Below are 144179 nucleotides of genomic sequence, written 5' to 3' on the forward strand. Positions count from 1 at the left end.
ATTCAGACAATGGTTAACCTTTTAAGGGTCTTTGTCTCTCTTTAGGTATATGGCAAAAAATACTAAAAGCAGTAACACACACACACACACACACACACACACACACACCCCTAAAAAAAAAAGAAGCCATGATTTCAAAAGAAGATGTGCGAGGGCAGGATGGGCGGGTATACATGGGGTAGGGAATTGAAGGGATGAAAGGGGGAAATGATGTAATTATATTTTAACTTAAATACCACAGTCTAGGCCTAAAAATCAAGGGGAAGAAAAACAACTGAAGAAAAACAAACAAACAAAAAACCCAAGTTTCAGTACCATAACGTACTAGAAAACTTTAAGCAGAGAGGGCTATGCATGTTCTTGAATTACAATTTTAGTTACAAGCAAAACAAAACTCAAGGGAATGTGTGTGAAAACATTTTCCATGTATTTCTAGCTCTGGGAACCGCTCTCTCCCTGAGGTGTAGGGCCAGACTGCTTTTTACACTTTTCTCAGGTGTAAAGGAAAACATCTCTTTGCCAGTCGGACGACCGCCGGTCCCCTTGATGACGCCCAGGACGAGGCAGCAGAACGAGAACAGCAGACCCCTGATCAACAGGGAAGCCCGGGTGCCGGGCGCGGCCAGCGCAGAAGGTGCGCGCGCAGGTGCAAGCACCGCCCTGGGCGGGGCTAGCGATGATGAGAAGCCGGGCGAACTCCGCCGGCGCTGGAGAGTAAAGGAAGTGCCAGGGGAGGAGAAGGGAGTAAGAAAGGGTAAAAGGGGATCTGGAGCGAGAGGCTTGTGTAGAGGCAGGGAAGGAGAGAAACGGCGGGAAGAAGCCAGGAGGAAGGTGTGTGGGAGGAGCGGTGGGGAGGAGCGGCCCGGTGCAGGGAGGAGTCTGCAAACTTTCAGTTCAAGGGCATTGTGGGAAGTAGCCATGGTCTGAGGCTGGCACCTCACCTGTCAGCCGCCCGGGCTGCTACAGTCTCTTCTGGCCCTCGCGTCCCGGGCGATCGCCGCTGTCGGGACCTGGGCGGCTGCGGCCACCATGGTGAGTGAGTAGGGCTGGGCATTTTGGTGGAGCTAGTTCGGGCGGTGCGCACTCCAGGTGACACCTGCGGCTCCAGGGCCGGACACGCGGCTGGGGAGGGGGTACGTTGTGAGTCTGTCTCCGGGTACCATCGAGTCACACGCGCGGGTGGCCTGGCTGCTCCGGACAGTGCAGGACTCCCCCTTCCTGCGAGTCCCACGGACACCAGGCACCGCGCTTCATTCATTTCAGTCTCTTCGCTGATTGCTTGGCCCCAGCCAAGTGCTGGGGATGTCGCGGGGAGAGGATGCCTAGGCAAAGAGATGGCGATGGAATGTTGAAATAAAAATAATTTCCCAGAGTGAGGAGAACTCCTAAGCCTCAAGAAAGCCGGCTGAGAGGCAACTTTTGATTTGGTGGCCTTTTTGAGAAAGTGACATTTGAACTCCCGGAGGTCCTGGGAGAGCTTTCAGTAGTGAGCAACTGTGAAGGGGAGAAACGAAACCCCGGTTTGTGACTGGAGAGGCGGGAGGGATACCAGCTAGCAGTTCTTCATAAAGTAGAGTTTTGGTTTTTGTTTCTCTCGAATTTTAGCATGTAAAGTGATCTTAAAGATTCTACACTTCATGAACCCTTTGACTGATGGTGAAGAATGGACTGGGATGTGTGGGTTGGGGTTCCTATCCAGATAAAAGCTCGGAGACCTGCTACACTCAGAAGTGGCTATCCAGCTCTGGGTGGAAGCAATACCTGAGGTTTCTCTAGCGCTGGTTTTCTGCTGGGACAGTGACTGGGTGGGCAGCTTGTCCCACTTCCCCAGTTGCTCACACTTCCCAAATTCTCAAGAGAAGTGACCTTCTGAAGGCACTTTCTGGGTGCACCGCAGAGAGCAGTCCCAGGTGACTTTAGAAAGAAGGTTGAGTTGGAAACTAGTCCATTGCTGAGGAACCCGGACAAGAGAGGCCAGAGGATGTCGGCGAGGTTCTCAGTGTGTCCATTTTTGCTTGTTGAGGGTTTCTGGTAAATGCAGGGTGGTGCAAAAGGCCCCCATAAATAATGGAGCCACTCCCTTGGCTTGCTCACATTTCCTAAGGAACAAGGTGATAGTGTACCCAGGAAAACAGCTCATTTGCCTAATGGAGGTGGGATGAGGGCCCCCAAGTTTCTGTGGAGCCCAAAGCTGCTTACTTCTGTAGGCAGGGACAGGATTTGAGGAAAGGATCCTGAGTTCTAAACTCACTAAGCACACTGTGGGAGATTTTCTCCTTCTGTGTCAAATGACCTTCAGAAATCTGGGAAGTTTCTTCAGCTTTCCCTCCAGTCCCTGTCCTCTGTGTGTGTGTGTGTGTGTGTGTGTGTGTGTGTGTGTGTGTGTGTGTGTTAACCTTGTCGGGGAATACTGTTACTAGCACTTCTGGTAAGCCAGCTCCTCCCCTCCATGATCTCATGCCACCCTTGCAACCCCCAAACCAGGTGGTCACCTTTACCTGTCACTGCTTGACCTCTCTCTGTCTGGGTTTGTTCACTGGTTTAGTGGTTTAGTTCATTGGTTTACTGTTCCTAACTGATAGGACAGGTGTTCATTGGTGGCCTGGAAGGCTGGAAAGGGTCCCAAAGGGGTTTCTTAGAGGTTCACAAGATAAACCCATTGTCATAAGGATGCTAAGGTCCTGTTTGTGCCCTTGTAATCTGCATTCTCAAGACTGTATTGACGTTTCCTTGAGTCCAAGTGTTCTGAAATATTAACAGCCCAACAAATCTCGCTGTCTTCTATTGGGCCAGATCAGAGGGATTCTCCAGACTCCGATGTGACGCTGCTCTGCTGTTCTTTCTCCTCCCCTCACCCCTCTCCGTATTATTTTCAGTTGAGTTAGTACGTACCTGAAGTGTATTCTTTCCAGTTTTGTTTTCTAATGCAGTAAGTATCAATGGCTTAGTAAACAGAAAAATCTGTGGTGTTCTCATTGTCATGGAGATGCCCGGGACCATGAACAAGCAGCACTCACACACAAGTGCTTTAAGGAACTCCACCCTTGTCAGTGTTCAACAGCATTTCATCTCTCCTTCTCTGCTGTCAGGAACAAAAAAAAAAAAGATCTGGTTCTATTGCTCAGAAGCCTAGTAAGCCCTTGCTTCTGACAGCCAGTGATTCCTTCCTCATTCCTAGATCCTATCTCTTACTGGCTCATTCAGAGGATAATTTCAGAAAGTGGTCCATTCCACTCCCGTGCTTCATGTGATATGTGGTATGAACTCCAGGCTGGTTAGGCCCTGTTTTCGTTTTGATCATGATGTTTGAATCATCTGTACCTTCTTCATCTTGCCTTTGGTTAGAAATCTTGATTTTGGAAAACAATGCTAAGCCTTTTGTGCTTAAGAAAACCCCACCCCACCTCACTGTGCTTTAAACATGTTATCATTAGGAATTTACTATTGGCTGAAAGAGTTGACAGAGGAAGGAGGATTTTGGTTATTGTTGCTTTATTTTTCCTTATAATGACATGGGGACAACTAGAAAGGTGAGAGGCCTTGGGGATGCCTTTAGTTAAAAAAAAAAAAAAAAAAAATGCCAGTGGGTTTTGATTTATGAAGTCTTTGTAAAAAGTTGCTCTAAGTTTTCAAGCCACCTAGAGAGCATCACCGAGAAATCATCTCAGTTAAAGAAACCCAATAGGGGAGGCCCCTTCGGAAATTTGACTAGTTCTGTTGTAAACTCAGTTCATAATGTTTGGTATGATATGGAGTCAGATAGATTTGTATTAACCAATTCAGAGGTTTCTGGGCTTGTAACTTCCTTTCAACTATTTTTTGGGGACAAGGTTACACTATGTCATGGTGTTTAGCTTAGAACTTGGTGTGTAGACCACAGAGCTGGCTTCTTATCTGCACTGATTCTCTTGCCCCTCCCTCCTAACTGCTGGAATTCCAGATGTGAGCCACCACACCCAGCTTGTGCTCGTGATTTTAAATATGAGAGAGAGCTTGCTGACTGAATTGTGAAGCCATTTCTCTATTAGGCCGGCATTCCTTTGAAGCAGCCTGAGGGGACCCTTCTCCCAAATCCAATTATAAAAGAACTTGCCCCTGTTTGTGCAGGGTGTGAAGGTGGAGAAAGCATTCTTGAAATTGTAGTTTCCTCTCCCCCACTCCCTCTTCTTGGTATAGCAATCATGCGCTGAGACTTAGATACACTGAAATAAGTCTGGTGATATTTTGGCAATTTAAAATTCCAGCTCAAGGGAAACAGAATCCATTGGAGTAATGAGTTCTTTGCTCCCTGTGGCTTGGTCTGGGCTGTTGGCCAGCAGTTAGTGTAGGGGGCTTTCGAGAAGTAGGGAGAATGACCTTTGTTGGGATCTAGTTGTCCCAAGTATTCTTCTCACATGTCATCAACACTACCACTGGAGCTATTGTTGACCCCTGACCCTGATCATGACTACTTCTTAGTCCCCATCACTTCCTTCTCCCTTTTGTGCTAAGCTTTGTCATCTGCTTTGTAGATTTTGCATAGGGTTTTACCAGCAGAACTAGATGGACAGAAACAGTTGGTGTGGTGTGTGTTTGCCACCTTGCATGGTCAGTGCCTGTTCTTTAGGGGCTCATGAATTATACCATCATGAGCTAGGATATAACAGCAAAAACTGCACCCCTTTTACACACACACACACACACACACACACACACACACACACAGAGTCACATCTCTTTAAGAGTTCCTTGAAACTCACACTTCTTGATGTCCCCATGAGTCAATTTTTCAGTTTTATCTTCTTGTCACCAGAAGCAGAACCTCTTCCAGAGATCTGAGCCTTATCCCAATTGCTTTCTGCCTAGGTCTGATCCTTCTCTCTCTCATAGAATTTTCCTCTCTGTATATCTTATTCTTCCCAGATACTTCCTTCTCACAGAATTTCCTGTTCTTTGCAAAAATAACCTAGCCATTATCCAGAAAATGCCCTTTAAACAAATCACAGCTCTGAGATCCTGTGACTTAAAAAGTGTGGACCTTATAGATTGCAGGAAGTGCCCTTGAATCACGCTAGCCATCTACCCAACTATCAAGAGAGAAGTACTTAACATAAAGCTGCGTGTAGCACTGTCAGTTAGAATTCGAACACTGCACAGCCTATGCCGTAGATGGTTCTTACTGTGAATGGAATGCCTTAGGAAGCTGGCCTGCAAAAAAAAAAAAAGAAAAAGAAAAAGAAAACAAAAAACCTGCCACTAAAGTCACCGTCTAGAAGCTTCCTGACAGGTAGAGCTAACTCCCAAAATTGCTGTCTCTAAATAGTTGCTAAGAACTGCCTTGGGGGGAAAAGATGGTCATTCATTAGTTATTCAGTGTAATCAGGCATGGAGTTAAAGTACATTCAGGCAAGAAAAAGGACATAAGAGGTCCTCACGTTATGACCTTGCTGGATCTTCTCACACAGTTTCTGCAGTGGAAATGACTGGTTTGTGTCAAAGTTCAGTAGCCTCTTCAAGGCTGTGGGAGACTTCCAAACTGAGTGTATAAGGGGTGAACTAAGACTAAGGTAAAAACTGAGGTGCCTGTTTGCCTTGTGTGTCTATTCTTATACACACTCTCAACCTTTCTAATGCTGTAATCCTTTAATAAAGTTCTTCATGTTGTGCTGGCTCCCAGCCATCAAATTATTTTTGTTACGACTTTATAACTGAATTTGCTGCTGTTATGAATTGTAATGTAAGTATCTGCTATGCAAGGTATCTGATATGTGACCCCTGTGAAAGGGTCGTTCGACCCCTCAAAAGGGCTTGTAATTCCAGGTTGAGAACCGCTCTTACAGAAGGTGGATGCCAAGGAATAACCATGAGTCATCTTTGTTTGGCACAGTGTTTAGATTTGGAAGAAAATGTTTATATTAAAACACATGCATGAATAACAATGAGGTCATGACCGCTCCTAGGGTCTGCTCCTAGGGTCTGCTCCTAGGTACGCTTGCGAAGGAGAATTCAGCCAGAGCCATCTGGAAGGATCCAGAGCAGAGAGAGAAAGAAGTACATTAAACATGGCCAGCAGACTGAACCAGGCCATGAGAGGAGAGAGGGGGTGGGGAGGACAGTGAGAGAGGGTGAGAAGAGAGGGACCAAGAGAGAGCACATGGCTGAAATAGCTGGGTGTTATAGGAAATCAGAAGCTTGGGGGTGGGGGGAAGGGATGTGAAGCTCAGAGGCTGGAGAGATTAAGGCAGGGTGGTTGGTGGTAAGTGCTGAGAGAGGCCAGGACTCTCTAACAGGTTCTTGTGATACTGGGAGACCCTGGCAGCCAGCATCTGCTTTGATATTTTAATAAGCACCTCGGCTATTTGTCCTGAGTTTCTTTGGAATCTAATGATACATATTTAGGTTCAAGATATAAAATCCACACTTAACTTACAAAGTCCCAAATCAGAGACGTTTGTGGCTAGTTCCTTAGAGCTAGACCAAGTCACACAAGGAGGCTATCAGCTTTTTTGTTTGTTTGTTTGTTTTTCAATAGGAATATATATATATATATATATGACAGGCAGTAATAATGTAAGGCAGTTTTCTAGGATAACACACTTTCCCTGGAAAGGCTAGTTGATAAAATTTAGGTTTTGCAAACCCTAAAGTCTCCAACACTCGATTTTTCTTTTGTGAATCAAGGCAGTCAATAAAATATTGTATACAATAGTAGGCTGGTGGAGGTGGGGGAAGGCACACTTTGGCTATAGATTGTAGTTTCTTGACCTGCATGTGGGCACATGTTGTATGTGTACCTGCCTGCAAGCCCCCTGTGTGCAGGCATGGAGGTTAGAGGCTGACAGCAGGTATCTTCCTGTATAGCGCTCTGCCTTCTTTTTTGAGACCATCTCACTAAATTTATAGCCTGCCAATTTGTCTAGACTGGCTGGCCACTGAGCTCCTTGGGGTACTGGCATATGCATATTTTCTTGGATTCTGGGGTTCTGAACTCAGGTCTTCATGCTTGTATCACAAACACTTTACCCACTAAGCCATCATCACTTCAGCCCCTTAACCCATTCTAAGACAGTTTTTGCTCATTCACTCATTTGTGTATTGAGTAAATACATTGGGCATCATCAGGTCTATAGCAGACCAAGCACATTGGGCATTAGGTCTATGGCAGACCAAGCTAGCTACCTAATGTATGGTACCCAGCATAGACCAAAACTACAAGGTTTCTTTTTCGAAACATTTTGAGAATTTGAACACAACGATGGTAGAGAATTAAACCTAGTGCCATATCCTTCTGAATGCAGAACCTTGTGCAGTTACCCAGATTGAGGCTTCAGAGACTTGATTAAGCTAGAAACTCCCTAGCCTCATGGAGCTGATGGTTTTGGTATGGAAGTCACTAAGTTCTGCCAAGACTTGGGTCGTTCACACAGGAGAGGAATCTACTATTGTGTGTCAATGAGAACTTTCTCTAGTTGATCTTGCTGTCACATACAAGAGACATTATGATGTTTCTGAGACAGGTGGTGTGTGTGAAGACTCTGCTGTGGTGCCTGAAGGGGAATAACATTGGCTTTTTTTTTTTTTTTTGTGGCTATTTTCTTTTTGGCCTGAAGGGGTGGGGCCATTCCTCTACCTGGCTTAGTTACTTTGTGACCTTTTCTTGAGCTGGTTCTGACTGGGTTATGGTATCAGAAGCTATTTTCATCTCCTGGCATTTGGTTTCAGATTGCTAGCTCTCTGCTGAAGAATTGCCACATCAAGTCTCTTTGAGTCCTGGGTGTGGGATGCCAGGGTTTCTCCAGCCCTGCCTTGTTTGGCTTAATCTCTTCTCTTGGATAATCTACGTGTGTAAAGAGGTTGCAAAGTGTGATGCTGCACACCTATTATCCCAGCACTCAAGAGGCTGAGGCAGACAGACCTCTGTGAGGTCTAGGCTAGCCAGAGCTACATAGTAAGATCTAGTCTCATACAATAGGATAAAATAAAAGGAAACAAATAGAACTAGGTTGAAACTGGAAAGTTCCAGAAGGTTCCAGAAGGTGCTGGTTGCTGACAATTGGCTCCAGATGTCTGATGTGGTTTTTAAAAAAAAAAAAAAAAAAAAGTTTATTTTTCAGTTTTTTTGAACCTCACTATTTTGAATTGAAGATCTTACATTTTCTTAAAATTTATCATCTTGTTAACTTTTTAGGCTAGCACATGGAGTAGTAAGTATCATCACAGCATCTCCAAACATTTGTGTTATTATACTGTGTCCTCCGTCATTCTCTTCTTGTACTCTATAGCCAGCTCCCTTTGTTCTTCAGCTGGACACCCACTAGTCTCTCTATTCCCACCTTTTTAAAGATATCTTCTTCCACTCTTTGATCCCCCTTTAATTTTGTGACATATAAGCATTCATATCTAAATACACATATAATTTTAAATATGAAAGAAGACATGGCAGTACTTGTCTTTCAAAGTTTGGCTTATTTTGTTTCACATACTGATTTCCAGATCCATTTTAGAATATTTATTTTTAAAATTGTGTATTTTATACACCTTCCCTTTTCTTATATGTAAATAATACATTTTAAACTATAAAAGAATGAGTTTAAAGTAATGTTAAATTTTCAGAAAAACACCATATTGGTGTTTTTTTCTGTGCTTTTCTTTTCTTAGTTAGGCCTGGGCATGTCTGTAGTTGAGATATAAGCAGAAGAGGCCCTATAAAATACATATGCGCACTCATACATATGCATATGTGTGTATGCACTTGTACACATACATATATGTGGACACACACTTCCTTTCTGTAATCTACCCATTTGGTCTCTTGGCCAGATTTGCAGGACTCTTGCCTTTCATATGAGACACTTAAGAGATCAGAGAAGGAGAGTGAAAAGAAAAACAAACAAACTCTCTTACTTTCCTTTCTTCTTAGTGACTCTGGAAACCTTCAGTAGTGAGACCTGCTATTTCTCATCTGTTCTTAGGAATGACCCTGAAACACAGAGGTGGTTGTCAGACCTGCTGGGATTGGCCTTTGTGTTCAGAAGACTGAACATGCCTACAAGTGTAAGACTATGTGGTGCTACATGACCATAACCCAGCATTGGGGCAGGAGGATTGTCAGTTGGAGGCCAGCCTGAGTTACATAGGGAGACCCCAGCACAAGAACAAATCATTCAGTGAAAAAGTAAAAAAAGGAGCTGCTGAGCCAGGAAGACGGCTCAGTTGGTCATGCAAGGGGGAAGATGTGAGTTTTCATTTCCAGAACACACATGAAAAGCCAGTGCATAGCCAGTGCAGTCTGTACTCTTCATGGTCACAGAGGCGAGATAAGAGGTGGATGCAGCAGAATCCGAAGAAGCTTTCAGGCTGGGCACACAACAGAAAAATGGCAAAGACCTTACTTCAAAGTGAAAGGTGGGAAGTGACACCCAAGGTGTCCTCTGGTCTCCATACATGTGCCATGGCACATAGACTTGCAGTCACACATAAACATGTATGCACACATTCACACACACAGATACATACACATACACACAAGCAAACACACGCACATGCATGTACACACATAAGCACATACGTACACATAAGTACACATGCACACACACAGACATGTGCACATATACATAAGCACACACATACAAACACATACACGTGTACATACACACAAGCATACACACAGACACATGCACACACGCACAAGCACACACGCACAAGCAGACACAAGCACACATGTGCACATGTGCACATATAAGCATACATGCACTACACACAGAATCAGGTCAGAGATTCAGAATATTGTCACTGAATTTCCCTGCTTTAGGTTTCATGTCTGCTGTTTGGCCTCCCCAACCATTCTTCCTTCCTCTTTTCCTCCAGAGTCAGGGTAGCAACTTTCATTTTCGAAGATGAAGCTATGAGAGGCAAATAAAACGAATATGTTATTTAAGAGTGTCAGAATCTCATCTGATGACAAAGCATGCTGTCAGAAAAACATTTCTGAATGTTTATACATGGCTGTATGTTCCCTGTGGAGGTGACACTTGGGCATCTTGCCTGGCAATTCATGACACTCCTACCTGCTCACTTCTAAAAGAAGGTGTGAACCCCACGAGGTACAGAGGGAGATGCTGTGAGGTAGGTAGTCCTGCCTCCATGTGTAACCCCAGAGCTCAGATTCCTTGTTCACTCTGCTCAAGGTTACCTGAGTATTGGCTGAGATTATCCAATTCTGATAGTACACTGCCTGGCACCAGGAACACATTCCAAAAGGGTTACTGTGAAGAGAATAGGAAAGCACATTACAGTGGCTTATAAGAAACTTCATTAAGGGCTGGAGAGATGGCTCAGAGGTTAAGAGCACAGGCTGCTCTTCCAGAGGTCCTGAGTTCAATTCCTAGCAACCACATGGTGGCTCATGACCATCTGTAATGAGATCTTGGCCCTCTTCTGGTCTCAGAACAGAACATTGAATACATAATGTTCAGACAGAACATTGTATACATAATAAATAAGTCATAAAAAAAAAGAGAGAGAGAAACTGTTGAATCATTAAAAAGAAAGAAAGAAAGAAAGAAAGGAAAGAAAGAAAGAAAGGAAAGAAAGAAAGAAAGAAAGAAAGAAAGAAAGAAAGAAAGGAAAGAAAGGAAAGAAAGAGAAAGAAAGGAAAGAAAGAAAGAAAGGAAAGAAAGAAAGAAAGAAAGAAAAAGAAAGAAAGAAAGAGAAAGAAACTGTTGAGAGCCAGGAGCTATGCACGCATTTAATCCCAGTACTGGAGGAAGAGGCAGGTGGATCTCTGAGTTTGAGGCTACCCTGGTCTATAGAGCAAGTACCAGGACAGCCAGGGTCACACAGAGAAACCCTGTCTTGAAAAAGTGAAAGAAAGAAACTTAGCTGAATAAATAAAATAAATGAACTGTTATAGGTTACAGAAATGGAGTGTTGTGGAGAGGTGTTGTAAGAATATTACAGTTTAACAGAGTGAGTCAGAATTCTCTAGACAGGACTCTTTCCTTTCTTTCCTGTCCATCCTTCTGTCCCTCTGCTTTTCCCCACCTTTCCCCCACCTTCCAGTGCTGGGTATTAGAGCTTTGTACATTGTTGCAAATGCCTTCCTTACCCATGAGGTGTATTCTTAGCCTTCTTTTTAAAAAATTATTTATTTTATTTTATTTTTTTGTGTGTGTATGTGAGTACACTGTAGCTGTCTTCAGCACACCAGAAAAGAGTGTAGGATCCCATTACAGATGGTTGTGAGCCACCATGTGGTTGTTGGGAATTGAACTGAGGACATCTGGAAGAGCTGTCAGTGCTCTTTAACCATTGAGCCACCTCTCCACCCCCCAGCCCCCCATCCTTCTTTTTACTTTATTTTTTGAGAAACATCTCACTAAGTTGCCTGTGCACACCTTGAACATTTGATCCAGCTGCTTCTGCCTCCTTAATTATTGGGAGGATAGGCCTGAGTCACTTGTCCTGGCTTAGTTTCTTTATTATGCAGTCACGTTCTCAACTCCAAGTAGAGCGTGTATAAACCCTAGCTTTAGAAACCCACTTGATCTCATGGTTTCCATGCCTTAAGAGTGCAGCCAGGCATGGTGGCTCATGTCTCTCATCCAAACATTTGAAAGACTGAGGCTGAGAAGATTGTCACATGTTCCAGGACAACCTGGGATAAAGGTGAGTTTCTGGTCAGCCTGGGATATGGAGGGAGATCCTGTCTCTAAAAACAAAACAGGATACATTTAATATCCTCCACTTTGAAAGTCCTTGTAGAACTTTTGTGAATGAACAGATGCATCCGGGACGTTTCTAACGAGGCTATGGCTTGAACTTTATTGCTGTTGGACTCTGAGTGATGGGAAGGGTATGACGCTCCCCCACCTCTTCATATCTTTTGTTTGCAGCTGACGAATTTCTGTCAAGGCATGCATTTTTTATGATGAGTTACAAGTAGACTGAAGTAAGAATAAGATGAATTCTTTTTTGTTTATTTGTGTGGAAGATGGAACCTAGGATTCTCCCTGCTACAAGAGTGCTCTCCTGTACCACTTACCCAGCCCTGGAAGTCAACAAACATTTAAGTGTGTAGAGTGGTGAATTTAGTATATTTTAAGTATGGTCTTTTGAGCAAAATTTTTAAAAACTCACATTCAGAATAACTAAATAAGAAAAAAAAAAAAATCAAAACTGAAGGCTGGAGAGATGGCTCAGATCTTGTACAGGAGTTGAGTCCAGTTCCCAGCAGCCACACTGAGTAGCTCATAACCCACTTGTGACTCCATGCCTGTTAGATTTTACACCTCCACCCTCTGCAGAAAAGCACTCACATACACGTACCATCCTCTCCTCACATGGACCCCCCCCCACACACACAATTAAAAAATATAATGTTAAAAGAGGGAATGATCAAATAAAACAAGCCTTGCTAAGAAATAGGAAAAGGGTCTCAAATTATTCATGTTTTTTTTTCCCCACAATTCAAGTTGTCCTGATAATTTCTTTGAACCTCTGACTCCTATTTCCAGTGTCTTCTTTCTCTTTTCTTGAATGATTTGAAACAGGACAAATTACAAAGAAGTCTGGCTTTTCATTGAGCCCCAGAGAAAATCTCATCAGAATAGAAAAGTTAAACAACAGATATCAGCCTACTCAGAGTTGCTCACTCCGACCAGGGCAAATGAAAAATGGAGAGTGACTGTGGTCACCACAAGTCAGGGAATTTTCCATTTGTCCGTCTTCTGCTCTCAGCAGCTGTGGTTGCTAGGACAAGCCCGGAATTGTAAGATTGTTCATTACCAGAAGCTCATCATGTTCAGGAGAAATCCCTCACGTGCATTCCTAAGGTAAACTAGTACAGAGGTGGGAAAAACCTCTGAAGTATGAAGCTCATGTTTAATTATTACAGGGATTCAGGGAAGAAATGGGAAAGAAAGGCTTTGGGCCGACCCCTGCGGAGTGAGCTGATCCTGTCTTCAGTCTTTTTAGAAAAAAGAATGCATGTTTGAGAGTGTCTGCTATGTGACCGAGAGGGGAATAGAACACAAAGAAGAGGAATGCTTGCTAAGGAAGTGTAAACCCAGGAGGGACAGCTGAGCTGGGTAATAAACTGGATTCTAGCCATGTGTTTTGGGGCCTGCCTGCAAGGAAGTTGGTGTGGCTGCATATGGGGTTGAGTTTGTTTTTTCCCTGAAAACAAACAATACTTCCACGTCCCTAGAAGTCTAGATCCTGAGAAAAAGTTCATCCATTTAGGTGTGAATGAAAGTAAAATTTTAGACGATCTGGCTAATATATACTTTAAAAAAAATTGAGAGTTCTCATTTTGTAGGTGTAGAGACTCTCTCAAATGAGAGTTTCTCATTTGTAGCAATGTGACGGAGCTGATTGGATCAAGTACTAAACAGAGTCCTCCCCTACAGTTATACAACTTTTGATGGTAGAAGTTACATGGGGTTATACATAGATGCATAGCTGTTGCTGATTCGAGGCTCCAAAGGTGTGATGTTTGCTTTGTGCTCTACTAGGTGTACTGGATGACCATTCCTGTAACTCAGAGGTTGAGTTTGAACTTAATCTTTGCTACAACCAATTTGGAAGAAAATTGAGGCAATAACTATGTACTACATGGCTACATGTCAGTCAGTCCAGGCCTGTTGAACTCCAAATGAGCATAACAGTAAAATGAAGTGAGATGTTTTGAATCATCATGGACGCAATATGAAAACTTCAATCCTGTTGCCCTGTATAAACATTTGCAAAAGATGTTTATGATAGCAATTGCAAGATGTCACTTTAAGTCTGGGATCAAAACTTTCCTAAACCATTAAATAATGGGGTAGTCTGATCTATTTGTAAATTGATATCAGAAGTGCTTTTAAAATCATCAGCGATAACAAAATTATGGCCCAATTAGATTAGCAGACATCACACAAATAAAAGCTTACACACTGGAACAACCTCTCCTGCCATAGGTTCCAGGTTGAAACTCTGCTCTTTTAAAGATCATACTAAGTCTAATGAAAGTTACTGTAAGACTTAAAAATCACCCAATGTTTAAAATTTCATTTTTCCTGAACTTATTTATTTAATTATTTATTTATTTACTCTGTGTGTGTGTGTGTGTGTGTGTGTGTCTGTGTGTGTGTCTGTGTGTATTCATGTCCTTTGGTCTGGCTTGGTAGAACATGTTTTTACCCAGTGAACCATGAGTTACCGGTGAAAAAATATTATTACTATGTATAATAATGAAATATAACTCGTGAAAATACTTGTGTTTTATTAATAAGAATTGAGAGACCAGAATAGACTGACTGTAGGAATTGCTGTGCTTGTAGCAAACGTTTGTAACACAAGTGCTCCCATAATACACTTAACAACTTAAGATTTATATCCTATTCCAGAATCTTGGATATAGAAGCAAAAAAATTAGGACTTTGAGCAAAAGTAACCCAACCAGGCAGAGAGAGGGAACTCAAAATTCTTTTTTTGTTGTTAACTATGGAAAACTGATATATTTTTAACACCCAAGAAAGACTGATAATTAAATGCCAGCTTTACTGCCAACTGCTAAAATTAATTTTTGTGTGCCAATGACTTTATGGTGTATTCTGCAACTATACATTGCTAAAATTAGGTTAGATTGCTGAATTTTAAAGTGACTATTTGGAGTGTTTGGCAAGGGAGAGAAGTGAGAAATACTTTCTATGGAGTGATGGAAAGAATGATCATTTCCAGCAAAAGGGGCCTAACAACATCTGTAGCATTCTCCCAGAAAATACTTCATGAATTATTTTTTTAACAGGTCTGGTTAAAACACATATGTCATGTGGTAAGGGCAGCACAAGACCCTGGAAGGAATTAAATAATGGAATTTAGGTGTGAGGCCTGCTGCACTACCAAGTAATTAATTGGTCCTGAGATTGCCTGAATGAAATTAAAACAGTATGAAGATACTTCCCCTTGATGACCCAGCACATGACCGGTATAATGCTGGATACTTCCTTAAATGTTATTGGTAGATCCACATGCCTAGGCCATGTATTGTACTGGGAACAAAAACGTCAGCATTTAAGATTATTCTAGAAGGGCTAGCTTTTGAGCCATGATGAAAGTTTACGCAGACGGAATGAAGACCTTCCCCATGATGTACCCCTGTACGCCAGCACCATGCCTACAAGCTGCCATGCTCCCTGCCAGCTAAATGCTTTCTTTTATAAGAGTTTCTGCGAGAGTGTGTGTGTGTGTGTGTGTGTGTGTGTGTGTGTGTGTGTGAGACAACTACTCAAAGGCTGTGTTGGTGATCAGCAGGTTCTTTCACACCACACAGATGTGGAGACTACACTAGTCTGTTGGCAAGTATGAATACTAGGATGCTGGAAAGTCCTTAGCTTGCAGTTGGGTACGTGGTGTTGTTCTACTCTCTGCCACTTCCTAGCTCAGTCTTGACATGGCAGTGTGCCTACAGCCATCTGTCCATACCCGCTGACTGTTCCTTGCTATTGGCTGTAACAGCTGTGAATACGAATGACTCTTCTCTAGGCAGTCTTGCAAGTTCATGGCCTGGAACCCAGTTTTACTCAACAAAACAAAACAAAACAAAACAAAAAACAAACAAACAAAAAAAACCAACTCTATTCTCTTGATTTATTATTTCGAGATGTGCAAAGTAGTTTTTGTTGGTCACCAGGTGCACAGGATGGAGCACCCATTCACTGTCATAGAGGCTTGTCATCAAGCGTGTTACATCGCATTCCTTGCATTATTCACTGAACCAGTGGCCCAAGGGTGATAAGGTTCATCCTGATAGCATTCTGCTGCATGGAATGCAGTGTACTGTGTGGAGAAGTGTGGCTTGAGTTATTGCCTGTGGAGTTAAAAATATTTAGATTTTATAGAAAATGAGGACCCACCCACTTCAAGTTTCTTAAAGGGGTCACAGGTTGGATTAGCTTCACAGATATATACATACATTCATTATATAGTATAGTCCGCAGGAATCTGTAGACAGTTCATCAAGTTGGAAGAGGACCTGTTAGCTTGGGAATTGGGTCACACTCTGAAGGAACCATGACTTTCAGTCTGCCTGGAAATAACTCGGGCCTTATGCTTTTCTTGGATTGTTTCCAAAATCAACCACTGATGCCTTCTGGAATTAGCAGGGCCAGACTCTTTGTCTCAAAGTAGATGTGTTGCCAGCCTCTCAGTCTGGACTAAAACATACCAAGCAAAGGAGTAATGGCTGTGTCCTCAGTATTGTAGCAAGAAATATTTAAAGAATTGTCAGTGTTTCTTTTAAAAATGATTAGGTTCTTACCTTTACTGTCAACCTGAATTTTCCTATCTAACCTCAGTATTCTTGTGAATCTGGAGGGTCTCTCACTGAACCTGGTCAAGACTGGTAGATCAGAAGCCCCAGCAATCCTCCCATTTATGCCCTTCTGACCCCCACCCCAAGTACTCATATTAAAGACGCACCTTCAGTCAACTCTGGCTTTATATGTGGATGCTGAGGATTTGAACTCAGGTCCTCATGCTGGAGCAGCAAGCACTCTTACCTGTTGAGCCATCACCCCATCCCTCCTGATAATCCTTTAGTTTAACATAAAAACCAATTTTTGATTAAATAGAACAAAGGACTTCTAGCTTAGAAGAGGTAAATGTCTCAAAAAATAGTGGGTATTCCCGTGAACAGTGAAAATGCAAACTCATCTCAGATACAGAGCCCCGAGAGATGGTTTGAAGTCTAAACTTTCCAGTATGTTTGGTTTCCAAGCTAGGTGATGTCCAAGGAGGGAGAAGGCCAACCTTTTATTTTGTTTCCTTATTAAACTGTGGGCACTGTGAACTAGCTAAAGTAGAACAGAATGAAAGGCAGAAAATAGCCACCACCTATGATTGACAGAAAAACAAGGCGCAGGGCATGGCATCCAGAGATGCCAGCTATGCACTAGGGCCTCTTCCTGGCATTCTTTTCTCCTCCTTGTTAAGTGACCTTACTCATCAAAGTCAGATAAGGTCACTCTTCTACTTGGAGAGACAAGGCCACTTCTATTTTTTGAAGCCTCTACTATGTGGGGAAATCAGATGTTCAGGTAAGGCTGTACACGTTGTAGTGCACTTTAAAGCCTTTTTCTTAACAGCTTGAGACATGCATCGTGCACAAAATGCTGTGTAGTTTCCTTTTGCTTTTTGCAGATCTTTTTGATGTATTTATAACAGCGTATAGATCCACTGCACATGCTAGGAACTTGAGCTGGCGGTTCAACCCACACTCATGATGTATGTACAGGTGTACAGAGTGTCTCTAGGTTTCAGCATCATAAGGCTTTCTTTATGAAAGCAGGGAAGTTTATGATCCAAGGATAGCTTAAAAGAGCTGCTTCTCATTTTTTGGATTTGTGCATATGTGCTGCCTCGTCTGTATGTGTTCCTAAGGTCTGTATTTTGAAAAATGGTTTACAGAGGTGATATGGGATGGTATCTTGCTGGATTTAGCATAGCTCTATTCTTTAAACCCCTATAGTTGATAAAATATTCAGAATTGGAGAATCTCCTGTCTATCTCCCTGGTCATAATTTTACTGTTAATAGTTTAGATGACCTTGGCTAGATTACATCATCTGTTACTTTTGTTGGGTATCCACCAGGAAAGACTGCTTAGACAATAGAAAGTTGTTATTAGCACCAAGCCTTTCTCAGCGTGTGCTTTTAAGCACAAAAACAATGTTCTGGGTTGACATACTTCAGTTAACAAGAACAGTCAGAAGCAGAACTACAGAAGCCAAAATGCAAGGTTGGTACACTTAGAGAGTTTCCCAGAACTATGGACTTTGATGGATTAGGCCTTTGTTTTCATTTTGCCAGGTGGTACTGTCTACTGTCTACATGCTGAGTTTTATGGCCTGAATGGTACTTCCACTATGGAGTCAGTTGTGCTAAGGTCTGGGGGTCTACTAAGATGGGCCCTGTTTTAGTAACTTCATTTTTATTTAAGCACTGGTGATCAAAAGCAGGGCTTTGCACCTTGTAGGCAAGCAATTTACCATTGATGTTTATCCATCCTTAATTCAGTTACTCTACCTAAAAAGATGGGGAATAATTACTATGTGTTTGTATTGCAGATTAAGGAATTAAAAACGTAACACAAAGTCTAAGTTATAACTAAGTTATGACTAAGTTATATTCCAGACCATGCACAGTAACTATGTTTGCTATGTCAATCATCCTTTCTTCCATGACTCTATTTATTGTTGTTCTTGTTGGCTATACAGACGACAAAGTCACATGAGGGGAAATCATAGGAAAAATTACCCACTGACATGGTGGTGGGCACTCAGGGAATGTCAGGCTCTCCAGGAATCCCAGGTGGCTTCCAAAATCACCCTCTAACCATAGCTGCTCTGAATTTACATTTTATAATTGTAATTAACTTGCATTTAGACCTAGAGTTGTCTATGTTATAAAACAAACTGTGAAGCAGCTTTTTTAAGCTCAAGGGGTAATAAAGGGGACCCACAACTAAAGCCTCCACTTTACCAAGGCTTACACACATACATGTAAATATGGGAAACATTGAGTCAGATTATGCAATATTCATGCTAGTCTGTAATATTTGGTTTCTGAGGGATATAAAGGTTGTGGCTGGTGATTGCTGACCCAAGAACGGCCCTTGTTTTGGAATCATCTCAGGGTTGGTCCTCCAGAAATGTAGGTCAACTTGTGTGACTTTGTAGAAATGGTTCTTGATAAACTCTGTCTGGCTATACCTGATGCCTTGCTATTGTCTGAAGCTATCTTGTGTTATTGTAGTGACTCAATTACAGTGGGCAGAAAATAAGCAAGTGTTACAACTTTAAAGGATATCATAGCTGGAACTACACCATCATATGCCTAAGGCCATAAGACATAAGCCCAGGTTTATATCCAAAATAATCATTGACACTCAGAATGTTGCCAAGTCAACAGTTGTATTTAGATGGAATGTTAATCTATTCCTTGGTTGTATTCACTGAAGAAAAGCAAAGGGTTTAAGTAGCCATTTCTCCAAAAACTGTATAGAAAGGACTGGTAGACTCATAAAAGATGTCCAGCATCATCAGTCAGTCATTAGGGAAAAGTAATCAAAGCCATGGTGTAACACAGGGGTTAAGACGGATTGTCATAGCAAAGCAAAACAGGACTTAGCACCCTTATGCAGTGTGGGCGTGTAAAATAGTGAAGCCACTTGTGAAAAACAGTCTTAGAAGGTCCTCAGAAATCGAATACAGAGAAACCATGTGATTTCATGTCATTTCTGGGTACATGCTCTCAAGAATACAGAGAAGGGCCGGGTAGAGGCAGTTACACACCCATATTCATAGCAACATTACTTATAATAACCAAAGGGTGGAAGCCACTCAGCTGTCCATTGATTGCAGAATGGATACGCCACATGTGGAATGTATGAGGGAACGGGATTGTAATCCCAGCACTCAGGAGGCAAAGGCAGAGGGACCAAGAGCTGGGTGTGGGAGTGCACATATGCAATGCCAGCACTCAGGAAGTGGAGGCAGGAGGATCAGGAGTTCAAAGCCATCCACTACATAGCAAACTCTAGGTCAGCTAGAGAACAAGCTTCCAAGCAAAAAAGTTGTAAAGGGGAGAAGATCGCTTGTATACAGCTAAAATGCTATAAAATTGCATGCTGTTTAGATAATAAAAATTAAAAAATAAAAAGCATCTGGAGTGTGACCAGTGCTTACCCGAAAGATCAACTTGGGGCCTCAGATTCCGGGAGGTGCCAGTTGGGCTAGAGCGTCTAGAGACAGTGGTCCCTTTTCAGTTGGAACCTGCCTGTTTTTTTCTTGTGACGGAAGTGCCTGCTGGAGGGCTGTGTGGCTTCTTTAATGTTTCACCCAAGTCTGATTTGATATTTTATTCTTGAGGTGGACCAGATAGAAAGCACAGGCTGGCCTGACATTTATTATGTATCCAAAGCTAGTCTTTTGTTTGCTTTGTTTTTGAGACAGCTCTGCTGTCCTGGGAATCTCCCTGTAAACCAGCCTGGCCTCTAACTCACAAAGATCCCTTCCACTCCTCCTTTACTCTCCCCCCAACCCCCCTCTGCCTCCCAAGTGCTGGGATTAAAGGCATGTGTCACCACTACACAGGCAAATCTAGTCTTTTTAATCATCTCTCCCAGTTGTGAGTACCTCCTCCTCCTCCTCCTCCTCCTCCTCCTCCTCCTCCTCCTCCTCCTCCTTCTTCACATTCTTTGAAGAATGTCACACTTGTCTACAATGTATCCGCTTCTTGTTGCTCGCCCCAGTAGTGCCTCCCAATTTCACATCCTATTGCCGCCCCCCCCCCCCCCCCGCAATGTGTCCAGTTAGTACTGTACATATAAGGGGGGTAGAATCGTCCAGTGTAGCAACCCGCTAATAGCCACACTACCAAATAAAAATAATTATCCTGTTTCTGACCAGGGTCTTGTACTCTGTAGGTAGGGTTAGTTTACGATTCACTGCGTGGCCGGCTTGCTTTGGCTTTATTACAACCTTCATGCCTTAGGCTCCCCAGTGCTGGGATTACAAGTGTGAGCCACTGTGCCAGCCTCTAAATTCCTTTTTTTCTGGAGTTTACAGTTTGGATGATCTTTCTGGCTGGCGTTCTTTATGTTTCTGTAATTTGGTGAAATCTCTGTTTAGTGAGAAAGAGCGCCAGCTCTTGAATAGCGTTTGATGCTTTCTTAGGCCAACTGGCATCAGAGACGGAGGTTTCTCACATGCTCAGAGTGCTTCGGGTACCAAGTATTCAAATTCAACCTCAGCATCGCTATGATTTTCAAATTCTGAGAAAGATAAATAAGTCACATATAATAAATACACAGCTACATTAAAAACAAAGCCAAAACCCAGCTCCCCAAAACTTGAAATTTACAATTTTAAGCCAAAGAGTTGGCCTTTGTGAAATGCCAGCTATTTTCAAAATTCATTTTAAAAATACAAGATGCTAGGCTTCATTTGGAACTACAATGAGGCATTTCTATATATTAGTTAGAGTCATTTATAATGATGCTGGATAAACATCTCCATTCACTGATGAATTATTTATCCAGAAGAATAAAGTTGGAGACTAACTGCTTTTGTATTACAGTCAACAGAGCAGTAGTGGATTTCAGAAATATGAAGGTAAAAACCACTCATCTGCAGAAATACTGGAAGCCAGGCTGGGAAAAAGGCTCTATAGTTGCCATTCATACAAGAGAAATAGAGTCTGGATGCCCAGAACCCTTGAAAATGCATGGTAGGCTTGTATATCAGTAGGCCCACCTATAATTCCAGATTTAGAAGGCAGAAGTAACAGATCTTCAACACAAATTGACTAGGGCGGCACCTATCATGAGCTCTGGGTTTGATTGAGAGCCCTGCCTCAGTGAATATATGATGGCAGAGCGATCAAGGTGATGCTGACATCAACCTCAGGTCTCTGTGAGCATGCACATCCCCACACATGCACACACACACAGTTGCTGCTATGGTTCACTCAAGTATTCTTTCTTTCTGGTTCATCTCATGGGCTTGTAATATGTGTATGAACTTTAAGCCTAGTAACAGGTGTAAGTTTGGTCGATTTCATCTTACTATAGTGTTGCCTAAGCCAGGCAGTACTGCTTAGAAACCAAGTCTTTTCCAAATCATAGATACTTGAGATGAACATCTGAATAGTTTCTAGATTTTTCCCTTACTCTCTCTCTAAACACTCCCTTCCATTCGATCCAAAAACTACTGTGATCTCTCCTCCCATGGTGAGGCACCAGGCAGGACTCCTGACCTGAAGTTCAACTGAGGAGCGAGTTAGTGGGCTCTTCCTGCTTACTCGTAGCCAGGTCTGCAGCCTCTGATTGGAGGGTTTGGGTGTAACTGTGCAAAGCTGTTCCTCTGCCATGATGGAGTCAGGGACTGACGAAAATGGAAACATGGGATCATGGACTTAGCTGTCTTCTCTCCCAAGACTTCTGGGGATTGAACTCAGGACTTCATGCATGCTAGAGGACCACTTCAATACTGAGCTACCTCCCACAGTAGTGGACTTAGCTGCCTAAACTGGGAGAGTCATGTGCTTTTTCTCACTGATTCTCATTATACCTTTTCCCCTCTCAAATGGAGACCCGTGTATGGATGGTCTAACATTTTGTTTCTCATAAGTTGAATGAAGACATCCCATCATCTCTCCTTTGTGCTATGCACACCATTCTCAGTGCTCACGGAAACTATTCATTGTTAAGTGCCCTTTGAAGTTGAAACATCCACCTTGGGGTTGAGTCTTTGAGTCTTTCTTCACAGTGGTTTTTAAGCATAGGCATACAATTGCCATCCCAAGGATAATCCGTAATCTTGGGATTTTGAGTACGTTTTCTTTTTATAAGCATGTCATGCTGACCACCATCCTAAATGGGAATTAAATCCTTAGTTGTTGCATGAGGTGACACCCAAGAATGTAACATTGAAATCACACCATGGATTCTGAGTGTTAGAAACCATACTGATAGCATATACTTTTGTGTGCCTTTTTAGTTAGATGCTCTTGACTCACCTTGGATATAAGTAAAAAGTTAGTTGGCTGCGTTTGGTTTTAAACTGAGCTTTAACTTTCTAAAGAATGGAGTTATAAATAGTGATGTGGTTGAGTATGGGAGATCTTGGAGTTGCTGTACGTTGTCTTTACTGAGTATCAGTGATTTATGAGAAAATGTGTATTTCTTACTGGCTGACATTGATATGATTACTTGCCTTTGGCAACATCACAGCAGGTTGAAATTTCTTCTAAGTGGGCTTAGACAGGCACAGACAGTCAGGTCTGCGCTATCATCCAGTATACAAATCTGTGTTGATGAGAATAATCTAATCTAATCACAGGTAAGTAAGCTATAGTAACAGCGATGTCATCTTACTTTGTCTCCTATAGCTAGAGATGTAGATTTATTTCAGTTTCATGTACAAAAAACGTTTGGTTCTCTGGAGACTATTCCTGGACTGTCTTTATTCTAGAATGTTGCTTCTTTTTGTTGTTTGTTTTGAGACAATATCTTTCTGTGTCTTACCAGCTGTTCCGGAACTCTGATCATTCTTATTTAGCCTTACATTTACCTTTGACTAAACACCCTCATCTTTTAGGTCTATAAAAATCAAAAAAAAAAAAAAAAAAATCATTGCTTCTGTTGAGTTTAGACTGGCCTTGAACTGGGCAACCTCCTGCCTCTCCTGCCTCAGCTTTCTTATTAGCTGAGGTTACAGACCTGCACCCCCCTAGGCCTGATTTTAACTTGTTATGATCTTCCTGACTGTGCATTTTTACCATTGGGCGTGGACCAGATGTCTTTCTTAAACTGTAGATGGTGGAATAGAATAGAAATTTCAGAAGCATTGGGTGCAGTGACACAACTTATTCTAGCTCTGGGTCTGTGGATGCAACTCAAGGAATGTACCAGAGAGACTATTTTCAAAAACCAAAAATCAAAGTAACAAAGCAAAAACTCAGAACGAACATTCCTTCCAGATATAATGAATGAACTGTTGACAGTTTCAAACTGTGGGTGAACATGTCTGTGGGGAGATGAAGGGGAAGTTCTAGATAAAAATCAGCTTTTGCTGCATTTGAGGTTTGAAGTTTTTAACACCGATACTTTGTTATTTCTTTCATCCAGTGCCATGTCCCACCTAATAACAGAAATTGCAGCTGTAGTCATTTTTTAAAGGTGAAATTCATTATGAGCAGTTTAAAAAGACAAAGACTGTTGATAATTTTTACAGTGTACTTTATCAGAAAATACATTTATATGTTAGAAAAGTGGTTTTGTGAATGAATGAATTTTATTGGTGTTACTTATGGTGGGATGGATGAGGGAGCAAAAATGACTTAACTGCAGCTGTGTTTCTGAAAGTCTGCGCCAGCACACACCATAGCTCACAACGGCTGGAAGCCTGAAGTATACTGCACAATCCGGGGGCAATGCGAGCAGTTGAAATATATCTGGCATATAATACTAATTTTCCCACATGGTTTAGGGATCTAGTTAGGATCCTTCATTTAAACCCTTCTGATTAGATTGTTTCTTTAAAAAAAAAAAAAAAAGACTGAGAAACCCTTAATATCTCTCTCTCTCTCTATCTCTCTCTCTCTCTCTCTCTGTGTGTGTGTGTGTGTGTGTGCGTGTGTGTGTGTGTGTGTGTGTTTGTGTGTGTGTATTCAATTTTGAAATAGTTCTCCCTTGGAAAATTCAGACTGTTAAAGGCAGGTACAAACAGTGCAGGGTGGTCTGATTGTCACCAATTTGGGCAGGTTTGCTCTAGCAATGTGAAATGAGAGAAATGAGAAGTTCAGCTTTCATGGTTCACTTCCTGCTGTAAATCTTTGCTGAAAGACAATCTTTACATCCCACAGGATTTTGAGATATCACCTGCTTGGTTCTCTAAGGTTGTCACCATGACTTAGATTTGTCCTTCACTCTCCTGGTATCCTGACTTAGGAAAATTGCCCCATTGCTTGGGACTCTTGATACTTACTCTTGGCTTTTCTCTGATTCTCTTGACCAACCAAGCAAGTGCCATTGTCCAGCTATTCCCATAGCTTAGAATCCCCATGATGCCTTGCCTGCTGATAGAAGCTGTCCCCACTGGCTCCTGCCTGTGTTTCTGCATTCTTGAACTTCTTCGTTGTTATTGTGATTTAGCCTAATGTCTAAACCTCTTACTACCAAGACCTTCATGGCGTCAGCCTTTGTTCTCTGCTCTGCCTGTCTTGTGCTCTGCTGGGTTCTTTGATGCCTGGTACTGTGCTGCTCCCTTCCTGTCTCACTGTTGCCTTGGATTCTCCTTACTTAGTCTTTATACCCACCTCTTTTCTGCCTGGCTAAACCTTTTTATCTCTCAGGTCATAGATGGAAAGTCATTTACTTCCTGTGTGTCCTAGGCTGCCCTTGAAATTACTCTCCTCTTGCCTAAGCTAGGATTACAGGATTACCTCATTTTCCAGACATGGCCACATCTCATCCTCTTGCAATAGCTCCTTGTCCTGCTGCTTTGACATATGATGCTTGGATGTGGTTCAGACCACTGAACTGTTTACCTCTTCGCATTAGAATCTCTGCTGCGAGTAGAACCTTGTCTATGTTGTTTTTAGTAGTATTCTCATCTCATGGCATGGTACACACCGTATAGAGACATTCAGTAAAGATTTGCTGAATACATACACAAAAGGAAGAAAGAAGGAGAGGTGAAAGCAGAAAGCATTAAAACTGAAAACTAAGAAAAGAAGCACACTTCCTGTCTTTTGCTGCTGTCTCCCAGCCCCCAACCCCATTAGTGACAGGGACTCCTATACTGATAAAGCCTGCTTTGGTATCTTTGCATCGCAAAGGAAGTGATGACTTCTCTACTCGGTAACTTTGTAGGACTTTGGTAGAGAGGTTCACATGATTCTTCATCTCCAAGTTCAAGCTCCTCTTTATGTCTGTGTGAGAATAAGGACTGTGTTAGATCTAGCCAATTGTAGATGACCTCATACACTTTTTTTCTGCTAGAAAAAAAAGTTGGTTATTTAAGAGATTTTAGGTGGCGTGCCCGCCGTCATTGACTCTTCTAAGGTGTTTGCAGTAACTATGACTTGGGATGGTCAGGACCAATGTCACTGTGTCTTCAGTTCTGTTAATCTGTATAATCTCTAGAACCCCTTTGAAGCCTATTGTCCTTCCCTGCTTCTATAATCAACCTAGAAATTTCTGGTATTGGGAAGAGGGAAGCTTGAGAACTGTCTCCATCTTATAAAGATTGACTTTATCAAACACTGACGTTAAAAATGCACAAGACTTGTCAGGTTGGTGTCAGTGCACGAATTTTTGCTCATGCCTCAGCGATTAATAATGTAGAACTGCTTAGAGAATGAGTTCTGGAGGTAAAGACCATCTTTAGAGTCTTAGAGATATAGTTAGTTAATTGAAATACTACTAACATACTCGACTTTTAATGGTTCCAGGTTTCTCTTCAACTGAATTGAGTAATAACATCCTCATTTTTTAATTTTGAGTCATATTAAATAAGATACATGTGACATGATCAACAGTGTCTGGCATATGTTCTATACATAAAGTCATGTCAGTCATTACCATATGTAGGTCTCTGGTGTTAACAAAAGACATCCCTATAATTGTTTCCATACATAAGATACAAAGGATAGTAATAGCTTTACCTTTTTGGGGATAAGAAACGTTGGTCTAACGCACTGAGTGCAAGTAGCCCAGGGCTCTGAGTGTACAGATCTTTGTAACTTTACTGCTTACTGCTGAGCAATCTAGGGCATGGTCCTACGTTCTCTGGCTCTTTTTTTTTTTTTTTTCTTTTTTTGTTTCTCGCCTGTTTTTTTCTTTTCTAGCATGTATTCCTTTCAGTTTCCTTTCTTGTCTTATTGCTTTAGTTAGACATTCTAGCTAATGCAATAAATAGAGACAAGTGGTGATGACAGAGGCCGTTCTTGCCGTGGTCCCATATCAAGAGGAAACCGCTAGTTTATGACTATAGTATAATGTTAGTTGTTGGTTTGTCTGTCCAGGTTCTTTATAAGATTAAAAACATGACCTATTTTCAGTGTGCTGAGCATTCATATGTGTAGGTGCTGGATTTTTGCCACAGTGAGTTTACCGTGTCTACTGATAGGATAATGCTTAAAAAAAAAAAAATTGTGTGGCCTAGTCATGTGATGGATGAATTGATTTTAAATTGTGAAGCCAAACTTATGTCTTTGGAATAAATCTAGCTTATTCATGGGCTATAATTCCACTTGCATTAGATTTTTTTGCTAATATTTTGATTATCCTTACACTCATGTTCATAGAGAACTTAAGTTTTAAGATGCAATGGTTTGTGTCAAACTAGATGTTTTATCCTTTCTGATATATGTTTTTCTTATGAGTTTAGAAAATAAGTGGTTTTCCATTTAAAAATATGTCAGCCTGGTAGTAATAAATATTTGCTAAGTTGAATGGAATCTGTTGATTTTATTCAAGGGATAAGGTTAATTTGCTTTTATGATGTTGACTTATAACAACCTAGAAAATAATTATATATACATATATTTTTTTAATTAATTTTTTTTTTATTGAGACAGTTTTTCTGTGTAGTTCCCTGTCTGTCTTGGAATTTGCTCTGTAGACCAGGCTGACCTAGAACTCAAGAGACCCACCTACCTCTGCTTCTTGAATCCTGGTATCTACCAGTGCCCAGTGATAATTTTTAAAACAGAAAAAAAAAAAAAGCTGTAAAATTCAAAGTGAGAGACAGAGATTGATTAGTCTGCTAGGCTGCTGTAGAATCCTGGGCCAGGTAACATCAGCAACAGAAATATCCACTCACATGCTGCAGGATGGAGATAAGGAATTATCTATCAGTCAGGGTTGGCTCCTTCTGGGAACTGAGGCGAACTGTGCTCTTGGCCGAGGCCTCTATGGTTTGCCGGTAGCCTTCTGTATTGCCACAATCTATGGCCTTTATCTTCCTTCACATGACAGTGTGTGAGTATCTGGGTCCAAAATGGTCAAATTTATGAGTCCACCAGTCCGGTTATACTAGGTGGTGATTCCTATCAGTTTGGCTTCATTTTAACTGACTTTTTTTTTTAAACTGACTTTTCTTAGCAGCAGATCTGTTTCCATAAAAGATAAAAGTCTGAGGTTCTCTAGTTTAGAACTTCATCATGTAAATTTTTGACTGATATGATTCCATCCACTGCAGGTTTCTCTCCCTTTCTTTTCTTTCCTTCCTTCTCTCTCTCTCTCTCTCTCTCTCTCTCTCTCTCTCTCTCTCTCTCTTTCTTTCTTTCTTTCTTTCCCACTGCAGGTTTCTTGTCCTGTCTCTTGATATGATAACACTCTTCCTTTCTTTCTCCTTCCTTCCTTCCTTCCTTCCTTCCTTCCTTCCTTCCTTCCTTCCCTCTCTCCCTCCCTCCCTTTCTTTTTTTATTTTTTTGATGGCTGATGACTCTTACTTTATTAACACTGAATAGCTTTACTGTAGTAAAAAGACTTTTTAAAAGAATTATTTACTTATTTTTCTGCATATTGCTACACTGTAGCTATCTTTAGAAACACCAGACAAGGCCATCAGATCCCATTGCAAATGGTTTCCAGCCACCATGGTTGCTGAGTACTGAACTTAGGACCTTTCGAAGAGCAGTCAGTGGCTTTTAACCACTGAGCCATGTCTCCAGCCCAGTAAAAAGAAGTTTTATTGTTGTTTTTGAGACAGAGTCTTATAGATCCGGCCTTGAATTCCTGCCTCGACTTCTGAAATATTAGGGTCACAGATGTCTGCTACTGTGCTTGGCCAACTGTCTGTCAGTCAGTCTGTCTGTCTATCTATTTATCTATCTATCTATCTATCTATCTATCTATCTATCTATCTATCTGTCATCTATCTTCTCTATCTTTTGTTTGTGTGTATGTGTCTGTGTATCCGTGTGATTTGAAGCTACTAATTGGAGAAAGAGCCTACCTATCCTAACTTACTTTCTTTTTTCCATTGTTCCTCCCGTTCAGTAAATGTTATTGTGCCATATGGGTGGATGATTAACACTCTTATGAGAAAATTTCTTTGTGAAGAGAACTTTATAGTTTTACACAAATGACGTTAGGTTACTCTTAGTGGCCAGCCTTTCAATTTGCCTATTACTCATAGCTGACACACACGCAGCACATATTAATGGCCTCTGTGTCATCTCCCCCACCCCCTGCCCACCATGCCTCTTTTTTTATTTTCAGTCTTTCTTTCCTCCTCAAGCTTAGTTTGCCTCCTTCACTGAGCACTTCTCATGTTCCAAGCACACAGCTCTGCCACCAGATGGTGTGCAAGGACTGGGAAATTTCAGCACACACTAGCCAGGGCGGTTGCCTTTCTACGTCTTCAAGACAAAGGCTGGAGTGAAGAGGCTAAAAATGAGATTCCAAGAGTCAATATATTCGTGTGCATTTTTTTCTTACATTGGAACAGAACCTTGGTTTGCAATTTTGAGGAAATAATCTACAAGGTTTGTTGAATAAATATTAACTGGAGAACTCGGTCCCGGAATTGACTCGACAATAATATTAAGTTGAGAGGTGGAAGCAGGATTCTTGAATCAGAGAAGGGCATCTTCAAATGAGTAACTTTAAAATCACAAAAGCAAAATCTTTTGATCCAAATGAAGCTACATTACGGCAGTGAGAACATTCAGCCAGCACTTTAAAATGTTTGTATGTATGTGTGAGTTTTCATGTGCTCTGCATGTGTGTGGAGGTTAGAGGACAACCTCTGGTATCAGGTCTCACTTCCCACCGGGTTTGACACAAGGTCTCTTGTTTGCCACTCTGCATTTCAGGCTAGTTGGTTGGTAAACTTCTAGGGGATTCTCCTGTATCTGCCTCTAGTCTTATATTATGGGGCACTACCGAATCCAACATTGCACAGGCTATGGGGATTTGAACTCAAATCCTCATGTTGACATGGCAAGTACTTTACCATCTGAGTTACCCTGCCGGCTGTTAGCCATCATTTTTATTCAGTATCTTAAAGTGAGACTCACAGGCAAAGACAGCTCAGAGATCATGTTCCCTCACAATGAGTTTTATTTAGCACGACTTTTTGTTTTGGTTATAATTAGTTACCAACATTAAAACAGTTCTCGAATTGTCTAGACGTCAGTTTTCTTGAAGACTTGGCAGTAGTAACCGGCACACTTTTCTTGGTGGCATGTGACTTCAGCTCCTGAAACGACTGCCTCTTTTTTCTGGGGCTTGTGATGTAGAGCTGACTACTGTGTTTTTCCCCTCCTGTTTTATGACACTGAACTTTTGTTCATATTTGATATGGCACTAGCCTCTGCCCAGCCCATGGAAGGTATTTGAACATGTGACTTACTTTCCTATTTCATAGCCAGTAACTAGAGGTTGATGTTGGGGGCTGGCACTCCCCTGAGTGGCTCACCTGTTGTCTTCCAGTTCTTTCTAACCCACTGTTAGTAGGAGAGAGTAAATGATTCACCATCAACAAGGGGTGCCATTCCAGGAAAGAGTCAACAAAGAAAATATAAGCTATGACCCAGAAACAACTGCTCTTACTATAGATAAAAGATATGAGAAACAGAGAAACACACACCAGAGAAGCAAACCAAAGGGGACAGTTGACGCCTTGTAGGAAACTGGGAGAAAATGATTAAATCCATAGTCAGAAGGACACTGATCAACAGGCTAAAGAAAAAAGGAGCTCAGAGTGACAGAGCTGCAGGCCAGTGTTGTTTCTGGGTAGACTTACTAGTTAAGCCTTGGAAAGGTGACTCATAAGATGAGGTGATGGAGGGGACGTGGCAGCAGGTCAGCTACATAGTGGTGTGTTCTGACCCAAAGGACTAGTATGGTAGCTTTCTGTGTACCTAAGGAAGGGGTTTCTCTCTCTCTCTCTCCCTTTCTATGTAGACAACAGAAGTTTGTGTTTTACAGTTCTGCAGGTCAGAGGGTCAAGATGAAATTGAAGGCAGGGTGGGTATCTATCTACTTGGCTTCAGATAGTACTTCACTGCAGTTTGCCCTCACATGGCCTTTTCTCTGGGTACACGTGTTGGAGTAGAGAAGCTAGGACAAGGATATTTCTACTGTCTCTTCCTCTTCTCATAAAGACACCACTCATAACACGTCACAACACTCTGCTTCATGTAAGTTAATCACCCTCTTAAACAAGTATAGTCACACTGGGGATTAAGGGCTCAACATAGGAAGGATACTTTAGATCAGAACATGGAAACCTTAAGTGAAACCCATGGGATACTTATGTAGAGATCTGGAGGAGGGAAGAATCGAATATGCTTGTTCTCCTCAGGAAATGTAAATGACAAGATCCATCTCCTAGGTGAGTTATCTGATATGGCAAGCCTGTGTTGAACTTGCTCTGTGTGTGCTTCTGCACTAAGTGGCTGGCATGGATGCATCCTCTGATCATCCTTGAGTGTATAGTTCAGGAGACCAAGGGCCATGCAATTCAGGGAGTTTTCTGAATTTACTTAACCTCGTACATGACAGAATCAAGATCAGATGCAAACTCTCAAGCTACTAATTCGAAATATCTTTTCATTGAGTAAGCCACTTGCTTTCTTTGCTTGCTGCCCCACCCTGGCCAAGGAAGTGGCTCTGCCTGTTGATAAATGCTTAGCGTGGCCTAAGCCCAAGTTAAGCTGGCCTTTTGATAAGTGCCTGAGCCAACTCTAGTTTAGCCTGTTCATAAATACATAGCATATCTTGGAGCAAACCAGGAAATGCAGTTGAGTCACGCAATCTTGCTTGGATGGCATGTAACAAGTCTACAAGAACTAAAACATGGAATGTGGGATACAGCTTGTTTATTTCAGAAGCCAAATGAGTAAGAAGCCTGGCAGATCATCAATAAACTTCCACTTTATGGATGTATATGAATTACACCTAGGAAGCCAGTCTGGTGAGTCTGATTTGCACCCAGAGCATGCTGGTACAATCATTAATAAGGACAGGCCATGTGAAGAATATCAAGTGACTCTTAGGGGAGGGTAATGTGGCTGGAGCCATTTGATAAACTGACTGTGCCAGGCTGGCAAAGACACCATGCAAAGATGACTATAGTGATAGATTAGCTAGTTATCTTGATAGACAAGGCTCTCAGAGTGGACTGAAGATGTGGGGATTGTTGTTCAAGAGCTCACTTCTGCATGTGATGCAAACTTGAAGCCTGTACTAGCTGGTTTTGTGTGTCACTTTGACATAAGTTGGAGTTGTCACAGAGAAAGGAACCTCCCTTGAGGAAATGCCTCCATGAGATCCAGCTGTCAGGTATTTTCTCAATTAGTGTTCAAGTAGGGAGGGCCCTACCACTGTGGGTGGTACCATCGCTGGACTGATAGTCCTGGGTTCTATAAGAAAATAACCTGGGCAAGCCAGTAAGCAGCATCCCTCCATGGCTTCTGCATCAGCTTCTGCCTCCAAGTTTCTACTGTGTGTGAGTTCCAGTCCTGATTTCCTTTGGTGATGAACAGCAATGTGGAAGTATAGGCTGAATAAACCCTTTCCTCCCCAACTTGCTTCTTGGTTTTGATGTTTTGTGCAGAAATACAAACCCTGAAACAAAGCCCAAGAGTGTTACATGCTCCAGCTAATTCTGCGTACATCTTTATGATTGATCTAGCAGGAAGAGAATGGCCAGATCTGTGGGTTTGCAGAAACTCTTACACTTCCAGCCAAAGAAGTGTCAGTCCTGACAAGGTACAGGGAGAGCTGCCAAACACATGTTAGCTAACTTCATTGCACCTGGAGAAAATTCATCCCAGTCATAAGTTTATGATTTATGGGAGATCAGGTGCAGGAAAAAAGAAAGATAGAAGGAAAGGAAGGAAGGAAGGAAGGAAGGAAGGAAGGAAGGAAGGAAGGAAGGAAGGAAAAAACAAATAGAAATCCCAGAAACCCACCACCCAAACCAAACCATACTGTCCTCAAAGAAAACCCAAAGTGATTTTATTTTTAAAACATTTTATGTTATTATCATCATTATTATCATTATTAATGTGTGAATGAGAGAGGTGGTAGGTTTTGTGCTTATGAGTGTATGTGTGTGCCATCACATGTGTGTAGAAGTCAGATGATAACTTTGGGGAGTTGCTTCTCTCCTTCTTCCATGTTGGAGCGGTGGCTCTTATTCTGCCATAATGGGTACTTAAGGATAACTGACCTGCGTGCTTCCCAGTGATATACTGTCTCTCCTTCTCACCTCATCGTGGAGTACTGCGAAAAGATGCGTGTCACCACATCTGGCTTTTCGACCTAGTTTCTGGAGATGAACTTTACCTGTCAACTCATTGTGCTGGATCATTAAGGAATTTTCAACTGTGAATATGTATTCAGACCTCGCTGCCATTTCTCATATTTAATAGGTCATTCAGTACGTGAGTTCATTTTGAACTAGGGGTGGGGTTAGACATCAGTCAAGAAGAAATGTGTAAAATGACAGGGGGATTTAAGAAAATTGTGACTGGAAAAGAAGAATTAAGAGGTGAGATTACTTCCAGGTGACGGGAGGGGGAGGACCTATAAAAACTTAAATAAAGGGCAGGCTTCTCCATTAACAAACCTCTTTTCTCTTCAATCTTTTCTTCTTAAAATTGTATGTGATAGGAGGGACGGGGGAGGGGGCTCTTGGTCAGAGGGTGTGTGAGTTTTCAATTGGGATGGGTAGATTTTGAGACCCATGGTCACTATAGTTAATGACAATGTATTAGGCTATTCGCTTTATCCTGTTGCACTGAAGTTCTGTGCTGTTGTGCGTTAAAAAATCTGACACACAGTACACTTGGTTATCTTTGATAATCTGAATCTCATCCCGTTAGTTCTGGGGAACTAAACAGTTTCTTGATGTTCTTATCTCTTCCGTTAAAGCATAGGCCTCTGTTCTGTTCTTCTAATGAAGGAACGTTTATCTTCCTGTAACTCTGAGTGGTGTGTGTGTGTGTGTGTGTGTGATATTTTACTTCTTTGTACTATTACTGTTTCCAGTACCCAGTGTCTTCTTTTTCTTCTACTTGATCTTTTCTGTCTCTTTTGTAAAGATTTATTTATTTACTTATTTAATAAATTTCACATACGTGAGTGGTCTACCTTGTGTGTGCCTGTTGCAAGCAGAGACCAGAAGACAGCATTAGGTCTCCTGGAGTTGGAGTTACAGATGGTTGTGAATTGCCATGTAGTTGCTGGGAATTGAACCTCCTGGGTCCTCTGAAAGAAAAGGAAATCTTTTTTTTTTTTTTGGTTTTTCGAGACAGGGTTTCTCTGTGTAGCTCTGGCTGTCCTGGAACTCACTCTGTAGACCAGGCTGGCCTCGAACTCAGAAATCTGCCTGCCTCTGCCTCCCAAGTGCTGGGATTAAAGGCATGCGCCACCACTGCCCGGCAAAGGAAATCTTAACTGCAGAGACATCTCTCCAGGCTTTGTCTGTGTCTTTCTTGTTAAAGGCTTCTCAACTGTCTTGTGAGTGAGCTTGAGGTGAATGCTGAGGCGTTCATAGGCAGTTCAGAGGACAGAGGTGAAAATCAGTCAAGCTCCTGAATGAATAGCTAGATGGACTCATTCACAATGCAGAGATATGGGTGGAGGTTGGAGATACCCTCTGACTTCCATTTAAGTTCCAGGACAGTTGTAGGTATGTATAAATATCTAAGAACCTCAAGAGTGTGTGCAAGTCTCCTGAGTGGTACTGTGATGCCCGCCCCAGCCCCAGTATGCCCCAACATGACACTGTTTCAGTTAACAGTGGGCAGTGGTGCCATAGACTACAGTGAAGCTAAAATACTGCTCTTGCCTCATTATGTAGCTAGGGCCTATGCAGTATGTGTTTGTGATGAGACTGTACTAAGAACTACCCCAGTGGGGTAGCCTTCGATACATTTCTGTGTCTTTAAATAACACAGTGAGATCATGGTGTGTGTGTGTGTGTGTGTGTGCACAACAGGCATGCACATATACATGTATGTGTATTCTCACTTAGCTGAAGTCCCTTGAATTGCTGCAGGTAGTAGATGACAAGTCTCCACAGGAAGACTTTCAGCCATCCTCCCTGTATTCAGAGCCTTGCTTTGTATCGTACCTTCCCTATTTTGCTAAATATGCCCCATAGGTCACGTTTCTGTCTCCTTTCCATATTTCAGAGATTGGTTGAAATCTCTGGGCTGCTATTATCCCCCCATCTGTCTTTTAGTCTTTGGGGCTTAAGACAGTTTTGAAACTTCCGCTACTGTCATTTTAGTGGTGCATTGGGAGGGAGAAGCAATAAAAATTGGTGCTTAATTCAATGTTTGCCCCGAAGTTTCTTAGGATTCCTTTTCACCATTATAAGCTCCCCCAAGGTACGGGATACAATGTCCATCTGTGTGTTTAGTTTCACACATCATAGGCGCTGGTAAATACAAGCCAAATGAATTAATGATCTGTGCTGACAGAGCCTTCTGAAACACAATTACTTTAGTTATTGATGTGATTATTTCCCTGGAGACTGTCTCCCTTTAGTCCTGAAATGAGGGAAGAGCGTTGGCTGCCAGGTGGTGGGTTTTTGAACTGACGCCTGTGACCTGTGACCGAAGGATGGATTTTTTTTTTTCTACAGGTTGCTTGCTTTAATTTGTCAGTATTAAGAAAGAGAATTGAGCATCTTTTCACATGTAAAGGAAGTCTCACAGTCTTTCACAAGGAGCTGTAGCTATCTGTCCGTGTTGCCCTTCTGGAACTGCAGTAGTTCCACCTGCGAAGTCTCACCCAAACAATTGTTTCTAATACAGTGAAAAAAAATTCTATATGTCATCTTCCAGGTACTCTATAGTCTCTAAGAATTAAATATTAACACTAAGTGAAAAGTTGCTTTTTTGTCAATATGTCCTTACTGGTCAGCCTAGTGTTTAAACATTTACATTGCTTTTGCACCGCATGAATGAGCTCACCAATGGACTTGGCGTTCCCATCTGCCTCCTCCTCCTGATTCCATACCATTCCTCACTCTTTGGCTCCTTTTTATTTTTTTATATCTATGAGTAGGGTATCTACATGTATACCTGTACATCAGAAGAGGGCATCAGCTCACATTACAGATGGTTGTGAGCCACCATGTGGTTGCTGGGAATTGAACTCGAGACCTCTGGAAGAACAGCCAGTGCTCTTAACCGCTGAGCCATCTCTCCAGCCCCTTTGGCTCCTTTGCAAAACCACAGGTAACAGAGAGAAGTTCATTTATGTCATGACTCGCACAAATATATACAATCGGTACAAAGTTTTTATACTTAACCCTTAACTGAGACTCAACACTCTGTTTTGCTAAACCATGGTGATGGAAATCCATTGGTTCAGTTTGTTTTACAACCTACCGGAAGGTTGGCTGCTGTTGTAAAAACACTGCTTTTATGAGTGTCAGACATTCCTTCACTTCTTCTCCAGCTTCACATCACTGCTAGGAATCCATAACACTGGCTTGGAATAGAGACGAATGATTATTAGGGTCCTCCCCTGCTAATGAGGCAATAATGATGGGTTTTGTAGAAATACCCCCCCCCCCAACACACACACACACACACCTTAGCCGGTGTAGAACCCCGCTCCCTTCCCACACACACCTTAGCTGGTATCTTTGTCCTTATGCATGTCCAGCTTACATCTCAACCATTTGATTAAGAGACATTCAGTCTTGTTATACAGTTTGCTCTTTTAAAACATAAACCATGCACTACTATACAGCATTTTTAGCTTCATAGCACAGGTGAGCAAACTGTAGGAAGGCATCCTCCAGTAAACACCCTCCCTTATTATTAACATCCTGTGCCAAATGGCACACGTGTTACAATTGATGAACTGTATTCTTTTTCTTTCAACTTTTTGATTTTTTTTTTTTTTTTTTTTTGTGAGTTTCACATCATGGACCTCAGTCCTACTCATCTCCAGTGTATCCTCCCTCCACCCTTGCAACTTCTTCCCCCCAAACAAATAAACAAACAAACCAACAAATAAAAACAAGCAAAACGGAGCATAGAAAACATCTCATCATGGAAGCTGTTTTACGTTCACAGTGTGTCCCACACTATACCCCTCTGTCCACACATCTTCACTTGCAAATGTTCATTGCGATGAGTCATTGGTCTGGTTCGAGGCCTCTGGTTTCTGCCACACTATCAATATTGGATCCTCACTGGGATTCCTCTCAGCTATCCTGTTGTTGCCCTGTGTCCTGGAGATCCTGGTTTGGATCAGTAGGACCGGCCCTTTCCTGTACTTCAACAGTTCAGAGGTGTTGTAGATTCTGGGGTGGCCATCTCAGAGCCCTGGATCTAGGCCTGAATGGTAGCTGAGTTGATCAGCCCTCTGGCACTCCCTTGTCTGCAACACCAGGGAGAGTTCTCCAGTACTACCTCAGCTAGCCTACTCAGTGCCACCACGGGGGGGGGGGGGGGGATGGGGGGCAGGGTTAGCTTCCCCGATTTTATGCCCTCAGGGACAACTCCCCTGTACCCACGCTGCCAGAGCCAGTTCCAGTGTGTTGGCCAGGCAAGGTGCAGGTGCTGTTGCTGGTGAGGAACAGGACCAACAATCGAGCTCCCATAACCTTGGAGCCAACTCTCCCATGCCCCCCATTGATTTTTTACTTGTGACCTAAATCCACAGTTTATAGTAAGGTCCACCTTGGTGCTGGGCATTGTATTCGTTTGCACAAATATATAATGACACGTTTCTGCCATAATGATACCATGTCAAGCATTTTCACTACCCTAGAAGATCATATCTGCTTTTTTTTTTGTCCTCTGTGAACTGGCAGCAATTCAGCACTCGGACACGCTGCTCTGCATAGGGTGCCATGCTGTGAGACAGAGAGACAACCTCAGCATTCACTTGGTGGTAGGCTATGGATAGAATGCTGACTGCTTTTTACTGAACCCAGGAAGATATTTCATTATACATTTTATAATTGTAGTATCTTACAGGTGAATTTTAGAAAACTCAATGATGTACAAAGAGGAAAATAACATACTTCTGCTGTTCTAAGACAACCACTGTTAATAGTTTAGTATGTTTTAATCATGTAATTTCTTTGCAAGTATAATCAATCTATTTTTGGGTATAATAGTATATACCCAACTTCATGTTTTTGTAGTTTATCATCAGAATTATTATCTTATTGAAATTAGTTAATAAGTATCACCCAAGACTTTATTTTTAGACATTAAGGCATTTTCCAGTTTTGCATGTGTTAGTATGGTAAGCATCTAATTCTGAACATTTATCTCTATTTTTTACTTGCTTTTTGCTTTTTTGAGACAGGGTCTCATTATGTAGTCCAGGCTAACCCAAAACTCTTGATCCTTCCATCTCTGCCTCTTGAGAACTGGGATCAAAGGCATACATAATACCCAGTTACTTTCATTTTAAGGCACATTTTAAAATAAAGCTTTTAAAAGTAGACTTGCGGAGTTTTGACACTGCTGTGTCACTTTTACTAAAAGTTGGGGGTTTTCTTAAATGGACACTAACTATACTTTTAAGAAAGAGAAACTTATATTTACCCAGCATCTGCATGTACAGAGTTCTAAAAGATGGGCAGCATAGGAACGATGAGGCACGCTTTCTAGGAGGTAAGAAAAGGTTGAATGTCAAGGACTAAGGGAGATGTTGTGTTCCTCAATAACAAAGGAAGCACACTGGGTTAGGGCTGAGTATGTGAATGTGGGAGGAGTTGAGAAAACCCTCAGACTGGCCTGTGAAGAACATGAGGATGAATTGGAATAACTGACATGGAAAATGGAAAAGGGAGATATTTGAAATTAAGAAATATCCAGAAAGTTTCCAAGCACCACTGGGGATTCATGAGTTGGCTGATCAAATAATCATGGTAGCGCCAATCTGGGAAGTCCTTTATGATTTTTCTCAGGGGTATCTGACATCTCCAAATAGAAGAAAGATAGGAGCAGGTGGGCTGATCTGGGCTGCAGCGTTGCTATTAAAGGTAGGTCAGAGGAACAGTGCTATTTAAGTGAAAATCCATGTGATCAGGGTCATCAGAGGAGGGACCTATTTGGTTGATTGACTGGGTGGAAATCTGGATAGTGGTGCTCGTCATACAGAGATGCCCAGGACAGGGGAAGCCCTGGTTGCCTTTTGTCTTAGAAGCTGGTCATGGGTCCAGTTCATGAATGGAAGTTAAGAGCTGGTAACGTTGCAATCATGAAGAACTAGATGCTGTTATGAGAAGCCTTTCTGACACATAGTGAACAAGAAGTAACATGACAACACTGGTTCAAAGTCACAGAACAGATGGCTTGGCACCAGCCTGCTTCATGTTTCCCTCAAAGCCCTGGTGGCACTTTGACCCTGCATGCAGATCTGTCACAAGAAAACACCCAAAACTATCCAAGCTCTGGGGTTGCCCAATGGGGTCAGGTGTTACTCTAGTGAACTCTGAGGACAAGGAATACTTGAATCATCTGACAATTCATTTTTGCATTTGAGAGACTATCTGTGCCCAAACTAGATTCCTAAAAATGGGCCAATAAAGTGGCCCCTCTTGAGAAGAGGTGACAATTCTGGACTATCAAGGGTTAGCCCAGGCTAAGTATTGGGTCAGATGTATTAGACCATAACCCTGATCACTGCTCTTTATTGTATTTTATGCAGTGAGAGTGTTACTAGTCTCTCTTTTTTCTTTCCTCCCATTGCCATTGGTGGTGGTGTGGTTAGGTCTTGCTTTCTGAAGTCAGCTGAAGTTTCTTTTGGGCATCAAGTCCAGGTTGACTCTACAAATACTGAAAAAAAGAAACCCCTTCATTTGTCTTCTTTGGGTGGGGGGAAGATAATGCTAATACAAGACTCTATTTGATTAACCTCTTAAAACAAATTAGTCAAATGTGCCCTGAATGACTACATCAATAAATTAGATAAAGTTAGTTGTAGGAGGCAATAAGCTTGCAAAATCACTACAATTCATGTTGCTAGCTTTCCCAACCTCTGAGGTTAAATCTAAGGAGGAACCTGGTTCCCCAACACAAATCACAGGACTTGCCAGGACTGAGTCTTCTGACCATGACTTATCATTGCAGCGATGCAGGGACTGTGGGTGCGCTTGAACGACCCATTGTTTCTTTTGAACAGGGGACATAGTTTTGTATTTCACATGAACTGTGTGTGTGTGTACATGTTCTTTTTATCCTTTCACTTTGAATTCATTGCTGGGTTTTTAAAATACTCCTCGTTCATTGTTCTAGATTATTGATCCATGTTAACATGGACAATTCATTCTGAGATGTTTATTCAACAAGGAAAAGGTGGAGGAGGACAAATACTCCAATAGTTACAGCCTCATAAAGAACTCAGTACTAATGTGGGTTGACAGTAACACTTTGGAGAATCCCAAGGGGCTCCCTAGAGTAAGAATTATGACATCAGTAAATAGATTCCTTCTGGAAAGAACTGGCTGAGGCATGCTTGTAGGGCTGTCTTAACTATGTGAACCGTTTGTTATTACTCTAAGGTTAGTGGGGGCAGTCTTTGTGTGTGCTCTGTGATAAAATCAGGAGAAACTTTATGTTGAAGCAGAAGAGATGTAGGTTAGATGGGAAGAAAATAATATTTTTCATAGGAAGTGAGAGCAAATACCCTCTGAATTTATAGATTTGATCTCTCTAGCAGAAATATGACCACTTGTTAAACTTGGGATTGAACAGTCTCATCTGGTGGTAATCCCCAACTGAGCCTTTTTTTTTTTTCTTCACGTCCTAAGTTGTGCGCTGTCTTTAAATTAATTAATTTATTTATTATTTTACATTTCAGAGGCATCCAATTTTATACTGCTAGAATAGTATTCTACATTGTTTCTGTCACCGTGAGAAGACACTCTAACCAAGACCAACTTTGGGGAGGGAAGAGTTTGTTTCAGCTTATGTTTCCAGTACATATCATCATTGAGAAAAGTCAGGGTAGGAATACACGGCAGGAAGCATAGAAGAATGCTGCTTACCAGTTCATTCATTGGGTCATCTAGCTCTCTTATACACAGCAGGCCCACCTTTCTAGGAATGGTACCACAGTAGACTGGGATCTCCACAGTCAATCATCAGTCAGGTTCAGACATGGCCATAGGCCAATCTGATTGAGACAGCTCTTTGAATGAGGCTCCCTCCTCCCAGTTGATACTAGGTTGTGTCAAGTTGATATAAAAACTAGCCGGGATGGGAGGCAAATGTACCTATCCAAGAATGAGTCCTAGGAAAGACTAACTGTGTGCATTCCTGAATTACTTATACCTATCTAACAGAAAATAGTATTTAAGGCAATGCAGTGTTCTTTTCTGTTTCAGAGAATAACTTTCAGAACTTGGTTCTCTTCTTCTACTGTTTGAGTCCTGAGGACAGAGCCCAGATGGCTGGGGTTAGTGGGAAACACCGTTACTCACTGAGCCATTGCTCCCTGGCCCTCAAGATGAAGTGCTCTAAGAACAGCCTGGTTTAGGGTGATGTTTCTTTAAGTAGGTACTAGCAGTAGTTTTAAGTTATTTTTATGCTGTGTGATGTCTTTTCTTCAGATCAGGAGCTTGTTGTCACTTAAAAAAAAAAAAAAACCCATATTTGCTTTACTTAAAAAAGAGAAAGAGAAGGAAAATAAAAACAAAAAGAAAAAAGGAAGGGAGTCTGTGCAAGCCCTTGCTGCACAAGCCTGGTGGCCATCACCCAAGCTCCATCCCTGGAACTCACAGAAAGGTAGACGGAGAGAATCAACTTCACAGAATTGTTTGTCTTCCATAAGCATGCTGTGGGAGCCACCTCCCCACAACACACACACACACACACACACACTCACAACAGAGACACAAAGAGGCACATACATGCTAATAATAGATAAAACCAATTACAAAAAGAAGCCCACAAATTCTGTAAGTTAGAGGAAGCTCCAAAGGAAGATCCTGGTGTCCACTGACTTCAGATGTCGCCTCCTAGTGAGCTCTTAGGTTTGTACCATGCGATTAGAAGAGAGACCTCTTCAGCAAAAAGAGCAGACTATTTGGGTTTTTTTTGCTTGTTTGTTTGATGTGTTTTATTTATTTATTTTTAACTGTTGTTATTCTTGATTCAGAGCATATGCATTTGGAACCCTCACAAAAGTATTAACTGTAATAAAGCATTTTATTTGTAATTTTCAGATTTATTGATTTTTATCTTATATGTACGAGTGTTTTGCTTGCATGTATATCACATGAATGCCTGATGCCCTCCGAAGTTCAGAAGAGGGCACTGCATTCCTGGAACCAGAGTTATGGATGGCTCTGAGCCACCATGTGGATGCTTGGAAACCAAATCCGGGTCTCCTGCAAGAGCAACAAGCGCTCCTAATCACTGGACCATCTCTCCAGCTCCAAGTTTTCTTTCTTTCTTTCTTTCTTTTAATCGATAAACACTAAATAAACCAATCATGACTTTTAATTCTTTTCTTTTAATATGATGGGTTAAGTAGATGTGACCTTTGGTAAAACAAAAGACCAGGCTACCTGACAGTCTTTGTAAATGAGGTCTACTCTATATCTAAGGTACTGAACTTAGATTGTTGTCTGTCATTTAAAGTTCTTTAAAATTGGGGCTGGAGAGATGGCTCAGGTTAAGAGCACTTCCTATGTTCAATTCCCTGCAAGCACATGGTGGCTCAGAACCATCTCTAATGAGATCTGGTGCCCTCTTCTGGCTTGTAGGCATACATACAATATAGCATTGTAGGAATGATATATATAAAATAAACCTTTCTAAAGTTCTTAAAATTTATGAAAATACAAAATTTCATTTTGAATCCATATATCAAAACTGATTTGGAAACAAAGTGAGGAGACTTCCTAGTGTAGTCAACTCACTATCTACGTTGTTACTTATCTGTCAGGCGGAGGAGGCAATCCTCTCCTGAGACAGGAAATGCCAGGGTCAGCCTGAGCAAGTGGAGCTTTCACACTTAGGTCTGGTCCTTTTGTTCTTTTTTGCACTCTTTTTTTCCATTGCTTTTTCCTCCTCCTCCTCCTCCTCCTCCTCCTCCTCCTCCTCCTCCTCCTCCTCCCCCTCCCCTCCTCCTCTTCATTGTTCGTTTATAATTTAAAAATTTTGTACTATTTTTTAAAAATATTTTTTAAAAATATTTTAAAATATTTAAAAAATTTAATATTTTATAAAATATTCAATAAAATATAAAATATTTAAAATATTTAAAATTTAAAATATTTAATTTTTTTTTTAATATTTTTTAGAATGGGAGGGTAACTCCCATTCTACTGTCCTCTCCCCATTCCAGTGTTTACCCAGTTGTGGTTCGGAACATGGAAGGCTGTAACTCTAAAGAAAATCCATTCAAACATTCTTCTTGTTTTCTTTGTCAAGGAAGAATTTGCATCAGAGAGCCCCACAACTTTCTTTTATATGCTTTGATTCTTAATGAATTTACAACCCTTGAGGAATTAATTTTTTTTTTTTTGAACACAGTCTTTTCTAACGGAAGTAAGGTTTGTGTGTGGTGGTCCATGCTTGGCTCCTCTAGTGGGTAAATGTAATTTCTCAGATGGGATCATTCTCAGGCGGGTAAATATCCTCCCAGCGTATGTTCCTGGCTCTACCCAGCCCCCGAACATCCCAATCTGTGCCATAATTTGGCTGAGTGAACCCTGGGGGCTTCTCTGTGCCTTTTTGTTCTAGATACATTTCATCTTGCTCTTCAGTCGACAAGGGAAGCTGCGGCTGCAGAAATGGTATACCACGCTCCCTGACAAGGAGAGGAAGAAGATCACGCGGGAGATCATCCAGACTGTCCTCTCTCGCGGGCACAGGACCAGTAGCTTCATTGACTGGAAGGAGCTGAAACTTGTTTATAAAAGGTGTGAGTAACTTCATGAGAACCAAACTTTTCCTTATCGCTTTGCTCTGTTGTAGTTCTGAACATTTTAGGTTGCAGTACCAATATCAGTACTTTCGGAAATCTTTCACGAGTAAAGGCTTAAGTGTTTGTAACAAAGAGCGAGCGCGAGTGAAGATCTCCATCGACATGTGTCAGTTTCGGGGTGTTAGATGGATCCCGAATGCTTAAGCTGTGTGCTGAATTTGCACACAAGTGCTCGCTTAACATTTTGTGAGCAGCGCTGGTTACATTCCCAGTGTCATTTCAGTGACTGTAGATACAGCAGCAAATGAACGAGACAGATTATGTTCATACTTTCAAGAAGCACATTTTTTTTTTAAGCAAACCACATATATCCACCTAGTAACAAATGCTATGGGAAAATGCAAGTAAATGTGGTAGAGAAATGAGAATCATTTCCAATGGATTGCTCAGACAACAGTTGTTCATATTTGCAGATGGGTGAACTGAGGAGGCACAGTGTAAGAATTGCTACCTAGTCACAGTAGTTGAATGATAATCAGTAAAGCCAGGACTCAAGTCCAGCTCTTTCTTCCGTTAGTGCCTAGATTTCTTTTGATGCACATGTGTGGCAAGACCCTACTAGCGAGGAATCCTAATCCATAAATGAGAAACCTGAGGTCTGAGAGGTAAAGCCAGCTTTCCAATGAAGACTCAGGTAATGGTGCCTAAGTTAGGACATGGACATAGCCAGCCTGACCCCATGTCCGACATCAAACTACAATTTCCAAAATGGGAACTACACACTGGAAATTCGGAGAGTGTTTTTAAAAACCAATAGGAAAAGAATAGCTTGGATGGGCTAATATTATGGAGCCCACTACCAGGGAGTGCTTGGCAAAGCAGCTTCTATAGCTTCTGTAGCTGAGGGTGAGAGATATGGAACGAGTCACCATGTGAAGGCAGACATGGGAGCGTGGGCCCCCGGAGAGCATTGCTGAGGGATTGTATATTAAAGACAATTTACAAACTGGAGAGGAGCTCGAACAATCACCCTGATTACATGGACCGAAGGAACATGCTTCTGATTGAAGCTCTTCAAGGTAAAGTTCTGTTGAGAGCATCTGTTGACGTGATTAACAGATATCATCTAGGCACTGCAGCAGTTTTATGTACTCTGGTTTCTATTCCAGGACTGTAGTACACACCATGAGCAATGATTTTTATCCTTGTGTGGGGAGAATCTCTAGAGAGAGCAGGAGGATGCACACCCAGAGGGAAAACCCACTTTGGCTTGTTTATTGTTTCATTCAATTTTGCTTTTCCTTATTTTTTTTTTCTTTTGAAGGTATGCTAGTTTATATTTTTGCTGTGCAATAGAAAATCAAGACAATGAGCTCTTGACACTAGAGATTGTTCATCGTTATGTGGAGTTGCTGGATAAATACTTTGGAAATGTAAGTGTCCTCCTGGCCCATTTAGAGTCAGCATCCATCTTGGTTCTGGCTTTTGCTCATCTCCTGTATTCCTTTTCTCTCTCTAAAGTTTAAACTATCAATTGCATTGTACCACTGGCTCACCTTGGTTCAGAATTACAGGATTCCTCCCTACCTACATTTCTTAGTATATGAACCACTCCAAAAGATGTGGATGTATCTTTCCCCTCACATTGCAAAGACCTTGTTTCAGGGAACTTGAATTTAATCGTGAATGATCTCTGGTCCCTTACTCCTCACTGGCTTTGCCATTTCTTTTCTGTTTGACATTTTGTTCCTTCTCTGGCATTGTTTAAAGTTACGATATTATTAGTACACAAGGAACAACAACCCAAACAAGCAAACGTCCCCAATCCAGTCACTTCGAGTTCTAAAACCTCATTTGCATTTATTTCAGTAACAGATGCAGCAATCTCTCACAGCTGCTCCCATCTTCAGACTCATTCACTCCCTGCCAGGTTGCAGCAGGGCCCCATCTTACCACTTCAGGACTTCAGGGGGTTGCTTAGTTACCTCTGAGTCCTCTCTATACCACTGTGCACCATTCACATTTCTTAACTCTTAACCTGCTTTGCCTTCTCTGCAGCACTGGACTTTTATTCATCCTTTAAATCTCCCTCCCCCATTTTTGGCTATGGCATTGCTTTCTGCTGTATTGGGAGGCCCCCACCTTGATTTTTTTGATTTTCTTCTTTCCCTGACACCCCGCTACTCCCATCTTCTAAATGCTGTGCCTTTTTTCCCACCTGCCTAGTGTGTCTGTGGATTGTTTTCGAAGAATCTATTGCCAAGTGACTCTTCTTTGCTTACCTAGTGATGGTCTTCACTGACCAAGTGCTATGCCCATCCTTTACCAACTTGCTGTGTCTGGGGGTTGGAATTTGCTATTTCCTACAATCCCTCAATGCAAAGGGTAGGATTCTTTTGCCTTTCTTTGCCTATTACTAGAACCTACCTGACTCTTTAAACTTAAAGCTCATGTCTTTCAGTTCCATCTCACTAGCTATCTTAGGGTTTCTATTGCTGCAATGAATCACCATGACCCAAAACCAAATTGGGGGAGAAAAGGGTTTATTAGTTAGGCTTACATGTACATATTACATGTTCATTATTGAAGAAAGTCAGGGCAGGAACTCAAACAGGACAGGACCCTGGAGGCAGGAGCTGATGCTCTGGCTTGCTCAGCCTACTTTCATACAACCTAGGACCACCAGCCCAAGGTTAGCACCACTCACAATGGGCTGGGGCCTTTCCCATTGATCACTAGTTGAAAAAAGTTGCCTTACAACTGGATCTCATAGAGGCATTTCCTCAACTGAGGCCCCTTTGTCTCTGATGACTGTAGCTTGTGTCAAGTTGACAGAAAACCAGCAGCATACTAACGTAGTTGGTGTACTTGAGGCTTTACTTTTAGCTTCTTATTTGGCCATTTCTACCCCTATACCCTTCTTTGCTTCTAGCCTTGGCCTGTTGGTACCTGTTTTGTTTTTTATAAAACACAGACCTAGGTGGGACATTATTCCTCATTACCAAAATACTCCAGACCTCCTAGGCTCTAATGTGCACTTTCAGAACAGTGGTAACAGAGCACTCCTCCATACTTGCTGTGTTCTTTCCTCTGTGTTCCTGTCCTCAGCAGCATCCCAGGTCATGCAGTAGCTCAGAGCATCCCACCCGGTGCAAGAGCTGGTGCAATGCAAACCTGGTCCTTCCCTGAGGTCATGTCCTTTGACCCCTGCCCACGCCTCACCACTCATAAATACCTCTGGGCCAGATTTTAACAAATGCCGTCTAGACACCAGTAAAAATACACTGTTGCAGGAAAGAAAGCCATCAGAGCTGGAAAAGGTTCCTCCAGTAACAACATTCTTAGCACATTCCCGTGGTCATGGATGTTCATCAAGTGATGTTAGAATTTGCTTCCAGATTTTTTTTTCTTTTTATTGGGAGCTTTATTTATACTTATTCCAAATTTATTTATTTATTTATTTACATCACAAATGCTGTCATTCCCTTCTGGCCCGCCTCTACAGAGTCCCTCCCCTAATGCCCCTCCCTTTTGCCTTTGAGAGGATGGGGCCCCTTGGGTATTCCCCTACCCTGGTGCATTAAGTAAGTCTCTGCAGAGTTGGGTGCATCCTCTTCTGCTGAGGCAGGACAAGGTAGCCCTCTGCTACAGATGTGCTGGGGGAACCTCTGTCTAGCCCATGTATGCTCTTTGGTTGGTGGCTCAGTCTCTGAGAGCTGCCATGGGTCCAGGTTAGTTAACATTGTTGGTCTTCTTGTGGAGTTCTCATCCTCTTCGGGGCCTTCAATTCTTCCTTCAACTTTTCCATGAGAGTCCCTGTCCTTCATCCACTGTTTGGCTGTGGGTATTTGTGTCTGAGTCAGCTGCTGGGTAGAGCCTCTCACAGGACAACATGCTCCTGCCTGCAAACATAACAGAGTATCATTAATAGTGTTAGGGATTGGTGCTTGTCCGTGGGATGGGTCTCAAGTTGGGCCAGTTATTGGTTGGCCATTCTCTGAGTCTCTGCTCCATCTTCTGTTCCTGCATTTCTTGTAGACAGAATAAATTTTGGGTTGAAAGTTTTCTGGGTGGGTTGCTGTTTTTATGCCAACACTGGGGGTCCTGCCTGGCTACAGGAGGTTGCCTCTTCAGGTTCCATATCCCCACTGCTATGTGTCTCAGCTAAGGTCACCTGCATTGACTTCTGAGAGCCTCTCCCATCCCAGGTCTCTGGCATGTTCTAGAAATGCCTACCAACTCTCCACCCCTGCCAGCTACAGATTTCCATTCATTCTCCTGGCCCTCTGGGCCTCTCTGTCTCTTTCCACACTCATCCTGATCCTGATCCAGCCCCTATTTCCTTCCCCACCCCCTTCCACTCAAGTTCCTCCTTCCCTCTGCCTCCCATGAGTATTTTATTCCCCACTTCTAAGTGGGATTCAAGCATCCTCACTTGGGCCTGCCTTCATTTAACTTCTTTGGGTTTGTGGGGTGTATCATGGGTATTCTGTACTTTATGGCTAATATCTACTTAATCAGTGAGTATAGTGAGTGCATGTCATCTTGGGTCTGGGTTACCTCACTCAGGATGATATTTTCTAGTTCCTGCAAAATTCATGATGTCCTTGTTTTTAATAGCTGAGTAGTATTCTTTCAAACTGAACAGGCAACATTTTTTTTTATCATTGGATCATTCATTGATTGGGTCTTACCTTCCTTTCTTCTTTCTTTCTTTCTTTTTTTCTTTTTTTTTTTTTTTTTTAACCAGTGAAGGGTAGTTTGTGGGACAGGGTCTCTCTGTATAGCCTTGGCAGTCCTGGAAATTGCTTTGTAGATTAGCTTGGCCTTGAACTCAGAGATCCTCCTGCCTCTTGTGAGATTAAAAGCACACCCAGCTTTTCTTCTTTTTTTTCAACAGGCTTCACAATAGCAAGTATTGGGTGGGCTTCTAAATGAATCTTCTTCCTCTTCTTTCCCATGTAAATGATATTATAACATATTGCTTGGAATATTTCAGTTATTGTCAATATTCAGGAATAACCCCATGTCTTCCTGACTCAATTTTTCAAAGCAGGGCATATATAGTAGCATGTTTTAAAACATGGAATTGTTTAACTTCGTGCTTTCTTTTATTCTAATGAATTCTGACATCTTTGGTCCTTTCCTTTGAAATGAACTACAGACAGGGCCCTTCGTAAAGGGCCTGAAGGTGTTTCTTGAAGTCTGAGCTTTTGTGTACGCTCCCCTCTCTTCCTCATTTCTGAACTCTGGTTTGACCTGTTGTTTCTGTGGTTTAAACCAACTGCAATCATGTGACTTGAGGCTGAATTTTGATCTCTCTGTGTTTAACTGAAATTCAACCAGATATTTCAGACCACATCATTTCTTAAAAGAATTTCAAGACATCTCTACCAGGATCTAGGCCCAGACAGAGTGTAAAGAGGTTCAGAATAACTTCCTGCATCTGTAGCATTGATTCTCCATCCAATTCTGGGGCACCTCTAGAAGCTCTATCTTTGTCATGAATCAAAATTTTAATTCACTAAAACATTCGATGAACTTTTCATTAAGTTGAGAGCACTTCAGGGCTCTATGCCCAATAGGTGTTCAATTCTTATTAATTAACAGTGATGACCAAAGGCTTCTGGGACTGATCCTCATTGACATCATCTCAGAAATAAGATATTTCTCTTTTGATTTATTTCCCTCTCATACTAATAGCAAAGATTTCTTCAAGTTCTGCCCTTATATTATGCAAGGGGAAAGTTATATCTTGAAAATACTGTATTTTGAAGACAGATAGATCAAAATCGCTGGTTCCTAATTTGAGTGATGTATGTTATAGTGCCTTTCAATTCTAAGGAGATTATCAAGGATTGAGCAGTTAATCTTTCAATCTTCAGTAAGTAGCATTAACCCCAATTTACAGATGCTAAGCAGAAATGCCTCGGGGTCTCGCAGTAGATAAAGGGATTTAGACATTTGCCATATTTTCATTCTGCATTGCAGCATGAATTTTGAGTGTGTGGATGCTTCTGTCCCAGGAAGCTTTTGAATCTGACCTAGGAAATTTTTCTGTTATAAGAGGAGGGGTATTAAGTGTCTTGACCCTGGTGTCTGCTTACTTAGTAACCAGACCCAAGATTTCAGACCTTCATGAATCTCCCTCTTACTGATGAGGATATGACACTTAAAATGCTGATGGAAACATTTACTTTGCTAAATACATAAGCTACTGTGAGGGTAAAGGCAGTGGTTAGGAAACGTATATGAACTATTGATTGTTAGTCATATGTTGCATTGCAATTGGTTTTCATGTCTAACTCTGTAGTATTTCTTATTATCTGAAACATTTCCTTTGTGTACCTTGAAACTTCATGTATTTTCTTCAAGAGGAGTTCAAGGGCAGATGCTTCTTATCTTAGACTTTACTCAAAAGGATTTAGTTGATGAGCTGTCAGAAACAGCACCCACCACAGTAGTATATATTCTGCTGGAAGAGAAGAGCTTTAAGTCATACCATAGTAAAACAAAACAAAATAAAAAAATTAGGAAGTGTAAAATAAAATGAAATTTTATGCCATTTGTAAGTTGTATGCCAGAATCTACATACACGGGGGTGGAGGGAGTGGCAAAGAAAGGTTTCTTGGTTATTACATAGACAGTGAAGGAAGATGCAATGTGTATCACTTGATGGGTGTGTACACACACAGAAACACACATATATAAAACTTTCACACACAGTTCTGCATATACTTATATATAGGATGTTAAAGTAGAATTTAGAAGTATTTCAGTAATAGCTGAAAGAACTTGAACTTTGTCCTACTTCAGCAGATTGTCACCTCTACTTATGCTTAGATGGAGCTGGGCTGTAGAGTAGCACTTCGGAGTTGCCATATACAAAGTACTTGCTCACTCACAACATTTGCTGTGAAACTGTGTGGGTTGTGTATATCCAACTCTACATATCTCCTTACCTTATTCCCAGAAACAAGATGCAGTGTATTGAGTGTCCCATGCCCGTTGAAGAAGGCTTCAAGTCTGGGGACAGGTGACTGTGCTCTGAGTGGGCCATGGGAGGTTCCTAGTGGATTTGTAGAAATGTTTGTCAGGTTACCTGACAGGCCTCTGTTGATGGTTCGTCTTAACAAGGCTCCTGTCTGCTTGGATTTCTAGTCTATACCTGCCTTGAATGCTGAGCTTTCTCTGCCGTCGCTACTCTAAACCCTGACTTCTGCCTCTCCTGGCCTCTGGTAACTGATTTCTTCTGGTACTTTCTTGTACATGGATATCTAATTTACTGTAATTTCTTTCTGTTGTTGTTCAAAATTATTTTTAAAAATGCATTTTCATACCCTTCTAGACATATAATCTTTTAAACTTTAACAAATGGATTGCAGTATGCACATTTTTCTATAAGTTTATTATTCTCTTTACAGGCCTGTTAGAGATTTTTCTATATCTTTCCATGTAAAACTATCCTATTCTTTTCAAACTGTACATAGACACATACAATACCTTTGCCATTGCAGAGATGTACATGCATGATTTGAACAATTCTTTATGAGTAGACTTTGGATTGTCCCCAATTATTCTTATAAATGAGGCCCCCATAACCAGTGTTGCTTTTATGTCTTATTGAGCACTGATTTTAATATATCATGGGGCTAAGCCTCTTATGGAACTGTTGGGTCCAGGAATTTTTAAAAAGTACTTACTTTTAGGTCATTGTTATTATTACTTATTATTATTATCTGTGTGTATGTATATGTCCCTGATGTGTGTGTGTATCTGTGTGTCTTTATCTGTGTGTCTGTATGTGTATGTGTCTGTGATTTTTATGTATGTATACCAGTGCATGCAAGGCCCACTGCACATGTGGAAGTCAGAGGACAACTCTGGAGTTCCTTTTATCTTTACATGAGCACTGGGTGATTAGAACTCAGGTTGTCATTTGTTTGAGGTATTTACCAGAGAATACTGCCTGAACATGAATTTAAGCCAGTAGGACATCTTTATCAACTGGCCAGTGACTACGATGGATGTTTGAGGTCCCAGTGTAGCACTGAGGCTTTCTCAGGGTGAGCCTTTAAGAACAAATACCATATTCTGGGTTGACATACTTAGGTCAAGAAGAAGAGTTATCCAGAAGCAGAATGACAGAAATATCAAAAAGCAAGGTTTTCCCAGAACTATGGACTGTGGTAGATTAGGTCTTTGTTTTCATTTTGGTAGGTGATACTGTCTACATGCTGGCTTTTATGGCCTGAACGGTACTTCTATCTTGTAATGTCAGTTGTGCAAATGCCTGGGGTCCTGTTACAATCAGGCTTCTTCTGTGCAAGTGCCTTTACCAATTGACCAATTCTACCAGATGTGGGTGTAAGCATTTTTCCACTCAAAATTAACAGACTATGTAGTTTGGCCAGTCAAACAAAGATGGCATATAAGATTTAAAAATTCCACTGACAGTGAGTGTATGTACTTACTTGTACCATTACCAGCAATGGATATTTTCACTGAATTTCCTGGTGAATATGAATTCAGTTTGCCTTTCTCTTGACTTTTTGAAGTTATCCTTATTATTAGACATGTATTACCCTCCCCCATTTTCCTTTGTCTATGAATTGTTTAATTTTTTTTGCTGTTGTTTTGTTTGTTTGTTTGTTTGTCTGTTTTGGTTTTTTGAACTCTTGCTGTTCTGTAACTCACTATGTAGAACAGGCTGGTCATGAACTCAAAGAAATCCACCTGCCTCTGCCTACTGAGTGCATGGGTTAAAGGTGTGTGCCAACTCGTCTGGTTTTATATTTTGTTTTTACATTTTTTTAAATCCTAGGTAGGGATTTGCAAAAATTCTTTCTGTGTTGAGAAATTTATATGGTTTTGTCAGTAAGTAAGTAAAAGAAAGAGATTTGGAAGAATGGTTCAATTCCTTCTGGCATGTGCCAGGGTAAGGACATGATCAAACATGGTGGCTGGTAGCTTGTGTGACTGTGGCTGGTGATAAAGACAGGCACAGGAAAGCAGAGAATTTGGGGTTGGCTTGGCGAAATCCTCTGTGTCACATGGGAGAATTAGAATCTACCTTGAATCCTTGACCTCACACAAGGAGGAGATGAGAGAAGCATTTTAGCAAAGTGTGACTGACTATGGTCTTAGACAGGCGAAGAGATTACCTAAAAGATCATTATGATAGACCTGATGGGAAGAGTCGCAGCTGTGAGCTGGAGGGATGGGAGGCTGGGGTTTTATTTAGATGGTAGAATCAATAGGATTGGTAATCAAGGCAAAGGTCAGGACCAAGGGAAGTAGTTATCTTACTTAGGGTTACTATTGCAGTGGTGAAACAATGACCAAAGAAGGTTGGGGAGGAAAGAATTTATTAGGCTTAGGCTTTCACATCCTAATTCATCATCAAAGGCAATCGGGACAGGAACTCAAGCTTGCCAGGGACCCGGAAGCAGAAACTGATGTCAGGCAATGGAGGAGTGCTGCTTACTGGCTTGCTCCTAGTGGTTTGCTCAGTCTGCTCTGTTATAGAACTCAGCACCATCAGTCCAGGGACAGCAGTACCCACAATAGGCTGGACGCTTCCCTATCAATCAGTCATTAAGAACATGCCCTACAGGCTTGCCCAATCTGGAGGCGTTTTTCCCACTGAAGTTCTCTCCTTCTTTATGACACTAACTTGTGACAAGCTGACATAAAACTAGTTAGTACGAGAAGAATGAGTGGAGGGGGAAGATTAATGAGCTCTCACATGAATTGGAAGAAATAATAAGCAAAATTAGGGAGTAAAGGAAGAAAGCATAAACTTGACCATTCTGGGACTCAGTGATGAAGAATGAAAAATGCACACGTAGACATGTAGTCAGCAGATGAAGAAGTCGGGCGGATAGAGAACGTGTTGTGTTTCTTGCACCATTTACTGGCTCAAGCAGCTGTGAAGTGGAGGAATGTGAAGCGTTCTGTTTGGATGCTAGAATCAATAGCGACTGATGACCAAATCAAGAAGGCAGAACCAGTGGATGGAGCGGGAATGAGAGAAGGGAGCTCTCACTGTGAGACCCACTGAGGTTGTCCAAAAGACGGACGAGGTGCATTGCAAAGAGAAGGAGCTGTGCAGAAGAATGCCAGGATTGAAGAAGATGGATGGCCAGTAAGAAAGCCTCATGGGGAGGACACATTAGCTGTTCTGCAAGTTGATATGTCCCAAGCACTCCATAAATAGTTATTTTAACAAGTATTTTTTAAAATCACATTCACTAATTTTGGTGGGGGATTGTTTGTTCGCTAGGGAATGTGTGTAGAGGTCTGAGGGAAACTTGTGGGGATAGGTTCTCCCCTTCTATCATGTGGGTCTTGGTGACCAAACTCAAATCTCAGGATTGGCAGCAAGCAGTTTTATCCCTTTAGCTACCTTGCCTGATCCACCAGTACTTACCCATCAAACACAAGGTAATGGGGGAGGAGTAAAACAGAATCATCCAGGAGGTCTGAGAAGGAGTCATCAGTGTCACAAGAAGACTATTAAATGACGTAGCCAAGCTTAGGTGAGCAAGGAAGAAGTCTTGTCATCAAGAAATAGATTGGCAGGGTCTGGAGAGATGGCTCAGTAGTTAAGTGCCCTTCCAGAGGTCCTGAGTTCAATTCCCTACAGCCATATGGTGGCTCACATCTGTCATGGGGTTCAATGCCCTCTTCTGGTGTGTCTGAAGACAGCCAGTATTATACATAATAAATAAATAAATCTTAAACACACACACACACACACACACACACACACACACACCAGGCAGTGGTGGCGCACGAGGCAGGCAGATTTCTGAGTTTGAGGCCAGCCTGGTCTACAGAGTTCCAGGACAGCCAGGGCTATACAGAGAAACCCTGTCTCAAAAAACCAACCAACCAACCAACCAAACAAACAAACAAACAAAAAACCAGATTGACAAGAGTGTCAGATGCTTCTGAGGTGAGCTCAAAAGAGAATGGGAGAACTTTCAGCTAGATGGTTTAAAGAAAGCAGCTTCAGTTGGGCAGGTAGGGTGTGGCTGCACAAAGAGTCAGTTTTCAGTGAGTTGTGAAGTAAGCAGTGCTGAAGACCACAAGAACCGTGCAGAAGCATTCTCAGGTCGAAGCATCCAGATTATGGGGATGGCTTTACTTGCTTATTGAGACCTGTCAGTCTCTCTGTTGGTCTTTGACCCCAGTTAATGTGCAGTTTTAATAACTAGAAGCTTCATGTGGGAATCTGCTAGCAGTATAGGTTTTTAGACCTGATCCAGACCTGCTGACCTGTAGTCCAGGAAGAGTTTTTAGGAGCCTTAACAGATGAGTTTGATATATTCAAAACCTGGTAGTTCACTAAACTGACAGCCAAGATTGTTAGACTCGAGTGTAGGAGAATTAAGGCTCTGGACTTGTGCTTAAAGAGCAGTAGGGACCCAGCTTCTGCTTGTGCATGTGAGCAAAGCACCTAGAGAGCTCACTGTCCTATTGAGTCTCATATTTTCTGTTACGACACAAAACATTGCATTAATTACTTTCCCATCGTATGCTGAAATACTATGACCTAAAGTAACTTACTGAGGGCAGTTTCTTTTGACTTCTAGTTCCAGAGGAGGAGGAGTTCATGAAGGCAGGGGAGGTGTGCTAGTGTGGCAGGAGCAAGAGACTGAGGGATCACATCTCGGTCTCACACAGGAAGCAAAGATCTGGAAAGTGTGAACCAGAAGAAGGATGAGGCTCTAAACCCCAACGCATGCTCCTGCTGACCTGCTTCCTTTAGCAAGGCTGTAACCCCAAATGTTCCATAACCATGCCAAGCGCCACCTGCTAGTGACCAAGTGTTCAACTACTTGAGATTATGGGGGGCATTTCTCTTTTGAACCACCACAAACCTTATTATCTAAAGACTAAATTATTATCTAAATTCCTCTGCCCCCATCTTTAGGCCCTTGAAATGCCCTGTGGTGTTTTGTGTTTGGATATCACTTGAACTGAATGGCAATGTTGGGAAAGCTGGTGGCAGACGCTTTCCTGATTCTACTGCAAATTTATCAAAACTTTTTTTTTCTTACCAGGTCTGTGAGCTGGATATTATCTTTAATTTTGAGAAAGCATATTTCATCCTTGATGAGTTTATAATAGGTGGAGAAATTCAGGAAACATCCAAGAAAACGGCAGTCAAGGCCATTGAAGACTCTGATATGTTACAAGAGGTCAGTATGGTTTTCTATGCCTGGGGTGATTATAACTAATTATAACATAATTAACACTGAGGACTGCACCCACATTTTGTTCTGAACATAGCTTCCACTTTAAACAATTTGCATGTATTAGCTTAATTCTTTCAGCAATTCTAACTAGGTGTTAGCCCGTTTTTATAGTGAGTGAATAGAGACTTGCAGTGAAATGTCCTGCTCATTTTCGTAGTTAATAAATATGAAACAGAGGTTTGGACCCTCGAGGTCTGGTCCTGAATCTTCACTTGTTCTGTTGCCTGAACTTCAGGGTCTGAAAATATCTTACCCTCTGAAGTGGATGAAATGCTTGGTGCTATTCTTTGCAAATGTAACTTTATGAGATGTATAAAAAGACTTTCATTAAAACATTCGCTCTGCCCTGGGAAGGAAGAACAGCAGCACGTAGTTATTTCATTTGCTGGGAATATTAAAGCTGTGTTATCAAAGATGGCATTTGTCATTTTAATTGAAATTTCCCACCTCTCTTGGGAAGGCCTTAGGTCTATGTGCTCTTGTTTGCATAAATAAATCCGGGAGCACTGGTAACAAGATTGCAGAGGTATAAACGGGTCCTGAAGCCCATGCTTGACGCTCCCTCTGACTCTCTGATTGCTCATAAAATATCCTGGGACTTTTCTTTTTAGAAGCATCCCAGATTTGAATCAGACCTAGTAAGGGAACATAACTTACATTAGCTCCTACAAGGACAGTCAAAAAGAGCACTGTATCCCACCAACCCTTGCCTTCTAAAATGTGTCAAACTCACCTGTTAATTTAGTCTAGACTAAATGACTAGTTCTAAACCAAAACTAGATTCCTTTGGGTGCCTAGATTCTGTCTCACCTCTCCAACAATGTCAGTGGGAAAAGGGACATTTCTTTTTCCCTGCCTCCTCCCCTCTACTGTCTTTTTGTTTTCTTTTTTCTTTTTCTTTCTTTCTTTCATTCTTTTTTTTTACTCGTTTTTCTTTCTAAAAGACAGAGTCTTACTGTGTAACCCAGGTTGGGTTTGAAGTCACGATCCTCCTGCCTACCTCCCATTTTGCTGGGATGACAGGCATGTACCACCCCTAGCCGCCTCAGTGGGTTTTTCCATCTTCCTGTTTTCATAACAGGTCAAGAACCAAGAGGATTTCAAGAATTATAAAGTACCTTTTTAAAACTGGTGCTAAAGTCATTCTTCCTGCTATTTGGAAATAAGAGACTGGTTAAGTTAATAAGACATTAGGCATGATTTCTCAGCAACTATCTTGGCAGTACTGTGAGCTGATTACTTACTTCTACCCATGGAGAGACTCCATCCTCAGGTGAGTGCAAATGAAGGAAGCTAAGGGTGGGCTCCCATAAGCAGCTCTGTGCTTGTCAGGCCAATGCATTTGTTGCCTGAGGTGTTGTCCCCTCAAAGAAATGCATTGAACCTCTCTGAGTCTTACTTGAAGTTTTCCAAATGCCACAAAAAGGTGGATTTTATGAGGTATTGCAGAAACCAGTGGTTTGGAAATTCCACAAAAGAGCATTGATTAAAATGTGCTGGGGCAGAGAAGTAGGGGGTAGGTAGTGCTGGTTGTTCCTGATACGCTCCTCTTGGTCTTTAAGATGGAAGCTCCTTATAGAAGAGGCAGATTTTCCACAGGGTCTTTGGCACTTCACTAATTAAAGCTTCATGAATTGAAGTCAAGGCACACCTAGGTTATTTCAAAGTTCCCTAACTGCAGGAAACAGGTTTTTGCTAGCTCTCAGTGAATCTGTGTTTCTAGTTCCATTTAAATCTTGGGACCAGGCATTTTAGGAAGTGAGCCCTTTCACAGTAAGGCAATAATTGGTTGGTTCCTGTCCCTGGTGATTGAATGGATAGTGGGAAAGGTTTCCTGTGAAAGGTTTCACCAGAGACCCTGAGTTAAACATTGTGCCCCAGTGTGCAGGCATGATTGTGGCTGTCCTTAAATGTCACTTGTTGCATGAACAGAGCCGGCCATATGAGAGTGTTACTAGTGTCCTCATGGGCTCTGGTACCCGTCCAGTGATGTAAAGGAACTTTGGGGGAGGGGTGGCTTGTTGAGAAGTTGACTTTGCACATCTGTTCTGCTTTAGGAAGTACGAAATATTTAAGAGAACATGTTAAGATTGTAAAAGGAGAAGGATTATCCCTTTATTTCTTGACCTTCAAGAACAATTATATTCTAAGCACATATTTGTAGTAGGCTGAGAAAGGCCATTATGACATTGTCTTCCTTTTAGAACAGTGGCTTTCAACATTCTTAATGCTATGACCTTTAAATACAGGTCCTCATGTTATGGTGACTCCCACCCCTCAGCCATAAAATTAGTTTGTTTGTACTTCATAACTATAATTTTGTTACCATTATGAATTGTAATATATCTGATATGCGACCTCTAAAGGGGTTGTGACCCACAGTTGAGAAACACTGCTTTAGAACTAAAAACCCTAAAGTAGCTCTTAGGACCCCCTTCCCCCTCAATTACACTTAGAAAAAGGTTTCTTAGGGCAGGGGAGGAAAAGCAAAGTTATTTTCACATATTTACAAAGCAGACTCAATAGTCTCAAAGTTCCAAGTGCCCAAAGCTTAATCTGAGTGTATTTAGGTTAGATGTTGGTAATCCAGAAAGTCTAATTGCTTGAGAGTGATTTATATGGAAGGAAGTAGCAGCAATGTGGATGATCTGATAAAGTTAGAAGCAAAGACTGAAGAGTAGATGTAATTCTCAAAATTACCAGATGAGGGCAGTCATTAGTGGATAATCTTTACAGACAATGCCTTGTCAAGAGGGGAAGCTCAAATGAAGTTCAAGCAGTAGGTAGGCCATCTCACACACACACATGTGGATGCATGAGGTACTGCTTGGTGAGCCCCAGTACTTCAACCTTCAAAGCATAAACCAAGACTACAGTGCAGTAGAAAGGGGTTACATATGAGGTACAAATGCATACCACCATGGTGTGGGTCTCAATCTGACTCTAGGCAAGCTCTCATGAAGGCATGGGAGGACAAAGATTTGATACTGTTCCAGTTTTAAGTCAGTTCCAAGCCTTTTTAGTGGCAAGTTCAAGAAAACAAGAAACCCTCCCATATCTTCCTCATGCTCCCAGAGTGATAGCAGGACTCAGACAGGACAAGTAAGGCAGGATTCAGGCCTGGAGTCAGCTCATGCTAATACAGGACAGATATCCAGAGCCCAGTGAACCCTAGAGTCTGTGAGGTGTCCGCTTCATGCCCTTTGTCCATCTCATCAACAGACAAATAGCCCAAAAAAGCCAGGCAACGTGTCCATGTAGTCAATTCATTTTAGTCAAATTTGCAAAAGTAAGGCATTTTAACTGCAAAGACTATATAGCCATAGCACATGTAAGATTAGAGTATTGAGCAAATAGAGTATGCTGTTCTAAATTTTTGTCATCTTTTTAATATTGATAATGTGCTGTCATCTCTTAATCTAAATAAATTTTAGACTTGATTTGTTTTGGATCTTTCTAAATGAGGATACATTCAATAAACCCTACAAAACTGGCTGTAGGCCAGTTTTGACACCCCGGTCAAGTTAAAAGAAAAGAATGGAATACTCAAAAGGAGAATCTGAGCAGACGCCTTGGACTATGGGCCTTTCTTGGCCAGTGCTCAGTTAGGAGGCTGGCAAGCTTTGGAGGAAGTGTGGCTGGCTAAGCATAAATAACGTCAGCAGTGCTACACTGGAAGAGACACAGGAAGCAGTTAGAAACCCTGATTGCTGATTTGGAGATCCTCTAGATCAGCGGCTCCCAATTTTTCTAATGCTGTGACTCTTTAACGTGGTTCCTGATGTTGTGGTGACCCCTCAACCATAAAATTATGTCACTGCTACTTCACTACTGTAATTTTGCTACTGTTACGAATCATATAAATGTATGACATGCAGGATCCCTCTGAGGGTCATGCCCCTCAGGGTGAGCTGCTCTAGACAATCTTGTTGGTCACTGGCCTTGATCTCTTTGGCCCATGCTGTACACTTTCCTGGGATGTTCAAAGGTGGCACACATGTTGGAGTGGATATTTAAGCATTGATTGCTAAGCAGGTTGACAGCGACTCACAGTGACTTAAGGTATTGTCTAAGGATAACTTGCAGATAACTCCAGAGTCATGAGATGTTTCTCCCCTCTGATTGGGTAATAGGTTTAACCACACACACACACACACACACACACACACACACACACACACACACGCCTACATGTGGTCCTCGCACCATTTTTGACACATGAACTTTAACTCATCACAGCCACTTCCTGATCAAGCTTAGCCCCTTCTCAATTAAAAGTGATATATTTACGACCCAGTGTACATGTAGACAAATGATATTCAAATTTGCAGTCACCTTCAGCAGAATGCAAAAGTTTATGTCTGTGTATGTTTTTGAAATATTTTTTTTTCCAATATTGCAAAACAAAATAAAGAATGAAAAACAAACCATGGTCTGGCGTGAAAGGAATATTGCTCTTAGTCACTGTTCTCTTTCAGACAATGGAAGAATACATGAACAAGCCCACATTTTAAGTGTACAGTCTACTAGAAGATTCTGAGTGCTCCATGCTGTGACCCTGAAAACAAGCAACTTGCTGCATCCAGGCTCCACACGGCCTCTGGCACCATGCCAAAAATGACTTAAAGGGATTCTGTGTAAGCAAGCAAAGTTAAAGTTGTTAGCATAATGTCCTTATGTTTGCTTCATCTATTATACTATGTATCAGTGCTCACTGTGGCTCTAGGTGTTTCAAGTAGTTGCTGCAGATTGAATAGCTGCTTGCAGTGTTTTAAGTCCTTGTGGTATTTTTAAGATAATTTCAAATATTGGTTGCAATATGATAATTTTTGTTGCCATTTGATCTTCTACTTGTAGACTGACAACTGCTTTGTGGACAACACACAATTTTGAATGTAAAGTATATTTTATATAGTGAATGCCTTTCTTAAATGTTTTAAAATGTACATAAATTAAGTATATGTTAATAGCTCAGATTTCATACATGATGCTAGATGTTTTTTTAGTATGTTCAATGCTACTATAATTTCAGGTCAGATACAATGTATTATGACTTTAATGTCTTGAATTCAACTTTTTTTTTTTGAATTGGGATAAAACTTCATAAGAGATTTTGATGTCTTAGAAGGTGCTAGATCAAGGTTTTTACTTTGCTTTCAATTGAATATAAGGGACATTTCAGTAAGGTTGTGGTTTCTACAAACTATATATTTATTAAGGTTTCTAGAGATCTGGAGATGAAATGTTACAGCATCTCCTGTTATTACCATACTACCAAGAGAAAGAGCTATAGCAATATTTATATAGTAATAATTGTGATCTCTACTATTTTATATCTCGTGTTCCAATTACTCCTTGTGAGATTTTTAAAACATTTTTAATATAAGGTGAATGTTTAAGGCTTCCTTAGGTTGTGTGTACCCTTCATGGGAGGCGACTCTTTTTTTTTTTTTTTTTGATCCTCTTCCTCAGAAAATTATTTTCTGCTGACCGTAATTACTGTGACCATGTCACCTTCATGCTTCCAAAATAAAAGTTCTGCATAGCCAGGTACTGAGCATGCTCAGACATGAAGTAGGAAGCTACTTGTAGCATTTGTTCATGGCGTCTCTGTCTGCAGTTTTGTATATGCATTCTCTATATAAGTGTCGAGGTTTGGTCCTTCGTATCTGAGTGCTTAGGACTCTTGCAGTTTCCCTAAGACAACAGTGTACTTGATTTTGTATTCTGAGGGAGATCTCTTACAGCAGACCCTTAGAGAATGTGATTGTCATCTTTGGTTCATCTCATCAGGCATATTTAAGGGAAGACCAGAGCAGAAGAACAGACAGACAAACTGACCCATTCCATACTATAACCATTTATTTAAAAGCAATAATTCATATGAGCTAATAGCTGGGCTTTTAATAGCTGATTTATCTTCAAACTAATATAATTTTGGTGACATTTGTTCTTTCTGAACATCTTTGTTTAGGCAGTCTTTGGTTTTGTGCATTAACTTTTTTTAAAAAGTATGATAAAGATTTTTGTTTTTCAAACATTTTTGTAAAACTGAACTTTCTGTAACTTCAGAGGTTTTCCACTTCCTTCCCATTGTTTTTGAAGGGAAGTATCTTTTGAGCTTCATTAAATGTACTGCTTATATTCTGGATAGTTCCATATTTGATCTTGTCTAGCTTGCACAAGGATTCTTCCTTTCAGTGTATTAATAGAAAGTGATCATATTTATGTGGGTAAATTCAGGGGATTTGGGGAACAGCTTACATGAGCTTTAGTAAAAAAATAATTGTGTATGTTTTCTTTATTATTGTAAGATTCTATGAAAAATTACCAAGGGAAAGGAAAAAATAATACTGAATTTGTATAAAACATCCAAATAAAAGGCTAAAAATATGTTAATGATGAACTTGAGTGTGCTTTCATGATTGTGTGTATAATATATATTTTTAAAATAACCTTTTGATTCTTACAATTCCAGTCTTGGTTTCTGGTAAAAATCCTTTTAGAATTTCTCACTATTTACCATCAAGGAAAAACTCACAAGGTGTCAGTGCCTGGGAGAAGAATATCTCTTTCTTTTCCCCCTCCCGATGTTCCACCATTCCCTCACAATGTGGTAACAGGATTTCCTTACCAGACATTGAGACTCAATCAGTCTTTCATTACTTTCATTAACAAATTTAAAGACCATATATATATATATATATATATATATATATATATATATATATATGAATCTTATCTTGAAGTCTCTTAAAAGTAAAGCTTTCAATAAATATACAATGCTTTGAAACCTAAAAATTTCTTCCAAGATACTTATTATCAAACCTCTAAAATATCTTTGATGAATGGCATTGGATTTCACCTCTCCAAGCCTTCATCAATAAACACATTGATAAATGCTGATGCAGTTTTTGATGTTCTGGGCTATGTGACTCTCCTGCCACTGTCTCCAAACTGCTGAGATTATAAGCCTAAAATACGACACTTACCTGAGAGTCACGTTTTGATGAACTATTTGGTACACAGTTCAGGCCTACAGAAGGATTTTTGTAAGTTCTTTATGAATGATTTCACAGGTTTATTGAATCTTAGGGTCCTCAGATATTGGGTGCCAGTCTACAGCCTATGCTGTTCCCATCCTGACATCAATTTTGGGTATCCATTTACTGTTTTTCTTTATAGTGTGTTTTGGAACATTACTAGATAATGTTTAAGTGTTCTGAGAATATCTCTCTCTTAAGTAAGAAAAGTTAATTAATTTGAGATACTTTTATGACTCTGTTATGTTCTTCAATGGGGTGACATGGGATATATCAGCCATAGTCCAGGGAAGACCCATGCTTAGGAATAGTTAGCCAGAACAAATCAGACTCCATGTTTTTTAGTGGAGTTTTCATCTTTTTTTTTCTTTCTTTTTATTTTATTTTTCTAGGAGAGAGAAAGAACTTAACGTTAGATTAGTAGAGAGGACGGAAGTTGGGGCATGAGAAAGAACATGATAAATACTCTGTGTGAAATTCTCAAATAATAAATTATTTAAATGGAAAAAATTAAAGCGAAAGTGAGATGATTTGCATTCATTAGAGTGGAATCAAATAAACTGAGAAGTGAAAGTGTGATAAATTTTCAATTAATGCAGTATAAATTTGAATGCTTGAAATATTAACTTTGGTTAAAGAAAATGAGCTTCCATAAAGGTCTTAAACTATAAATATTAGTTTTAATTATGTGGGATTAAATACATTTTGAGAATTTATCTTCTATAATGAATTGACTTACTGAAATTACATTTCCCTATTATTAGAAACGGGCATTTTGAAGAAACAGTGCTCAATGGCATTTTGTCTACTTGATTTTTGAGTAATTGTAAGATTAAAGGCTAAGACCAAAGTGATGGAGAAATGAACAAGCCAAGGAAAATTAATGAGAAAAAAGACTAAAATCAGTTGCATGTTCTACTTGGAGCAGTAATCACAGGTAATAGTAATACCAACAAAGAAAACAATTTTAGATTATTAATTGAAAAATTTAACTAAGATTACAAAAGCATAGTTTGAAGGAAGTGGAAATCTTTTACATATGGAGCGAACCAAAGCACAATAAATTATAAAGTAAAAATCAGGTGAATTGGTGATTTCAGGGGATGCTTCCTGTGAAACACTTAGTCCTCATCATTCTGTGTCCTGGTTGGTTTTTTGTCAGCCTGACACCAGCTAGAATTATTTGTGAAGAGGAACTTTGGCTGAAAAATGCCTCCATCATATAGCCTGTGAGTAAAGTCTATGAGAGCTTTTCTTGCTTGTTAATTGCTAAACGAAGGCCCAGCCCACTGGGGCGGTGGTAACCCTGGGTGTCCTTTGGTGTTATGAGAAAGGCTGAGCAAGCTATGAAAAGCAAGTCAGTAAGCAGTGTTCTTCCATGGTCTCTGCTCCAGTTCCTGCTTCTAGGTTCCTGCTTTAAACTTCTGTCCTGACTATGCTGTTCCCTCCCTAACTTACTTTTGGTCATGATGTTTTACTATAGCAATAGAAATCAGACTAAAACACTCTATTCCTATAGTCTGTATTTAAAATTCTGTTGTAAGGGTCTATGACTCTCTGAAGAATGACACCCAGACTCAAATAGTATATAAACACAAAGAATGTTTTCTTCTGCAGAAGTCCAGCATGCTGGGGTTCCCATTACCAAGATAGAGAGACAACCATGTGAGCTTGCAGGCCTGATTTAAAGCACATTAGGGGATTCTGGTATAGGTGACCTATATCTTGTTCATCTCTAGGGACATTGCATTAATAAGTTATGGGGGCCGGAAATTGAGGTCTGGAAAAGGCTGCTGACCCATTGTCCTTGATTCAGGCCAGATGGCAGAGCAGTTTCTGACTAGCTGCCAGAAGCCTGGGTTTTGGGGGGTTTTTGTTTGTTTGTTTGTTTTTGTTTTTGTTTTTCTAGTAACTGACTTGCCTGGGCTTGTCTGGACTTGCCCAGTTATTAGGCCTAGTCTCCTAAACGGCTTGTCATGGAGTCAGCCTAGCCTTCTCACTGTGAGTCAGAATATGTAAGTGCAGAAGTTAAGAGTGATTCTGAAGACACCATCCGAACACCATTAAGTAGAATTTCAATTTTTATGAACTTTCAAACAATAGGAAATAAAGCTTAAATTTTTATCTCTGTGTATACACAAATGGTTCCCCAAAACCAGTCTCTGAAAGCAAGTAAGCCATAGCACACAGGCTAGGGTGTGTGATCAGTGTGACCCGGAGCCCTGTTTCTATCAATGTAGAACTAAACAATAGACTAGAGCTTGGGAACCTTGATGCTAGTCCTGAGTGTCACTGACTGGACTCACATGCTTGCTCTTTAGAGATGTGGATTATGGTAGTATGACAAAATGACAAGGTGAGCCAGACTAACAACTCATTATACACCAGAGGAAAGAAAATGAGAACACTAGTATTCAGGCTTTGATAGGGTCATGGTGCTAACCATTTGCTTAATTAACCCTCCTTTTGATCAAAGGCATTACCATAAGAAGGTGTTTGATGAGCCTGATTTCCGGGTGTGCAATAGAAGCTAATGGCTTTCAGAGCATGATTTTCATTCTTTTAACTGATGCAGGTCAAGTATATTGAGGGCACTCTGAATGACTGGCATGGGTACACCAGTAGAGAAAAGGCCACTCCTGGAATCCAGGCAAGAAGTGAGCTGCCTAGTGTCTTGTGTTCCTGAGTTCTGCAGGTGGAAGTTCTCACTGGTTTGGGAAGGAAGTGTGTTTTTCCTGGCACTGGAGGAGACTCTGAAGTAGCAGAGTCTGATGACTGCTTACCACACTTAGCTAAGGTGTCAGTTTAACCTTGTTTAGTGCCAACGATGGCTGAAAACTTCACATTTGGTTCTGAGCTGAGGAGCCAGTATTGGATGCGAACAACTAGGCTTGAAGAGTGAAGCAGAGACTGGTGTTTATGGACGAGATCACTCCCATGCTCTTCTGCATGCTGCTACGATTTATTCCCCAGCCTCTTGTGGGGATCAGGTTATCCATAAGCATAATAATGACCCATAGAATGTAGGTCAAAGTAATGTTCCCACTGCAGGCCTGAGGCCTAGAACTCTGATATGAGGCCTTTCATCTTCTGTTTTCTCCCTATTACAGCTGAAGGAAAAGAATCCATGATTTAGAGAGAGCAGAGCCATGTCAAGAGTTTAAAACTATGTTGTCAGAAAAACCCAGCCAATTGATGGATCTTAAGCGATAGAAAGGATCTCAAGTCGTAGAAGGGGACTTCTACTGTCTGAAGCCACTGAACTCTAGCTGCTTGTCACACTGAGCCTTCTCTAAATAATGCACGAAGCAACCCTGGGCAGTTACCAGCAGAGTCATCAGGACTGGGATCTCAAGTGCCTTCTTAGGACGTAGACACTGTAAGACCTGTTACAGTGAACCCACCCAACTGTTTATCTCATAGTTGCAGAAGCAGTCTACGGTTATGGCTGAAATATAAGATGTCCATCAGAGGCTTATGTTTTAAGCACTTGTTCTCCAGTGGGTGGCAGTGTTTGGGGCATTGGATTCTTGAAGAGGTAGGGCCTAGCTGCAGGAAGTTCCGAGTTGGCCTTTAAAGGCTATAGCCTGGTGCTTACTTCTGGTCCTGTTCTCTCTACATTGCAGATCATGCCCATGAGAATCTTTACCACATGTCCCACTCACTGTAGCCCTTACAAACTGCTAGTCCTTTTCTTCTATGATAAACTGAGACCATGAGCCAAATTCTTTTCTGTATCAAGTTGTTTCTGTCAGGATTTTGGTAGCAACAATACAGACGAAACTAAGACAGCTCCTAAGATAGAGATGTCAAGCTGTATTAGCAAAAACAGGATTACAGTGTCATTTGTACCCCACGGATGTTGTATTGAGATATAAATTTGTGTCCTAGGGATGCCCTGAGCCTCTGTACAATGTTTTTTGTTTGTTTATCATTATGTAACAATTGTGTCATTTCACATAAAAATTAGATATAATGTTACAATTTTTGGAAGAGTGTGAGGATTGGCAATATTGGGATTTTGCAATTTGTGGAACTGAGAGGCCAGAGGTGCTGTGTCCTGGGTTCCCAACGCTGTACCTGCCCATGTTACCAGTTTCAATGCTTGCCTAGCTCTGAACCTCTGCCTTTTTACGGTGTCCTTGGTCTGACTACTTCTAATCAAACAAGTTATATATCTTTTCCCCTTCTGCCTGGTATATGTGTTCCATAGATATAGACATAGCTATAGATGTAGATATAGATAGATATAGATATAGATGATATAGATATAGATATAGATATAGATATAGATATAGATATAGATATAGATATGTGTGTATTTGTATGTATATATACACACATACATATTTTATTTACTTACTTGTGTGTGTCCTCTTATGGATGCCACAGCATATGTGTGGGGATCAAAGGAATGCGTGTAAGAGTTAGTTCTCTCATTCTACCATTTGTATTCCCAGAATCAAATTTAGGTCATCAGGTTTATCAGCAAGCACCCTTCTACATGCAGCCATCTTGCCAGCCCCTCTATATCCAGATTCTTAAGTATACAACTTAAATGCCACTGTCTTCATGAATCTCCTTGATCCATTCTTCCTGCCTATTCTAAAAGCCCATTTAAAACATTATTATATTATATATTATATATATTATATATTATATAATATTATATTATATTTCCAAAGCATGATAGGATCTCAAAATTTCAGGAGAGTACTTTTGAGTCTTTTGTCCAGGATTTTTTTTTTCTCTTGCCTATCATGAAAGGACTCTACCACACCTATCAAGTCCTGCCACAGTAAGGGTTAATAAGCAAGCACTGAATGACAGGTGAATGTTGAGTGCCCCATGATGAAGAGATCAAACCCAGAACGAACACAATGGTGACACCTTAGAAACTTCTATTTTTATTTTATGTGTTTATTTTGTGAAATGATCAAAACTAAAACTGAAACTTAAGGATGTTTGTTTATTTTGTGAAAGAAAGAAGCACATTGGCACTAGGATCTCCCATTTTCAGGTCAGCTTTAATTCAATGCTGTTTATCCAAAGCCATTCATCCTGGTGGCAAATCCGTTGGCAACTTCTGTTCTTAAGATGGATGAGACCCTGATGGTTTCTGTTTATATGTGGAAGAATAAACTCTTTAAAAAAATACAATTCACATCAAGCAAAGCATTGTCTGTGTTTTTAGCTCTTCCAATAGACTATGAGTTTAACACAGTTGTTGCAGGGATAGCGTCATTTGTATGTATATAGAATAGGGCCTCTTTGTATGATTATTGTTTTCTGATTCACAGAGTGGGCAGTGGTGGTGTGCTAATTCCTCTTTCTCACCAATCTTCCTTTGGCCTTCTGCTACACAAATGTGTTAGCATTCTCTTTGAACCCCCTGTGAGATCTGTACAAATGCAAGTGAGAAGCCAGCAAAACCTGGGAAAGCACATTTGTAAACAGGAAGCTTGAGTGTAGCTCAGAGTGGTAGTTGCCATGGGAATGATCGACTGCCAGTTACACTACATGGAGCTAAGCCATTATTGATAAGAGACAAGAAAGGTGGTGTCTTTTTCTTTCCTTCCCCCTTTCCAGATTTATAGCAGTTGAGCAATTGAAGAAATATTGACAATAGTAAAAGAGATAAAGTTTCATATTGATAAATTTAAAAATTCTCTGTTTACTTGATTCTCCATTTCAGTGTCTTGTTTATTGCTGGAAATGCAGTAAAATAAAAATTGTAACAGAGGCATGAGCACCGATCAGTCTTTGTGAGCTCCTGCAAGCCATTGTTTTATGATTAAGATTCAGTGTCAAAGGATAATTAATTATAGGCAATAGAAAATTTGTGTTATTGTCATCATCATTGTATTAAACACACCCTCATAGGATGCTGTTGACAGTAGACATTTAGAACCTCGGAGCTGGTTTCTCCAGGACTCTGCCCTCCATGCTCATGCCCTTCACTGATTCTGAGTTCCGTCCTCCCATTACCTTGTTTAGCTCTCATTCCCATAGCTTCAGTGTCTTCTGAGCTCCTTCACAGAGACTCCCAGTTGCCGTGGGTGCTCCCTCACCCAACCCTATTCAGACACTATTGTTCAGGAGAACATGGTATATGAATGCAAATAACTAGGGAAACCAAGAGAGAAAGGGTTTATGGGAGAGTCTGGGAAGATGCTCTGAAATTGAGTGAAGTTTCATACTCTACCAGGGATCATGTAGGAGATCAAATCGACACGGCTGAGGTAAAAACATCAGCCAACATTTGAATTAGTATAACTCAGGGGTTTTTTTGTGAGTGTTTTGACCAAAAAGTTATCTCCATATTTTCAATGGATGTGTGTGTGTATATGTATATGTGTGTATATATATATATATACATATATATATATATATTATGTGTGTGTGTGTGTGTGTGTGTGTGTGTATGTCATTAACAAAATTAAAATAGCAGTTATCTAAAAACAAAATAAAAGTAATAGCCATTATGGGATGACAGGTAAACAACGTACGTTGCTGAAGAAGAGCATGCTGGTATATGTGGAAACATTAAAATGATCATACCTGCTGGCCTAGGGATGCTGAGAATCTAACTCAGGTCATCCAACTGAGGCCTGAGTGCCAAATCTATCCTGTGAGGTGTTTTTATATGGCTATCTCATAAGGTAAGAGTACATTTTTAAAGGGTAAATAAATGAGGAAGGAGAAGAATGAGGTACAAAAGTGGAGGAGGAAGAAATTCCTACCCTCTGCCTCCTTGTACAGTTAGTCTTCTGACTCGTGATTTTACCTAAGTGGGAGAGGATCTCAAATGTGGAAAATCCTTAGGGATGTAGGGTGAGCATCCTAGCACTTTAATAATCATTTAAAAACTAGGAGTGAGCTAAACATCTAGGATAGACAACTGATTGTATGCTCTTTGTCACACAACAGGCTATTTTCTCCACCAATAAATGATGCCTAGTGAAGACTGTGGTAAAGTCCTGTGGGTCTCTGTCTCTCACCTCTTCCTGAAGCCTTTACAGACACTCAGACTCACAGACTACATGTCTGTGAGTCTCATGTAGATGTGGAATAAACTCATTTCCTTACTTCATTGATTCATCAATTCAAATGTACTTAGCACCATAAAAGTTATACATATTAGCAGTGTATCTCATGTTTTATAGAAGCATACCTTATATATTGTTGAAGTCAGGGTAGCTGCACTTACATTCTCAAACATGGATCAATTCTCTATGGTGAAAACCTTCTGAATCCTTTAACTTTTTGAAACACATGGTGCAAGATGTTTATTTATGGTTACCCTACTGTATGTTAAACCCTATGTTATAAAACATAATGATGTTTTTCCTGGAATAAGATGACCCCTTTGCTTAAAAGACTTGTAGAAGGCTGCTCTATCAATGTTGGAACCCTCACTGCCAAAAGCCTTGGGGGCTAAGTTGTTAGAGCCCACACTGCCCCAAGCTGCTCCTGTCTGTGGGTTAGGGTTCAGCAAGAGAGAGAGTGAGGACGGATGCAAAGAATGGAGACTAGACACAGTGTGATTCAATCCCGTTTATTCTTCAGTCTCTCTTCTTCTCTCCAAGTCCCTAGTTCTAAGTCCCTAGTTTCTAGCACCAAGTCTCAAGTCTTAATCCTAGTTCCAGCTGTAATAAGTTTCTATCCTACTTCTAAGTTGCTAGTCTCTTTCCCAGTCACTAGTCTTTTTCCAAGTTCTAAGTCTCAAGTCTCAAGTATTTTCTTCTGTCTGCCTCTCACCTTTTATATGTCTCACTTCTAAGTCACTCCTTTTAGTCATGCCTTTAAGTCACACCTTTAAGTCATACCTTTAAGTCTCACACCTTTAAGTCTCACACACCCAAGGGAAGATCCTGGGTATCTAAAACCAGATGTTATCAGAGTGTGCTCAGCTGTTATAGGCTTTTGTAAACAAGTCTCTTGTCCGGGTATGTGGCTCAAGATGGCTGCAAGGATGATAGCTGCCTTCTCTCAGCTCCTCACAGACCTTGAAAATTTCTGAAGCCAGTATTCTACTAGACATAGAACAGAAAGATGCAACCCAACAGTCCACTTGGAAGTATGATTTATCTTTGTGTACTCCTTTCTCCTTGTCAAGGAAGTATCTCTGTTCCTTATGGTTTCCTTTTCTCCATAAGATGGTATGTGTGTGGTTGATTCTTACCCCCATATTCCATTTGTAGGTGTTTTGAAGCTATACCCTGTGAGGCATTTTCCATAGACATCACATTGTGAGGTGGTTTGGTGTTTTTTTGTTTGTTTGTTTTGTTTTTGTTTTTGTTTTTTTTCCTTAGTTTCAGAGCACTGGCCAGGAATGAAATCAGATATGCATTACATTTTGTTGATAGGCATCAGATTCAGTTTACATTGTTGACTCATTGCCTGTTGCAAAGTCTTTCAAATAAAGAAGAATTTGAGAAGAATCTTTGAACTCAGGTCCTTGGCCAATAATTTCCCCAGAAGGGAAAATAGCTAATATAGAAGTTAGATACATCCTGTCTGTGGCTCTAAACCCAGGAGTGATTATCTGTTCCTTTAAAGAGAACCCTACCCACCCACCCCTTTGTTGTGGAGGCCAGCCTCTTCATGATGTGTCCTGCATCACTGTTGCTCACTAACCCATCCCCCAACACAGGATGTACATGCTACCCACCCCAATTCTCTGGATTCTCGAATGAAACACACACACACACACACACACACACACACACACACACACACAGAGAGAGAGAGAGAGAGAGAGAGAGAGAGAGAGAGAGAGAGACTTATATTTAATGTGTCTTAATCATCTCAATGGCTGGGTCACTCTTAAACTTACACTTTGCTAACACCTCTCCCCTTTGGTACTCCTGAGTTATTACTTACTAAAATCTATATTTCATCTTTGCTACCCTAGACCCAGTTGAAGAGGAGAGTGGTGCTGGGGCCACGCTTCCCCTTCTCTTACATGATCAGTATGTCTCTCTTCCTGCAGCTTTTAAGCCCAGATCTTATTCCTATTTCAGCATGGCCATCCTGCTTTCTCCTCAGTCCCCTTGCTTATGAATCCTAAAGTCCCGCCTCTGTCTCTCTGCCCAGCCATTGACTGCTGGCAACTTTATTTACCAGTCAGAACCAGCTAAGGACAGGGACCCTCAACATCTCACACACGGGATATTTGTGCAATTTTAGGAACCAATAATGCATGCATTAAACCAAATCCTCAATATACCTCAGGGACCACCACACTATACAGCCACGTCATGATTGGATGAAACCTGAGCTCCCCCTATGAAATGCCTGCTGTATCAGAGACCCTACTTTATAAGCCAATAAACACCATCCCTACGATAGCTAGGGAAATGGAGGCCCAGCAAATAATTGACTGGACTAAGGTCACGCAGGCATGAAGAGAAAAAAGTTGGAATTCTTCCAAAACTTTCTGACCTCAGATCCCTGGCGAGCATCTAGGTATTTGAAAATCTCCAGAAGCCAAGCCTGCCAAATATGGTAGATAGTTCACGTCAGTGAAAGGCTTTCAAGTAAAAGTGGTGTTAATTTCATGAGAATAGTTTTCACACGTGATTTGGAAACTGAATTTGAGAGCAGTTCCAAAGATTAGTTTTCAGATGAATAAATGAAAAAAATATTTTCTGACACCAAAAATACTTGGCATGTAAACACAAGCCAGAGTAGTTACTATATAGGCTTATTGATTTTAAGCCACGGATTTAATATAATGAGAGAGAAAGGGAGGAAGAGAAGGAGAAATGGGAAGGAGAGAGAAGGAGGAGGGAGAGAATGTGTTCAACAAAGGAGGAAGCAGGCTTTTATTTGATTGTAAGTTTGGTAATTAACTGTTAATCATGGACCTGGTTTCACGGGATGCTTTTCTTAACGTGCAAGTGCTCTGGCTTTGGATTTGGTGGGCTGATGGGAGTTGCTGGTCCTAGAGACAGACTGATGAGTTCCATCTGCTGTTGGCATTGTCCATCCCATAAAGAGACTTCCACTGCTTCTCTCGACAGAAGTTGAACCCATCCTGTCACTGACATCCTCTTGCATAAACTTTTTAGCCTTGTGACTTCTCATGGGCCCTAATTACTGAAGGACTTTGGATACTTGACATGGTGACAAAATATGGAGCATGGTAGCAGAAACATATATAAGCTCCAACAGAAGATAGGGCAAGTTCACCTTGCTAACACAAAGGGATTGTGTTAACCCACACAAGGTGTTCATCAATTTTCCAAATGTCTTAGACAAAACACCTCCAAAGGGGTAGCCTTGTCTTCCATGCAGTGCTGAACAGAGTGGGACTTGGGTTATAGCAGAAAAGGAAACAAACACTATATGAAGATAGAGACGCCAAGCCTTCAGTGTCACTGACGTCATCCAGCAGACATCTGTAAACCCTATAGCAGAGTCAGTGCTTCCAGCAAATATGGTCTTTAAGTTTCTGTGAATTTATCTTCACAGTTGTTATAGCAACCTGCATATCAGAGTGGTTATCGAAACTGTTCAGAAGCCAATGGTGTAATTTTCAGCTATATGGCCTTCAAATTTAGTAATTTTTAAGTAAAGGATTGTAGAAGTTTTTCTTCAGTAACAATTTCCTGTTATTTTTGCTTATCATCTGTGTGGCCATCTTGGATCCTAATACTTTTAGATTCTTCAGTGATAGGAACGTCCTATTATGTAAATATCCTGTTCTTGCAGCCTCATCTGGCATTTCAAGACAAAACTGTTACGACAATACAAAGATGGGAACAGGTGAGAATGCATGTCATGTTTTCAGTGGACAGGAAGCTTAGGGCCCTAAACTTATTTGCCTTTTAGCACTTTATGTTGTTTATTACCTATTTTAAGAGGACAGGAGAAGAGAGTGAAGAGAAAAATGAAAGGAAGAGAAATAAAATGAAGGCAAAGGAAGATAAGAAAATAAATAGCCATTGCTCAGACAGAAGAGCATTTACCACATTGATAACAGTCAAAAACACTACCCTGGAAAAGGCTGGGAGACAGAGCATCTCTGGAGCATCCACCATCAAGTTTGTAGAAAAATTCACTCTCCATTCATGGTTAGAGCTGCTGCCTGTTAAGAGCTATACAATGCTGGTTCCCACCGCCTCAAAACTATAACTGCCAAGTTGGCCAAAGCCTTGCAAAATTTCATTCCTAAGGTCTTGTGTTAAGAAGTTTCCTGAGTTTCAATGTGAATGACTCTGGTGGGGGTTATTTATTCTTCCCTTGCCTTTGCTGGGAGAAAGTAGATGAAGGTGCCTCTTAGTGTATAGAGAGATGTTTTAGAATCACATAGGTACCAAAGTGAGACCCTGTACCCTATAATCTGCATGGCTGAGTGGGAAATGTCCACTCTGAAAGATGAGAAATGGAACCTGAACCTGAAAACAGGAAAAAAATCCAAACAAACACCCAAGGCTTCCTCAAAAGATTATCATGGAGGTAGACTCTAAATTATTTAATTGTAAATATTTCTGAAAAGTGTATTGAGTGAGTGCCCCTTTATTTGCACTGAGTTTAAAAAAAAAAAAAAAAAACAAGCACAAAGACTGGGGAGTATTTTAGTTAGAAAGGTTTTTAAGACCGTGCAATAACCAAATTCCTTAATTTTTATGTGCATATGTGTATACTAGTGTGTGCATGTGTGTGTGTGCATATGAAAACTAGGGAATAGAATTGGGTGTCATCCTTAGAGACACTTTTTACCTCCTTTTTAAAAAGATCTTTCATTGGCCTGGAGCTCACCAAGGACACTAAGCAGGCAGGCCAGTGAACCCTGGGATACTTCTATTTCTCCAGGGTTGGGACTGTAAGGTGTGACACCATGTCTGGCCTTATTACATGGGATTAGGGGATTGAACTCAGGTCTTCGTGCCTGCAAAGCAAGTGCTTTACTCACATATTCATCTCCCCAGCCCCTACTCCAATGCCTTTATTTTAAAATAACATACATACACACACACACACACACACACACACACAAACCCAAAAACAAACAAATCGCCCACTAAAACCCAGTGAGTGACTTTCTGACTAGATAGAAAATGACTGAGTTGTAACTCGTGCATACAACTTACAACTTGATTCCCAGTTCAGTGTTGGAATTAAACTGAGATTTCTCATTGTCATATGGAAGCCCAAGATATAGTTCCCAACTCTGAATTCTGTATAGGATTTCGGATTTTCCTGATTTCAAAGTTTATTGTCTTTTTAATTAATAAATCTCCTGTTATATTTTTATGGTAGTTGAAATAAGAAAATCTTATAAGAGCTTGGTTTGCCAAATAAAGAATGGAAAGTGCCCAGTAGCTGTCACTCAACACATAAACTCATTTACTGGCTCTCGAGTGATTGAGATGATACATCGACAGCAAACTCTTTTCTGAGGCGTCCATGTGACAGAGAAGTAAATGGCTCTAGGAGACTGATGAGTGAATTCATGACAAATGTGTTGGGGAGCTGTGCCAAACAAGCAGCCAAGGATTCTTGGCTCATGATGCTTGCAAAATCGGACATGTGCACAGTCCTGGCCTAGCCAAGAATGTACTTAAGATGGAAGTTGGAACATGAGGAGGACAGGAAAGCACAGCTGTGGCACTCAGGAATTTCAAAGTCCCAATGGATGGCCCTGCACAGGACTGCTTGGGTACATGGGTCTCAGATTGGAAAGTATGTTAGGACAGAGCTTCCAGCTACCTGGCTAAGCAGATAAAATCCTAAAGAATTGGAGGACTTTTAACTCACTCCATTTTATAACAAACAGCCATGTTATGCCTTAAGCTTCAATTTCCCAGAAGGACAGCCCAGGTTTCTTGGGTGGGTGGGTGGGGGGGAGACAATAACTTAGAATCAAGCCAATCAGCAACTGCCCCGACATCTGGCCTGGAGCTTACAACAGATACACGGGAAAAGGCCCTATATGGTAACCCTCTCTCCCTTGAGCTATGAACCAATCAGAAGTGTAGTACAAATATCTCATACCATCAGTCAGCTGCTTCTTGGACCTCTCAGAGGACAGCCGTGCTAGGCTCCTGTCTGTAAGCATACCATAGCATCAACAATAGTGTCAGGCTAGACTATATATTCCTTTAAGTTAGGGGCTTTCTCTTGAGCATTGTTTTATTCCCACAGATTAATTCAAGGTGCTTCACGGTGAGTAGACATTTTTTTGAAGGTATGAGTACATATTCAGGAGAGTCGGTCCACTCTGGAATGAATGACTTTTGCCACTGCTAATGATGAAAACACAAGAGAGAAATTCCCAAGTGGAGAATAAGATAAATTTATGCTCATTTGTTCTGTTTATACAAGGCTCGATTTTATGTAAATCAAAATGTTTACATTCAGTTAGCTAACTGTCTGTCCTTAAAGGATTTAAAATTGTCCCTGGAGAGGGACTGACGCAGAGAAGTGAGCCCGGCTGATGTTGATATGTGACTTGGTACCTCAGCAGCCTGCTCACAGGTTATATCCGGCTCCTCACAGTTACCGTATTTATGGTGTGAACTTGAATTCAAAAGGCTAAATATAGTGTCAAGAGCCCTGGGCAATTTATAGGAACCACAACCAGAAGTTTATCTCACTCTTCCTATCAAACTTTCCTCTCAGCACCATCCTGTTTAATTTGGCTTCTTTGATCTCATTGTATCCAGAAGAACAGAAGCAAGGACTGGTTTATAAAAAAAACAAACAAACAAACAAACAAACAAAAAAAAAAAAACAAAAAAAACAAAAAAAACAAAAAAAAAAAACTTCATTTAAAGTCTCAGAGTGCCTCTACCCGCTCTTCCACAGCAGAGCAGCAGAGCATGTTCTGAGGGGATTTGATTTGCACTCTTCACCTTATTCTCTTTCTTTATATTTTTTCCCCTTCTTTCTTTTTCCCTCCTGCCTTTTTATAAGTTGGAGATTGAAGCCTCAATGAGGGACCGTAATGAGATCATATGACAGTGACATTGCCATCCGAGTCGAACCTGACGTCTATCTCTGCTCCAACGGATATTAAAAGCAAGATTAAGCTGCCTATGAAGAGTCTAAAGATTTTGTCTAGTTTTAGGAAGAGATGGGGATATAATGTAATCTGTGCTGTTGTTTTCTGGGTAGGAAAGTCTGAACTGTTACAATGTAATCTGTGCTGTTGTTTTCTGGGTAGGAAAGTCTGAAATCACGGCAGGAAGGAGTAACTGATGAACTCATAAATCATTCATAACTATCCACTCTTGCCATTCTCCTGGTACATGGCTGGGAATGTGTGTAATTAAAGGAGTTGAAACTAGGATCTCACTCCCATTAGTTCCCTCTACCTGGTGAGAGGAGGGGAGGTACTGTACTGACATCATCGCACATTGGCTCATTGCTCCACTCAGTAGGTGCTGGTTGAAGCTATGTTTTACCAGTTATTATCAGTATGGCTACTATTTATTGAATTCTTTCACTGCACTGGGCTCTGTTATAACTGCTTTGTATCTCTTTTTTAAAGTTTAGGATTTTTTTTTTTGTTAGATATATATGTGAGCATATGCCCCATGTGTGTTGACATCCTTGGAGACCAAAAGGGACCATTGGATCCACTAGAGCTAATGTGACAGGAAGTTGTGTCTGACATGGGTGCTGGGAACTAAACTCAGGTTCTCTGAAAGAGTAGCAAGCGCTCTCAGCCACTGAGCCTTCTCTCCAGCCAGAGTTGTATCTCAAGTGCAATTAATTTCCACAATATCATCCTCACTAAAATCACCAGTACTTGGAGTTGGCTTTGGGAAATACCTAAGAAGGAGAATTATTGAAAAGACTTGAATATAAAAGGATTTTAAAATGAGATGGATTCAAACTGAAAAGCAAGCCAAAGTTTATCGGATAGAGTTAGAAACCGAAAAACAAACAAACAAACAAAAACCAAACCAACTACAGGAAAAGAACTTTCCATTATTCTATCAATCCCAGTACAATAAGGTTTGAGTTATAATTTTAATACTATATTCAAGCCAATTCTAAAGGCAAATTCTTTTAGAATTAGAATTAGATCTAAAAAGATTTAGATCACAGTGAAATTTGTTGTCCATATCTACCTTGCTCATTGGCCTTGCAGAGAGGTAAAAATTCATGGTAGAGCCTGCTTGTGAATTATCAGAGGAGTAATCAGATAAAGGCTCCAATATTAACCCCTATCCAGATGTGCTATCTTTACTGCTGCAAGTCTTTCAGCCCTCAGCATTTAGCATAGAGCAGCTAGTCTCACAAATGCAGCTGTTGCTATTCTAATCTGCAAGGACTGCCAGAGGCAGCTTGCTTTTTACCTGACAGGCCCCGATAGCATACCTTGAAGGTGTAGGCTCGGGGCTGTGTCAACTCTCCTACTTTCTGCCACGATATAATGGCAGAGCTCATGATTTTGTCGTCATTCCGAAGAACGACATGCGAGCCGTCAGCTTTCATGACATTGCGCTGCGTGGACTCAGATGAGCAGGGAATGGCAATCCTTCTGATGCCTTACATAACAAAGCTACAGGTGAGCCAGAGGCAGAGAGGATTCCAACTCTTTGTCAGTCAAGATCCTGCCAAGAGCACAGATGTCAATCATTCCAGCAGACAGAATTTAACATAAATGGTTAACAGGACAGAGGACTAAAGGGCTAAGGAGTAATACAGATGTGTCACAGAGGCAGTAAATGCAGGAAGCAAATCACTCTAAAAGAAGAAGGAGAAGAGACTGAGACTGTTGACTTCCAGAATTCAGACAGTGATCTTTTAGCTGTTGGCCTGGGCCTTTGAGAAGATTCAGGACTTGGAGGAGAGTTTATAGATCTTAAAAAGAGTGAGAGAAAAGACAACAGAGGCAAGGATGCTGGACACATGGTGGGCCTGGCAGATGAAGGTTCATTCCAGGCCAGATAGACATCAGTATATTTACATTATCTTGTGAAACTCACTCGACTTTATTTATTGTAGGAATTTAATTTAGCTATAGGGAAGTAAATACAAGCAGTAGACTGGTAAAAACTCAGTTGACAATTACTAGAGCTGAGAGGCCATGATACTCGTGGTCCATTATACAATGGGAAGTGTCATACAGCTTTCCTGCCAGGTAGAACTTAGTGAAAACTTCATCCTTATTACAAAGGGTTATTACTGGACCTGTCAGCATCATAGAAAACCTGTTGCCAGAATTATTAGGGCCAGAGTGTAAAGCCCTAGGAACATCTTCACATGCTAACTTACCCCTGTCCTCAGGAGACAATAGTGAAAAGCAAATGAATGAGATTTATTCAATGTGGCCACATTGGAAAGGGGAACAAAAAGGTCAAGTGATCCTTTGAGTCTATCATTGGGACAGAGAGAGAGGGAAATAGAGAGAAAAAGAGAAAGAGAGAGGGAGAGAGAGAGAGAGAGAGAGAGAGAGAGAGAGAGAGAGAGAGAGAATTGCCATGAGGCAGAGGGATACAGGAGGGATGTGTGTGCTAGCCAGGAAGTATGTGCTAGCTGGGCAGTATGTGCTAGCCACTGGGAGGTTTAGAAGTGCCCAACCATTGAGTTAGTCAAGGCATATCAAAATTAGCTGGTGTGTGTGTGTGTGTGTGTGTGTGTGTGTGTGTGTGTGTGTGTGTGTGTGTGTATGTGTATGTGTATGTGTATGTGTATGTGTATGTGTATGTGTATGTGTATGTGTATGTGTTTCATTCTTGAATCCAGAGTTCTGGGCAGCATGTGAGACCTGCCAGGAGCCAAAATGGTTTCATCGATACATAATAAAACTTAAATTTTACCCTAACATTTAATCTGTGTTTCATCATCCTTTGTTACAGTAAACACAAGCTGCTGCCTCATGTTTCTGATATGGAGTAATTGTTTATGAGCTTATTCCCATTTTTCTGCCAGTAGTTTGAATAGTTTTAGTGTAAACTCTAGAAACTGCCACCCTGAACCCCAGTGCTGTGCGTGAGCAAATTCTCTACCACGGAGGAGAAGCTCTGACTTCTGTTTACTTTTCATTTTGCAACAGAGCCTCACTTAGTTGCTCAGGTAGACTTTGAACTCCTTAGCCCAGGAAGGCTTTTCAATCCGCCTGCCCTAGTCTTTTGAATTCAGGCCTTCACCAGCAGACCTGACTTGTCTGCCTTTTTTAAATTTATTTTTATTTTTATTTTTAAATTCATACTCAGAATTAGTAGATTCCAAGCTGACTATGTAAAAGATTTGGAGGGAGAGCTACATCAGGCTGACAGTGGAGATTTTTTTCAAGATGAAAACAGTCAGTCTCCATAAGAGTCTCCAGAAGAAGGAAAGAAAGAACAAGCAGTCAGAGAACAGCAACTTAAGGACAAGGAATTGAGAAGATATAGATTCACAAAGATTCTAAAACAAACAAACAAACGAACGAACAAACACCTGTACTCAGAGATTTATCCCCCTAGGAAAGTAGGAAAAGAAGGGCCCATTTCTCAAGCCGATCAGATATATCTGCTTTACTCTTATTCAGTATTTGTTGTACATTTTCTGTGTTTGTTTTTCATTCTAATTTGCTTTCCTTAGAGACTCACGTGCTAGGAAAGAAGTAGTCTTGGTTGGTGTGATGGCTTATGGGTCAGGCCCTCCTCTCATCTTAACTAGAAAAACTGAGAAGTTGACTGTGCACTTGGATGGAAATTGTACTTTGAAGGCTAATTTGGGCCAGAGCTAACGTCAGATTAATCAGGCCTAATGAAGATGTCAGTAGTGTGTATGTAGATATGTTAAGAGCATCTGAAAGACATAAGCAGCTTATATCACCCATCTCCGTGTCGGAAATGATTTACACAATTAGCAGAGACAATCCTTGACTTACAGTGGTTCAATTTGTGATGATTTTTTTACTTCTTCAAAAGCAGGATACATTCTGTAGATGTCACGTTTTTAAAAGCAGACCTTTTCCTGGATTAGCAGTGCCTGTCACAGGGGACTCTGTCCCTATGTTGAGCTGGGTCGGTGTGCCTCAGCTCCCAGCCATGTGATCACTAGGATAAGCAATTAGCACCCTACAGAGTACAATTGTTAGACATACTAATACATGTTCGATTCATGATATTCTGGAAGATGGCTGGTTATAATTGGGCTATAACCCTGTAAAGTAAGACTCATCTGCAGTTGCAGAAACTACTGTAATGAAAGCTCAGCCGAGCTGAGACACTCTTAGTAGTAAACCTGCAGAGCAGGGCACGGTCACGGGCTTCTCAGTAAATGAGGAAATGCAAGAGAGTAAAGGACCACTAATATGTATTACTCCCAAGAACCACGGAATAAATTACGAACAGTCATGCTGGTAGAGGCTTTGTGTTCTTGTCACAAAATATCTGGCAACATGTTAAAAGATAAAAAGCTTTATTTTGACCCACAGCTTCATGGAACAGCTATCTGTTTCTGACTATACTGAGGCAGAGGAGAATGTGAGTGGTCATGGAGGAGAAAACTGATCTCCTTATGACAACCAGGAAGAGAGGGTAGGGGGAATATGATATACTTTCAAGGATACATATACCCCTTAGTGTCCTTCTTCCTCTAGCTAGGCATTATCTCTTAAAGTTTCTATAATTTGGGGACCAAACTTTGAACAGTGAGTTTGTGGGGAACACTTTGTATTGAAACTAGGTCAGTTTTAAACAGTTGTCATGAAATGTTTATATTTATATCACCTGTCTGTCTGTTTATCTATCTATTTATCTATCATTTATATATATCATCTATCTATATATCATATATATATATCTTCTATCATCTATCTATCATTTATCTTTACTTCTAAGTAAAAGAAGGAAAGCAAAATATTAAAGGTATGATAAACTTTGTTGTTCTCAATATGCACACAAATACACATAGACACACACAAAGAGTGATACTTACTCATGGACAATAAAGAGTCAGTGCACTGATAGCTGGGTACTAAAGTAGCTAGACTTATGACTTGAACCAAGACTTCTGAGGTGGACCAAGTAGCTAGATCCATTAGTAGTCACAACCAGTATAGCTTCATCAGATATCTAGTCTTTTTAGAAAGAAGAGGGGGACATAGAATAGGACTAACCATATGACTTAAGGAGTTAAGCAAGACACAGAGGCCCAAATACCTGGGGGTGAGGTAACTATGTTGTAGCCCAAACCTTTCCAGGAACAAATTTGTTTGCTTACCTGGGGCTATCAGAGTGCTGTTGGGTCATCCTGAACTACTTTGGTACATCAGAACCTTTCTGATAATGTTAAAGTGAACAGTGAACATGGCTTATGCATAACTTGATAAGACGCTAAAAAATCCTGGGATGAAAAAGAGAGACTGGAAATGGTAACTGTTGGACAGGGGTGAATGGAGGTGACACGAAAATAAGAGAGAATAAACCAGCCTCTCCAAAAGCAGACTGTTTTTAATCAGAAAAATAAAGGACACCAGTCTTCCAAGAGAGTAGAGACTGGACATGTGGCGCAGGAGTGTTGAGGGTTTTAGTGTTGATAAAAGAAACTTTTGGGATGGAAGTTTCCATCTGGAGGTCAGTGACACTGTGGTCTCAAAGTAGTTGATGCCAATGGAAATCGGTATTATTATCCTTTTTGAGGAAGCCGCCTGGATTCTCATAGCCCATGGGTGTTACCAGTTTCCTGTCTGAAGTTTCCCAGTCAACTCTACCTGAGGCTTTTAGGTTATTAACCCTTCAGTCATAATTGAGGTCTGATATGCAAGTTGTTATGGAATGAATGTTCCTGTTCTCCCCTTCTTGCCTCAAATGTATGTGTTGAATCCCTGTGATGGTATTTGGAGTTGAAGACTCAGGGGGTGGTTAAGTCAGAGAGGTTACAAGCTAAGTTTGAATGGGATGAGATACTCGGTGTCTTCATAAGAAAAAGAAGAGTTCAGATGTGGTGGCCTGTGCTGTAATCCCAATACTGGGGAAAAGGAGGCAGGGGGATTAGAAGTTTGAGGTCATCCTCTGCTACTTAGAGAGTTTGAGCCCAGCCTTGCTGCATGAGATTCTTTCAAAAACCAACCAATCAATCTATAAGTAAATAAATTAGATAAGAGATGAAAAAGATTGAGACTAGAATGTTTGATTGTTCTCTCTCTCTTTTTCAAGTGTGGAAGATGACAGCTATCTGCCAACTTGACACTTTGACCTTGGATTTTCCCAGCCTCAGAACTGCAAGATACAAGTGAGAATTATTGTGCCTACCCAGCGTATGCTATGTATGCTACAGCAGCTCAAAGGGACTCTGACCTAAGTCCCAAAACAACGTGAGATATTTCACAAAAGGGACAGAAAACCTTCAACATTTTCCACGGAAATGAATTCATAACAAAGATACAACATATTACTTGACAGGAAGAAAGACTTCTGCTCTTAGTTTTCCAGTTAGCTCGACAGTGAAATCGAAGTTTCACAGCTTAAACTTTGAGTGGTAATCATCTTTGCCAGGCGGGGAAGGAGGAAGCTGTTCTGACCCACACAGGTCTCAGGAGGGCATTTGGGTCATTCTCCATTCTGTCAGGCCTTTGCCACACTCTTCCTTCGCTTCTGAAAGGAAGGAGCCTCTGACGTCAGAGGAATGAGTCATCTCTCCTCCCCACTTTTTCAGCTCGACCTGAAAGCTCTTTGTAATGTTTGGTTAGTCATTCACACACACACACAAAAAGCATATTGCAAAAGCAGAAGGGAAATGCTTGGATGAGCAAGTGATTAAATTTCTATTTTCATGGCTGAGGACCCACTGGCTTGCTCACAAAAGCAGTCTCATCCAGTATTAGGCACCCTAAGGGCACCCGGTAAATACTTAGGTTGGATGACAAAGGGATCCGCTGGGCTTTTGTAAATCTCCGTGCTGAAACTGAATTTTCCAAAATGATTATGTGGCTGGTAGAGATGGGGCTTTGTGCCTATTTACTCCTCCGTGCCGCTGTGGAATGTCACCTCGGATTGATCTGATTTACATAAAGAGGTTAGTCACAATCTCTAGTTGCCACTGTCAAGCACATTCTGAAAGGAAATCACTAAGGACCTTTATCTGCAAGGACTCATGTGAAAGTCAACGGAAGGAAAGCTGAACTATAATCTAAGAATTATTGTCCATGTTCCTTCAAGAAGAACTCAGCGATTCAGTTCATCTCTGCTGAGAACTTGTTAGGCAAAAGAATGACAATATCTCCCTACCTGTCAGCAGCAGAGGAGACCAAGCAAGATGAAGAGAAACAATTAGAGTAGTAATTAGGTTTAGGTTCTTCCAGAAGATGCAGTTTTCATTATGCTTTGGGACTGACAGGGAATCTGAGATCCACCCCGGACGTGGGCAGTTTATTAACCACTGAGGTCTGGCAATCCCTCAGGTTTTCTCCCTCTATCTTCCTGGCTTATGTCATCTACAAGTCCATGATGTATCTTTACTCTCTCTAGCCCTAGGCACGACCTCACATACACAAGGTTGTATTTTATGTCTTTACTTGATGGTCTAATATATTCAAACCAAACTTCATAATCATTTCTGCAACAAAAAAGAAAACAGCAACTACAACAAAACCCAAAACAAAACAGAATAAACTAAAACAAACATAAATAACACAAGCTTTATTCCTCTTTTAGGACCAACCACCATTTGTTGTTACCTAAGCCCCAAACTTCTAGGAGTAATTCTGGATTCCTCTGGTCTTCTCATTCGATCAAATTAATTAGGAAGGTTTAAGATCTGGATCTATGCCCTTCTCTAGGCTCACTGCAAACACTCTGGTATAAAACATGGACGGTTCTCATGGAATCCTGAAGGGAGTTTGATCTATCTTCTTTCACATCTAATTCAACAATGTAAGTTTCCAAATACAAGTAATTCAGGTAAACATAAAATTTTGGAAATATGAGTCAGACGTTTTAAACTGCTGGAACAACAAAAAAAAAAAATGGTAGGTGTGTGTGTGTGTGTGTGTGTGTGTGTGTGTGTGTTGGGGGGACTCCTGGCTGCCCAGTATCTCACATTGACATTCAGATCTTTACTAGTCTGGCCTCCAATTTCACATTCCTTTTGTGATTGTTAGCTATAATTGTCAACATAGCACAACCTGGAATCCACTGGGAAGAGTCTGCAGTGAGGGACTATCTACCTTGGGTTGGTCTGTGGGTAGGTCTGTGGGGGGACTATTCTAAGTTAGTTGATGTGGAAAGCCTACTGTGGTGGCACCATTCCCTAAGCACAGGACCTGAACTGTATTAAAAGTAGAGACAGTGAACTGAGCACAAGCAAGCAATTACATGCATTCATTTCTCTGTGGCTGGTTGCTTCAAGTTCTTGTCACTGTGATTTTCATGAAATAATGGACTCTAATCTAGAATTGTAAGCTAAAATAAACCCTTTCTCCTCCAAGTTGATTTTTTTTTTTTAAATCAGAGAATTTTATCCGAGCAATAGAAATGGAGCTAGCACAGCTATCTGAAGTCAGGTTTCTTTCAGTTCTTCCACTATGCATGCCCATCTCATCCTACCTTAGAATCCATCTACCTTTGCAGTGGCCGTTTTCTCCGTTGGCAGTCATTCCTCTTCCTCTCTTCCATGGATCTGTCTTTTTTCCATCTTTAGACATCAGCTCTGAGGTCTTTTCCTGAGAAGTCATTTCTGGATACCCTCTGTAAAGCAAAGATCCTCCTGCCTCTCTTTCCTTCTCCATATCCTTATATATCATGCCACTATTTAATTCTTTTGTAAATTTAGTGACATGCTGAAATTATCCAGATTACTCATTTTCTTGTCTATTACTTTTTTTTTAAATCATCTTTCTGCTTTGTTCTAAGTAAGTTCTATATGAGCAAGGGCTTTGCCTGTCTCAAAAGGAGTACCAAATCATGGAGGCACAGACTTCTTTATCCAAAGCCCAGCTTTGGGACTTTCTGGGTATGCAACCATAGGGAATTTGTTTAATCTCTCTGTTCTCTAAATGTTCTCTGGTAAAACCATGACAGTAAAAAAGTTCCTGTCTCATAAAGTGGTTATGAGAAGATCATTCTCTGTGGCATTCCTAGCACAAAGACTGCCTTTAGTAAGCAGGGTTGGCTGTCATGCTGTTAACCAAAGGGTCTGCTGAGAGTCTGTCTGTTGAGTAACTAGTGCCTGGGGTCGTATTTATTCCAGGATCAGTTTTGTTGTTTTAGAAGAGGTTTTGGACTGCACATGGAAAAGGCCTCTTGACCGAGGGCTGATGGAGCAGAGTGTCATCCTTGGAAATTGGCAGGGAAGAGATGCAGCTGCAGAGAGAGATGGAGGACTGGGGAATGGAATGCAATAACCATAGAAGCCAAAGTTTATCTTGTATTTATTTTTTACTGTATACCCAGACTCATTTTCTATTTTTCCTATCAAAAGTATTGATATATTTCATGGCAAGTTGTGTGAAGAAGCATTCCTTAGGGTCACTCCTTATACCAATCTTCCTCATACTACAGAGCTTCCTGAGTTCATCCCTCAAAATGGATGCTCTTTATCTTCTGTTCACATGTCTTTATGGTACCCATAGGTCCTCAGCTCTCCATACAAATGCCATTCTCTTGGAGGAGCCTTGTTGTCTCTACAGAAAGTTCCAGATGTGCCCATCCCATGTGTCCATCATCTTGCCTAGTCTTTCCTTGATGCATTATGACTTAGCATTAATGATTATTTTATTAATCTGTTTTCCCAGTCAGATGGCAATTTTGGATGGAACCAGGCTCTGCTTTGTTCCTCTCACTGGTGAGAGCAAGAGGCCGGTAGTAAGCTTTCCCCATGGTGAGCAACAAACACTTGATTATGTGAGTGTCAGTACATCAGTAGGACAAAACTTTTAAACCCAAGACTGTTCTTCAGATGTGGAGAATCCAGAAGGTATTTGATTTTAATTGAAAGCATGCCCTTATTATGCAAGCTTTTCACTCCCTTCCCATCGGAAATTAACCTGAGGTAATGACACTGGACCAAATTTGTCTTCAGCTCTAAAGGAAAAGAGAAGTCAAATCAGGCATGACCACATATGCCTGCAGTTCTAGCTTTAGAGGCTGAAGCAGAAATGTCATGAATTTGAAATCAGTCTGGGCTACAGAGTGAGTTCTAGGGTGGCCTAAACTGAGTTAGAACCAGACTTTTTTTTTTTTTTTTAAAGTTACTTTTACAACAAAGGGACACTGGTGTTTAAACTGTGGGGAATTGTTAAGTTAAGGATAAAACCAAGTGTGTGTGTGTGTGTGTGTGTGTGTGTGTGTGTGTAATTTAAAAATTTTTATCATATTGAGTATCTAGGAAAAACATAACCTTTTAATTTTTTGCAGCTGAACAGATGTAGTCCCATGGTCCCATATGACTCCAGTAGAGAAAACACTGCTCAAAGGAAAACTTTTTTTCTCCTCAAAAATTTAAATTACAGTTTAAATAATTTCTGCTGATACTATCAAACCTATAAAAAAAAAAAAAAGCCAGTGTAATTGTTATTATTTCTTAAGAATTTGGCTTAACAACTACACAAAAATTCAAGACCACAGTGAGAAGCAGTATTTTCATGACCACTTGATGAGAAAGCTCACTCAGCACCTTCTCATTTTCATAAAAATAAAAATGACTTCACTTCAGCATGATCCACATTCATGGTTGACAACTCTTGATTATTTCTGGCCACTTTCCCTCAGCCAGGGCTTATTAGGAAACTAGCTGGGAGCCTGATGCAATTCAGAGACAAACTAACACCACTCTGATGATAAAGTCTCCAGAGATGGCAAAGGAGGAAAAAGACTGAAAGGAGATACAGTTTTACCCAATGAATTGATGGTTTTTTTGAGATGCTAGAATGTTTCCAAGGGGAGAGGTCACAGCTTGAGATGAGATCCTTGGAAGTTCACAAAGGAAACCATGACAGGTTTGAAATCTCAGACAAATCACAAGACATTTGTCAAGCTTGTTTGTGAAGAAACCTATTTCAGACATAACATAATGCCAAATCTCTTGTCTGAAATTTGAGGTTCTTTCTCTTGCTTTTGATAAATTAGTATTTCAGTCAGGGATATATATGGTTTTTTTTTTTTTTTTTTTTTTTTTTAACCAGGGAATATGAAAGGTATATTTACCATTTGGGATAAGATGTCAGAGCAATAACTGAAATTACATTATTGATGAAGCTACTAGAAGGTCACAATATGAATTGGAGCACCAAAGAAATGTTTACATAAAAAATTCACCCTCTGGAGAAACAACATACAATTCATTCCCACCCTCCTTTGTTTTGATTGCAGATCATTACATCTAATTATTTTTTCATCTTGTTCTTACCTTGCTCTTCATTTGACCAAATATACTAAGCATTTACCATCAATGAATTCTCTTTGCGTTGGTTTCCCTAATTGTCTCTTGGTTGGGTTAAGTTCATCTTCCAATTAGAAGCACACACTTATTCAATAGACCTCGAAGTCCTTCACGTTTAGAACTTCTACATCTTTAATGTAAGAAAGACCGCTCAGCTGGATAGAAAATCTTTTCCTACGTCATTCCTATGAACACGGTAAGCATGAATGTGTGCCCAGGTGGCTGTCAAATAGAGAATTTGATATTGGCTGGAAGGCTGTAAAAAAAAAAAAAAAAAAAAAAAAAAAAAAAGTCCTACATGAATATTTAACTTCAATTCATTCAGTATTAATTTTATGACTTCTTGGAACTCGTGCCACATTTATATAACATTCACAAAACTTGTCTTTGTTAAGAATTGTCTTTTAGAAAAAAAATTAAAAAACAAAACAAACAAACAAAAACAAAAAAACAAGAATTGTCTTTTAGGGTGAATAAATTGAAGCTGTAAAATGCCATGTATCACAAGGCATGTGGAAGAAGAGACTAGTTCAGAGCTTACGAAGAAAGTGAAGGGTCAAGTTTAATTTGATCGTACAGAAAACATGAGTCTGGCAAGAGCAGACACTTGAAATAACATGTGAATTGTGTACAGTAGATAGCACATAGTCTCCTTAAGTAGGGCAAAGTGCATATCCATAATCCAGCAACCAGGAGGCAAAACAAGGAGTGAAATACTGTCCCAAAATAACACAAGCTATCTTTAAGGAGAAGCATTAGATTAGATATATAGGGTTTATTTTTTTAAAAGACTAAAAGACTCAGGTGAAGTGGAAACTTCTAGTTTTTTTTTTTTTTTTTTTTTTGAAAGCCAATTATATCAAATGATGTTTTGCTGGGGCACACAGGCAAAAGGATGTTTTGCTAAAGCAGACACGGGTGAAAGGACGTTTTGCTATAGCAAACACTTGAAAGAATCCATGATGAAGAAGTATAAATGTGACTCCACAAAGAGTGGGGGAGACGAGCCCCAAGAATTGGTTTGCTCTGCCTTTCTATTCTTCACTAATGACACGCGTGAATTGGTTTGCCTTACGTAGTGTTGTTGATCTCCACTAGTGGTAACTTCAAAGAACTGTTCATGAGGTTCCTGTGGCAGCTCGCTTCTTCAGCAGCCTTTCCTGGGGCCAGTTGGTGAGTCTTTCAGTTTCTTCATGATAGAACTGCAGCCGCTGGTTCATTCCTGGTGTCTGCCTGCCAGGAGGACTGGACTGAAGCTGCTGAGTTGTATCTGGTGTTTGCTACAGGACTGAACTGCTGCCCAAGAAGATCAAGCTCTTCCCCAAAGAATAGGTCTACTTCTCCCATATCCTAGTAACTGTTTTTCTTCTACTACTTCTGGTGGGTGGTGGGCAAGAGGAGAGGTCGAACACTTATTAATGTAGATTGCAAAAAGTTTATGCCTGCACTCAGGATTTATTGATTTATTTTATTTCACTTAAACCAAATGATATCTATTTTATGTTTCAACTAAACACACATATTTTGCTGCATTTTCTTTTTTGTTATGTCCGACTAGACAGGTTCATCTTCAAGGTAGAATATGATTGTCAAACTAGCGCTGTAGTTTACTTGTAGGGCAATGTGTGAAAAAGTGTGAGGCCTTGGGTTTAAACACAGTAACTAAAAAAAAAAAAAGGATCACAAGATTATTCTTACTTTTGATACTCCATGGCATTTAAGACAATCTTGTCTTCTTAAGAAGATTTCTGTGGTGGAGCAAGACTGACAATCCCATAATATCCTTCTTTAATGAGCTTTCTACAATGGAAGGTCACAGAGTTTAATTGGATTAATTTGGCTGACACAGTCAAATTTAAATGGAACTGCTGCTCCTGCGCCTGCGCCAGCCGACATGAATTGTGGCAGGCAGAAACTCGAATCCTGCCAATTTTGTGCATGACTGTGGCTCTATCAGCAATGATTTTGACTGAAAAGTAGCTCTCAAGTGCTGGTTCCTGAAACGACAGATAGATGGGTTCAACTAGATATTCCTGGGCTTTTATAGGGAACAAACTCCTACACACCTCTGGGATCTCCCAGGTGACCTGGGAGTCTCACAATGTGTACTAAAAGGGCAATCTGACTTAGGAGACATAGGCTTCTCTCTGGGATTAAAGTTCCTATTGTAGATGCAGCCTTGTGCCCCACGATTTTCATGCTCTTTTTTCCACCTTCACTTTCTATTTTGTTTGGACTTAAGATCCATAGCTTTTTATTGGTGACACACGTGACTGGAAGGTGTGGTGATGTCATCAAACACCTAAAGGTCTTTGTAGCAGGCACTAGCACAGTGAATCTCAACCTCCTCAATGCTGCGACCCTTTAAAATAGTCCCTCGTGCTGTGGTGACCCCGCCAAACATAAAGTTATTTTCATTGTGACTTCATACTTGTAAATGTGCTACGGTTGTGAATTGTAACGTAAATAACCATGTTTTTTTATGGTCTTAGGCAACCCCTGTGAAAAAGTTGTTTGGGCCTCAGAGGGGTCACAACCTACTGGTTGAGAACCAGTGCAACTACAACAGGCTGCGTCCATTCTCAAATCACTCAAGATAGCATCTGACTCAGACAGACAGCTGCCATTGATTCTTTACTCATGTGGTACCTGAGTTAGGGGCTGAATCAAGCCCTCTAAAGACTACCTACTGCCTAAGTAGGCATTGGGTGGAATAACAGAAGTGTTCAGTATCAGTTATTGGTATCATATATCAATATGAGTTATCAGTAAGGCATGGATGGTATCTTCTCTACCTCTTTTTTTCTTATCCAGATTCCAGGATTCCTGGCTTTGAGTTAAATGAATTAGGTTGAAATGAAGGGTGAAGGAAAGAGGGGGCTATGGAGACCAAACCATGACACAGGATATGTCTTCCTAAGACACAGAAGAGTGGACTCAGATTGCCTTTAGGTTTAGAAGTAGAAACAAAGCAGATGGTGGTCCTATGCAGTGTCAAGTGAGGAGAGGAACATGTTTGGAGATGAAAGTGAGGAAGTTCATAGGTAGATACTTAGGGCACTGATGGGACATTTAATACAAATGTCAGACCAGTGAACACAGGGATTGGGAAAAGAACCTTTTGTTTACTTATAGCAGTTATTTAAAAAACTGGACTCTGGTACGAGTTTGTAGTTTACTCTGGATATATATATATTCTCTAATTCATTTTTTCAAATAAATTTTAAATGAATAAATTCTCTTATTTATTTTTACTTTCTGTGTATGAGTGTTTTGCAGGCATATATGTCTGTGTACCACATGTGGGCCTGATGCCCATGGAGGCCAGAAGAGGGCATCAAATTCCCTGAAGCTTGAGTTAGAGATGGTTGTTAGCTGCCATATGGGTGATGGAAATTGAACTACAGTATTCTGGAAAAACAACCACTGTTTGTAACCACTGGGCCACATCTCTGATAACCACTCTTTATTTTTAAGCTAATTTTGACACTGTAATGTAATTAAACATTCTCTCCATCCATTCATCCTCCCCCCCCCAAACCTCTTCTATGTACTCTTCTGCTCTCTTTCCAATTCATGGGCCTCTTTTTTTAAATTGTTATTTCATGCATACATCTTTAATAGCATATAGGTTTTTTTTTCTTATTTTTGTCCACCAGTATTTGAGGCATTTTAGACTAAATGTTTGAATTTAAGTTTTTTTTTCTTCTTAGAGGACATTTATGTTATAATTTTGGAATCAATTCTGTTGTTGGCAGGAGTTTTCCTCTAAGGATTTGACCCTGATGTGTTGATCTGTATTTTACCTTAAACATTGGCAAAGTCAATGAAACTATGTTTCCTGGAACTTAGAAGTTCTAATTATGCAGCACTGTATTCCTTACTTATTAATTCATTGATGAGGAATTAAAAGCTCCCTTTAAAAGAGCTGGGCAGAGGTTGAGTCTATTAGGCTTCGAGCCTGTTAAAGTTGTCACCTCCAGACAGAGTTTTTGGGGGAGCGGTAATCTGGGGAGAAAAAAGGGAAGATAAAAAAATCTAGAGAGAATAAATGACAAGTTAGCACTGGTAGAAAATGTACATTTAACATCAGAGAATAACAATCAGATTATAATCCAACTGTCAGTTGGGGGCGGGGGGGGGAATGGTGTTTGTTAAAGATCAGATCCTCATAACATTTGGGTGAAAAAAAATCAGTCTGTTCCCCTAACCAGGTAACTGAAAATGTTAATTACTCATGTGTGCTTCTAAAATGAAGAGAAAGTGGTTTTTTAATATACTTAAGTGGCTTTTCCTAGTCTGATGCTTTATGTTCCCCATGTATTTCTGTTACTCTTAAGGACTTCTTTAAGGCATCCTGCTGCCCAGGGGCTGCAGGGGATGGCATCTTTTAATTCCATCTAACAATATTGTCATTTGACTTTTGATTTTTGACAGGCATTTTTGGTAGAGTTAAATATTTTTCTTGACATAAAAACAATGACAAAAATAAAACCCAAGTTACTGCTTAGGAAGGAAACTCTTGTCTGGTTCTCACTGTTGCTAGGGAGATCATACAATTTGGGGTTGTTGGGCAACACATTTTGAGGTCTTTTTGCTTTTAAGATTTAGTGTTTATGTTCAGTTTCTCCGGGATTGACGGTGATGTGTTTGGCTACAGTTGTCTCATCTACCACATTTAGAAACATTTCAGCCATAATTTATTCTACCTCATACTTTCAATTTCACTTCTCTCATGTGGGGTCTCCTTTAGGAACTTAATAAACCTTTTGATACTGTCCCACAGTGCTCAAGGCTGCCATTAGTTTTTTTTTCTTTTCCCCCCAAATTTTTCCTATTTTCTTTCTATGACTAATTGGTGTGTGTGTGTGTGTGCGTTCCTGTTTGATGGTTTGTGTGTGTGTGTGTTAGATCAGAGGACAATCTGAGGTATTGTTATTCAGTGTTCACCTTTTACTGTTGTTGTTTTGACATAGAAAATTTCACTGGCCTATAATTTACAAGGTTGGCTAAGCTGACTTGCCAGTGAGTCTCTGGAATCTTCCTGTTTCTACTTCAGCAGTGTTGAGATTGCAAGCATGCCATCATGCCCATTTCTTTTTTTTTTTTTTTTTTTTTTAATGTGGGTTCTGGAGAGCAAACTCGGGTCCTTCTGTTCGAAAGGCAATGCTTCACCAAAGCCATTGTCTCCCCCATCCCTCTTTGATTGATTTTCAACTTGGGTCACTTTCCACTTTTATCTTTCCTCTGATGCTAACCATATCTAATAATGTTTATTTTTCAGATACAGAGGGCAGGGAATATTGTTGCATGCTTGAGGATCTAGGTTTAATTCCTAGCACTGAAAAATTATATAGGGACACACACACACACACACACACACACACACACATTAATGCAAATATATACTATTATATAAATAAGTATTGCCAAATAACTGACAAAAGCCACTTAAGAAGTAAGGGTTTATTTTGGGTCACAGATTGAGGATATTGTATTGTCCATAACAGTTGAGGAACGTGTTACGTGGTGAGATAGGTGCTAGCTGTAGAGGTAAGAACAGGAATCAGCTCGCCACATTGAGTCTGAGATTCATGGTGCTATTGTTTGCTTTCTTGTCTATATCTAACCTGGGATTCTAGCCCATGGGTACATTTCTCAGGAAACATCAGCATATGAAGATCATAGATATGAAATAAAACTTTGAGCATTTATTTAATTTTCTACCCATACTGGTTAATCTTGTCAACTTGAGCTCTAGAATTTCCTAAAAGAAAGCTATGGGGGATTCTCTTGATTACACTAATTGAGGCTGTAAGATGTCCCCCCCCCCCTCCATCCAGTATGGACAGCATGGGTCCCTAGCTAGGATCCTAGCTTTATAAATGGAGAATAGGGACTAGGGACGGGCAGATGCATGCATTTATAGTTCATAAATGTAATCATGTCCTGCTGTATGACTGTTCCATGATGGACTGGACCCTTGAACTGTGAGCTAGAGTAATCTTTTTCTACCTTTAGGCTACTGCCTGAATTTCTGCAGATTATTCATTCTGTCTTAGCAACAGGAAAAGAAATTAAGATAATTCCTCCCAGAGACTCTGAATGGTTTGGCCAATACATATAGAAAGGATGCTTGGTAAAATGTGAGGAGTTGATATGAACGTGTTAGATGGCTGACCTTGTGTATTAAAGTTCATTACTGTCTCATAATTTTTCTAATTATGCATTTAACTCTGTACAACATTGGCTTCTGGGAGAATGCATGTAGGACATGAACCAAAATATCTACAAAACAAGTTCAAATATGACCTCTATTAAGTACCTGACCTTGACCAATTTTCTTAAACTCTACTTCTCAATTTTATCACTTAGATTGAGACTGAAAGTATCTAAGCATAGCATATTATTAGACTATAAGGAAGCAAGCATCTCTGTAGAATCTTACATTTCAGTAGAAAGAAGTTTAAAATTTGGCTCAATTTTATGGCTGAAATGGATGTCTACAAAATGAATAAATAAAAAAAGGACAGAGCCTTATCCCATGTCAAACATTTCAGATATATATTAAACAATACTATTCACATGAAAATTATGAAACAAGAGAGAAGTTTTTGTAAATATAGTATTTTATTAAATACCCAAGTCTAGAAATGACAAAGGGAAAATTACAAACTTGAGTATGGAATGTTTAAAAACTCTAGAGAAGTAAAATAGACCATGAGCAAAGCTGCAAGGCTATGAGAATGCATTTTCAACTAGAAGAATAAATCAGTAAGAAAAGGGAAAAAAATCTCTCCCCTTTCACATACACACACACACACACAACTGCATATCTACCCCCCTCCAAAACCCTGAATTTGCTGAACTGAATATCCCACAATTATAGTGAAAAGATGTGTGCCTGAACAGATGGCTCAGCAGTTAAAAGTCCTGGCTGCTCTTTCAGAGGACTTAGATTTGATTTTCAGCAGCCACATAGTGTCTAATCAGTAACTCCAGCCCAGTGGAATCTGATGCCTTCTTCTGGCTTTCTTGGGCACTACACACATATGATGCAGAGACATCATGCAAAATCCCCATTATGGTGTTTCATAAAGATTAGTGAAAACACAAGGAGATACATACCTTATAATCCCAATATTCTGGAGACTGAGTTAGAAGGATCATGAACTTGAAGCTATCTTGAACTATATAATGAGACTGTGGCTCAGAAAAAAATAAATAAAAACAAAAATGGTGGATTTAGTGTTCTTACTTGTTGTGCTAATACTTGGGAGGTGGGGCAGGAGGATCAGGAGTTTAAGGACATCCTCAGAGAGTGAGTTCAAGGCTACCCTGGAAAACTTCAAGATCCTGCCCTTGTTAGTTTTGACTGTCAGCTTTACACAGCTCAGAGTCATATAACAGAGAAATTTTCTAGACAAAATTGGTCTATGGGCATGTCTTTAGGGGTTTGTCTTGATTGTTAATTTATGTAAGAGGGTCCAGCCCACTGTGAGCTATACAGTGTGGTCCTGGCATATATAAGGAAGCTAACTGGGCATGAGATGGTGTCAGTCACCAGGCAGAAATCCTTTTCTGGTTTTGTTTTTACTTTATTGACTATCAGTGAGCTTCCTAGGTAGAAATAATGCTGCCTTCAATTTCCTGCTTGAGTTTATGGCCATTGACTTCCATCAGTGATGAATGATGACCTGAAGTATAAGCCAAACAAATCCCTTCTTGTCCTCAGTTGCTGTTGGTCACAATATTTTATCACAGCAACAGAAACAAGCCAGAACAAAACTGGTTTAAAAAAAAATCAAACAAAACCAAGCACTTAGATATAGGAAAAAACATTCTTTTTATGGTGAAGGAAAATAAATGATATGGATTTTTTTCCTTTAAAGGAATTTGGCAATCTGTGGTAAAATGTAAAACACACATACTCATAAAAAGCAATTTCACTTCTAGAAATACGTATATGTTTAGAAATGAAGAAGATGAAAGTAGCCACCACTAACTCAGATGTAGCTTTGGTACAATGAGCACTTCAGGCTGGATTCTTGTACCGTATACTTTGTATTATTATGTACACAAACATCAGGACATTCTTCAAGAAGTTCTGAGAGGCAGAAAGAAGACAATGTGTATGGGCCAAAGTACAAAAACAGTGACATCAATTTCTATCATGAATACATCCTGGTTTTCTGAGTATGTGTTACATAAGAAAAAAACATTATAAATAAAGCAATTCACAAACAACAAATGCATTAAAATTTGCTTGGATGTTGTTGACTATGGATTGAATACAATAGCCCACACCTAAGGAAACACAGATTCACAGATATTAGGTGACTTACTGTTTCCTAAGGATGAGAAAGAGCGATGTTTTGAACAAACTGAGACTTGTTATGTCAATTGCTAAGTCATCTGGTGAGGATCACAGTTGCTATAGCAATCCAGAGAAGGAACCCACTACATGCTAGCTTCTGTGTCAGGCATTCTCTGATTCCTGCTGCCCTGAATTTCTCTAATTTTTATATTTAATGTTACCCATGTGGCCCAGCACTACAGCTATGGCTGTTGATTGATCTGTTATACAACTGAGGCATCCATTTCTTCTGGCTCAGGTTTAAGTCCCTATTGTTCCTTTCCAATTACAATCACCACCTAAAATAACGACAGGCTACAGACACTGGAGAGAAATGCGGTACTTTTACCTGTATGGCTTGCTGACCCTGTTTCTAGAAACATACTTTATCAATAAGAAGTTTCCTTTATAATCTAAACAGGACCCTAAGCACACTGCTAATGGCAGATTCCGAGCTAGACTTTAATGCTAGCAACCCCACTTCTAGCTGTGTGACAGTCTATGGTCACCTGTGTTTTTAGCCCATTCTCCATAATCTAGAGACAATTATACTTTCTTCATGTACTTTCAGTGAAGCCCAAATGAGCCAATGCTACGAAGTATTTAGCATAGTAGCCGGCACAAATAAAAGCCTCAAATTATAGCTGCTGGAAGAAGCTTTAGTTGCTAGGTATTTCTGGAGGTCCCTTCCTCATCTGTATTTATGCAGGGACGCTGGCTGTGACTCCCCAATACTAACAGATAATGTGGCAGATTAAATCATTTTAGCCTCTGGCACTTTTTTTTTTAAATCAGCTTAACTCTTTGCTGCTGGCTTTAAGCACCAGTGTTGTGCTTCTAATTGGACAATGCAGCTATGGTTTTAGAACTCAGCTGGACAAATGTGGAAGCTACTCTGGGAGGAGCAAGAGTTTTGATGAAAACAAATGAAACAAATAAACAGAGGCAGCTAAACACATTTTCTGAGACTATTTGACCAGCTAATAGAAGTGGCTTGATAATGACTAGTTTTATTATCAATAAACTAATTCAACCTAGATTTTTTGTTTTGTTTTGTTTTTTATTAGATCTATCTATGTAGTTAGGCAGGACTCACTTTGAGTTCCTCCTGCTTTGGCTTCCCAAGCACTGGAACTGCAGGTATCTGCCATTAGGCCTAATTTTAAAAGAGTGCAATGAAGACTCAGAAATTTGGCGTACTTCTTTTACTTGGTTGTCATGGAAACAGGTGAAAAAAGAGCCATGAAAAACAGGATGATAAAGAGTAGAATGAGAAAGTAAGTCAGTAAGAGCACAAGAGAGTTTTCCTGTCTCCATGACTGATAGGGTAGGAATGTCTCCATGAGAACTCAGGTTGAAATTAAAACCTCATTGGGACTTAATAAGAAGATTAGGTCATGAGGACAGAGCCTTCATGAATGGATTCATCCATTCATGGATTAATAGACAGGTAAGTTAGTTCATCATTTCAAGAGATAAGATGGAGTTTGGTTGTATCTCTAACATGTACTAACCGTGTGGCCTACTTTCCCTGGGGACCATGCCAAGAATACCTACCAACAAGTTGTGTACCAGAGATGGCCTCTCAGTCTTGGCCTTTCAAGATGTCAACATTGTAAGAAAAAAATCTTTTTTTATATAAGTTGCTCCATCTCAAGCTTTCTGTTCTATTATGGAAGCAGAAAATAAACTAGGGCAATAGTCTCCCTTTGCTTTAAAAAATGTGCTTATCCATCACAAATCTAGTATTTGAATAAACATTGAAGAACAGAATGTAAGAGAAAGACTGTCTTCCTTCTGAAGGACTATTTTATATTTTATTGACTAAAATTCACTAAACATTTTCTAGACCCCAAGGAGGCACATTTTGTGATGTTGCCCGTTGCATAGTTACTGTGATTACTAATTTAAATGGTTAATTTGATTTCTTTTGAACATACTGATTTATATGCTTCTTAGGGAGAAAACATAGATTATCTCACTGGGGTTAGGTGTTTTCTATCAGTTTAGTAAGTTCATTGTTTAATACAGACATGTTTATGAGAAAAATCCAGAAGACCATTGGAACATAAGACTTCTGAGAGTGAATTTAATTGTAAGATTGAATCAAAAGCCATATAGGATTCAGAAACGCATTTCATTTTGGAAAACAGCAATCTTTATGTTGACATATGTTCACTAGCTTTGCTTCTCAGTTTTAAACAAACTATAAGTCAAGTTGGTTGGCTGTGAAGCCAGAGTTCAACCAGCCAAGCACAGCAATCTGTGACTCATTTCCTTCAGTTCCTGACTCATAATTCTTCATTGTTCATCCAGATCTAGGCAAAAGGTTTCAAGATAAACTTCCTTGAAGTGCCTCCTATTCTTCTGTAAGGAGGTAGGGAGGCACCTATTAACACTTCCATTGTCTTTCAGATATATATTGATATATTGCTTTTGATGGGCAACATCGTGACTGACCATTGAATACTACCCACAGGGTTCAAGCCTCTTTCTTCTCAGTTTCCATTCTTCTAAGCATGTTCTCCATCAGTCTCCAGGATGACATAAATTAACTTTCTTAGAACCAATCAGAAGATCCTCTCTGTGGGAAACTAGTAAATCTGAGCCAACTATCAAAATTTCCTTTCAATTTTGTTCCCTTTCAATGTTTCCTTTCCATTAGCTGCCTGCCAGTTATCCCACCCACTTGGGAGATTGAGTTTTCAATTCCAGTGTTACTTTTCTCCTTTCTTGTATCCCGATGTCCCACTGCCAGCCAGATTAGTTGCAGAGCAGGGCTGATAGAACCATTCCTAAAGGAACATGGCAGTTGAACTGAAAAGGAAGAGCAGATGTTGCACTAGCAAACTCAGATTCACACTTGTAACCAGAACGTATAAAAGGCATTATCTTGATGTCTATGCACAAACTTTATTACCCTATCTCAATCCTTGCCTGCTATTTGGGGGTGGGGGTGGGGAAGCTTAGGAGGGAATTGGATTGAAAGAACAGGAAAGAATTTTATGCAACTGGGGACTTTGAAAGAAACCAGTACTGAGGGATGAAGAGAAAGCTGACTGAGTGAAGCCTGCTATGTAAGCCTGTGCACCTGAGTTCTGACCCTTAGCACCCACATGAAAGTTGGTAAAGCAGTATGCACCTATAAGCCCACTGGTCCCAGGATGGTGATGATGGTAGAGAGGATGACAGAGACACGTGGATCCTGGATGCTCTGTGCCCAGCCAGTGTGGCCCAAATTGTAAACTTAAAAAGAAACTGTAGCTGAAAAACTCAGGTGGAGACTAATAAAAGACATATGAAGCTGACATCTGACCACCCCTCCTCATGTGCACAGGTGGGAGCCAACACAGATATATTTAAGAAGAAAGAAAAAAAGAAGCCAACTTTAAATTGGGGTATATTTTCTAATGGTGGCTGTGTTTGCCTGTAATGAATAGTGTAATAAATAGTGACTCCTCAGCCAGAGTGAATTGGATTTGTAAGAAGTAAGCTCAGAGAAAACACAGGACCTTAAGTTCAAGACAGCGTCCATCTTGGCTTGTTCCATGAGTCAACACAAGGTCAGTTTGAAGGAAACCTCCTATAGCGTCTCCTACAGAACATAAACAGCTTTATTTAGTGAGCATTTCAAGCCCTTCACTGACAATCAGATGCATATAGCTGGGGAAGATGGAATTGTGCAGTTGTCTTGAGCATATTCTGTCAACAGAGCTTCTTTTTGACAGCATTGTAATAAACAGTGATGTTTAAAAAGGCCATCTGAGACTATGCTAGAAATAAAGATGAAACGAAAAAACAAAGAAGGCATTCTTAGGGGTTGGGGCATATCCCATCAACAAAGGATGAGGATTGCCACCCTGTCCCAACCCAGTCCCAAGGATTGCATCAATGGAAACTTGTATTTGACTATGCCTTAAACAGTGTGAGTAGAGAAGGTCACCTAATGTCACTATCAGACATTAGGGGACATGGTGAAGGCAGTGAAAGGGTCTATATTCGCTGTTACTGAATTGCTCCCAGAAGCTTTTCCACCAAAGGGAGTGTCTCTACTAGTCCAGGTGGATGCTGTGCTGTGTTCTTGGCAATGAACTCCTGTGCCATGCTGTGAATATTCTCTTGCCTTTGCAAAATGAATGGTTTTTCCTCTTTGTGATGACTCAAAGCAATCTTTCTTTAGTGATCCTGATATTGATAAGAATCTCATTTATTTATTCTAAATCCCAGAGGTCAGCTTACAGTGTTCTTCAAAGTGAGTCATAACCGAAAGTTAAATGCATTACCCACTCCTTAATGAGAAAGTGGGTGTGAGATCTCTCTGTAGTTCATATGATTCACAAGAAATAAATGAAGAGGGCTTGTGGAACAGTATCAATGAGATCGACTGTGCCTTCTCTCGGTAATTACAAGACCCCAATCTTCTTTGGGCTCAAACAGTCAATGAAAGATCAGTTCCTGTGGCAAACCATTTCACTTAAATGCATGAGCCAATAACTGGAATGCGTGAGCATCTTTCAGCTGCAGGAATTATAATTTTTACTTCACAATTTTTTTTGAATATAGGACATCCTAAAATGTTTCCAAGGTCTTAAAGTACTATGGGGTTGGCAGCTATGGCAGATGACTGACCTGATGTTAGTATCTGGGAGTGAGAGAGAGGAAAATGTTGGAAAATCTTATCAAGCTGAAGTGGAAATTTCTGGTTTCTTTGGAAACTATGTCACATGATGTTTTTCTAGACGCTGTCTTGTGAAAGGATGTTTTGCTGAAATAGATGCTTGAGATTATGTGTGATGTTTAAAATGAATATAAATATAACCCCACAGACAGTGAGAGGATACTCTTTTTTTAAAAAATAATTTATTTATTTTTATTTCATGTGCATTGGTGTTTTGCCTGCATATATGTCTGTGTGAGGGCATTAGATCTCCTGGAACTGGGATTACAGATAATTGTAAGTTGTCATGTGGGTGCTGGGAATTGAACCCAGATTGTCTGAAAAAGCAGTCAATGTTCTAAACTACTAACCTATCTCTCCAGCCCTTGAGAGGATGTTCTTGCATTGTAATGCCTTGAAACTTTGCTGGTTTTAGCTGGTCTTTGCCATGTGGAGTGGTATTCTGTCTGATTGCCATTTCTACTGGTGCCAATTCAGTAAAGCCTTATGGTTTCTGCTGGATCAAGCCACTGCTACTGATTCGTGTTTGTTGTTTGCTACTCGACTGGACTGCTGATGTCCTGACAACAAAGATTGGAATTGCCCAAAGAACTAATTCTAAATAGGTCTATGACTCCCCCCCCCCCTTTTTTTTTAATTAACATTCTTTTTTTTTTTTTTCTGCTATCTCTGGTCAATGGACTAAAAGGGAAGTTGAAGCATTTAAGAGCCCTAATTAAAGTAGATTTTGAGAAATCTAAGCCTACATCAAGCCAGGCTATATATCAGATAGACAATGACAAAATGTTAGGCCTGTGAATTTACAATGAACATCAACTGATTCCATTGAGACTTTGAGCAAACACATTTCTTCTGTTTGATACAATGCTATTACCTCATGTTGTTATTCTCCAATCATTTCAGCTTGTACTTACAGTCTAGGAATAGTCTCAAAAGGCAGTGGGATTTAACTTACAACAAAATCCCAGAATAAGAAATAGACTAAGAATTGTATTCCTCTCCTTTAGAAGAGAACTTAAAGTTGTAAAGAAAACCTGAGTTAATGATAGACACAGGGTTTTTAACACAGAATCATAGTGTCTGGGCTTGTCACAGTGTTCAGAAAAAATGTCTGAATGTGTCCAACATATTTTAGGTACTTTAAGAACTATTTGTTCTTTATAGAAATTTAGTTTTCAGCCTGAAACCATATGTGAATAAAATAATGCCACTTCATACAGAAACATGAGCCCGTGAGACCATTCCTGCCTTATGCCAAGTGAGCATTATTAGTATTGGGTAGAAATTGCTTTTGTTAAATAGAAATATCTTAGGAAAACTAAGAAAGGTATCCACATTTTTTTGTTTAGTTACATTTTAAAAAATTAATTAGGAAAAATAAAAACTCACTAAAGAGAGGGCTGGGAAACTATAAGGAGCTGCATTTCTTTCTTTCTTTCTTTCTTTCTTTCTTTCTTTCTTTCTTTCTTCCTTCCTTCCTTAAAAAAGACTAATGTAGGGTTATGAATCCTGGGTGCTCACCAGGCTTCTATGAAGTTTTTAAAACATTCATTTGAGCCCTGTAGGGATCTACTGAATTTGTATTTCTGGAGCAGAGTATGGCTATGCAACCTGGAAGCTCCAGTAGCTACTTAGGCAGGTTGGGTGGAGAATGGTTGCCTAGAGCTGCGGTGATGGATGTAGTCTGAGCTCCCTAGCTCCTCTTTCCTGTCAGTCATAGGATGTCCAGGGCTATGCTTTTAGTTACTGTGTTTCCTCGTGTGAAAGCTTCCGAATAGTTTGAATGTGCTCATGGTCTCCCCATTCCCTGTTTCCTGCTTCTCTCACTCTCTTGAAGAATACAGAGAGGGTGCATGAACTCTGAAGTAAGGACAGAGCGTTGTGGAGTAGGAAGGACTCAGGTGACCTTGATGACATGTAGGGATGACCTGGGTGAGTTATTTCAGTTTAGGATATTTAGGGTGACATAGGAGTAAAGGAAGTAGAACCAAAGATTTCAGATATAAGACAGGTGTTGGTGTATTACTTGGTAAAGTGTGGTTCTTTTGAGGAATGAGTATGGGGGGGTGAGCCATTTTATCAGTTGGAAATACTAAAAGCATCCATGAGTTTCTTAATGACTTTAGAGATCCTGGCTCCTTCCATTGCTCCACATCTGCTTTAGTGGGTTTGTCTTTTGTCGTTAGGCTTGCTCTTCATTGTCATAAGATGGCAGCCTACAGGATTTCAAAGCAGGGAGAGAAAAGGACTTAAAGTTAGGAGCCAGGGGCTCATGGAAGTCCCTTTGGTGAAGGAGCTAAAGCTTTACAGTCCCACTTTTTGTCTGTTCCTTAAGAATTCCTGGTCAAATTATGTTAGATTGCAATCATTAACTGAAAGAAACTGCAACACTGTATACAGAGATCTATCTATCTATTTATTTATTTATTTATTTATTTATTTTAATTTATTGGTCATGGAATCAGCTGGTAGGAAAAGAGAAAGCAGCCACAGTCAGCTGTTGGGTACGTAAAGAACTACAGAGGCAAGTGACAGTACATTACCATTTCATGTACCTTAAATCTAAATTCTAGACTTGCTCTTGAATGCTAAAAAGTAATACCCAGAAAAAATATCATATTTTTCTCTTGTTTCTTGAAGATCAGTTGATGTTTTTTAGGAATCTTCTCTGACAGTTCAGATTTAGGACATCTGTGGAACACACTTTCAGAAAATGGTTTTGAAAAAGATAAAAACAATTAGTTCAGGGGCTCCTCAAACTGGCTGAATGTTAGAAACCTTCAGAAACATCAAAGCAATGTTGTACATAGACCCTTTCCCGACTAATTCAGAAAAACATCTAAGACTGAGGGATTAGCATCTTTTCATGTCCTGCAAGGTAATTTTACTGTTTAGTAAGAAAGTCTTCAGAGAGACAGCTATTGTGGTAGGAAGAAGGTACTGAACGCTCCATCCTGGCTTTCAGAAATTTTGAGAGGAATGGTTTGAGGGGAGACAGAGTAGAACAGAAGAAACATTGGTTAAGATAAACACCAGCTGATGTACAGGAAAGAATGGAAAAGGTGATTGTCTTAGTCAGTGTTCTATTGCTGTGAAGAGACACCATGGCCACAGCAACTCTTAGAGAGGAAAGCATTTAATTGGAGCTGGCTTACAGGTTCATAGGTTTAGTCCATTGTTGTCATGGCAAGAAGCATGGAAGGGAGACATGGTGCTGGAGAAGTAAACTGAGAGGTCTTCACCTGGACCCACAGGCAGCGGGCAGAGAGAGACACTGGGCCTGGCTTGAGCATCTGAAACCCCAAAGCCAATCCCAAAGGACACACTTTCTCTAACAAGGCCACACCTCGTAATTACTGTCAAATTGTGCCACTCCCTAATAACTGAGCATTCAAACACATGAGTCTATGGGGGCCATGCTTATTCAAACCAACACCATAGAAATAGATCATAAAACAACTCATTCTTTTCTAGCCTTAGTTATTGGTTGTGAATACAAGTTTTAGGCACAGATATTTAAATGTTGTTTTAAAGGTATTCTATTATTTGTTGTAAAGTATCACAAGCACAAATGTATCAGTGCTTCCGTATGTGTTATAAGTAACCTCTTACTTTCTCATTAATATTAAAATTTGATTAAATAAGTCATTCTTGGAATTTTTTATATTCGTATCTCTAAAACTAAACTTTCCAGGTGATTCTAATATCTTAATGTAGCCCTAATTCTGCTGCACAGAATTTGTATGCTGGTTGGTTTGGGGTTGTTTTTTTTCAATTGAGAAAATATCCCCTACCACACTGGCCTGTGGACAAGACTGTGGAGAATTTTCTTAATTAGCAATTGATGTGACAGGACCCAGCTTACTATGGGCCATGCCACCCCTGGGCTGCCAGCCTTGGATTCTTTTGTTTGTTTGTAATTAGATATTTCATTTATTTACATTTCAGATGCTATCCCCTTTACCCACTCCTCCCCCCCAGAAACCCCCATCCTGTCCTCCCTCCACCTGCTTCTATGAGGGTGTTCCCCCAACAACCCATTCCTGCCTCCCCGCCCTCAAATTTCCCCACACTGGGGCACCCAGCCTTCACTAGACAAAAAGATTCCTCTCCCAACAATGCCCAACAAGGCCATCCTCTACTACATATATGGCTGGAGTCATGGGTCTTTCCATGTGTGTTCCAAGACTGGCTGTTTAGATCCTGGGAGCTCTGATTGGTTGATATTGTTGCTCTCCCCATAGAGCTGCAAACCCCTTCAGCTGCTTCAGCCCTCTCTCTAACTCCTCCATTAGGGACCCCATGATCAGTTCAGTGGTTGACTGCAAGTATCCACCTCTGTATCCGTCAGGCTCTGGCAGATATTCTCAAGAGACAGCTATATCAGGCTCCTGTCAATATACACTTCCTGGCATCCACAACAGTATCTGCTTTTAGTGACTAGACATGGGATGGATCCCCAGGTGGGGCAGTCTTTGGACAATCTCTCCTTCAGTCTCTGCTCCACACTTTGTCTAAGTATTCCCTCCCATGAGTATTTTGTTACTCCTTCTAAGAAGGACTGAAGCATCTACACTTTGGTGTTTCTTCTTTTTGATCTTCATGTGGTCTAAGAGTTATCTTGGGTATTTTGAGCTTTTGGGCTAATATCTACTTATCAGTGAGTGAATACCATGTGTGTTCTTATGTGATTGGGTTACCTCACTCAGGATGATATTTTCTAGTTCTATCTATTTGCCTAAGAATTTCATGAATTTATTGTTTTTAATAGCTGAGTAGTACCTGTTGTGTAAATGTACCACATTCTTCTGTTGAAGGACATCTGGGTTCTTTCCAGTTTCTGGCTATTATAAATAAAGCTGCTATGAACATAGTGGAGCATGTGTCCTTGTTATATGTTGGAGCACTTTTTGGATATATGCCCGGGAATGGTATAGCTGGGTTCTCAGGTTATAATACTATGTCCAATTTTCTGAGGAAGCACAAGACTGATTTCCAGAGTGGTTACAGCAGCTTGCAATCCCACAAACAATGGAGGAGTGTTCCTTTTACTCCACATCTTTGCCAGCATCTGCTATCATCTGAGTTTTTGATCTTAGCCATTCTGACTGGTGTGAGATGGAATCTCAGGGTTCTTTTGATTTGCATTTCCCTGATGACTAAGGATGTTGAACATTTCTTTAGGTGGTTTTTGACCATTTGAGTTTCCTCTGTTGAGAATTCTTTGTTTTGCTCTGTACCCCATTTTCTAATAGGGTTATTTGATTGTCTGGAGTTTAATTTCTTGCGTTCTTTGTATATATTGGATATTAGCCCTTTATCCAGATGTAAGATTGGTAAAGATCTTTTCCCAATCTGTCGGTGGTTGTTTTGTCCTATTGATGGAGTCCTTTGCTTTACAGAAGCTTTGCAATTTTATGAGATCCTATTTTTCAATTCTTGATCTTAGAGCAAATGCCATTGGTGTTCAGAAACTTTTCCCTTGTGCCCATATATTCAGGACTCTTCCCACTTTCTCTTCTATTAGTTTCAGTGTATCTGGTTTTATGTGGAGGTCCTTGATCCACTTGGACTTGAGCTTTGTACAAAGAGATAAAAATGGATCAATTTGCATTCTTCTACATGCTGACCACCAGTTGAACCAGCACCATTTGTTGAAAATGCTGTCTTTTTTTCCACTGAATGGTTTTAATGCCTTTGTCAAAGATCAAGTGACCATAGGTGTGCAGGTTCATTTCTGGATCTTCAATTCTATTCCATCGATCTTCCTGCCTGTCTCTGTACCAATACCATGCAGTTTTTATCACTACTGCTCTGTAGTACAGTTTGAGGTCAGGGATGGTGATTCCCCAAGAAGTTCTTTTATTGTTGAGAATAGTTTTCACTATCCAGATGAATTTGCAAATTGCTGTTTCTAACTCGATGAAGAATTGAGTTGGAATTTTGATGAGGATTGCATTGAATCTGTAGATTGCTTTCGGCAAGATAGCCATTTTTACTATATTAATCCTGCCAATACCTGAGCATGGGAGATTTTTCCATCTTCTGAGGTCTTCTTCGATTTCTTTCTACAGAGACTTGAAATTCTCGTCATACAGATCTTTCATTTGCTTGCTTAGATTCACACCAAGGTATTTTATATTATGTGTGACTATTGTGAAGAGTGTCGTATCCCTAATTTCTTTCTCAGCCTGTTTATCTTTTGAATACAAGAAGGCTACTGATTTATTTGAATTATTTTTATATCCAGCCACTTTGTTGAAGTTTTTTTTTTTTTTTTTTTTTTTTTTTTAAATCAGGTTTAGGAGTTCTCTGGTGGGAATTTTGGGGTCACTTAAGTATACTACCATATCATCTGTAAATAGTGATATTTGGACTTTTTCCTTTCCTATTTGGATCCCTTTGACTTCCTTTTGTTGTCTAATTGCTCTGGCTAGATCTTCCAGTATTATATTGAATAGAAAGGGAGAGAGTGGGCAGCCTTGTTTAGTCCATGATTTAAGTGGGATTGTTTCAAGTTTCTCTCCATTTAGTTTGATGTTGGCTACTGGTTTGTTATTTATTGATTTTACTATGTTTAGGTATGGGCCTTGAATTCCTGATCTTTCCAGGACTTTTACCATGAAGGTGTGTTGAAATTTGTCAAACGCTTTCTCAGCATCTAGTGAGATGATCATGTGTTTTTTTTCTTTGAGTTTGTTTATATAGTAAATTACGTTGGTGGAGTTTTGTATGTTGAACCATCCCTGCATTCCTGGGATAAAGCCTACTTGATCATGATGATTGATTGTTTTGATGTGTTCTTGGACTCTGTTTGTGAGAATTTTATTGAGTATTTTTGTATCAACATGTGTAAGGGAGATTGCTCTGATGTTCGCTTTCTTTGTTGAGTCTTTGTGTGGTTTAAGATGAGCATCACTGTGGCTACATAGAACGAATTGGGTAGTGCTCCTGTTTCTATTTTGTCAAATAGTGTGAAGAGAATTGGTATTAGATCTTCCTTGAAGGTCTGATAGAATTCTACACTAAAACCAACTGGTGCTGGGCTATTTTTGGTGTGGAGAATTTTAATGACTGCTGCTATTTCTTTAGGGGTTATGAGACTGTTTAGGTGATTTATCTGATCCTGATTTAACCTTGGTATCTGTCTAGAAAATTGTCCATTTCATCCATATTTTTCAGTTTTTTTTGAGTGTAGGCCTTTGTAGTAGGATCTGATGAACTTTTAAATGTCTTTGGCTTCTACTGTTATGTCTCCTTTTCAGTTCTCATTTTATTAATTTTGAAAATGCTTCTATTCCCTCTGGTTAGTCAGGCTAAGGGTTTATCTATCTTGTTGATTTTCTCAGAGAATCAGCTCCTGGTTTTGTTGATTCTTAGTATAGTTTTTATTTGTTGATATTTTGTATAGTTCTTTCTGTTTCTACTTGGTTGATTTCAGCCCTGAGTTTGATTATTTACTGCAGTCTATTCCTCTTGGTGTATTTGTTTTGTTTTGTTTTGGTTTTTTTGTTCTAGAGCTTTCAGGTGTGCTGTCAAGTTGCTAGTGTATGCTCTCTTTAGTTTCTTTTTGTAGGCACTTAGAGCTATGAGTTTTCCTCTTAGCATGGCTTTCATTGTGTTCCACAAGTTTTAGTATAATCTGCCTTCATTTTCATTAATTTCTAAAAGTCTTTAATTTCTTTCTTATTTCTTCCTTGACAAAGTTATCATTGTGTATATGTTCAGTTTCTACACATATGTGGGCTTTTCCATTGTTTTTGTCCGTGGTGATCTGATAGGATGCATGGAATTATTTTAATCTTCTTGTATCTGTTGAGGCCTGTTTTGTGACCAAGTCTATGGTCTATTTTGGAGAAGGTACCATGAGGTGCTGAGAAAAAGGTATATTTTTTGTTTTAGGATGAAATATTCTATAGATATCCGTTAAATCCATTTGGTTCATAACTTCTGTTAGTTTCATTGTGTCTCTGTTTAATTTCTGTTTCCATGATCTGTCCATTGCTGAGAGTGGGGTGTTGAAATCCTCCACTATTATTGTGTGAGGCACAATATGTGCTTTGAGTTTTAGTAAAGTTTCTTTTATGAATGTGGTCGTCCTTGCATTCGGAGCATAGTTTCTATTGCTTATGTTTTTGTGCTTTCCTTTTGTTATCTGGTTATCTTTAGTGCTACCTGCACTCACTATCTCTGACTGGAGCCTGTATCTCCTGTTACCTTGGTTGTGTCAGAACTCCTCAGAGTACAGCTTTTTCTGTGATCCTGTAAGAGGGTGTAAGAGCTCCTGGGAGTCAGGCTGCCTCTGAGATCTTGAAATCCTGATGTGACCAATTTTCTGAGATCCTGTGATCCTATGTTCCTATGCTCCTGAGCATGTTAGAGCTCCTGGGAGTCCAGCTTCCTCTGGGTGCTGTGGAATTGTGTGCAGAGCTATGATCCCGGAAAAATTTAGAGCTTCTGGGAGTCTAGCCTTCTCTGGGTATTGTGGGATTGGGTGCTGAACTGCTGTCCAAGGTCTGCTCTGGGCACTGGTGCAGACTGGAAGGAACCTATGCAGCTGGCCGGGTGGGAGTTCCTGCATCCCTGGGTCCCTGGTGATCCCAGTTACTCTCTTTTTGGGGTGGTTGCTGTGGCCTCCTCACCTATGATCTTGGGCATGTTAGAGGTCCTGGGAGTCCAGCCTCCTCTGGGTGTTGTGGAACTGGGTGACTGGCCTTGGATTCTTTATGAATGCAGGCTGAGCCACAAGGAGTAAGCCTGTAAGTAGCATTAGCATGTCTTTTGCTTTAGTTCCTGCCTCCAGTTCATGCTTTAAGTTCATGCTCCAGCTACCTTTGATGATGTTGATGGTGAAACACCATCTGACTGACTTTATTTGGTGTAAGCCATCTGACTGACTTTATTTGGTGTAAGCCAAATAAAGTCAGTCTTCACCAACTTTTTCTTGGTTAGGTACTTTTATTATAGCAGTAGAAATCCTAACTATGATGACAGAGTTTTGGGGGATCTGAAGAACCTCTTGACATGAGTAACAGGTTTAGCATATTAAATATAACCATTTCAAATTCTTACAGTGAATCTGGTACCACTGTTTTGATAGAACATTTATATATATATAGCTTTTTCTATGACACCAACCTGTTTTCCTGGAACAAGCATCTTTATGACAAATGTCTGGGTGTTTACACTGAGGCTTCCAGACTGTCAGCTAAAGAGCTAGGAGTGTGGTAGTTCAAGCAAAGTGTGCACCATGAACACACCACCAGCCCAGTGCTATGCTGATGTTCAGCCGCAGGCCCAGAATTGCTCTGGTTGTTGCCAGCTGTAGTTTCTTCTCAGGAAAACAATGAAAAAGTAATCACATGTAAATAAATTAAAGGAAGAGATTAAAAATCCCATGCTGCAAACTGACAAGACACCTTTGATGAGGTACTTTCTGAGTCAAGACCATGCCCATGGAGAGAGCACAAAGATCATAAAGAAAAAAATCAAAACAAAACAGTTCAACATTCAGGGGGAAAATAACACCTGGTAAGTAAGTAAGAAGCACGTTTTCTCAGTCAGGTGGCATTCAATAGCCATGCAGGTCAATGAAAATGACTTTCAAATACACAGTGGGAGTGGAGGACTCATGCTATGCTTTGAAATATGGGGATGATTCTGAATGAAGCAGTGTTCTCAAATGTGAGAACAGAAGTGTAGTTTTATGGGATGAACTGTGTCTCCCAACCCTCCAACTCCCAATAACGTCCTAACCTCAGTGTCTTAGGCTGTGAACATCTTTGGGAATGAGATACTTGAAGATATAATAGGTTAAGATAAGGTTACACTGGTGTATGGTGGGCTTCCAATTGACCGTAAATGGCACTCTATTAAAAGGGAAAATTTAGGAACACAGACAGGTTATCACTTGTGGCCATCATTTATTTAGGAATAAAGCTGTATGAACACAGGAAGAATTAAGCCATGGAGGTAAAAGGGTGTACTGGCTGCAGGGTACCAGATTGCTGTGACCCAGGGTCAAGTTTGTGCATGGAGGTGGAAATAGGGAAGTTCAGCCAGGGAAGTACTTTGTGAAAGATTCTAAAAAACATTCAATTCTTTGTCAAGTGTTAGGGTCCATCTTATCTTTTGAATCGGGGAATATTAAGGAGCTGGGGAGGCTTCTGCTGGAGGGAAAATGTTTAGCCCTTCAGCCTCAACCACCACAATCCCAGCATTCAAAGGGTCAAGGCATAAGGGTAGTAAGTTTGAGGGCAAAATGTGCTATGTGTCAAAATCATGTCTCACTAAACAGTTCAACTGAACTAACTTAAGCTATCCAAAACACATTTGGAGGTAATCTCTCAGGAAATATTTCTGGAACCTGGTGTGAGAAAATGGACATACCCACATGAGCTTATGGATGCAGGACCCTCATTTCTCCCCAGTTCTGTTGAATACTGTTATCTCAAGCCTCATCTTCAGCAAGGCTGCTGTACCTCTGTGCAAGGGTATTCTTTTTTTCCACTCTCTTTTATTGAAAACATTTTTTTTTCTCATACAAACAAAAATATCCTGATTATTGTTTCCCCTCCCTCTTGTCCTCCCAGTTCCTCCTTCTCTCTTCACTCCACCACATCCACTCCCTTTTTTTCTCTTATTAAAAAAAAGAACAGGCTTCTAAAAGATAATATCCAAACATAGCAAAATAAAATATAATAAGATTAATCAAAAAATTATCAAAATTGGACAAAGCAATGAAACAGATGGAAAAGAGTCCTAAGAGCAGACACAAGATTCAGAGGCCCACTCATTCTCATTCTCATTCTCAGGAGTTCTAAGCTGAAAGGTATAGTATGTACACAGAGGACTTGGTGGTGCCCCAAGTAGGCCCTATTTTGTTGATTCAGTCTCTGGGAGTTTATATTCACCTTGCTTAGTTGACTCAGAGGGCTTTGTTCTCATGCAGGTGTATTCCTAACAGACTCACTGCCCTTTGATTGCACCAGAACTCAGTCACACAGACTTTTCAGATACGTAACTTCTTGTATATAGCCAGTAGATGAACAGAAGGATTGAACATTATAGAAGTTTAAATGGGCCATTATTGTTTGAAGCCCTGGATGGAACTTTTTGTTTGTTTGTGGTATATCTCATTATCCACTGGCTCACCTGATGGATAAAACCGGGATAATAATAGAATTGAATATATACGCTTTAGTCAATCGAGGGGTTTGTCATGAGAAATTATCTCATGTTATCATGAAAACCATGCAGTCTGTCATCTAAAAAGGAAAAACCTTGAAAAACCAAGTCTGTAAAGCTAAACACAAAGATCAAGAGCCAGGCAACACTAACAGTATTGGGGTTAAAATCCATTTTTCTTTGGCTCTAAATTCTGTGTTCTTTCTACCTCCCACTCTGCCTGCAACATTGGTGCTGGTCCACCACACTTCATGAGCTTTTGTTTCACATTGGGTTGTTTTTATCATCATTTATCTCTCCTGGCACATATTACAGCATCATCTTTTCATGCGAATTCATCATATGTGTCAGACATGACAAGACTCAAAGAAACTTCCCAAGCTGCAGAAAGCACTGGTGTAGTGAGCAAGTGTGGGTGAGATGAGGGGCCTGATGATTAGATACAGCTGCAGTACTGATGGAGCTGAGATGAACAGACTATTCTCCAGAGAGTCTGGGATCCCAGGGATGCAGCAGTCTCTTGCACATAGTCAGCAGACTGCACACTGCTGTGGATCATGTTTCTCTGGAAAAAACACTAAGCAAGGCTTTCTTTTAGGGCCTCACAAGATCCCATGCCCATGTTCCCTTGGAATGAATTATGGTTGGAAAATAGAAACAGCAGGGCATCTGGCTAAATGCGAAGTTAACATCTGGCAAGAGGTGTGTTCCTGCCAGGAGCTCTTCCTGTTTACCTCTGCAAGTGATATTTATGGCTTCTGTGTTTGGTATCCTTGCAGATGGATAATTGCTGAGAATATGGCATTCACTGTGACCAAAGTTCACAGGAAAGCTGTACTCAGTCACCCCATGCCTTATAGACCATCAACTGAAAATTGTATCTGTCAGGAATAGGAAGGTCATTCAAATATCCTTGCAGTATTGTGGACTTTACAAAATCATTGTCCCTCTTATTCTCACTTAGCATAACCTCAGTGAGTTGTTAGCTCCTCCTTTCCTGTGTAACATTTGCTTTTCATTGTGCATTGACAGTATAAGACAAACATTCTGCATATAGTATCTCCTTTAATATGTTATTATGCACATTATCTCTCTTTTGTAGATATGAAAATTGACACTCAAGTTTAATAAGTGGTAGACTTACTTGTTTGCAGATTCAGATTTTCTGATGCTAAACTCACAGTTTTTTTATTATTGCTATTTTTTATTATTATTCTATGTGTATGGGATGCCTAAAGAGGACATCAGATCCATTGGGACTGAAGTTACAGATAACCATGATTGTAAGCTGCCACATAGGTGCTGGGAACTAAACTCTGGTCCTGGAAGAGCAGCTAGTATTCCTAACTGAGACATCTCTCCAGCCTTCTCTGAATTTTATTTGTAAGTGTGTATTCACAGATATAATCTCACTATTCTTCTTAGGGTAAAAGAACACACATATCTCACTACTTTAGCAAATAGAATGCTGAACAAATACACGAGAGATCATGAGCTTTACCTGTTTGACCAGCAGAAGTAGACATAAAATTTAGGACCATCTTGACAGCATGCTCAAGAAACAAGGAGACAGAAACTCCTTGTGTAGCTCATGGAAATTCAGATTCCTGAATTCCACTGAGTGGAATGATTCTGGGATGATTCTCCTTCTGCTGAGAAATAAAGGCATCTTGGGGCTTCTCAGCAACTTCCATGGGACTACCTTCAGTAGCCTATGCTGTTATTTAGAAACCATTTGTAGGGCAAGGTTGACACTGCAGTGTTGTAAATGCCCAGAGAGAATGCCTGAACTTGAAGGTTGAATTTGAAAGTGTCATGGAACTTCTGCTCAAAGCCCATTTCCTGTATTAACTGTGTAAAGATAAAGTGTCACTCTTTATAGTACATTCAAATCTACATTTCTGCAAAGGCAATTAGCTTAATTAGTATAGTCATGAATAATGTTAACCTTTAAAATATCGTTATTGAGTCTGAAATGCCAGCTTACTTCTGTCCCTTGATTTAATTTGTCATTTGGTATTGAGATGGAAGTGGGTAACTTTATAACTCAAACCACTGTTCAGTTAGGTTGCTTCGGGGACTGGAAATATGTCAACCTAATGGTGTGAATGCAAATATATCTGATAGATTATTTAAATGCTTCCCATTTTAATAAGGCTGTTTCATCACTGTGACAAGATTGTGAAATCAAGTCCAACAAGCATCAAAGAGCTTTGATTTTCAGCTGACGTGCTCTTTGATGGTTGTAGGGTTTTGGTCTGGAATTGGCTTATTGTCATTTTCTTAGTATGTGTGCTGCTAAAATGTACACTCATTTTTTTCTTCTCAAATTAATGTTTCCAAATTGTCTTTCCATCAGTTTTTAACTGTAGGCTTTACCAGGATTGGAAAGGCAGGCCTGTCATCCCAGCTATCCAGGTGGCAGAAGCAGAAAGATTGACAGTTTAAGGCCTCTCCAGGTTACAGAAAAGTGTGAAGCATGTCTGGGCATTTGGTAAAATTCTGTCTCAAAATAAAAAGTGATAAGAAGACGGAAGATACAGCTCAGTGCTGGAGCACTCACCTTTGTGCCTGAGGCCCTGGATTCAATTCCTACCACTGGAAACAACTGAGGAATTAAAAAAAAAATGTACAAAATTCCCAATCCACCCAGGGGTCTAGCCAACATTGTAATTCACTCGCTGAATCTGTTTGCTTCAGATAGTATCTCTCTAAATTGCTGAAACTGGCCTGGAATTCATCCTGTACCCTAGACTAGCCTTGAACTGATAACCCCCATCTCAGATTCCTGAGTGCTAGGTTTCTTTCAAGACTCCTTCCCTGCCCCCACCTTTTAATTCAAGTGTTTTAACTCACAATCTACCACCTATCTCAAGGACATGAGATCCCAAAGCGTTCCTGAGAACATCCTTGCAGGTCTTGGGATGTTTTCCTATAGAGTTTGGATTACCAGCTCTATTGGTTCTCAATTAACTCCATGAAAGCAGAGGCTACAGCATTTTATTTAGGGATTAGGAGGTAGCTGTGAAACCCCAGCTTTGCTTTTCCAGTGTGGTAACTAATTATGATCCAACATGGACCACCAGGTTCTTCCTCTAATCTTAAAATGTTAATGCATTTCTGTGTACCACAAACAGATTAGTGGAGGCAAACCCTGGAAACCTCCTTCCACAAGCTAGTGGACCTTATTCAGCGACATAAATAGTGGAGTAGGACTTCCAACATGTGGACCTTTCCTGCCCACCATTGCAGCCCTTTTATCTGAGGCTTGTTTGCAAACCTCTAGTGTCTGTCTTTTTGATATATTCCTATGTTAGGGAGAAGAGACACATGTAGTTCCTTGTGGAGAAAATAAGAAGCAGTTCACCCCTGAAATTTCTGAAACCCTTGGAGGGCAACTAGAGAAGGCTCTTGAAACATTGACTGAATATTTTAGAAAGATTTCCAGTCATTTACTGAGACATGGTCTTATACATGTTTTTCAACTCCATCAAAGCCAAGTTTTTGTAGACCTTTCAGAATATATATATATATATATATATATATATATATATATATGTAAAAAACATTTCATGGCATCATCTTGGTTCATGAACATGTTTTAAGTCAGGCTTATACTTGGAAGCCAGCTATACATTTTATGAGAATAGTCCTATTTTATTATGGTACATCTTTTATATAACATTTATTTTATAACATATAACCCACATATAGTATGTAATAGTTCATCACTTCATCATTGTCTCTGGTATTACAGAAGGTGATTAGCTCTATGTAAACGAGCACAGCAGGAGACTGGGATTTTCTTCACATTACTGAAATAGTTGATACTTGACAATAAAAATTTTCTATTATTAATTTCTATGTCCTGTTAGTATAGTTGTAAGTCACAATAACAGTATGGCTTAATATGTTTCTTGAGACAAACAATGATCCTTTGTCATGATGTCCTTCTATGACAAGAGATGTGGTAGCTTGGAAACAATTTATTCTGGTCTCTAGGTCTTTGGCCTATGGGCTCTTCTTTCATCTGGCATTTATTTATGCCACTGAGCAAGGTCCACTAGCTTGTGGAAGAAAGTTTCCAGAGTTTTCCTCCACTAATCTGTTTGTGGTACACAGAAATGCATTAACTTTTTTAAGATTAGAGGAAGAACTTGGTGGTCCATGTTGGATTATAATTAGTTACCACACTGGAAAAGCAAAGCTGGCGTTTCACAGCTACCTCCTAATCCATAATTAAAATGCTGTAGCCTCTGCTTTCATGGAGTTAATTGAGAACCAATAGAGCTGGTAATCCAAATAGGCTTGCATACAAAGACAACTCCAGCAGTGTAAATTCCCAATGGTATTGTGTAAGAGGGCTTATATTTTAATATCCCAGATTATGGTACACTATTTTTTTTTTTTTTGTAATCTTAGCCTAGCTAATAAGCAAAAAAGTTGCTTTAATTTTCACTTTTATTAAGTATGTTTATTATTACTTGTCCTCAATTGTGAACCTTATACTATATGTCTTGCCCATTTTCATTCAGGTTTTGCTTATTGACTGTGAATGTACTTTATGTATATTAGAGATATTAGTACTTAATTACACATTTTGTTTCTCCTTTATTTAAAATTATGTCTTACCTTTCAAATGTTGGGTTTTGCTCTTTTGAGATTAGATTTTTTCATTTATAAACTTGAGTATTTTATTGTAGCTTTACTGAGATACAATTTGCATACCATTTCAGTGGATTTTTAGCATATTCACAGAGTTAGGCAACCATTATCACCATCTAACTTCATAAGACTTTCATTACTTTGAAACCCTACTGCCTAGCACCCACTTCTTATTTCTTTTCCCCATGAGCTCCTGGAATCATTAATTATTCTCTACATTTATTAATTGTTCTATCTTGGACACATTATATGAATGGAACAATAAACATGCCATCTTTTGTCTGCCTTTATTCTTGTCTTATTTGTCTGTTTGAGTGAGAACCTCACTATATAGCTAAAATCATTCTTGAGCTCACCATTGTCCTCTTCTCCAGTGCTGAGATTATTTGTGTGAGCCAGAACATCTGTCTTACATCTGGGTTACCTCACTAACTGTGTCTGCAAGGGGCTCATTTATGTCTCAAATCATTCTTTTAGATTGTCAAATAATATTCAAGAATATAAATGTAACAGTTGTTTATGCATTCAGCAACAGATAGACGTGGAAGTTGTCTATATGTCATATCTATTGTAAATAATGCTGCTTGGAAGCGTCTTATATAGTTTTTTATTTGGTCATATGTCTTACTTCTCTGTAGGCTTAGATTTTTCAAAACCCACTTGTAATAAGGATTGTTAAATGTTTTCACCTCTCTTGTAGCCTGCCACCCTCCAGCGGTAGTAGAAAGGAAAAGTTATTAGAGCAAAGAAAGATGTGGACCTGTGTAGAAATAGTTATTTGAAGCAGATCCGATCTGCATTGTCAGGATATCAGCAGTTTAGTTCACATGAATCAGAAGCAGCAGCTTAATCCACTTGCAAACACCATTCAAGAATCAGCAAAGGCAGGTTGATCCAGAAGAAACCACAAGGCTCTGACAATCACCTGAGTCTGAGGAAGTTGGCAAGAAACCACCTGAACACCACCAGAAGTTCTTTGGTGGCATTTCTCTCTATGAATTCATGAGAAACAATGACCAGCAAAGAATGGTAAGGCAAACAAAACCATATAGCATCAGCAAAGACCACTGTCAGCAAAGTCCAACAATAACCAGCAAAGAATGGTAAGATGTGCCAATACAACACAGAATTGTCCGCTGTTGGGTTATATTTATACCTTTTCCAAACATCATGTGTTCTCTCAAGCATCTGCTCTAGCAAAACCTCATATGCTCCCTTTCTAGGCTGCTTCCAGAAAAACACCATGTGTCTGTTCTTAGCAAAACATCCGCCCAGGTGTCTGCTTTAGTAAAAACATCCTCTCATCAGACAGCTTCCAGAAAAAAAACATCACATGGCACAACTGAGTCGCCAAAGAAACCAGAAATACCCACTTCACTTCGCTTTGGGTAAACATCTTAAAGAGGAATGACTGGGCCACATAGTAACTCAATGTTTAACGTGTAGTATCAGCACTGATGATGATCAACCTATTTTCCCAAATGGTAGAACTACTCTAAACTCTATCTGAGAATGGCTCCCATATAATCACATATTTGAATGCTTAGTCCTGGTTTGGGAAGAATTAGGAGAATTGGAAGAAGTACTTCACTGAGGGTAAGCTTTGAGGTTTTAAATGCACAAGCAATTGACAGTTAGTATACTGTTTCTCTCTGTCTCTTTTCTTTCTCTGCCTTCTCTCTCTGTCTCTCTGTCTCTGTCTTTCTCCTTCCCACCTCTCTGCTTCGTGCTTTTTAGGTCAAATGTAAGCTTTTAGCAGCTATGCCTACTACCATAATGGTTCCCTGCCATAATGATCATGGACTTACCTTCTTGAACTGTAAGCCCTAGTCAACCGATCTTTTTTATAATGTAATTTGGTTGTGGTACCTCTGTCTACATGTCACTGTGGTGGTTTTGATCTGCATTCTCCTAATGACAAATGATGTTGAATATCTTTTTATGTGTATTTTGAACATCTATGCATCTTTGGAGAAATCTATTTTTCTGTCTTTTGCCCATTTTAAGTGTAGTCTTTTTTTATTGTTGCCTTGTAAAAGTTCTTTTTACATTTTGAACAATAGAATCTTTAAAGATATATAATTAAAACCTTTTTAAAAAAATTTTTTTGGGTTGTCATTTTCACTTTCTTCTTGGTACTCTTTGAAGCAAATAAAAATTGAAATTAGATCTATTCTCATTCTCTTTCTTTAGATGTGCCCCTGAAGAAAAAAAAAACATCGTGTAACTAAAATTTACAAAGATCCGCTGCTATTTTTCCTGACAATTCAACAATTTTTTGCTGTGACATTTACAGTAACAATGGTCTCTGAACCATTTCAAGCTCAGCTTTCAATATGCTAGAAGAGTACCAACTCGTTATTTTGTAAACGGAGATCCAGCTGTCCCAGCATCGTTTCTTATAAAGTCATTTATTTCCTTATTGAATTTTATTGGGATGCTTGTCAAAGTCAAATGAGCATAAGTTCATTTCTGGAGTCTTTATTCCATTGCTCTTTGTTATTCAGGGTCATGGAAGAAAACCCTGCTGTGTAACCTAAGCTTGCCCCAAATTCACAGCACTCCTAATTCAGTCCTGGTGCCCACCTAATCTATGTCTGTCTGCTTGTACACCAGCTTTACACTGCCTCAAGCACTACAATTTGTAGTAAATTTTAAAGTCATACAAGTGTGAGGAGTGTGACTTTTTGTTCTTATTCAACATTATTTTAGCCCTAGTGGCTCCCTCAAATTTCCATATGAACTTTAGAATTTGGTTGTTAATTTCTGTAAAAATGCATTTGGAATCTTGTTAGGAATTACACTGAATCTTTCACTAATTTGAAAGACTAATGTAAGGAGGGAGAAATGGTTCTATGGTTAAGATCACTTCACAGTCTTCAAAAGGAAAGGATTTTATTCACTTCCCAGCACCCATATCAGTTAGTTTACAGCCAAGTGTAGCTGTAGTTCCAGAGATTTGCATCCCTTTTATGGACTCCACAGACATCTGCACACATGTGAATACACCACAACTAACTAACTAACTAACTAACTAACTACTACCAAAAGAATGACTACCATCTGATCAACATTATCTTCCAATCCATTCATGTCTTCCTTTTATTTAGTTTTAAAAAATGTTTTCTATCTTTTTCCTTTTAGTGATTTATTTTCATAAATTTATTCAAAAATAGTTATTTTTTAACCACAGTTTCAGTATCTCCTCATCCTAAAACTAAAATAAAATGTCTCCTATATGTCTTAGTTATTATTCTTTGCATTAGCATTTTCATTCATGTGGGGCTTATGTGACTATGAGAGAGGAAATTATTTTTTCCATTTTATGCTTTCTGAAGACTGCCACATGAATTATGTTTTACATATGAGCATGTCATGTTTTATATGTGCAGTTGAGCACCATGATGCAACTGGAGAGTTTCAAATGATTTGTTAAAGGTGATACCTTTAGCTACTTGCAGAACAAACTTGTAGTGCAGGGCTTCATCTCCTACTCAAAGCTCCTTTATTCAATATTCTTGCCCCTAAGTTGATACTTGGTGTAGACAGGTCTTTTCTCTATGGTTCATAACACTGCTCACAGGGAATCAGTTTATCATATAGTTTATTGAATCACTATGTTTCTCATATATATATATATATATATATATATATATATATATAAATATATAATTTTTTTTCAAGTGTATATAAGTACACTGTAGTTGTTTTCAGACACACAAGAAGATGACATCAGATTCCATTACAGATGGTTGTGAGCTACCATGTGGTTGCTGGGAATTGAACTTAAGATCTCTGGAAAGGCAGTCAGTGCTCTTAACCACTGAGGCATCTCTCCAGCCCCTTATTATATATCTTAACGTTGGTATTTTTACCTTTTTGTGGTCTCTGGGTTCAGGTAAGACATTTAATATCAAATGATAGCAATGGCTATAGTAACTAGGTGTCACTTAAGCTTTTCATATGGACTACCTTATTCAATCCACATCTGCATACCCACGTAATGACTCATATAACAAGATCCTGTTATAGAAATAGGTAACATTAGCACAGTAGATATTTTTAATACCTTTAAGTGTGTGTGTGTGCATTTGTGCTGATGTGCACATGCTTGTGGAGGCTACAATACAACCTGCATACATTATTTTTCTCCTTTCACCATATGGTTCCTTGTAATTGAACTTATGTCATAGGGCTTGTTGGTACCATTACTGCTAAGCCATTTAGATGGCCCATAGCAAGACTTCTTAAATATGTGTGGTTTTGTACAACTTACTGAAGATGCTGAGGAGTTCTTACTTGTGGTTTCTATCTATTGACATTTGCCATATTAAATATTAAAATAATAACATTTAGTGTCCACTTGTTATTTTGTTCAAAAGAACAATAATAAACTCATGATTTGTTACCAGAGCATTTTAAAATAAAAAAGAGGTGAACTGGGTGCTGGAGAGATGGCCCAATAGTTAAGAGTACTTGCTGCTCTTGTAAAGGATTGGAACTCAACTTCCAGAACCAACATGGCAGCTCTCAGCTGCCTGTCACTCCAGTTCCAGAGCATCTGACACCTGTTCAGACCATCACTATCACTGCAGGTACATAATGCCAAGACACATGTGCATGCAAACCATCATATGCATAAAAGAAAAATAAATACATCTAAAAGACTAGCCAAAATTTCCCTAAGAGCAGCATTAATTTTCATTTTGGGAATATGTGTATTTAATAGCTTGTTCTCTTTATGACTTCAGGATTCCTGCCTTTTATTCTACATTTAATTTGTGGCAATACATCATATCGTGCACTCTCTAGAAAAAAATGTAGTATTCATGAAGGAACAAGTATAAAGGGAAGATCTTATCTTATGAAGTCTTATTGAGCCTCCAAGGCTTTCCTGGTGAACTGCTGGTGTACAGGACAGCTGCTGCAATGACTGGTGGAGGAGCTGGATGTTTGGCTTTGAGTTTCTGCTTATTTTCCATCGTTAGCTCTAGGTTCTGGATTATGTCCACAGAAGCACTAAGATATAGAAAAAGGAGTCTTGGAAAATGTATGAACATAGTGTCTAATAACCATGACTATCATTATTGTTTCATTTGTGATTATAAATGATTTTCTACACTGAAAATTGAATTTTATTTTCACATTTTAAAAACATTTATTATTATTATTATTATTATTATTATTATTATTATTATTATTATTGTGTGTGTGTGTGTGTGTGTGTGTGTGTGTGGTCATTTTCTGGGAGTCTGTTCTCTCCCTATACCATGTGGTTCTCAGGGATTGAATTCAGGTCCTCAGGCTTGGCAGCAGATGCTCTTGCCTGCTGAGTCATCTTACAGGCTCCTAGGCTCATAGACCATTTTTAACTCTGAAACTTGGAAACTTTCTTAGCCTTTGAAAACCTCAGAATCCCTATTTGGAGGCTGAGAATAATAGAAATTTCCAAAAGAAATGCAACAAGTATTGAATGAGATAATCATGTAAAATAATATCTAAGAGGCATAGTTTTGTATCACTATTGGTGTAAATATGTAAACACTGTGTTATGAAAACCATGATTCAATTTTTGTTTTCCCCAAATCTATAGTAGAAGTTGAAAATCTATAGAGGTGGGATGTCTGGGACATTATTAAATTATGAGGGTATAAAGATGAGCCTTTGTGGATGGGATTAGTATCCTTTAAAAAAAAAAAAAAAAAAAAAAAAAAAAAAAAAAAAAAAAAAAAAAAAACCTCTGAGATAGCTCTTTCCCTCTTGGTGCAACATGAAAACATGAAGACATGAGATATTAGCAGTCTATAAACCTGAAGAGTGTCCCCACTGGAGGACTAATGATCCTGGCATCCTGGTCTAGGACTTCAGTTTCCAGCACTTCAGGAAATAAATTTCATTTATCTCAAAGCCATAGCACTTTGTTATAGCTGGTCAACATGATGAAAAGAACACTCCGAATATTATCACAGGCCTCTGGAGACAAGCAGACAAATCGTATTGTGGTTTAAATAGGTTGTTCAGCTTAATTAGAAATCTGACCAGCAGGTTGCTGTTTGTACCTGGAGTTTTAGAAGTCAATGTACCTGGAGTTTTAGAAGTCAATTGAGAACTGCCTTTTATTAGCATTCAGAGGCAGTATGCTATGGATGCTGATCAAACACCAATCTCCTAACGTCAGTCACCTGGAGTTCTTAGTAGACGTTCTTAACTCATTAGGAAGTTTGAACTGCTGCCTTTGACAGTCAAACCTGAAGAGTCTTACTCCAACATAGCTAACTGGTTTGTTGGTCTTTCGAAATGACAATTTTTAGATTAATTAGAAATTAAAGTACCATGATATTTCACATGTACAGCAAAAGGTTCTTCCAAGCTTTCTTTCAGGTTAAGTTTTATTAGTGTACCTTCTGGTACTATGAAATCTAGTTCTTAGAGAGTGGACTTTCAGGTCAGATCCATCTTGGTCCTCTTGATCTTGTCTGGAGTGTATGGTGTCTATAGCAATAGGGCCTTTCCTGAAACCTCTAGGTGGATGGAAGGAAACCAAGGGCAACAGCAATGGACAACGATTTGAGAGTTTTTTTTTTTTTTTTTTTTTTTTTTTTTTAAACAATTCTGACCAATAAATATCTCAAAAGAGGCTTCTCGTGCCTGGTGATGGTGTTTTTGTCAGATAGTCTGTGACTTTATGGAGAAGCAATGTCAACTATTTAAACTATATACATGTACGGAATGGTTGTAGTTACATCTGCTCATGTTTGAGCCTTCAGTTTTGTTCCATTGGTCTACATGTGTGTCTTTGTGTCACCACCACATTATGTTTTGTTTCTATGGCTCTGCAATATATCTTAAGATCTGGAATGGGAGTCTCTCCAGTATCATTCATTTTGGTCAGGAGCACTTTGGCTATTGGGGATCTTTTGTACTTCTGTGTAGATTTTAGGATCGTCTTTTTTCTATTTCTGTGAAGAATGAGGTAGGGGTTTTGATTGGGATTGCTTTGAATCTCTAAATAGATTTTTATAAAATATCTTTTTCACAATATTAATCCAACTAATCTGTGAGCATGGAATATCTTTCCATTTTCTCGGGTCTTTATTTTTTTCTACAGAGGTTTCAGGTTTTCATTATAGAGGTCCTTCACTTCCTTGGTTAGTTTATTGAACGTTATTTTATTTTCTTTGAGGCTATTGTAAATGGATGTCTATGATCTCTTTTTTAATATAGACATTATTTGTATATAAAAAAATCTATTGGTTAAAGAAAAAAGGAAAAGCTATTGGTTTTTGCATGTTGATTCTGAGTTCTGCCATGTGTTGAATTTGTTAATCATTTCTAGAAGTTTTCTGGAAGAATTTTTGGGATTTCTTGTATATAATGTCATGTCACCAAATAGGAAGAGTATGACAGTTTTTCCCTATTATATCCTTTTAATGTTTCTCTTACTTATTCTCTTACCTTATTACCCCAGCTAATACTTTGAGCACATTATTGAAAAGGAGTGGGGATAGTAGATAGCCCTGTCTTACTCCTTACTTCAGTGGGACTGCTTTACGTTTGTCTCCATTTGGACTAATGTTAGCTGTGAACTTTTTTATCCATAGCTTTTCTTATGGTTGGTATTTTCCCTACATTCTCTGTGACTTTTATTGTGATTGAATTTTGTCAAAGACTCACTTTCTCTGTATCTACTGAGATGATTACATGATTTTTGTCTTCATGTTCACTTCTGTGATTTATTACATTATTGACTTTATCCCAGAGATGCAAGGATGGTTCAACATATGCAAATCAATAATGTAATAAACCACATAGTCTTTTTGATGTAGGTCCATATTCTGTTTCTAAGTATTTTATTGAGCATCTGTGAGTCTATGTTCCTCAGATATTGTGGCTTGTAAATTTCTTTTTTATGTATATCTTTTCCTGGTTTTGTAATCAGAATGATACTAGTTTTGTAGAATGAATTTGGGCATATTCTTTCACCCACTCCCTCCCTCCCTTCCATCTTTCCTTTCTTCCATCTTTTCTTTTTTTCTGTTTATCTCTCTTTTTCTTTCATTGTTTAAGAAAGACTGACTGTTGTTGATTTTTAAAAGTCTGGTAAAATCCTGCTGTGAATCCATCTGGCTCTGGACTATTTTCTGTTATAAGGCTTTTTATTACTATTTCTATCTCCTCATTTGTTACGGATCTGTTTATGTCATTGATCTCTTTTTGATTAATTTTGGTAATTGGGTTTCATCTAAAAAAGCCCATTTAATTATTTTTGGTTTTTAAAGTATTTCATTACAATATTATGAATTTCTTTGGTGTCTATTGCAATGTTGTACTGTAATGAATTATTTCTGATTGGGTTAATGTGAGTTCTTTCTTTTGCTTAGTTGGGGGAGGGTCTGTTGATCTTGTTTATCTTCTCAAAGAACCAACTCCTAGATTCAGCAATTCTTTGCATTGTTTCTATTTCATTAATTTCTGCTCTTAGTTTGATTTTTACTTTCCATTGATTTGGTTTGGATTTTGTTCATTCTAGTTTTTCCAAATTTTTGAGTTGGATCATAAAGTCATTTATTTTTGCTGTTTCTGATTTTTTTTAAAGTGGGCATTTAGAGCTATAAATTTCCTCCATAAGACTCCTTTCAATGTGTCCTAGAGGTTTTACTGTTTTTTTATTTAATTCCAGGAAAATCTTTTAAAAATTTCTTTCTTGATTTCTTCATTATTGATCAATAAATCCTTAATGGATTTGTATATTTATTAGATACTCTTTGCTGTTTACATTATGTTATATTGCATGTGTATATTTTAAGGTGGATTCATCGACTGTAGGTTCAAATACTCTTTCTTCTGTTTTACTTTAAATTCCTGTTGGACAGGATAGACACATTTGCTACTACCAATACAGGCTTAATCCAATGAAACTGCAAACATGATGATGTCTTCAGAATTTGGCATTTGGGAAAAATTTATATTTGTGTGTGTGTGTGTGTGTGTGTGTGTGTGTGTGTGCGTGCGCTCATTTTGGATTGAAGAGTGAATTGTATTCTTTACAAACTGGGAAGAATATGGACCTAATTTCATCAAAATGTTCACCTACTTTAATGAAATAGGGCTCCCACAAAGTTAAAGTTTGTGTGTGTGTGTGTGTGTGTGTGTGTGTGTGAGAGAGAGAGAGAGAGAGAGAGAGAGAGAGAGAGAGAGAGAGAGAAAGGTGGTAGTGTCTATAGTTCAGACTGAGAACCATGACTGCAGGAAGAGACAAATCCATGTTCACTATTGTCACGTCCAAAGGAAGTGCCCACTCCTCCATCCCCAGAAAACAATCCAAATAGTAAGCAAAAAGCTCAACCTGGACTGTAAGAGGATTTCTAATAGCTAGGGAAAAAAGCCAGCATGTTTCAGGAACGTGTGAAACTTGTTCCCATTTGCTCAAAGGAGTCTTTTCCCATATCTCTGGTAGATGGAACATATTTAACCTCTGCTTAAACATCAACTTGCATGCTGGCCTCCAGGCTCCCTCTGTATCATATGTACTTGTATTCTGACCCTTTCCTTTTGTCAGTGTCTCATCCTCCTTATATGCTGGCTATTCTTACAATTCTCTGCTCTTGCTGGGCTCACAGCTCTCCTCCCAGGTTCTGTCTTATTCTCGAATTCTATCTCCTGCTATCGTTTTGTTCTTGATATGCTCTATTCCCTGTCTCTCGCTATCTCTTCATGTCCACTCTCTCTATCTCCCATTTCCCTAGCCATGGCCTTGTCTAGTCTGCTAGCAAGTTTAGTCTGCTTCTTTTTCTCTCTGCTCTCTTATATTTACAAAACAAACAAACAAAAAACCTTTCCTTTAAACATACCATCAAGTGGTCATGTTGACAGTGTCTTTATTGTGTCCCCTCAAATGTAATTATCAACTAAAGTCCCAGTCTACCCTTTGGTTTTTTTTGGTTGTTTTTATTTTATTTTATTTTATTTTATATTGGGTTACACTTTCAAAACTTCAGCATAGATGCCCTTTGCTAGACATTGAAAACACTGAGTGAATTCGACGTGCTTGGCTTTCTTCTTTGTCTTCATCAAATACAGAGCAGCAATTAAAAGCTGTTTCAAACCCTGGGAAACAAATTAGGAGCATTTTAGCAATTAGCCTCACAAGATCATTTGCTCTGTAGACCCCCTGTAGCAGAGAGTTAATGCTGCAGCGACTTCAAAACTCTTACAACTGTTTAAGGCTCTTTTATTTCATGATCGCATCAGATTTTCCTTATAGGATTTTGAAATATTCAAACAGTTTTTTTTAAAAGAAACTGAATTTCTTGTTTCATGGCAAGTTTCAGATGAATAATTTAGCCGTAACTTATTTTTTTTTTCAATTATGCTATAGGCTACTGTCGTGCTTCTAGACTAAAATGATAGGAGTAGAAATTCTAAATCATATCCTACTTGTTTTCTAAAACCAACCAATCCCCCCAGGTCCTCCAGCCTCCTCTGTGATTTAACTTAATGAGGAGAATGGAGTCTTCACTGCTATTCTTTTGCAGTCTGAGCCGTATAAAGTTGCCTTCAGGATCCTTCAGTATCCAAAAGGGTTATAACTATGATGTTCACAATGGGTGGTTACATTGACCACTACTTCGTAATGCAGAACAAAGCCAAAAAAAAAAAAAAAAAAAAAACCTATAAGGAAGATAAAAAACAGAATCCAAAGGCTTTGGTATCTTGGAGGGGAACATCAAGGCAACTGTGTTAAAAAAAAAAAAAAAAAAAAAAAAGCATTGAATCCTGAAAACAACTGAAGTTGTCAACTAACTTGGTCCATGTGACAAGTCAATGAGTTACACACATTGTCATAGTGACATCAAGTAATGACTTAACCACACCATGGCAACAAACCATGACAAACAAACCAGATGGTACAGTGTGTCTTCTTTTCTTGAAAGATATCACATCAGCTAACGAGGTCCAATGGTACATCCCTCTTTACTTGTTTTATCAATATATTCTCTGACTTTGTTTCTCACTCTAGTGGCAAATGCTTTGTTTAAGTTTTTAATAAGGCTTTCACCTCAAGGATTTTCTTGGTTTTCATGTCCTAGCCTACATAAGTGTCTCCTGGTATGTGGTATGCACTAGAAAAGGGAGTGGCTGGGTGATGCTTTCTTGCAGAGTAACCTAGGACCAGCTATATTGTCTCTTTATCTCCTTCCTCCTTATGTCAAGCTTCATTCTTGCAGAACTGTATTGTTCTTATCACGCTTGTTTGACCTTCTACTGTGCCTGACCTTTTAAGCAAATCATCTGTAATTCTCATGTCTCTGGAACTTAAGCATTTGCCAAAGCCAGTCACTGGCCTTTGATGATTTTTTAAAATGAGATTTTTCTTCTTTCACAATTTTTTTGGAAAAATCTTCTTCCCCCTCTCGGTGGAGTCATTTGAAACTAATTCATATTCAAAATCCTTCTATTTGTTTTTATTCAATCCCTGACAAAATAGGGAATCTTTTCTTAGCTAACTAGATGTGGTCAGATGGCATCCATCATTGACTAACTTGCCCAAGTAAGTTGCATATGGTAGCGTGGAATGGCTAGAGGAGATACTGTCCCAAAGGTCCTTTGATGGCTGCCAGTTTCTGATAAAGAAAGAAAGCAGTAGTTCTCAGCTTCCTGTTTTCCAAGTTGTTCTTTATTCCTTGCATCTCTGAGTCACTGAGCTGCCTTGACTTTAAAAGAGAATTATGATCCACTCAGTGGTTGAGAGCACACATTTCTCTTGCAAAGGACCTGAGTCCAAGCACACATATCAGGTAGCTTATAACTTTCTGTAACTCCAGCTGCTGCAGGAGATCTGATACACCTCTGACCTTCTTTTGTACACAAACCCACAAACCCACTCCCACAAAGCAATAATTAAAAGAATAATAGAAAATCACTTGAAAAAAAAACTAAGCAAATTGTGAGTTTACGAAAAATGCCTCTCCCCCTTTAACCTCAGTTTTCTTGACAATAAAAATAGTGCTTACCTAATAGGATTGTTCAGCCTACAATAGCTCCATCTATCTAAATGTTCTTTCTTTCTAGGGATTTGTTAACACTGCCCAAAAGTATTAGGGAATTTCTCTTGTAAGGCCATCTCAGCAAATTAAACTCTTTTGCAGAAAGTGGTTACAGCACACTGGATTATTCTATATTCAAGCATTATACCCCCTCCTGACCAGATTATTTGAAATAATGGTAATAATAATACCAAAAAAATTGAATTAGGCAAATATTTGGAATAATATTGAGCCACTTAATTTTTCTTTAAGAGAGTAGCTACAGTATTTACCCAATTTCAAATGGTTTTTTTTAATGAAGATGTTTGTATTGCGTGACTCCTGGAAGTCATTCTATACTGTGATGGAATGAGGGCTATCAGGAGAGCTTCAGCTTCATAGCTCACTGGAGAGATTGCTGAATGAGAGTCCAGCCTGCAGCTCTGTAACCATGATTCACCCAACATGGATTTATTACATGATGGATATTGAGGTGAAGAGGAGAAATGACAACATACTTAAAACAGCCAGTGGAAAGATTTCCACACACCTGATTTTGTAGTGTGACTCAAACATCTTATAAGTGAGAGAATAAAGAAGTATTCTCAAGTCGAGTTATTTGGAGAAACTATTCTCCATCTACTGCAATTAAGAGATATTGATAGCATAGTTAGGATCCAGTTTTCTTGGGATGATTTGGTTTGAAGTGCTCAACATCTTTACTTAGCTCTAACCTTTAAAAATCACCTCCATTTCATAGAATAATTGTTTTTGTGATGTTTTACAATCTAAAACTTAGAGGATATAATAAAGATAAATAGTGTGTCATTGCTAATTATAAAAATCATCCTGTTGCTATGAAACACAGGCTGTCATTACAGTTTTGTTCACAGGTGTCTTGATACACACCATTAGGGCAGCTTTGTGCTTGACCTAGATGAGGAAATGTCTCAAAACTGTCACAGACAAAGCTGATGTGTTAATTTTTGTCTTTGGTCAGTGCTCTAGCTTGCTGTGATAAAACACTGACCTAAAACTAATAAGAGGCAAAAAAGAGTTTGTTTGGGCTATACTTCCCACATTATGATCTATTATTTAGGAACTCAAGAGGAATCTGAAGGCAGGAACTGAAACAGAGACCATGGAGGAAGGCTGCTTACAGGCTCATCTTGAATGGCTTGGTCAGCTTGTTTTCTTATACAATCAGGTCCACCTTCAGAGGGTGCCATTACCCTCAGTGGGCTTGGTCTTCTCAGATCAATCGCCAACCAAAAAATGCCCCACAAATATATCCACAAGCCAGTCTGATAGATGCAATCCCTTGGGTGAAATTCTTTCTTCCTAGATGACTCAAGTTTGTGTCGACTTGATAAAGACTAACTTACACAGCTGACCACTTGTAAGCTTGACATGAACACTTTATTCTCAAACCATAAACTCTTTTATTCATCCTCATGTTAACATAACAATATAAAAGTCTTTCGGTCTTCAAAAAATTAAACACTTCAAAAGTTCAAAGTCATTTTAAAACACCAAATCTCTTAATTGTAGATTTCTGTCAAGTAAAACATAAGTTAGCACTTTCTTATTCTCAGAAGGGAAGAACCAGCATAGAAAAACCAAGTCTAGCAGTTTAGTTCCAAAATCTTATATCTCAGTGTCAACTGGGACTCAGTGATCTGGGACTCACAATCTTCTGTGCTCTAAAGACCTTTGGAAGCTTCATTTTCTGATTTTACTAACTACGACATACATACTATGTCTAATAGACTTAGAATGGCTCAATTCCATACCTACCAGTGTCCTTAGTGGTTGTCTCATGGTCCTGGCTTCTCCAATATCCTGAGATTTCTACTGCATCTAAGGCTGCACATTCATCAATGGCCTCTCACAGAGCCAAGTCTCAGTTGCTCTCCATAACCCCTTTACATCATCATCTATATCACATGGGAGACTCTTAAACACTACCAAGTTCAGCTGCCATCTTGAAATGCAACCTTGGCACCTTCTAGACCATTGCTTCTGTGCACTGATCGAGGAAACATTCCTAGATGATTTCACTTCACTTATGCTCTCGTCTTAATCACAGTTTGTGGTTTCATGTTTTGGTTCTCCTCTGGTGGTATCTGAATGCTGTTGATGCAGTGGCTTAAAGAGGACAAGGCAAAGTCCTGGAAGGGTCTGAAGTATGTGTTTTTCTATAGGAACATCAGAGTGGTGTTGCACGTTGCATGCCAGGCCAGAAGGAGAAAGTGGGATCTGGAATGAATGCTTTGGTTCTAGTTCTCCTGTTGATGTGACCAGGTACTGCTTAGAAATGGACAGAATCCTGGTCCAGTTGGGAACCGTTCCAAGTACTGGATGGGCACCAAAGAGAGGCCTTCTTTGGGAGTCTTAACGTCATGGCTTACTTAGGCAAAGGCCTTTCCTGTGCTGATCTTTGATGAAACAGCTCTCTGAGTCTATCTTAGCTTGTTCATATTTCTTTATTGGGAGTGTATGTGAACCCATAGGCTTTATTTGAGGTAAACCAGAGATTATATAATTTTGGGAAAGGGCGTGAGAATATCCAGAAAAGGAAGGTCATTAGCTTCTTTCACCAATTTTTATGCCCATCTGGTAACATGGTCCATGTGCCCAATAACAGGTGATTTCTCAGCCCCAGCTCACCAATACTAATAGTTCTAGTAAAGCAAATGTTTTGCTTGAGTGGTGCTGGTCTCTTGTTAATCAATGCGGAGTCTTTAGCCACAGCTGACTAAAACCCACAAATTCTCAATTCAAAATTTAAGGGCCCAGCTTAACATTACAAACTCCATTTTATATTCAGACTCCATCTTATGTTGAGCTTGTCCTCAGGCTGAACTCAGGAAATGGAAAAACCACTTGTTCCCCCTAGCAACAGCCACAACTTTCCTGATAACAGCTACTCCACCATTAGTGATAGCCAATTGGCTCTTAGGAGGAAAATACTTATTGTTTCAAATGTCTCAAAATAGATCACTCAAATTAGCCACAATCATACAAAACAAACCAAAATCATTGCTAGCCAGTAAGAATGCACCAAACTCCGATTTCTCAAATGTTAACCAATCATGAAACTGCCAAGTTGGAAAGGCCCTCACCCTGCTGAAACTATGATAAAAAAGACAAGGCTTTACCAGTTTAAGGCCTTCCACATCCATCTACTGCATTGGAGAGGTTGAAGGGTCCAAGCTCAAGCTTAAATAGACTCCTGCTTTTGCAAGTGAGTTAGACTCCTGGTGGTGTGTGGGGACCCCTCAATCTAAGCATACCAAAAATAAGACACAAACAGGCACAATGAAATTATTGCTTCCTCCTAAATGTAACAAGTCAGACCTTCATTGTCTGTACCTCTTTCAACACTACTATCTTTGAAACTCCACAAAACCTCATTAAGGTATGATCACCTTTTCTAGCCCAATCCCCCAACATACTAGCACAACTCCCCCCACCCCACCACCCAACAACAGCAACATAGTCTGGTCCATCACAGCACTATTCCACTCTTTGATGCCAATTTCTGTCCTAATTCGCTGTTTGTTGCTCTGATAAAACACTAAAAAATCCAACTTGGGGCAAGATAGTAGTCTGCTTCAGAGCAGAGACAGTTAGGATGGGAGGGTTGGAAGATTTAGGGATGTATCACATGACTCTAGTGTGTAAAGTCACACAAATGGAGTTGTTAATCTTAAAGAAGGGGAACACAAGAATGGGAATCTATTTGTCAAAGACAAGGGAAATGGTCATTTTAGAGTATAATTTTTTGATTTTTGAATGGCCTATAGGGTATTATTGATTTACTTAATTTTCAGTTGGATAAACAGACTCAAATTTCAAAAAAATATTTGGGTCAGACAAATAGGTTTAAAAGGAATAAGTTTAATAAAGTTAATAATAAATGCACCCCCAAACTCATTTACTGTCAGAAGGCTGAAAAATCACTGCTAATTAAAAGCCAAAATGGAAAAGGAAATGACTCATATCAACATTGTTTTTATTGGACACCTATATTCAGGCAAGTCCACTGTGATTGACCATCTCGACTACAAAGGCAGTGGAGTCAAAAAAGGAGCTATCAAAAAATTGAAAAGGAGCCTGCCAAGATGGGAAGAGGCACTTTCCAGTATGCTTGGATCCTGGACTAACTGAAAGCTGAGAGAGAGCATGGTATCATCATTGACATATCAATATGGAAATCTGAGATCAGTAAATCTGTGTGAGTATCTCCGCTGCCTGGGGACACAGAGACTTTATAAAAACATGATTTCAGGCACATCTCAGGCTAACTACTGGTGTTGGTGAAGTTGAAGCCTGTATCGTCAAGAATGGCCAGGCCTATAAGCATACCCTTTTGGCTTACGTGAACTAGATCGTTTTTAGTGGCAGCAAAATGGATACCACTGAACCACCCTATAGCCTGAAGATATATAAATAAGTTGTTAAGGGAATCAGTACCTACAATCCTGACACTGTAGCCTCTGTGCCAATTTTTGGGTTGGAAAGGTGACAGTATGTTGGAGTCAAGGGCTTAATATTCAATGGATTCAGAGATGGAAAGCCATCCAGAGATGGCTGTGCCAATGGGACCACAGTGCTGGAAGCTTTGTATTGTATAACCCCAATGACTCATTCAATTGACAAGCCTTTGAGACTGCTTCTCTATGACACCTATAAAACTGATGATATTGGTACTATCTGTGTAGGTAGAGCAGAGATTGGTGTTCTCAAACCTTGTCATGGTAGTTTCCTTTGCTCCATTCCCTGTCACAGCAGAAGCAAAGTCTGCTTAAATGCTCCATAAAGCTTTGGGTGAAGCTCTTCCTGGGGATGTAGGCTTTGTTGTAAAGAATGTGTCTGTCAAAGATGTTAGATGTAATGACATTGCTAGTGACAGCAAAAATGACCCATCAATGGAAGCTGCTGGCTTTACTGCCCAGGTGACTATCCTGAACCATCTGGGTCAAATCAGTGATGATCATACCATTGGACTGGATTGTTAGCGAGCTAATATAGTTGCAGTCTTGCTGAGCTTAAAGAAAAGATTGTCATGCTGGTAAGAAGCTGGAAGATAGCCCCAAGTTCTTCAATTCTGGTGATGTGCTCATTGTTGATACGGTCCCAGACAAGCCCATGTGTTGAGTATTTCTCTGACTATCCTCCACTGAGTCATTTCTGCTGCTCACGATATGAAGCAGACAGTTGCTGTGGGTGGCATCAAAGCTGTGGACAAGAAGGCAGCTGAAGCTGGCACCAAGTCTGCCCAGAAAGCTCGGAAGGCTAAATGAACATTATCTTTAGCACCTGCCATCCGAATCTGAATCAGTGGTGGAAGTATGATCTCAGAATTGTTAGTCTTAAATGGCCATGTAAATTTAATAGTAAAAAAAAACTGGTTAATGACACAATGCATTGTAAAACATTTAGAAAGCAAGGACACTGTTTTGTGGACTACTGTGTGTGCATGTGTGTGTGTGTTAAGTTATTAGTTTTCAAAATCAGTACTTTTTAATGAAAATAACTTGATCAAAAATCTATCACAGAATTTTGAGATCCACTAGAACAAGTTCAATGAGAAAACACCACTACCAACAACAACAACAACAAAATTGAGGACTTAATACACATAGGCATTGCTTTATTTATGATGAGTTCATTATGTCTTTCCTCATAGCTCTCTTATGTGGTAGCCATCACAACTTGTGAATGTGAGTGTTGAAGCTTAGCTGAGCTACATAGCCTGTGGTTAGTAGTAAAACTTAGGATTAAACTTAGATGGTCTTACTCTACAGTGCACCCATTACCTAGAAGCTCATTGAAGTCATGAAAGTAAGGAATATCTCTACAAGTTTATAAATAGTAATGTGGTAAGAGGGCCCACACAAAGCCTGAAACCCACCAATACTAAATGGCAGGCAGGGGATAAAAGAACAGCTTGAGACACAGGAAGGATATGAGGGTGTAAAGTAGTGTGAAATTTAAATAGCATCTTTTTTAAAAGAACAAGTAAACAACACTAAACCTACATTTTTTTGGGTGGCTGTCTTTGCCAATTTAGATTGAAATAAAAGAAAGTCATTTAAATTAGATTACCAATGAACACAAGAAATTCATTTGTCACAATTCTGTGGGCTACAATATCCAAGAGCAAGGGCAGATTCACCATTTGATAAGGCTCTGTTTTATGCACATCATCTTATTACTCCCCCTACTCAATCTCCCCACTTTCCTTCCTGCTTCCACCACTTACATTCTGGAATTACAGGCATCTATCACCATTTCTGGCTTTTTCATGATATCTTCTTTGGTTCTCTAATTCAAAGAAGCAAATGATCTACCTGAGCCTTTTTTTTTTTTTTTTTTTTTTTTTTTTTTTTTAAATAAAAGCTCAACCAAACTAACTATATTGATGAGGGCAAGAATCTCGGGATTTCATTGTTGTTTCAGATGACCACATCTCTTAATGACATTGCATTGAAGAATAAGTTTCAACATATAGATTGTGTGTGTGTGTGTGTGTGTGTGAGAGAGAGAGAGAGAATAGCAGAGGCTGATAAGAAATGATTAGTAGTTACCATGAGCTAGGTTATGATGAGGTCATTGTGAGCACAGTAGATCTTCAATGAAATGGTAGGAGCAGAGGGTAGATTTCAGCAGTCTTGGCTGCGTGATGGAGGAAAAAAAAAAAAGAGTCAGGAGTTGAGATTACTTCCTTGAAAAGTTCCTTTCCAAGGGGTAATAAGAGAGAGCATGGGAGTTGGCTGACACAAGAAATCAAGGAGGGCTTTTAAATTTTTTAAGGATTAGTTTTAAAAATGAGTTCTATAATGGTATAGCCACAAATTATTAATATTAGCTGGTTGGTAAAAGGGAGATTGAAAATAGAGTGGTCATAAAAATCCTGAAAAAGGAGTCATATTGTCGTAAGAGTCTTGGAAAAATGAGAAGGGATACAATCGATAACGGAGAGTCATCTATACTTAGGATAAAGAGTTATCTTTTTTTTTATTGTCCTAGGAAAGAAGAAGACAATGGCAAAGAACAAATTGAGAGAGCAAACTTATCTAATTAGTTTAGGAATTTGATGGAGCTCTTGTCTCATTTCACTCATTTTCTCTATGAGATGGGAGGGAAGACAATTTCAGTGAGGGAAACATGCTTCCAGTGGAAAAGTATCATGGAGGTGTAAAATATTCCATCCAGGGCGTGGCTAGATACAGAGTATACAGGTATTGTAAGGACCAAGATGTCAATGGTGGTTAATGAACATCCTTCATCTTTGCTGCATGCATTTGCTAGCACAGTCCAAGGCTCAGGCTATAGGAAACATAAGTGGTTAGGCTGAGTTGGAATTCCAGCATGATTGATTACACCAAACTCATTGTGTTTATCATTTTAAGCAGAATTTCAATTGCATTTATTGACATCTCTCTTTATATGTCCACTCAGGAGGCTGGCTCATCAAAAAAGCTGGTCCTGATCATTCTAAATAACCTGCTTACCAATAATTGCTGTAAGGACAATTATGTGATATAACTACAGAACTCTAGAGGGGTTCCTAAGACATGGAAGATTGTCTTGATTCTGAAATGACACTGAAATGATACATGGTTGAGTTCTATCTAGGACTGAACTCCTGCTTGCTAGAGAAATGCTTAATAAACTAGCCTAACATGAAGAAGACGTATAAGGATGTAGGTATAAGAAAGACAGTCTTTGGCTGTCAATAATATAATTGTACTAGGACCCTGCTTATTATATGAGATAACCACATTTCCTTTCTATTTATTAAGCAAGACAGGAAAAAAATGTGACATAAAAGCCATGGGGGCTTAATTAAGTCCTGTTTGAGGTGGTAAATAGCAATCTAAGATGGAAAGGAAAGGGAATCACCCAAGTATGATCATAAATGATGGCTTATACTAACTACACCTGTGTCCTGAAATACCCAAGGAAGTCAAAGAAGCAATGTCTTGAGAGTGAAAGAGCAATAAATATGGAGAAATAAAAGGAGACATAGAGTTGAACTCATTCACATAGTCCCAGAGTTTTCTAATGTTTCTATTTGCAGGTCCAATAGACTCTCAGCAACTGATTATTCCTACAAAGAAATTATTATAGGATCCTGTCTGCAGATGTGGGGGAGGTAGGAGCAATGTTGTTTCCCAGGTGTTTTTCAAATAAGGAAGAAGAGTGCCATATTCCTGAGAACATTTGTGAAGAGATTTGCTTCATCAGGGAGCTACAAATTATACCTTTTTCTCAACCCGAAATCCCATGTCAGTTGGAGAAGATGGTAATTAGCAAGGCACACTATGGTTCCTTTTGACATGTGGAAGAGCTGGAGCTTGATTCACAGACACTGCCACACAGAGTGATTTCTGTGAAGCAGACAGACCGTTTTATGTGGGGCATTTGCTTTTATTGAAAAACTCTGGGCTATGACATTCACTGTCTCAGTGCCTGACGGCGCCTACCTTCCCCAGTTTTCCGGCAGTGCCATTTTTATAACAACTTACTCTCTTTAGAAACAATGTCCAATGTTTTATTCCTACTTTTTGTGAAGCGATGAGTGTTGGGCTAAGAGGGAAATAGTGCTCTATTTTTGAGTGGGCCATTGGATTGTTCTGACAAACATCAAATGTGTCTGACTTCCTGCTTGGAGAGCACCTTTTCATTGGCACAGCTTAAACCCACTTCCTCTCCTGGAACTTTTTGAATTGTAAGATTGGTAAATAGGACAAGTCGTCTATACAGACAAAAAACACTCAGTACACTTTAATGAGTATCTTGGCTTTTCCCCAGATTAATGTTGTAAAAGAATGTGGTTTTTTTTTTTTCTTTTTATTCACCATCTTACTTAACACATCCTGAGCGATTTATACCGTGGTATAAACCTTCCCTGTGGTATGTAGTGTGCTTAATGCCTTTGCCCATGTCCTTCTTCAGCACCTCAGTGATCTAGCAATAAGGAAGTACAGATGCTATCTGGCCTCAGCTCCTTCAAGTGAAGATACTCTTAGCGCTATATTCTGTAGGGTGGGAACCCTTCGAAAGTGCATTTATGGAGACAAGAAAGACAGAAATAACTGGAAGTGAAGATGAAGTAGTATGATTGCTGGATACTTGGGTTTAGGGTGATATTCTAGTGCTCTTATCAATGGCCGAAAAAAATACTCTTGGCTATACCCAAAGTTCAACAATGGACAGGAAAGTTCAAGTCCTTATGTGCCCCAAAGTCTATGACTCCAAAATATGTATTAAGCAGATCAAATAATCTTCTCAGAAGCAACATATATTAGTCACCGAAGAAAATTTGAAAGTAGAAACAGATAAAAACCAGTTGTTTTAGTTTGTTTGGGAGTCCATAACAAAATCCCATATCCCTAATGGCTTAAATTGCATGAATTTATTTTTACACAACTCTGGAGGTTAGGAAGGCCATGTTTATCTACTTAAACAGAGGCCCACAGAGGGCTATGTTCTCATTCTTCTGATGTGGTCTTTTATTGGTGAATGTGCACAGAGACAATAAGCTATCTATATGTCTTCATATAGGGATACTAACTGAATCAGAATTGGGTCCCCACACTTACAAATATCTTAATACTTGATTTCCTCTTTAGGGCCATGTATTAGCTACTTTCTTCCTCATCCTGACAAAACCACTGACTAAAGCAATTTAGAGTTTATTTTGGCTCCTAACTTCCCAGGACACAATCCATCATGCTGCACAAGGCCCTGTGATGGGGAAGCCCCACCCCTGGCTGTAGTGTGTGGTTAATAGTAACAGATTGGAAAGAAGACGCCTCAGGTGAGGACCAAGAGTAAACATGGATGTTAAAGGTCTGGCCCTAGTGACCTGTATCTATTCCTGTACCCTATAGTCTTCTAGAACAGTGTCATCAACTGAGGACCAAGTATTTAAATACAAGAACCTGCAGAGGACATTTCAAACCATAACCATCCCTACTTCCAAATACAACCATACTGAAATTTGGAACTTCTATTTATGGATTTTGAGGGATCCTTTGAGCAAACATCTAGTCCATGGCATGAATATCAATTGCAAATGAAATTTCATTAGCCAGGAAGATTGACTAAATGTAAAAAAATATTCTCACAAGAAATTGTTCTACTATGGTTCAATTCTAATTCTTATTTGGGCTTGAAAGGAAAGGAACTACTGTCAGAATTTAAGAGAATTCAAACCCAGAGGAAAAAATGAACAAGAAACTGATTTCCCAGGGACATTGTAAGTCATTGGTGAGTGGTGCTTGTAGGAAGCCGCTGTTAACAGCGGTATAATCTGCCATCCCAAGATGGCGCTGGCCTCGTGTCTTCTCCAGAAGTAAACAATTATCTGCGCAGTTGCAAAAGGCAAAAGGCGCGCCAAAGTCACTGGCCAATCCCGAGGCATAATATTGGGTGGTGAGTGAACAGCCAATCAGAAGTGAATACGTCACTCTAGGCTGTATTTAAGCTAGGCCCCTTCCGCGTCCTTCCGCATTTTCCACGTGTGTGTTACAGAGTAAAGCCTCGTTTGCAGTAACTACCCGAATACTGTCTCTCGTGTTTCTCTTCCACGGGTGTGGGGCGACATGGGAGGCGTGCGTTATAGGTGCTAAGTCCAGGGGAGTGAGATTAAGTATTTGCTGCCCATTGGGAAGCAGAAGCAAAACCTTATGGGTAGATCTGTGACACAGTCCACTGTGAAAAGAGGACAAAATAATCTTTGCTCAGTCATTTAAAGAAGGATGAGGAAATGTAATGTCCATCTATGAGAGAAACAGATTTCTATGAGAAAACTTTTGCTCTAATTCTGCCTCCCATACTGGTATATCCAACTGCACAGTGTCAAATTCCAAGCAGAGAAATTAAAACAATACTTTTCTAAGCCATAGTATCCCTGGGTCCTCAACAGAACAAAACAGATATTACTTCTTGAGGAACTTGCTTAATTCCATGGGAAATTGCTTGGCAACTATCTCATCATTTAAGACAGAAATACCTTAGTAGTTTGCCTGTGGGGATTTTTCTACATACATTACACAACCACATCTGTATGTCTATACATGCATCCCATTGCCACCCTAATCATTTTATTTATGGGAAGCTACATTTTCTGCAGGGGAGATGCTAGCACTTGCTATCAAAAAATTGAAGCAACTGCAAAATTATGGGAAGATAGGCCATGAAAATATGGCTCAATAAGAAACTATCCCAAGCTAGCCAAGGGGATACTGTGTTCCAAAACAAACAGGCAAGCCAACAAATAACAACAACAAAAACCAAATAATGTTGTTGCCCTAGAGGGTTGTAACTATATAAAACCATTTCCATTTGATTGACTTACACAGGTGTGTCTTTTAGCAAAGAGATTTCCAGACCTACTCACCCCTTCACATTAATGTCTTCTGGTTATCTCCTTCAGATTTAATTAAAGTCAAAGAAGTATTGTTTTCTCCAGAGCATCCTGTGGGAACTTATGAAAGGCACAATCCATCTGTAGGTTGCTTGGATGAACTCAGTGTCAATAAGTCTCTTCTAAGTGGCATAACAGCTAGGATGAACAGCAAAGATGCCAGTTTGCTGAAAAGGAGATGCAGTTTCTTTTCTGAATTCTGAATAGTTACTTAGGAGATCTTCTAACCGTTCACTACACTGCACAACCTTTCCTCAGACAGGTGGAAAACTTTCTACCTCCAAGAAATAGCTGGCTTTATTTTTTCATAATGTTTTGGTGAAACCTAGCTACTTCTTTTCCTTTCTGGTAGGGTCTATCTAGTTGAGGGCACACTCAAAGGGAAAAATGGGCAGGAAAAGTAAGATACAAGGTTTTAATCATTAAAATTATTTTCATGAATTTCACAGAGCCTCTTTAGTATTAAAATCAGGCTTGCAGACTCATAGAGATGAATTCTTTGCCCAGTTGTAACGTGGTGAGAGATTAAAATAGCCAACACTGACAGTTGGCTGGATGCACCAAGCCTGCTTACTGAACATGTGGCACACATTCCTAACATGCATCAGTATGCCACATCCGCTACCCCTTTCTTAACACATAGGAGACTTGTTTCTCATCCTTCTTGGAAGGTAGGCAGAACCATATGACCCAGCAGTGGGCTGTCGCAAGAGCCAGAATGTGATTGCTCTGGAGTAGAGTTGCAAAGGTATCAAGGTAACACTCTCTGAGGAGTGCAACTCCAGGTCAAAATCTTATGTGTGACAAATAGCTCAGAATTAACTATAGGCAAAAACAAATGCCACATGACAATAAGAAGTTGGCCTTTTTGCATCAGTCTTAGTACACATAGTGTTTCCACTCTTTGGAGAAAGTCGTATTTAAGGACCAGGCTCCTTTTTCTTCCATCTATTCTTTTCCTTCCTGCCTATCTGGGCTTCCATCAAAAGCATCTAAAAAAACATAGAGTATTGAAGATCTTTTTCTTCACTCTGACTCAATGCTTTCTCACTCTTTGACTACCCCCGCCCCGTCTTCTAGTCCCTAGGTCTGTATTCTAGGAACTTTTCTTGGATCTTTTTCCAAAACCCTGTACCTTAAACTATGATGCATGTCACCTGATCCTTATCTGAAACTCATCCCAACTTTAAGAAATTAGAGAAATAAATGAACTCTGCAATAACCAACCTTTTCTGTTTGGAAGCTTGCTTCTGTTACCCTGGTGAGTAAACAAAGGGTGGCTTGCTTCTTTCAGTTTTGCTTATTATTTTACTTGACCTCCACACACACAGCATTGCTAATGAATCTGCTTGAGCTGTGAAGATCCCTGTGGTCCCAAGCTGAGTGTAGATGCCACAAGACTGAAACAGCCTCTGGTGGAAAGCAGTAACCACAGATCCAAAGCAGAATTATTGTACTGACCTTGACTACAGTGTTATCAAAGCTTAATATAAGGAAAGTGCAAACCAAACTGGAAGGAATAACATCTGCCATCTCAGGACTGTACATAGGTCTAAGGTAGCAGGAGAGTTAAAAGGACAAATGTTTCAAGATAGAAGTGATGAAGGACCACTTGTTGAGTATGGCTCAATGAAAGTCCTTCAGGATTTTCCAATTATAGTTGTTACACTTTACAGAACAAGAAAAAGGAAGGACAGGATGAGAAGATGAGAGTACTGACAAGAGAATGTTGGTCCCTGTGGGAAAGAAAGTAAAATTTCATGAGTAAATACAGCGCTGACCCAATTTTGACATGTTGTTCATCTGTGTTATTCCATCAGGTAGACCTCCCACTTAATGGAACTGTTGAGGAAGTACAGGGATAGTGAGAGTCTGTTATGGCTTCAAGGTCAATGGTACCAGACAGAGTTTACAGTTTACTTCTTTAACATTTAACACTCCTCCATTGACGGTGGGAGTGCAAACTTGTATAGTCACTTTGGAAATCAATTTGGAGGTTTTCAGAAACATGGGAACAATTCTATACCATTGGTGGGCATATACCCAAAAGATGCCTCACCATACTATGAGGTATGGACCCAGACTCAGAAAGACATGCATGGTATGTACTCACTAATAAGTTGATATCAGCTAAAACATACAGGATAAGATGTTACAATCCACAGATACACCCCACCCACACACACACACACAAACCCAAAACAACAAAAAACCTAAGTAACAAGGAAGGCCAAAGAGAGGATGCTCAAATCTCACTCAGAAGGGAAAATAAAATCTACATCAGAGGTAGATGGAGAGAGAAAAGTGAGTGGGAGAGGGAGTGAGGAGGGGATTAGATGTGGGGAAAATGGGGGAGGTAGGAGAGGGCTGGGAGAGAGAACAGAAATCAGTGAGGGGCATCTCTGAGAGAAGACAGAGACTTGGGCCAGGGGAGGCTCCTGGTTGTCTATTATAGTGACCCTAGCTGAGACTCCTAGCACTTGAGGATATGGAAACTGAAGTGGCCATCTCATATAGCCCGGTGGGACTTCCAATGGAGGAAGAACACCAACCCACCTGCAAACCTTTGACCCAAAGTTTGTCCTGCCAACAAGAAGTACAGGGTTAAAGATGGAGCAGAGATCAGACAACCAATGACTGGCCCAACTTGGGACTCATCCCTTGACACTTGAGCCAACCCTTGACAGTATTAATGATACTCTGCTATGCTTGCAGACAGGAGCCCAGCATAACTGTTTCCTGAAAGGCTTCATCCAGCAGCTGATGCAAACAGATGTAGAGACCCACATCCAAACATCAAGTGGAGCTCAGGGAGTGGTGTGGAAAAGTGGGGGATAGGAGTGAGCAAACTGCGGGGGCCAAGGACACCATAAGAAGATCACAGAGTCAAGTAGCCTGGGCCCTTGGAGGTTCACAGAGATTGAACCACCAACCAAAGAGCATGAAGGGGCTGGACCTAGACACTCTACACATTTACAACAGACGTGCACTTTGGTCTTCATGTGGGTCACCTAATAGTTAGAGCAGGGGCTATCTCTGACTCTGTTGCCTGACTTTGGATTCCCTTCCCCTAGCTAGACAGTCTGGTTGGGCCTCAGTGGGAGAGGATGTGCTTAGTCCTGCTGCAACATTATGAGTTGGTACCCATGGGGGGGCTTCCCTTTCTCTGAGGAGAAGGGGAGAGGGAATTGGGAGTAGGTTTTTATGAGGGTAGGACTGGGAGGAGGGGGATTGTGTTTGGGATGTAAAGTGAAAAAATTAATTAATTAATTAATTAATGAACAAACAAACATACAAAAATCATTGAACAATCTTAAGGAAGCAAAACTCAATCAGTCTTGGCAAAGCCATTCCCAACTGGATTAATTCTACTATAAGACATACGTGATTCAGTGGTGGAAAGGGGAGACTGTAGAGTTCACTGAGATCTTCCACTCCTGGGGGCTAACATACGCATTAGGGAATAAGGATAACAGGTTCGTTCCTCAACCACAGAGCATCAGCTGTTTACTGCTCATGACCAAGTCTCTCACTGGAATAATCTCAAGCACAGAGATCTGTTTTTAACTAACATTATGCCTTTCCCTAGTGGATGCTGCATAGACAATGTCACAAGGAGGTAGACATACAGTCTTGGGCTCTTTTCTCAAGTCAGGATAACTCTGAAAGGTGCCCTGCTCCAGAGTACCCATTACATAGATTTAAGCCACCAGTGCCATTGGGCTGCAGATCAGTTTCTCTGTCTGCCACATTCTGCCCTCTCTAGT

At 39.9% G+C, this 144179-nt stretch overlaps 1 protein-coding gene and 1 pseudogene across 2 annotated transcripts; both read left to right on the plus strand.

The window, feature by feature from the left end:
- The first annotated feature begins 672 nt into the window (after positions 1–672).
- Positions 673–62082, plus strand: Ap1s3 (adaptor related protein complex 1 subunit sigma 3). 2 transcript variants are annotated; one of them, XR_013109467.1, is made up of 6 exons: positions 673–1032; positions 43227–43405; positions 44735–44843; positions 55482–55619; positions 56758–56949; positions 60155–62082. XR_013109467.1 is itself a non-coding variant. In XM_034497150.2 (5 exons), exons 1-5 carry the CDS (start codon positions 1030–1032, stop codon positions 60188–60190), a joined length of 465 nt encoding a protein of 154 aa, XP_034353041.1. In that variant the 5' UTR covers positions 677–1029; the 3' UTR covers positions 60191–62082. The 2 variants fall into 2 exon arrangements, 1 of the variants encoding a protein (XP_034353041.1); XM_034497150.2 differs by lacking the exon at positions 56758–56949 and having other exon boundaries at positions 677–1032.
- Positions 62083–132950: 70868 nt separating this feature from the next.
- LOC117704921 (elongation factor 1-alpha 1 pseudogene) lies at positions 132951–134275 on the plus strand (annotated as a pseudogene).
- Positions 134276–144179: the final 9904 nt, after the last annotated feature.

This window comes from Arvicanthis niloticus, chromosome 3 (assembly GCF_011762505.2).
Source record: "Arvicanthis niloticus isolate mArvNil1 chromosome 3, mArvNil1.pat.X, whole genome shotgun sequence".
NCBI classification, from domain to species: domain Eukaryota; kingdom Metazoa; phylum Chordata; class Mammalia; order Rodentia; family Muridae; genus Arvicanthis; species Arvicanthis niloticus.

Bases quoted from the DNA above. Each gene is read 5' to 3' on its own strand.
- Ap1s3 (XM_034497150.2), top strand. The intron at 43,406-44,734 runs GTGTGAGTAACT...TTTCTTTTGAAG, and splicing joins CTGAAACTTGTTTATAAAAG to GTATGCTAGTTTATATTTTT. The intron at 55,620-60,154 runs GTCAGTATGGTT...GTTCTCTTTCAG, and splicing joins ACTCTGATATGTTACAAGAG to ACAATGGAAGAATACATGAA.